The sequence below is a fragment of the Panthera onca genome, chromosome X, assembly GCF_046562875.1.
Source record: "Panthera onca isolate mPanOnc1 chromosome X, mPanOnc1 haplotype 2, whole genome shotgun sequence".
NCBI lineage: Eukaryota > Metazoa > Chordata > Mammalia > Carnivora > Felidae > Panthera > Panthera onca.
This window is the reverse complement of record NC_138357.1, coordinates 66104193-66225935: the sequence shown is the minus strand read 5'-3', so window position 1 is coordinate 66225935 and position 121743 is coordinate 66104193. Positions and strand designations below refer to the sequence as shown.

The 121743-nt window shown below is 37.6% G+C and overlaps 2 protein-coding genes across 2 annotated transcripts; one reads left to right on the top strand and one right to left on the bottom strand.

The window, feature by feature from the left end:
* The first annotated feature begins 5386 nt into the window (after window positions 1–5386).
* On the top strand, window positions 5387–7045 carry LOC145713767 (endogenous retrovirus group S71 member 1 Env polyprotein-like). The gene has a single exon (XM_081792611.1). The coding sequence runs from the start codon at window positions 5387–5389 to the stop codon at window positions 7043–7045; it is 1659 nt and encodes a 552-aa protein (XP_081648737.1).
* Window positions 7046–30375: 23330 nt separating this feature from the next.
* Window positions 30376–116805, bottom strand: LOC145713580 (fibronectin type III domain containing protein 3C1-like). Its single transcript, XM_081792441.1, has 26 exons — window positions 116670–116805; window positions 115244–115366; window positions 112444–112519; window positions 110833–110909; window positions 103233–103491; window positions 101755–102651; window positions 101191–101243; window positions 100720–100862; window positions 99037–99096; window positions 98548–98686; window positions 97905–97958; window positions 97669–97790; window positions 97410–97584; window positions 95974–96060; window positions 95601–95739; window positions 94973–95041; window positions 94033–94151; window positions 93816–93921; window positions 92501–92607; window positions 92186–92299; window positions 90586–90735; window positions 67078–67352; window positions 66519–66731; window positions 65898–66064; window positions 32375–32496; window positions 30376–31882 (listed from the first exon to the last, which is right to left on the bottom strand). Exons 1-26 carry the CDS (start codon window positions 116748–116750, stop codon window positions 31544–31546), a joined length of 4266 nt encoding a protein of 1421 aa, XP_081648567.1. The 5' UTR covers window positions 116751–116805; the 3' UTR covers window positions 30376–31543.
* Between the last annotated feature and the right edge of the window lie 4938 nt (window positions 116806–121743).

Genomic DNA, 121743 nt, shown 5'->3' with positions numbered 1-121743 from the left:
TGGGTCAAAATCAGAGTACCCCCACCCCTCTGAGTCTCATACTAACCCATTTCCAGGACTATAGGAGAGCTGCCTCAGTTTTCGGCCTCCACGTTAAGAAGTCAGTCCTTCGAACTCTCTGCGAGGTGGAATGGACCAGCTTTCAGGTGGAATGGCCTCCACAGGGGACCTTTGACCTTACATTGATATATAAGGTTCATGATATTGTCTTTTCTAGGCACGAAGACCAAATCCCATATATTGGGGCATGGAGGACCCTCATCGAAAACCCTCCAGATTGGTTAAAACTTCTCCTTCCCCTTTCCCCTTGCCTCCCTAAAGTACAGGCTTTACCACTCAAAGGCAGCCCATCTGAAGCTCAAAATAAGAATCTTGACGGGACTAAGCGGCTGCCCCCTCTATCACCTGCACCAGAGGAAGAAGAAGAAACTTACCGCCCGCCGCCCTATAGTTCTCGCTCAAAAAATACAAGTCAGGATGCTTCAGATCAGGAGGCAAGCCCGAGTCAGGACACTTCCCTGAGCCCATCTCATACCCGGTCAGGGACTCCCTTTCATCCCCCTCCCACTGCCCTACCCCTTCGTCCAGGGCCACCCCTGCAGGGTGAAGTCCGACCCTTTATGACTTATGTACCCTTCTCCACTAGCGACCTTTATAATTGGAAGCTTCAAAACCCCTCGTTCTCAGAGAAACCCCAAACATTAATTTCTCTTCTTGAAACTATATTTGTGACCCATCAGCCAACCTGGGATGACTGCCAGCAGCTCTTGCAGGTTCTCTTCACCACTGAGGAGCGAGATAAGATCCGTCGTGAGGCCCAGAAATTAGTGATGGGGCCAAATGGGCAACCCACCGTGGATCCTGCTGTGCTGGAGGAAGTTTTTCCTTCCTCGCATCCTGAGAATTGGGACCCAAACACCCCTCGCGGTAGGCAATCATTAACCCTATTTCGCCAGACTCTACTGGGAGGTCTCCGAGCGGCCGCCCGCCGGCCCACAAACATGTCTAAGGTAACAGAAGTAATTCAGGGAGCTGGGGAAAGCCCCTCGGCCTTCTTAGAAAGGCTCATGGAGGCGTACTGCACCTTTACCCCTATTGACCCTGAGGCACCTGAAAATAGAAGGGCATTAAATCTGGCTTTTGTCTCACAGGCAGCCCCAGACATTTGGAAAAAGTTACAAAAATTAGATGGGTTTGAAGGAAAAAATTTATCTGAGTTAGTTGAAATAGCCCAAAAGGTTTTCAACAATAGGGATTCTCAGGAAGAAAGACAGACAAAAAAATTAAGCAGGGTGGTGGCAGCCGTCCTGGATGCCCGTGAGGGAAGAGGACCCAGAGCGCCCAAAGAATTCTGGTCTGAACAAAAGAAAAAAGATAAACAAAGGGTTAAAGTGTCACTGGGAAAAAATCAGTGTGCATATTGCAAACAAGAGAGACACTGGAAAAAGGATTGCCCCAACTTAGCCCAACGCAAAACTGGGCCACCCCAGGTATCTGTGATGGGAGTCGATTTCGACTGACGGGGCCGCGGCTCGGTGGCCCCTTCTGAGCCGTTGGTTACTGTTAATATAGGGGGCCAACCTAAGACCTTCTTGGTGGACACTGGGGCAACCTTTTCAGTTTTAAAACAAGATCCTGGCCCCACCAGGCAAGGGGCAACCCTGGTGCAAGGAGCAACTGGGTCCCAGACTTGTAAATGGACCACTGAACGACAAGTAGATTTAGGCCGTAAAACTGTTACACATTCTTTCCTAATCATGCCTGAATGCCCCTACCCTGGATTACTAGGTAGAGACCTACTGCATAAACTAACGGCTTCTTTGAAATTCACTGAAGGGCGTATGCATATTAAAGTCGGCCAGGATGGCCCAACAACGGTAATGGTGACTGTGCCACTTGGGGAAGAGGGCCTGCTCACTCCAGTGCCTAATGAAAATGTTCATGCAGTCGATCCCCTCCTTAAAAGCCTCCAGGCGGATTTTCCCCAGGTATGGGCTGAAACTAATCCACCTGGGCTGGCAATTCATCAAGCTCCCATAATAGTGGAACTTAAGGCATCCGCACTTCCGGTAAGACTAAAACAATATCCCATGTCCCGGGAGGCTAGGCGGGGAATCGCTATTCACATCAAGCGTTTGCGCGACTCTGGCATTTTGATCCCATGCAAGTCGCCATGGAATACTCCGCTTCTTCCTGTCCGGAAGCCTAATTCATCCGATTTCCGGCCAGTTCAAGACCTAAGAGCAGTAAACGCCAGGGTAATGGACATTCATCCCACTGTACCCAACCCTTATACTCTCCTTAGTCTGCTTCCCCCTTCTCAGGTGTATTATACAGTTCTGGACTTAAAAGATGCCTTCTTTGCCATCCCGCTGGCCCCACAAAGCCAGCCACTATTTGCATTTGAATGGACTGATCCTGAAGAGGGAAAAGCCGGACAGCTCACCTGGACGCGACTCCCCCAGGGATTTAAAAATTCTCCTACTCTTTTTAATGAAGCCCTGCACCAAGATTTAGAGCCATTTCGGATTTCCAACCCACAGGTAACTCTATTGCAATATGTTGATGATATCTTGTTGGCGGCCCCTTCTCATTTAGAATGCCTGAATGCCACCAAAGGACTCTTGAGTCTTCTACAAAAACTGGGGTACCGAGTGTCAGCCAGAAAAGCACAGGTCTGTCGTACTGCAGTGACCTATCTAGGTTACAACCTTAAAAAAGGTAAGCGCTACCTTGGTGAACAAAGAATTCGGGCCATACTCGATATTCCTCAGCCTAAAACTCGCAAACAAGTCCGCGAGTTCCTTGGGGCGGCAGGCTACTGCAGACTATGGATACCTGGCTTTGCTGAACTGGCAGCCCCTTTGTATGCCACCCTCAAAGGGTCTCCAGAATCCTTCATGTGGGGAGAGACTCAAACCAAAGCCTTCCAAGCCTTACGAGATGCTCTCATGACCCCACCAGCCTTGGCCCTGCCAGATCCCACCAAGCCATTCCATTTGTTTGTAGCCGAAAAAGGGGGGGTAGCCAAGGGAGTTCTGACACAGCGCCTAGGACCTTGGCGCCGACCAGTGGCTTATTTATCAAAACGGCTGGATCCAGTTGCTTCCGGTTGGCCCCCATGCATTCGACAAATTGCTGCCACTGCGCTTCTAGTTAAAGATGCAGACAAACTAACCTTAGGGCAAGCATTGTCTGTCACGGGGCCCCATGAAGTGGAAACTTTACTGCGGGCTCCCCCAGAGCGATGGCTGTCAAATGCTCGGATTACCCAATATCAAGCATTGCTACTTGACCAGCCCCGAATACGTTTTTGTGCTCCCACAACCTTAAACCCAGCCACTTTGCTGCCTGAAGGACAGAATCCCCCTCTACACTCTTGCCCAGAAACCTTGGCAACGATCTCGTCCCTCCGCTCTGATCTTACGGACATTCCTTTACATGACCCTGATATCAGCATGTTTTCAGACGGCAGTAGTTTTGTGTTTCAAGGGCAAAGGTATGCCGGTGCTGCGGTGACGACAGACCGTGAAGTTTTATGGCAACAGACCCTTCCCCCAGGAACTTCAGCCCAACGCGCAGAGCTCATCGCACTAACAAAAGCCCTAAAACTTGGAAGAAACAAGTCAGTTAACATTTATACGGACAGCCGCTATGCTTTTGCAACCGCGCATGTACACGGATCCATTTATCAAGAGCGTGGTCTCCTCACAGCAGAAGGCAAGGCCATCAAAAATAAAGCTGAAATTTTAGATCTTCTAGCAGCCATCTGGGAACCTGCGAGGCTGGCAATCATTCACTGCCCGGGACATCAAAAAGGCAACTCCCTAGAGGCAGTCGGAAACCGCCTGGCTGATGCAGCAGCCCGAGAAGCTGCCCTAACTAAAAGTGAAAGTGCCTTGGAGCTACCGATCTTGACAGAGCCCCTGCTTCCACTGGAGCCCAGTTACACTCCTAAAGATTTGGAGTGGATTTCCAGAAAAGGGGGAAGTAAGATGCCGGGACAAAAGTGGTTTCAGGATCCTGAAGGTAAGATCCTCTTACCCGCGGCACTCGGGTGGCGCATGGTGGGTCAGCTCCACCAAGGGACTCATCTGGGAAAAACGAAGATGGCGGAATTAGTGCGGAGAAAGTTCAGGGCGCAAGGGCTGGGAAAAGAGATTGAAGAGGTGGTTGAAAGATGTGTAAGCTGTGCCCAAGTAAATCAGGGTGCAAATAGGAAGGTTTCAGAAGCTAAAAGAGATAGAGGAATTGAGCCAGGCCGCTTTTGGGAAGTAGATTTTACTGAGATTAAACCAGGGAAATACGGATATAAATATTTGCTTGTTTTTGTAGACACCTTCTCCGGGTGGGTCGAGGCATTCCCCACTAAATCAGAAACGGCTCAGGCGACAGTTAAGAAATTATTAAATGAAATAATCCCTAGATTCGGGCTGCCTCTGAGCATAGGATCGGACAATGGCCCGGCCTTCACGGCGCAGGTGTCCCAGGGTCTGGCCCAGGCATTGGGAATAGATTGGAAATTACACTGTGCATATAGACCCCAGAGCTCGGGTCAAGTAGAAAGGATGAATAGGACCCTAAAAGAGACCTTAACCAAATTGTCCCTTGAGACAGGCGAAAATTGGGTTGATGTCCTGCCTTTTGCCCTTTTGCGAGCGCGTTGTACTCCATTTGTCAAGGGATTTTCCCCTTATGAAATTTTATTCGGCAGACCTCCACCTATCCTGCCGAGGCTAGGAGACGATGTAATGGAACAGTTGGAACAGGACCATTTGCTGGCTTCGCTCATGGCCCTGCAACATGTACAGAAGGAAATAACCAGGGCCTTGAGAGAAGCCTTCACTCATCCTCCTGTTCTTCCCCACCCCTTTCAACCAGGAGACTTAGTCTGGGTCAAAAGGCACGAGCCTAAAACCCTGGAGCCGCGCTGGAAAGGACCACACACCGTGATTCTGACTACACCCACGGCCGTGAAGGTAGATGGTGTCCGAACCTGGATTCATCACTCTCAGGTTAAGAAAAACTGCGTGAAGGCGGGAACAACCCAGACTGATGCAGAACCAGATAACAAAGAGCAATGGAAGGTTCAAAGGCATCCAGAAGATCCTTTAAAGCTAAGACTGATGCGGGAATAATAATTTTCTGGGTTTGTATGGTGATAAGTGTGGGGGACTGTATGGAATTGCATCCCCTATCTTTTTGGCCATACCAATGGGAACTCAGGGACACTGTCACGGGAAAGGTGATAGCATCTAATACCTCTTCCACTGTGCCTTGTTTTTTGTTTGATTTATGCGACTTGGTGGGGGACTCATGGGGGACTCTAGTTACTAATTATAAACAGCCAACGGGCTTCGCTCCTCCGGTCCCCGAAAACCCCTATATGGTTACCTATGGATGTGGACACAGGGATCAAGAACAAAAATTGGCTAACATACCAGGGTTATACAGTTGCCCTGCAAATAGAAAGGTCGAATGTGAAGGAAAAGGCCAATACCATTGTGCAAAATGGGGTTGTGAAACGCTGGCCCCCTGGCTGACAGGACAGGGCCATGATCCCTTAATCACCCTCCTTAGAACTCCAGATCCCAAATGTAAGACTCAAGGAAAATGTAACCCAACAAAAATATGTTTAAAAAAGGTTTCTAGTTCCAGTACCTTTTCCTCTTCCTGGGACACTGGACACACTTGGGGTCTCAGGATGTATGCTCCAGGAGTTGACAAGGGCATTTCCTTTACTATACAATGGGTTAAAAGAAAAACTCCACCCAATCCGGTAGGGCCAAACAAGGATATGATTTTACACCCCCCACTCTTTCCGACTGTCCCTTCCCAACCTACCCCGCAATCGGGTGCCCCCACAAAGTTGGAATTACCAACTACAGGTCATATCCAGAACCCGTTCTCCCCTGAGACGCATTGGCTAGATGTAGTAGATTCTATGTATGCTTGGCTAAATTCATCTCACACCGAGATTGTACAAGATTGTTGGCTGTGCTTAAACCCTAAACCTCCATATTATGTGGGAGTGGCTACAAGTGCTAGCATTGGACAAGACATAGAAAAGCATGTTGTGAAATTGCTAAATCCAAGCACGACATTGTGCCCTTGGGGTTCACGACCAATTTTAACCCTAGGAGACCTCCAAGGGCAGGGTTGGTGTATAGTGTCCCAAGAATATAATTGGCAGAACTCCCCTTACAAAAACTCTTGTGCAGAAGTGTATATTCCAAGTAGTTCAGATACTGATAGCACCCAAAATATAGCATACCGAGCCCTTACTGGAGCCTGGTTTGCTTGCTCATCAGGAATTACCCCCTGCATTGCAGCCACATACTTTGGGGTCGGCACCCAAGAGATTTGTATCCTAGTTCATATTCTCCCACAAATATACCTATATAGCGGAGAAGCAGGGAGAGAACACTTACGTCTATTTGAAGGACATTCCAGGGTAAAAAGGGCAGCACCAGTCCTCATTCCACTCCTAGTGGGACTGGGAATTGCAGGATCCACAGCTATTGGAACTGCTGGACTCATTGTGGGGGACCAAAATTTCAAAACTGTAAGCAAGCAAGTGGACCGAGACCTAGGCTACTTGGAAACTTCAATTTCTCGGCTAGAACACCAAGTAGACTCTTTAGCTGAGGTTGTATTACAAAACAGAAGAGGGCTTGATTTACTCTTCATGAAGGAGGGGGGCCTCTGCGTGGCCCTCGGAGAAACATGCTGTTTTTATGCGAACAATTCCGGAGTAATCCGAGACACTCTCAGTTTGGTCAGGGATAATCTTAGGGCCAGGGAACGTGCCAGGGAAGCCAGCAATAATTGGTATCAGAGTTTATTCTCTTGGTCCCCCTGGCTCACATCATTGCTTACAGCCGTAGCTGGGCCACTGCTATTGTTACTTCTCGGGTTAACTATTGGCCCGTGCATTATCAATTGGTTAGTACAATATGTCAAGAAGCGAGTTAGTGAAATAAAAATTATGATGATCAGGTCCAATTATATCCCCTTAGTTCCTAAGGATGAATCAAGGGATTGATTCACTGACAAGAAAAGGGGGAAATGTAAGGGTTAAATTGTAGTGTAGGGCTAATGCTTAGCTTGAAAAATAACAGCTTTGTGTTGACATTGAAGGTTAAGAGATAACAGCCTTGCTTTACTCTTATAAATTACGCCTCATACTCTTGTAAATTAGGCTTCACCAATTAAGGAAGCAAAAGTTCAAAGAAAAGAGCATCAGAGGCAGGGTCAAGGAGATCCACTGGTTGCAACTTAGAGGCAGAAAGTCTAAAGTAAACACCTCATTAGGCAACTGTTTCTAACTCATCTGGAAATTGTTTCTTTGTTCTGTTCCCAGGTGATGATAAAACGATGTGATCGGTTATAAAAACTCTGTACCCCGGCTGTTCGGGGCCGCACTCTTATCAAGAGTGTTGGTCCCGATCGGTCGGCCTTGCCTCTCATTGTAATAAACTTTGTTGTGACTGTCACTGGTGCCTGTAGCATTCTGTTTCAGGAGTCGTGTGGATGCAACAGGGTGCCTGTGTAAATAACGCCCAGTTAAAATTTCAGATCAACAACAAATACGTTTTCAGCCAAAGTATATCCCAAACACTACATAGGCTATATTTATGTAAAAAATTATTTGTGGTTGATCTCACATTTAAATTTAGCTCGGCGTTCTGTATTTTCATTTGTTAAATCTGGCAACAGCAGGCCTTTGGCCAACTGTCGTCAAGCTCAACGCCTTGTCATCCTCACCCATTTCATACTGATGAAAAGCTAAAGCCTTTGTGGGCCTGCAAGATTCCCCACCCTGCTGAGCCTCTCCAGCCTTGTCCCTTGTCCTTGAGTAGTTTTCTCCCCTCTCCAGTCTCCACAGAATAACCTGACTTTCAAAAAAAACCCCATGCATCAGTTAACCATCTCTAGCTTAAAGTGTCCCTGAGAGAACTCTTTCCTATTGTCTACAATCCACCACCGTGTTCTTTATCCCACGAAAAGGCACTCTGAGCTACCGAGGCCAGTAACAGCAGTCAGCCATGTTACGCACCCTCCCCACAATCCACAATCTATAACAAGTCTTATCAGGGCCACTTCCCAAAGTCGGACCATGTCTGTGTCTCCACATCCTCATCCAGTGCTAACCACGCTAACAGTCCAAACCAACAGCTGTACTCACCAAGACTACAGAAAAAGGTCCTGAAAATAGGGCTACCCTACCTTCTTCACACAACCAAACAGATCTCTCAGTCATACATCACATAACTGTATTCCTTTCTTTAAAGCCCTCTAATGGCTTCCTTCACAAAACAAATTCTTACTGATTTCTGGGGGTTAGCAGGCCCTTCAGTTTTGGACACCAGCTCACCTCATCAGGCTCCTCTGAATCAGTCATCGACCAGTCAGCCATCTTGAATATGAGGCAGGTCCCCCAAGAATCACGTGTTTTTAACACACCGTTTCCAGGGGGAACACTGATCCCTGTGGTCCCACAAGCACCTTTCTCAGCTGACCATGGACGATCACTATATAAGACTAATAGTGATTTTCTCACTTTGGAATAGGTAGTAGATACACAAGGTGCAAAATTTTAAAAATACATTTAAAAAAATAAGAAAAAAACTTTATGGTTTCTTCTAGCTACTAATTTATCTTTCACAGGAGGCACCACTGTTTACCAGTTTCTTGTCTATGTAATTTACAAACACCAACTTTTTAATTTTTTTGTTTCTCCATCGAATGGTACCATGAAGTTGGGGTGATGAAACTTCAGGGCGCCAACACAGGACACAGCCATACAAGTTGAAAAGACTCATGAAAGGCCTATAATATATAATAAATAACTGTGCACATGTGTTATTGCTTTAATATAAAATATGAAAATAGATGTTTATTTAAAATTGCTTTTCTGTATTTTCTGTTACATACATGCTATTATTTAAACAAGACAATAGGACTAATTAAGAGTGGCAATTAGTATTAATAGCAGGACTAATTAAATACTTTGTGTGAGAAAATATAATATTTTTCATATTTCTGTCCCGTTACAGCAATTTATTTTAATTCTTGGATATTTAAATTTTATAAGTTGTAGTATATATTCTTAGTTTACATAAATATAAGACATTTAAAAAAGAGAATGTGAATACATTATGACAAGTTAAACATATCTTCTATTGCTTATATTTAGTAAAAATAACAATGAAATGTTTTTCTTGGCCCCATGTTACAGTGGGATAATTTTGCTCTTTCTGTTTCTTATCGAATAATACTTCTCTGAACTGCCTGCAGCCATCCTTCTTTTCTTTTATGTAGTGGTAAAACTGAAGATAGTCTAACATAATATTCACTTTTATATGAATTTTTGGTCTTATCAAGTCCACGTTAGACTGATTCTTGGTGTCAGTCCAGTGTGGTGACATCAACCTAAATGTCCTTTCAAAAAAAGTGTTTGAGTATGTAATATTCCTAAGTATTACTTGCTAGGAATATCAGGTTTTTATATTTGTAGGAATTAGTTCTAAGCTCTCTAGAAATGTCTATTCACTTAGTACTGGAGGTTTTGTCTTGGTAGAGCAGTTATTTGTCAGTTAGATAGGCACTTTGCATCTATACATTCATCCTTTTTTATTTCAACTTTTTATTTATTAATTTTTCTTTTTGCTTACTTTAAATTCAAGTTAGTTAACATACAGTGTAGTCTTGCCTTTAGGAGTGGAATGCAGTGATTCATCTCTTACATGCAACAACCAGTGCTCAATCCCAAAAAGTGTCCTCCTTAATGTCCACCCCCATTTAGCCCATCCCCCCACCCACCTCCCCTGCAGCAACCCTCAGCTTGTTCTCTGTGTTTACGAGTCTCTTATGGTTTGCTTCCCTCTGTTTTTATCGTATTTTTCCTTCCCTTCCCCTATGTTCATCTGTTGTGTTTCTCAAATTCCACATATGAGTGAAATCATATGATATTTGTCTTTCTCTGACTGACTTATTGTGCTTAGCGTAATACACTCTAGTTCCATCTACGTTGTTGCAAATGGCAAGATTTTATTCTTTTTGACTGCCAAGTAATATTCCATTGTGTGTGTGTGTGTGTGTGTGTGTGTGTGTGTGTGTGTGTACATACCACATCATCTTTATCCATTCATCAGTCGATGGACATTTGGGCTCTTTCCATAATTTGGCTATTGTTGATAGTGCTGTTATAAACATTGGGGTGCATATGCCCCTTCGAATCAGCACTCCTGTACTCCTGTATCCTTTGGATAAATTCTTAGTAGTGCTATTACTGGGTTGTAGGGTAGTTCTATTTTGAATTTTTTGAGGAACTTCCATACTGTTTTCCAGAGTGGCTGCACCAGTTTGCATTCCCACCAGCAGTGCAAAAGAGATCCTCTTTCTCCACATTGTTGCCAAAATCTGTTGTTTTCTGAGTTGTTCGTTTTAGCCATTGTGAAAGGTGTGAGGGTAGTATCTCATTGTGGTTTTGATTTGTATTTCCCTGATGATGAGTGATGAGCATCTTTTTTTGTGTCTATGAGCCATCTGGATGTCTTGTTTGGAAAAGTGTCTATTCATGTCTTCTGCCCATTTTTTCACTGGATTATTTTTCAGGTGTTGAGTTTGGTAAGTTCTTTGTAGATTTTGAATACTAACCCTTTATCTGAAATGTCATTTGCAAATATCTTCTCCCATTCCATCAGTTGCCTTTTGGTTTTGCTGATTATTTCCTTTGCAGTACAGAAGCTTTTCATCTTGATGAATTGCAGTCGTTCATTTTTGCTTTTACTTCCCTTGCCTCTAGAGACATGTCAAGTAAGAAGTTGCTGTGGCCGAGGTCAAAGAGGTTTCTGCCTGTTTTCTCCTCTAGGAGTTTGATGGTTTCCTGTCTCACATTTAGGTCTTTCATCCACTTTGAATTTGTTTTTGTGTATGATGTAATAAAGGGGTCCAGTTTCATTCTTCTGTGTGTTGCTGTCCAGTTCTCCCAGCACCATTTGCTGAAGAGAGTGTCTTTTTTTCCATTGGATACTCTTTCCTGCTTTGTCAAAGATTAGTTGGTCATATATTTGTGGGCCCATTTCTGGGTTCTCTATTCTATTCCATTGATCTAGGTGTCTGTTTTTGTGTCAATACCGTACTGTCTTGATGATTACGGCTTTGTAATACACCTTAATGTCCAGAACTTTGATGCCTCCAGCTTTGATTTTCTTTTTCAGGATTGCTTTGGCTATTCAGGGTCTTTTCTGGTTCCATATAAATTTTAGGATTGTTTGTTCTAGCTCTGTGGGGGATCCTGGTGTTATTTTGGTAGGGATTGCATTGAGTGTGTAGATTGCTTTGGGTATTATCGACATTTAACAATTTTTGTTCTTCCAATCATGAGCATGGAATGTTTTTCCATTTCTTTGTATCTTCTTCAATTGCTTTCATAAGATTTCTGTAGTTTTCAGCATACAGATCTTTTACGTCTTTGGTTAGGTTTATTCCTCGGTATCTTATTGATTTTGGTGCAATTGTAAATGGGACCAATCTGATATCTCTTTCTGCTGCTTCATTATTGGTGTATAGAAATGCAACTGCTTCATTAATGGTGTATAGAAATGCAACTGATTTCTGTACATTGATTTTGTATCCTGTGACTTTGCTGAATTCATGTATCAGCTCTAACAGTTTTTTTTTGTGGAGTCTTTCAGGTTTTCCATGAAGAGTGTCATGTCATCTGTGAAGAGTGAAAGTTTGAATTCTTTCTTGCTGATCTGTATGCCTTTTATTTCTTTTTGTTTTATGATTGCTGAGGCTAGGACTTCCAGTATATGTTGAACAACAGTGGCGAGAGTGGACATCTCAGTTGTGTTCCTGACCTTAGGGGGAAAGCTCTCATTTTTTCCTCATTGAGGATGATATTAGCTGTGGGCCTTTCATATATGGCTTTTATAATGTTAAGATACATTCCTTATATTCCTCTTTCTTGAAGGTTTTTATCATGAAAGGATGCTGTATTCTGTCAAACACTTTTTTTTTTTTTCAGTTTATTTATTTATTTTTTTTTATTTTATTTTTTAATATATGAAATTTACTGTCAAATTGGTTTCCATACAACACCCAGTGCTCATCCCAAAAGGTTCCCTCCTCAATACCCATCACCCACCCTGCCCTCCCTCCCACCCTGCCCTCCCTCCCACCCCCCATCAACCCTCAGTTTGTTCTCAGTTTTTGACAGTCTCTAATGCTTTGGCTCTCTCCCACTCTAACCTCTTTTTTTTTTTTTTTTTTTTTTCCCTTCCCCTCCCCCATGGGTTTCTGTTATGTTTCTCAGGATCCACATAAGAGTGAAACCATATGGTATCTGTCTTTCTCTGTATGGCTTATTTCACTTAGCATCACACTCTCCAGTTCCATCCATGTTGCTACAAAAGGCCATATTTCATTTTTTCTCATTGCCACGTAGTATTCCATTGTGTATATAAACCACAATTTCTTTATCCATTCATCAGTTGATGGACATTTAGGCTCTTTCCATAATTTGGCTATTGTTGAGAGTGCCGCTATAAACATTGGGGTACAGGTGCCCCTATGCATCAGTACTCCTGTATCCCTTGGATAAATTCCTAGCAGTGCTATTGCTGGGTCATAGGGTAGGTCTATTTTTAATTTTCTGAGGAACCTCCACACTGCTTTCCAGAGCGGCTGCACCAATTTGCATTCCCACCAACAGTGCAAGAGGGTTCCTGTTTCTCCACATCCTCTCCAGCATCTATAGTCTCCTGATTTCTTCATTTTGGCCACTCTGACTGGCGTGAGGTGGTATCTGAGTGTGGTTTTGATTTGTATTTCCCTGATAAGGAGCGACGTTGAACATCTTTTCATGTGCCTGTTGGCCATCCGGATGTCTTCTTTAGAGAAGTGTCTATTCATGTTTTCTGCCCATTTCTTCACTGGGTTATTTGTTTTTCGGGTGTGGAGTTTGATGAGCTCTTTATAGATTTTGGATACTAGCCCTTTGTCCGATATGTCATTTGCAAATATCTTTTCCCATTCCGTTGGTTGCCTTTTAGTTTTGTTGGTTGTTTCCTTTGCTGTGCAGAAGCTTTTTATCTTCATAAGGTCCCAGTAATTCACTTTTGCTTTTAATTCCCTTGCCTTTGGGGATGTGCCGAGTAAGAGATTGCTACGGCTGAGGTCAGAGAGGTCTTTTCCTGCTTTCTCCTCTAAGGTTTTGATGGTTTCCTGTCTCACATTCAGGTCCTTTATCCATTTTGAGTTTATTTTTGTGAATGGTGTGAGAAAGTGGTCTAGTTTCAACCTTCTGCATGTTGCTGTCCAGTTCTCCCAGCACCATTTGTTAAATAGACTGTCTTTTTTCCATTGGATGTTCTTTCCTGCTTTGTCAAAGATGAGTTGGCCATACGTTTGTGGGTCTAGTTCTGGGGTTTCTATTCTATTCCATTGGTCTATGTGTCTGTTCTTGTGCCAATACTATGCTGTCTTGATGATGACAGCTTTGTAGTAGAGGCTAAAGTCTGGGATTGTGATGCCTCCTGCTTTGGTCTTCTTCTTCAAAATTACTTTGGCTATTCGGGGCCTTTTGTGGTTCCATATGAATTTTAGGATTGCTTGTTCTAGTTTCGAGAAGAATGCTGGTGCAATTTTGATAGGGATTGCATTGAATGTGTGGATAGCTTTGGGTAGTATTGACATTTTGACAATATTTATTCTTCCAATCCATGAGCAGGGAATGTCTTTCCATTTCTTTATATCTTCTTCAATTACCTGCATAAGCTTTCTATAGTTTTCAGCATACAGATCTTTTACATCTTTGGTTAGATTTATTCCTAGGTATTTTATGCTTCTTGGTGCAATTGTGAATGGGATCAGTTTCTTCATTTGTCTTTCTGTTGCTTCATTGTTAGTGTATAAGAATGCAACTGATTTCTGCACATTGATTTTGTATCCTGCAACTTTGCTGAATTCATGTATCAGTTCTAGCAGACTTTTGGTGGAGTCTATCGGATTTTCCATGTATAATATCATGTCATCTGCAAAAAGCGAAAGCTTGACTTCATCTTTGCCAATTTTGATGCCTTTGATTTCCTTTTGTTGTCTGATTGCTGATGCTAGAACTTCCAGCACTATATTAAACAGCAGCGGTCTGTCAAACACTTTTTATGCATCTCTTGAAATAATCATATGGTTCCTATCCTTTCTTTTATTAATGTGGTGTATCACATTGATTGTTTTGCAAATATTAAACCTGCCTTGCAGCTTAGGAATAAATCCCACTTGATCATGGTGAATAATTCTTTTAATGTACTGTTGGGTTTGATTTGCTAGTATCTTATTGAGAAATTTTGCATCCAGGTTCATCAGGGATATTGGCCTGTAATTCTCCTTTTTAGTGGGGTCTTTGGCTTTAGATGCATGGTCATGTTGGCTTTGTAGACTGAGTTTGGAAGCTTTCCTTCAATTTCTATTTTTTGGAACAGTTTGAGGAAAATAGGATTAACTCTTCTTGAAATGTCTGGTAGAATTCCCCTGGGAAGCCATTTGGCCCAGGACTCTTGTTTGCTGGGAGGTTTTGATAACCAACTCAATTCCTTTGCTGGTTATGGGTCTGTTCAAGTTTTCTATTTCTTCCTGTTTGAGTTTTGGTAGTGTGTGAGTGTCTAGGAATTTGACCATTCCTCCCAGATTGTCCAGTTTGTTGGCATATAATTTTTCATCGTATTCACTTATGATTGTATTTCTGTGGTGTTGGTTGTCATCTCTCCTCTTTCCTTCGTGATTTTATCCATTTGGGTTCTCTCTTCTTTTTGAGAAGTCTGGCTAAGGGTTTATCAATTTTGTTTATTCTTTCAAAAAACCAGCCCTTAGTTTCATTGATCTGTTCTACTGTTTTTTTTAATTTTTTTTTTTACTTTTTTAGATTCTATATTGTTTCTGCTCTAATCTTTATAAATTTCCTTCTTCTGCTGGCTTTATGCTTTATTTGCTGCTCCTTTCCAGATTTTTTAAGTATAAGGTTAGGTTTTGTATTAGGGACCTTTCTCATTTCTTGAGATAGGCCTGAATTACAATATATATTCCTCTTAGGACTGCCTTTGCTGCACACCAAAGGACTTGGACTCTTGTGTTTTCATTTTAATTTGTTTCCATGTATTTTTTAATTTCTTCTTTAATTTTTTGGTTGATCCATTCATTCTTTAGTAAGATGTTATTTAACTTTCACGTATCTGAGGGCTTTCCAAATTTTTTCTTGTGGTTCATTTCAAGATTCATAATGTTGTGATCTGAAAATATGCATGGTATGATCTCAATATTTTTTTACCTGTTGAGGGATGATCTGTGACCCAATATGTGATCTATTCTGGAGAATATTCCATGTGCACTTGAGAAGAATATGTATTCTGCTACTTTAGGATGAAATGTTGTGTGTGTGTGTGTGTGTGTGTGTGTGTGTATTAAGTCCACCTGGTCTAGCGTGTCATTTAGAGCCATTGTTTCTTTGTTGATTTTCTATGTAGATGATCTGTCCATTGCTATAAGTGGAGTATTTTTTAATATGAAATTTATTGTCAAATTGGTTTCCATATAACACCCAGTGCTCATCCCAACAGATGCCCTCTTCAACACCTATCACCCACCATCTACTTCCTCCCATCCCCCATCAACCCTCAGTTTGTTCTCAGTTTTTAAGAGTCTGTTTTGGCTCCCTCCCTTTCTAACCTTTTTTTTCCTTCCCCTCCCCCATGGTCTTCTGTTAAGTTTCTCAGGATCCACAACAGAGTGAAAACATATGGTATCTGTCTTACTCTGTATGACTTATTTCACTTAGCATAACACTCTCCAGTTCCATCCACGTTGCTACAAAAGGCCACATTTCATTCTTTCTCATTGCCACGTAGTATTCCATTGTGTATATAAACCACAATTTCTTTATCCATTCATCAGTTGATGGACATTTAGACTCTTTCCATGATTTGGCTATTGTTGAGAGTGCTGCTCTAAACATTGGGGTACAAGTGCCCCTATGCATCAGCACTCCTGTATCCTTTGGATAAATTCCTAGTAGTGCTATTGCTAGGTTGTAGGGTAGTTCTATTTTGAATTTTTTGAGGAACCTCCACACTGTTTTCCAGAGTGGTTGCACCAGTTTGCATTCCATCTCACAGTGCAAGAAAGTTCACATTTCTCCACATCCTCACCAACATCTGTTGTTTCCTGAGTTGTTAATTTTAGCCACTCTGACCAGTGTGAGGTGGCATCTCAATGTGGTTTTGATTTGTATTTCCCTGAAGATGAGTGATGTTGAGCATCTTTTCATGTGTCTGTTGGCTATCTGGGTGTCTTCTTTGGGGAAGTGTCTATTCATGTCTTCTGCCCATTTCTTCACTGGAGTATTTGTTTTTTGGGTGTTGAACTTGGTAAGTTCTTTGTAGATTTTGGATACTAACCCTTTATATGAAATGTCATTTGCAGACATCTTTTCCCATTCTGTCGGTTGCTTTTAGTTTTGTTGATTGTTTCCTTTGTAGTGCAGAAGCTTTTTATCTTGATGAGGTCCCAATAGTTCATTTTTGCTTTTATTTCACTTGCTTTCAGAGATGTGTCAAGTAAGAAGTTGCTGTGGCTGAGGTCAAAGAGGTTGTTGCCTGTTTTCTCATCTAGGGTTTTGATGGTTTCCTGTCTCACATTTAGGTATTTCATCCATTTTGAATTTATTTTTGTGTATGGTGTAAGAAAGTGGTCCAGGTTTATACTTCTGCATGTTGCTGTCCAGTTCTCCCAGCACCATTTGCTAAAGAGACTTTTTCTCCATTGGATATTCTTTCCTGCTTTGTCAAAGATTATATGGCCATACATTTGTGGGTCCATTTCTGGGTTCTCTATTCTATTCCATTGGTCTATGTGTCTGTTTTTTGTGCCAGTACCTACTGTCTTGATGATTACAACTTTGTAGTAGAGGCTAAAGTCTGGGATTGTGATGTTTCCCGCTTTGGTTTTCTTTTTCAACATTACTTAGGCTCTTTGGGGGTCTTTTGTGGTTCCATCTAAATTTTAGGATCATTTGCTCTAGCTTTGAGAAGAATGTCGGTGCAATTTTGATTGGGATTGCATTGAATGTGTACATTGCTTTGGGTAGTATTGACATGTTAACGATATTTGTTCTTCCAATCCATAAGCATGGAATATTTTTCCATTTCTTTGTGTCTTCCTCAATTTTGTAAATTTTCTATAGTTTTCAGCATACAGAACTTTTACATCCTTGGTTAGGTTTTGTCCTAGGTATTTTATGTTTTTCGGTGCAATTGTAAATGGTATTGATTTCTTTATTTCTCTTCCTGTTGCTTCATTATTGGTGTATAGAAATGCAACCAAGTTCTGTACATTGATTTTTGTATCCTGCAACTTTGCTGAATTCATGTATCAGTTCTCATAGATTTTTGGTGGAGTTTTTCAGGTTTTCCATGTAGAGTATCATGTCATCTATGAAAAGTGAATGTTTGACTTCTCCTTTACCAATTTGGATGCCTTTTATATCATTTTGTTGTCTGATTGCTGATCACTGACTTCCAACACTATGTTAAACAACAGTGGTGAGAGTGGACATCCCTGTCATATTCCTGATCTCAGGGGGAAAGCTCTCAGTTTTCCCCCATTGAGGATGATATTAGCTGTGGGCTTTTCATATATGGCTTTTATGATGTTAAGATATGTTTCTTCTATCCCGAGTTTCATGAGGGTTTTTATTAAGAAAGTATGCTGTATTTTGTCAAATGCTTTTTCTGCATCTTTGATGAGATCATATGGTTCTTATCCTTTCTTCTATTAATGTAATGTATCACATTGATTGATTTGTGAATATCGAACCAGTCTGGCATCCCAGGAATGAATCCCACTTGATCATGGTGAACAATTCTTTTAACATACTATTCAATTTAATTTGCTAGCATCTTGTTGAGAATTCTTGCATCCATGTTTGTCAGGGGGGCCTGTACACTTTTTTAGTAGTGTCTTTATCTGGTTTTGATATCAGGGTAATGCTGGTCTCATAGAATGAATTTCAAAGTTTTCCTTCCCTTTTCATTTTTTGTAATAGTTTGAGAAGAATAGGCATTAACTATTCTTTAAATGTTTGGTAGAACTCCACTGGGAAGCCATCTGGCCTTAGACTTTTGTTTGCTGGGGGTTTTTGACTACTGATTCAATTTCTTTGCTGGGCATTAGTCTCTTAAAATTTTCCATTTCTTCATGTTTCAGTTTGGTAGTTTATGTTTCTAGGAATTTGTCCATTTCTTCCAGACTGCCCAATTTATTGGCATATAAGTTTTCATAATATTCTTTTATAATTGTTTGTATTTCTGTGGTGTTTATTGTTGTTTCTCCTCTTTAATTTGTGATTTTATTTAGTTGAGTCCTTTCTCTTTTTTTTCTCTTTTCTTTTTTCAGAGAGAGAGAGAGAGAGAGCGAGCAAGCACAAGCGGGTAAGAGGGGCAGAGGGTGAGAGAGAATTTTAGGCATGATGTGGGGCTCGATCCCATGACCCTGGGATCATGACCTGAGCTGAAATCAAGAGTCGAATGCTCATCTTACTGAGCCACCCAGGTGCCCCTCTGTTTTTTTCTTGATACATCTGGCTAGAGCTTTATCAATTTTATTGTGTTTTTCAAAGAACCAACTCCTGGTTTCATTGATCTGTTGTATTTTTAGTTTCTGTATTCTGCTCTAATCTTTATTATTTCCTTCCTTTGCTGCTTTTAGGATTTCTTTCTTACTCTTTTTCTAGCTCCTTTCAGTGCAAGGTTAGGTTATTTATTTGATGTTTTTCTTGCTTCCTGAAGTAGGCCTGTAATGCTATAAACTTCTCTCTTATGGCCACTTTTCTACATCCCCCAAAGTTTTTGGACCATTGTGTTTTCATTTTCATTTGTTTCCATGTATTCTTTTACTTCTTTTATTTCTTGTTGACCCATTCATTGTTTAGTAACATGTTATTTAACCTCTATGTATTTGTGGTCTTTCCAGACTTTTTTTCTTATGGTCAGCTTCTAGTTTCATAGCGTTGTGGTAGGAAAGGTGTATGGTACGACTTTAATCTTCTCGAATTTGTTGAGGCTTTTTTTGTGGCTAATATATGACTTATTCTGGTGAATGTTCCATGTATACTTGAAAAGAATGTGTATTCTGCTGTTTTAGGATGGAATGTTCTGAATTTTCTGTTAAGTCCATCTGGTCCAGTGTGTCATTGAAAGCCATTGTCCCCTTGTTGATTTTCTGTTTGGATGATCTGTCCATCGATGTAAGTGGGGTTTTAAAGTCCACTACTATTATGGTATTGCTGTTGTATAGTTCCTTTATGTTTGTTATTAACTATTGTATGTATTGGGGTGCTGCTGTATGTATGTATGTTGAGTGCATAAATATTTAAAATTGTTAGATCTTCTTGTTGGATTGTCCCCTTTATTATGATATAGTGCCCTTCTTTGTCTTCTTTAATAGTCTTTTTAAAAAATTCTATTTATTTGTATTTTTTATTCATTAATTTTTTTTGAGAGAGAGAGAACACACAATTGGGGGGACAGAGGCAGAGGGGGAGAGACTCTCTAGCAGGCTCCATGCTCAGTGTGGAACCTGATCTGGGGCTTGATCCCATGACCCTAGGATCATGACCTGAGCCAAAACCAAGAGTTGTACACTCAATGGGCTGAGCCACCCAGGCGGTCCCAACAGTCTTTGTTTTAAAGTCTAGTTTGTCTGATATAAGTATGGCAACTCTGGCTTTCTTTTGACATCCATTTGTATGATAGATGTTTCTCCATCCCACTTTCAGTCTGCACTGAAGTTTCTCCACTTTCAGTCTGCAGATGACTTTAGTTCTAAAATGATTCTCTTGTAGGCAGCATGTAGATGGGTCTTGTTTTGTTTTGTCCATTTTGTCACCCTATGTCTTTTTTTTAAAACATTTTTTACTTGAAGTATATTTTAGAATACATAGTTCTAGAAGATATATGTAAAGCATCCCATCCAAGAAAAATAGAATATACATTTTCTTCAAGTACACACAGAAGATTCTCTTGGTTAAATCACATAAAATATATATATATATGACAAGTGTTGCAAATTTAAGAAGACCGAAATCATACCAAGTATATTTTCCAACCACAATGGTACAAAACTAAAGATCAACAATCAGACAATGCTGGAAAATCTATAATGTAAATATTAAATATTTAATATGTAAATATTGCACATCATACTACTGCAAAAGCAGTGGGCCAAATAAGAAATCAAACAGCAAATCAAAATATGTCTCAAAACAAACGAAAATCAATATTCCAAAACTTAAGGGATGCAGTTAGAGTGAAATTTATGCTTTTATAAATGCTTGTATTAAGAAAAATAGTTCCAGTAAACAACTTAACATTATACCAGAAGGAACTAGAAAAAGAAAAAAAGCTGAAATTTAGCAGAGGAAGGAAATAACAATGAAAAATCAGAAATAAGTAAAACAGAGACCAAAATAAACAATGTAACATTGAAAATAATGACCCGTTAAAAAAAAATACACAAAATTGGGGGTGCTTTAACGACATTCACTAGAAAGCAAAAGATGACTCAAAGACCAAAATAAGAAATGGAAGAGAAAACAATATAACAGATAACTACAGAAGTACATAGTTATAATAGATTACTATAGTCATATACTAACAAGTCATGTAACTTAGAAAAAGCCAACAGATAATTCCTAGAAATGCACAAGTTACCAAGATTAGATCATGAATCTTGAGTCCAAGAAGTAGGAAATCTTTTTAGACCAATAGCAAGAATGAAGATTGAATTAGGAATCAAAAATCTGCCAGCACAGAAAAACCCAAGAACATATGGCTTCATTGAATAAATTATTCATGAATAAATTATTCATTTATTATTCATTTTGTGGTTGTTTTTGAAGATTAAAATTGTCTGAACCTTTTTATCTTTCATGGTTTTTTGATTTTCTTTTTTTTATTTTTATTTTTTTTAGCATTTATTCATTTTTGAGAGTGAGAGAGACAGAGCATGAGCGGGGGAGGGGCAGAGAGAGAGGGAGACATAGAATCTGAAGCAGGCTCCAGGCTCTGAGCTGTCAGCACAGGGCCCAACGCGGGGCTTGAACTCACAGACGGTGAGATCATGACCTGAGCCACCCAGGCACCCCTAGTTTGTTGATTTTCTTTGTGATATATTTGGATTTCTTTCTCTGGATTTATTTGCATATTCATTCATGGTTTTTGATATATGGTTACCACTATTAAGTTTGTATATAACCTCTTCTGCATATAGCAGTGTATGTGTTAAGTTGATGGTCATTTAAGTTTGAACTCGTTCTTTACTCCTCTCCTCACGATTTAGGTATATGTTGTTCTATTTTACATGCTTTTATTTTGTGAGTTCTTTGACTGATTTTTTAAAGAAATATTCATGGAGCACTTGGGTGGCCAAGTTGGTTAAGGGTCCTACTTCACTCAGGTCATGATCTTGCAGTTCGTGAGTTTGAGCCCTGTGTTGGGCTCTGTGCTGACAGCTCAGAGCCTAGAGCCTATTTCGGATTCTATGTCTCCCCCCCTCTCTCTCTGCCCCTCCCCCACTTGCACTCTGTCTCTGTCTCTCTCAAAAATAAATAATATTTAAAAAAAAATTAAAAAAAAAGAAAAAAAGAAATCTTCATTTTCACTGCCTTTGTGTTTGCTACCTTTATACTGTTAGTTTTGGTTTCTTCTTTCCAAAGAGTCCCCTTTAATATTTCCTGCAGGACTATTTGTGGTCATGAACTTTTTTAGTTTTTGTTTGTCTGAGAAACTATCTATTTTGAATGATAGCCTTTCTGGATATTCTTGGCTGCAGATTTGTCCCACTCAGAACTTTGAATATATCATATCACTCCCTTCTGATTTGGAAATTTTATTCTGAGAAATCCCTTTATAGCCTTTTAGGTTTTCTTCTGTACCTCACTGTCTTCTTTCTCTTCCTGCTTTTAAAATTTTTTCTTTATCACTATATTTTGCTACTTCATTACAATATGTCTTGCTGTGGATCTGCTTTTGTTCATTTTGATGAGAGTTCTCTGTGCCTCCTGGATCTGGATAACTGTTTCTTTTCCCAGATTAGGGAAGTTTTCAGTTATTATTTCTTCAAATAAATTTTCTTCCCCATTTTTCTTTCTTCTTCTGGGACTCCTATAATACGAATGCTCTTATATTTCATGGAGTCATTGAGTTCCCTAAGTCATTTATTCATTCATTCATTCATTCATTCAATCCAAGTTGGTTAGCATATAGTGCAATAATGATTCCAGGAGTAGATTCCAGTGACTCATCTCCTGTGTATAACATCCAGTGCTCATCCCAACAAGTGTCTTCCTGAATGCCCCTTATCCATTTAGCCTATTCCCTATCCACAATCCCTCCAGCAACTCTCAGTTTGTTCTCTGTATTTAAGATTCTTTTATGTTTTGCCACCCTCCTTGTTTTTATATTATTTTTGCTTCCCTTCCCTTATGTTCATCTGTTTTGTATCTTAAAGTCCTCATATGAGTGACATCATATGATATTTGTCTTCTCTAACTAATTTCACTTAGCATAATACCCTCTAGTTCCATCCACGTAGTTACAAATGTCAAGACTTCATTCTTTTTGATTGCCGAGTAATATTCCATTATATATATATATATATATATATATATATATATATATATATACCACATATTCTTTATCCATTCATCTGTTGCTGGACATTTGGGCTCTTTCCGTACTTTGGCTATTGTTGATAGCACTGCTATAAACATTGGGGTGCATGTACCCCTTCAAAATAGCACACTTGTATCCCTTGGATATATACCTAGTGGTGCAATTGCTGGGTTGTGGGAGTAGTTCTATTTTTAACTTTTTGAAGAACCTACATACTGTTTTCCAGAGTGGCTACCATTTTGCATTCCTTCCCACCAGCAGTGCAAAATAGATACTCTTTTCCTCATCCTCGCCAACATCTGTTGTTTCCTGAGTTGTTAATTTTAGCTATCCTGACTGGTGTGAGGTGGTATCTCATTGTGGTTTTAATTTGTATTTCCCTGATGATGAGTGATGTTGAGTATTTTTTCATGTTTGTTAGCCATCTGGATGTCTTCTTTGGAAAAGTGTCTATTTATTTCTTTTGCCCATGTCTTCCCTGGATTGTTTTTTGGATGTTGAGTTTGATAAGTTTTTTATAGATTTTGGATACTAACCCTTTATCATGTATGTCGTTTACAATTATCTTTTCCTATTCCGATGGTTGCCTTTTAGTTTTGCTGATCGTTTCCTTCGCTGTGCAGAAGCATCTTATCTTGATGAGGTCCCAATAGTTCATTTTTGCTTTTAATTCCCTTCCCTATGGAGATGTGTTGAGTAAGAAGTTGCTGTGTCCTAGGTAAAGGAAGTTTTTGTCTTCTAGGATTTTGATGACTTCCTGTCTTACATTTAGGTCTTTCATCCATTTTGAGTTTATTTTTGTGTATGGTGTAAGAAAGTGGTCCAGGTTCATTTTTCTGCATGTTGCTCTCCAGTTTTTCCAACACCATGTGCTGAAGAGACTGTCTTTATTCAATTGGATATTCTTTCCTACTTTGTCAAAGATTAGTTAGCCATAGATTTTTGGGTTCTCTATTCCTTAACAATTGAGGAAATAATTGTGTTTTTTTGTTCAGCTTGATTACTTTCCATTACTCTCCTAGATCACGAATTTCCTTACTGTTTCTTGCATCCTGCTGTTCATTCCATCAAGTGTATTTCTCGTTTTGATTCTTTAGCCCTGTATCTCTGTTATGTTATTCTTTATCTCAGTATTAAGTGTCTCCCTCATGTTTTCCACTCTTTTCTCAAGTGCAGTGAGTATTCTTTTTTTAATATGAAATTTATTGTCAAATTGGTTTCCATACAACACCCAGTGCTCATCCCAAAAGGTGCCCTTCTCAGTACTCATCACCCACCCTCCCCTCCCTCCCACCCCCCATCAACCCTCAGTTTGTTCTCAGTTTTTAAGAGTCTCTTATGCTTTGGCTCTCTCCCTCTCTAACCTCTTTTGTTTTTCTTCACCTCCCCTGTATACTTCTGTTAAGTTTCTTAGGATCCACATAAGAGTGAAAACATATGGCATCTGTCTTTCTCTGTATGACTTATTTCACTTAACATAACACTCTCCAGTTCCATTCACTTTGATACAAAAGGCCATATTTCATTCTTTCTCATTGCCATGTAATATTCCATTGAGTATATAAACCACAATTTCTTTATCCATTCATCAGTTGATGGACATTTAGGCTTTTTCCATAATTTGGCTGTTGTTGAGAGTGCTGCTATAAACATTGGGGTACAAGTGCCCCTATGCATCAGCACTCCTGTAGCCCTTGGGTAAATTCCTAGCAGTGCTACTGTTGGGTCATAGGGTAGGTCTGTTTTTAATTTTTTGAGGAACCTCCACACTGTTTTCCAGAGTGGCTGCACCAGTCTGCATTCCCACCAATAGTGCAAGAGGGTTCCCGTTTCCCCACATCCTCGCCAGCATCTATAGTCTCCTGATTTGTTCATTTAGAATACATAGTCTCCTGATTAGAATACATAGTCTCTGAGTGTTGTTTTGATTTGTATTTCCCTGATGAGGAGCAATGTTGAGCATCTTTTCATGTGGCTGTTGGCCTACTGGATGTCTTCTTTAGAGAAGTGTCTATTCATGTTTTCTGCCCATTTCTTCACTGGATTGTTTGTTTTTTGGGTGTGTAGTTTGGTGAGCACTTTGTAGATTTTGGATACTAGCCCTTTGTCCGATATGTCATTTGCAAATATCTTTTCCCATTCCGTTGGTTGCCTTTTAGTTCTGTTGATTGTTTCCTTTGCTGTGCAGAAGTTTTTCTCTTCATGAGGTCCCAATAGTTCAGTTTTGCTTTTAATTCCCTTGCCTTTGGGGATGTGTCAAGTAAGAAATTGCTGCAACTGAGATCAGTGAGGTTTTTTTTTCCTGCTTTCTCCTCTAGGGTTTTGATGGTTTCCTGTCTCACATTCAGGTCCTTTATCCATTTTGAGTTTGTTTTTGAGAATGGTGTAAGAAAGTGGTCTAGTTTAAACCTTCTGCATGTTGCTGTCCAGTTTTCCCAGCACCATTTGTTAAAGAGACTTTTTTTTTTCCATTGGATATTCTTTCCTGCTTTGTCAAAGATTAGTTGGCCATACTTTTGTGGGTCTACTTCTGGGGTTTCTATTCTACTCCACTGGTATATGTGTCTGTTTTTGTGCCAATACCATGCTGTCTTGATGATTACAGCTTTGTAGTAGAGGCTAAAGTCTGGGATTGTGATGCCTCCTGCTTTGGTCTTCTTCAATATTACTTTGGCTATTCGGGGCCTTTTGTGGTTCCATACAAATTTTAGGATTGCTTGTTCTAGCTTTGAGAAAAATGCTGGTGCAATTTTGCTTGGGATTGCATTGAATGTGTAGATTGCTTTGGGTAGTATCGACATTTTAACAATATTGGTTCTTCCAACCCATGAGCACGGATTGTTTTTCCATTTCTTTATATCTTCTTCAATTTCCTTCATAAGCTTTCTATAGTTTTCAGCTTTTGTATCTTTTACATCTTTGGTTAGGTTTTTTCCTAGGTATTTTATGCTTGGTGCAATTGTGAATGGGATCAGTTTCTGTATATGTCTTTCTGCTGCTTCATTGTTAGTGTATAAGAATGGAATTGATTTCTGTACATTGATTTTGTATCCTGCGACGTTGCTGAATTCATGTATCAGTTCTAGCAGACTTTTGGTGGAGTCTATCGGGTTTTCCATGTATAATATCATGTCATCTGCAAAAAGTGAAAGCTTGATTTCATCTCTGCCAATTTTGATGCCTTTGGTTTCCTTTTGTTGTCTGATTGCTGATGCTAGAACTTCCAACACTATGTTAAACAACAGCGGTGAGTGTGGACACCCCTGTCGTGTTCCTGATCTCAGGGGGAAAGCTCTCAGTTTTTCCCCATTGAGGATGATATTAGCTGTGGACTTTTCATAAATGGCTTTGATGATGTTTAAGTATGTTCCTTCTATCCCGACTTTCTCAAGGGTTTTTATTAAGAAAGGATGCTGAATTTCGTCAAATGCTTTTTCTGCATGGATTGACAGGATCATATGGTTCTTTTCTTTTCTTCTATTAATGTGATGTATCACATTGATTGATTTCCGAATGTTGAACCAGGCCTGCAGCCCAGGAATGAATCCCACTTGATCACGATGAACAATTCTGTTTATATGCTCCTGAATTCGATTTGCTAGTATGTGGTTGAGAATTTTTGCATCCATATTCATCAGGGATATTGGCCTGTAGTTCTCTGTTTTTGCTGGTTTTCTGTCTGGTTTGGGAATCAAAGTAATGCTGGCTTCATAGAATGAGTCTGGAAGTTTTCCTTCCCTTTCTATTTCTTGGAATAGCTTGAGAAGGATAGGAATTATTTCTGCTTTAAATGTCTGGTAGAATTCCCCTGGGAAGCCATCTGGTCCTGGACTCTTATTTGTTGGAATATTTTGGATAACTGATTCAACTTCTTCCTCGTTATGGGTCTGTTCAAGTTTTCTATTTCTTCCTGTTTAAGTTTTGGGAGTGTGTGGGTGTTTAGGAATTTGTCCATTTCTTCCAGGTTGTCCAGTTTGTTGGCATATAATTTTTCATAGTATTCCCTGATAATTGCTTGTATTTCTAGGGATTGGTTGTAATCATTCCATTTTAATTCATGATTTTGTCTATTTGGGTCATCTCCCTTTTCTTTTTGAGAAGCCTGACTAGAGGTTTATCAATTTTGTTTATTTTTTCAAAAAACCAACTCTTGCTTTCATTGATCTGCTCTACAGTTTTTTTAGATTCTATATTGTTTATTTCTGCTCTGATCTTTATTATTTCTCTTCTGCTGGGTTTGAGGTGTCTTTGATGTTCTGCTTCTATTTCCTTTAGGTGTGCTGTTAGATTTTGTATTGGGGAATTTTCTTGTTTCTTGAGATAGGCCTGGATTGCAATGTATCTTCCTCTCAGGACTGCCTTTGCTGCATCCCAAAGCGTTTGGATTGTTGTCTTTTCATTTTCATTTGTGTCCATATATTTTTAAATTTCTTCTCTAGTTGCCTGGTTGACCCATGCATTCTTTAGTAGGGTGTTCTTTAACCTCCATGCTTTTGGAGGTTTTCCAGACTTTTTCCTGTGGTTGATTTCAAGCTTCACAGCATTGTGGTCTGAAAGTGTGCATGGTATGATCTCAATTCTTGTATACTTATGAAGGGCTGTTTTCTGACCCACTATGTGATCTATCTTGGAGAATGTTCCATGTGCACTCGAGAAGAAAGTATATTCTGTTGCTTTGGGATGCAGAGTTCTAAATATATCTGTCAAGTCCATCTGATCCAATGTATCATTCAGGGCCCTTATTTCTTTATTCATCCTGTGTCTAAATGATCTATCCATTGTTGTAATTGGGGTATTAAAGTCCCCTGCAATTACCACAGTCTTATCAATAAGGTTGCTTATGTTTGTGATTGTTTTATATATTTGAGGGCTCCCGTATTTGGCGCATAGACACTTATAATTGTTAACTCTTCCTGATGGATAGACCCTATAATTATTATATAATGCCCTTCTTCATGTCTCGTTACAGCCTTTAAAGTCTAGTTTGTCTGATATAAGTATGGCTACTCCAGCTTTCTTTTGACTTCCAGTAGCATGATAGATAGTTCTCCATCCCCTCACTTTCAATCTGAAGGTGTCCTCGGGTCTAACATGGGTCTCTCGTAGACAGCAAATAGATGGGTCTTGTTTTTTTTTTTATCCATTCTGATACCCTATGTCTTTTGGTTGGAGCATTTAGTCCATTTACATTCAGTGTTATTTTTGAAAGATATGGATTTAGAGTCATTGTAATGTCTGTAGGTTTCATGCTTGTAGTGATGTCTCTGGTACCTTGTCTCACAGGATCCTCCTTAGGATCTCTTGTAGGGCTGGTTTAGTGGTGACAAATTCCTTCAGTTTTTGTTTGTTTGGGATGACTTTTATCTCTCCTTCTATTATGAATGACAGCCTTGCTGGATAAAGGATTCTCGCCTGCATATTTTTTCTGTTCATCACATTGAAGATTTCCTGCCATTCCTTTCTGGCCTGCCACATTTCAGCAGATAAATCCGTCACTAGTCTTATGGGTCTCCCTTTATAAGTCAGAGCCTGTTTATCCCTAGCTGCTTTCAGAATTTTCTCTTTATCCTTGTATTTTGCCAGTTTCACTATGATATGTCGTGCAGAAGATCGATTCAAGTTATGTCTGAAGGGAGTTCTCTGTGCCTCTTGGATTTCAATGCCTTTTTCCTTCCCCAGTTCAGGGAAGTTCTTAGCTATGATTTCTTCAAGTACACCTTCAGTACCTTCCCCTCTCTCTTCCTCCTATGGAATCCCAATTATGCGTATGTTATTACGTTTAATTGTGTCACTTAGTTCTCTAATTCTCCCCTCATACTCCTGGATTTTTTTTTTATCTCTCTTTTTCTCAGCTTCCTCTTTTTCCATAATTTTATCTTCTAGTTCACCTCTTCTCTCCTCTGCCTCTTCAATCCGAGGTGTGGTCGCCTCCATTTTATTTTGCAGCTTATTTATAGCATGTTTTATTTCCTCCTGACTGTTTCTTAGTCCCTTGATCTCTGTAGTAATACATTCTCTGCTGTCCTCTATACTTTTTTCAAGCCAAGTGATTAATTTTATGACTATTATTTAAATTCATTTTCTGTTACATTGCTTAAATCATTTTTAATCAGTTCGTTAGCTGTCACTACTTCCTAGAGTTTGTTTTGAGGAGAATTCTTCCGTTTCCTCATTTTTGATAGTTCCTGGAGTGGTGCAGAACTGCAGGGCTCTTCCTCTGTGCTGTCTAGAGTAACTTGCATTGGTGGGCGGGGCCGCAGTCAGACCTGATGTCTGCCCCCAGCCCACCGCTGGGGCCACTGGTGTGTACCTTATCTTCCCCTCTCCCAGGGGCAGGACTCACTGTGGAGTGGTGTGGCCCGTGTCTGGGCTACTTGAACACTGCCAGGCTTGTGGTGCTGCTTTGATGGGGTCTGGCATATTAGCTGGGGTGGATCCACAGGGTGCACAGGGGTGGGAGGGGCAGACTCAGCTTGCTTTGCCTTCAGTGGTCCGCTTCAGGAGTGGCCCTGTGGCACCGGGAGGGAGGCACACCCGTCAGAGGGATAGATCCACAGAAGCACAGCGTTGGATGTTTGTGTGGTGCAAACAAGTTTCGGTTCCCTTTGGGATTTTGGCTGGGTGATGGGCGAGGGAGATGGCGCTGGTGAGCGCCTTTGTTCCCCGCTGAACTGAGCTCTGGCCTCCGGGGCTCAACAATTCTCCTTCCCGTTGTCCTCTCGCCCTCCTGCTCTGTGAGGAGAACTTTTGGCTTATAACATTCCAGATGTTAAGTCCTGCTGGCTGTCAGAACACACTCTGTCCAGCCCCTCCGCTTTTGTAAGCCAGACTCGGGGGCTCTGCCTTGCCCGGGGGGCTGCCCCTCCACTGCCCCAGCTCCCTCCCACCAGTCCATGTAGCACACACTTCCTCTCCCCCCTTCCTACCCTCTTCTGTGGTCCTCTCGTCTACACTTGGCTCCGGAGAGTCCGTTCTGCTAGTCTTCTGGTGGTTTTCTTGGTTATTTAGGCAGATGTGGGTGGATCTAAGTGGTCAGCAGGACGAGGTGAGCCCAGCGTCCTCCTATGCTGCCATCTTCCTCCAGTACCCAGTGAGTATTCTTAACATCATTACTTTACATTCTCTAGTCAGGCATGTGACTTATGTCTTTTTCATTCAGATCACTGACCATGGTCTTTTCCTTTTCTTTCATTTGGGATACATTTCTCTGTCTTCTCATTTTGTCTAAGTCTCTGTGCCTGTTTCTCTGTGTTAGGAAAGTAAACTATATCTCTTGTTCTTGGAGGGTAATGGCCTTATGAATAGGTCCTGTGAGCCCTACTGTGTAGTATCCCCTAATCCCCAGGGCCTTCAGTGTTTGGGAGTGTCTCTAATGGGTACTGCATGTGCTCTGCTGTTTTGTCTTTTATACTTCAGGCCAGTCATCTGTAGAGGCTTTCTTTGCCTATTGTGGACAGTGTTTGGTCTCTGTCCTGCATGTGGCACATTTTAACTAGGTGAACTCTGGTCTGTTTATTAAATAAGATCTGTTGCCACTGCCACTGGTATTGAGGCTCTGCAAACTCCCATGTTGGGAGATGTGGTGTGAGCAGTGGTTTAGGCTTGTCTTCCGGGGGATGTGGCCTACTGTGCTGGGACTGAGGGAAGTGTGACTGGATGGGGGTGTTCCATGTGAACGTGGAGGGTGGGGCTTGGTGTAAATTAGTGAGTGTTGGTGCTACCCTGGTTCCTGCAGGTGTCCCTATGCTTATGCTGAGGGCAGGTAAAGGGAAATGATGCCTATCAGTTTCCTAGAGGGGTCTCTCCATGAGAAGTGTCTGGGATGGGCTCTGAGATGAGTGAATAAACTCCCCACTGTGTGGCACAGGCACTCTTCAGATTGCTGTTTCCTCATTGTGTATCAGCAGGTTGTTTGCCTGCCTTTTTTTTTTTTCCTTCCCAGAGCAGCACACTCCCCTCTGGGGTCTATTCTAGCCAAGCCCATCAACCTTGAACACTCCAGGCTTTAAGCCCTGTTGGTTGCAAGAAACCACAAAATTTAGTCCCTCTCACTTTCCAAGCCAATTGCTATGGGGATTCATTTTCCCCATGAGCTATCTTGTGTGCTAGTCTGTCCCTCACCAAAAGAAATCATTTTAATATGCTGTGTACAAGTGTGGGTCATTATATGTATGTTTAATCCTTCTGATTAGAGGGTAACCACCACTGCATGTATTTTAAAGAGTTTAGAATAGGTTTAGAATAGTATAAAATGGCTCCCCACTTTCCAACTTCTGCTCCCAAAGTGCCCTAAGTTTACCTACTGTCAAAGTATTTATCAGGGCACAAGCGAAACAGCTAAATACATTACTTTGAAAAAATTACAGTACAGATCATTGGTAGATATGTTTTTATTATTTCATATGATTGTAAGTTGACATATAGAATTGATTTTCCCACTTTTTTCTAAATAAAATTCCAAAATGCTGTTATCCTCTCATAATTCTAAAAAAAATTGCGAAATATTAATTAGAAAAATTAAGGCTGGAAATGGTTTTCATGAGAAATTCTAGATAGTTTTACATAATAGTGGAACTGTTTTTATTGCTAACATTCTCAAGTTTAAAATAGACCCATTTCCTAATAAAATCTCTTATATTGTCACAATGAATTTCTTGAGTATAAAGCAGTTCTTTTGCTGTTAGGTGAATGTTCACAAGGATTTCTACCAAGTGAGATTTACTTTAAGTAAGAATTGAGATGTATCTAGAAATTTCTATATTTGATGTAATTTGTTTTAGAACTTCCTAAAAAGGTAAAGTGCATAAAAATTAGTTGATTAGAAAATATTGAATTACAACAGCACACAAAATAGCAACTAGTGCAAATCCTATCACAAGGATTAGAATAAATGTATCATCACTCATCTCCATTCTGGGCTTTTCTTCTTTCTCTTCACTAGGGCTGTTTCCCCCCTTTCCATCACTGCCTTTTCCAGGCCCTGGATGTTGCTTATGTGTGGAGAAAAGAGTGCTGGGGCTATATGGTCCCCAGAACTCTTGTATCCCATCAGAAGTGTGGTATTGGCGTCCAGCACAGACCTTGAAGCGATAATGTGAATTTGTGACAAATTTGGAAAAGGAGAATGAAGTGTTTGGTCCTTTGTAAATCTAAAGAAAATTGAGACAAAGTGAAAATTATATTGTTTTGCCAATAATATGGTATAGTTTTTGACAAGAAAAATATGAATTAACCCATTCATCTCATAAATATGTTCACAGCAAAAATAAAACAAAATTACTCTTACAGGCTATAATATCATGAGGACTCAGTACTGCTCACGCAATTTTGTCCAGTGTAAGAAATAACAAAGACTTATAATTGTTAAATTTTAATTTCATTTGGTTTCAAAGGAGTTGTGCATGTGGTCAGTGAAACCTAGAAATATCAAATCATTGTCTTGATATGTTAATTAAGTGAATAAGCAAATTGTTCCAAAATAAGTAATCTATAGATAAAACTTTAGGGAAAAGGTAGGTCTTTTGGATAAGATTTCATTACTTTAAATGTTCTAAAAAGATATCTTATTCCACAACAAGAGCTCAATCCCAAGTGGGATATAAAATTATAAAATTTTAAAGACTAAATTTGCAAGAATTTACCAGGTCAGTTCCTTTATCAGTGATGATTTGAAGGTTGTAAACAATTGGATCTCCTTTTATTGGCTCCAAAGGCTCCCATTTGACCTCACAGGTATTACTATTCACATGCTGTAATTTAGGTGCTAGGAAAAGAGAATTTTAGTTTAGAGGTTTTAATTTTTCCTAGGTGACCTTGAAGATGTTGAAATCTGATACAATTTCCCATGATCATTAAAAGGCAGTCTGTATAGGCTTAATCTAAGAAATATATATAGTCCTTATTGTAAAGTCTTTTGCAGTACCATTAGAAATCTTAATGATTGTAATAAAAATTTTAACTTAAAACTATCAATTAATAATCTGTGTTGTGACTGGAGTCCCAGGAAGGAATGGCTGTGAGTGGGGCTGGAAATCAGCTTTGCCTAAAATCAGAAGTGATTTTAAAAGAAGAAAATGAGACTTTTAGGGAAGATGGTGGCATAGGAGTATTCTGGGATCACCTCATCCTGCTAATCACTTAGATTCCACCCACATCTGCCTAAATAACCCAGAAAACCGCCAGAAGACTAGCAGAATGGATTCTCAGGAGTCAAGCATAGACAAGAGGCCTGCAGAAGAGGCTGAAATCCCAAAGAGAACCAGTTCCCGACACTGAACTTGCTTGCACCATGCAAACACCCAATGCTGTGCTTCTGTGGATCCATCCCTCCAACAAGTCTGCCTCCCTCCTGGTGCTGCAGGGCCCCTCCCACAGGGACCACCAACTGCAATGCGAGCTGAGCCTACCCCTCCTGTCCCTGTGCACCTTACAGATCCACCCCGGCTAATATACCAGATCCCATCAAAACAGCACCACAAGCCTGGCAATGTGCAAGTAGCCCAGACAGGGGCTACACCACTCCACAGTGAGTCCTGACCCTGGGAGAGGGGAAGATAAGATACATACCAGTCTGACTGTGGCCCCAGTGGTGAGCTGGGGATAGACATCAGGTCTGACTGCAGCCCCGCCCACCAACACAAGTTATTCCAGACAGCACAGGGGAAGTGCCCTGCAGTTTGGCGCCACCCCAGGACTACCCAAAATGACAAAACAGAAGAATTCTCCTCAAAAGAAACTCCAGGAAGTAGCGACAGCTAACAAATTGATCAAAAACTATTTAAACAATATAGTGGAACAAGAATTTATAATAATAGTCATAAAATTAATAGCTGGGCTTGAAAAAAGCATAGAGTACAGCAGAGAATCTATTACTACAGAGATCAAGGGACTAAGATATAGTCATGAGGAACTAAAAAAATGCTATAAATGAGGTATAAAATAAAATGGAGGCAGTCATAGCACGGATTCAAGAGGCAGAGGAGAGAATAGGCGAATTAGAAGAAAAAATTGTGGTAAAAGAGGAACCTGAGAAAAAGAGAGATAAAAAAATCCAGGAGTATGAGGTGGAATTAGAGAACTAAGTAATGCAATCAAACAGAACAATATCCGTATAATAGGAATTCCAGAAAAGAAAGAGAGAGGGAAAGGGGTTGAAGGTGTACTTGAACAAATCATAGCTGAGAACGTCCCTGATCTGGAGAAGGAAACAGGCATTGATTTCCAAGAGGCACACAAGACTCCCTTCAGAAATAACTTGAATTGATCTTATGCACGATATATCATAGTGAAACTGGCAAAATACAAGCATAAAGAGAAAATTCTGAAAGCAGCTAGGGATAAACAGGCTCTGACTTATAAAGGGTGACCCATAAGACTACTGGCAGACCTATCTACTGAAACTTGGCAGGCCAGAAAGGAATGGCAGGAAATCTTCAATGTGATGAAAAGGAAAAATATGAGCCAAGAATCCTTTACCAGCAAGTCTGCCATTCAGAATAGGAGAGATAAAGGTCATCCCAAACAACCAAAACTGAAGGAATTCATCACCACTAAACCAGCTCTACAAGAGATCCTAAGGGGGATTCTGTGAGTGAAATGTTGCAAGGACCACAAAGTACCAGAGACATCACTACAAGCATGAAAAATACAGACATCACAAGGACTCTAAACCCGTACCTTTCAAAAATAACACTGAATGTAAATGGACTAAATGCTCCAACCAAAAGACATAGGGTATCAGAATGGATAAAAAAAACAAGACCCATATATTTGCTGTCTACGAGACACTCATTTTAGACCTCAGGACACCTTCAGATTGAAAATGAGGGGATGGAGAACTATCTATCATGCTACTGGAAGTCAAAAGAAAGCTGGAGTAGCCATACTTATATCAGACAAACTAGACTTTAAATTAAAGGCTGTAACAAGTGATGAAGAAGGGCATTATATAATAATTACAGGCACTATCCATCAGGAAGAGCTAACAATTATAAGTGTCTATGCGCCAAATACTGGAGCCCTCAAATATATAAAACAATCGCAAACATAAGCAACCTTATTGACAAGAATGTGGTAACTGCAGGGGACTTTAATATCCCACTTACAACAATGGATAGATCATCTAGACACAGGATCAATAAAGAATCAAGGGCCCTGAATGATACATTGGATCACATGGACTTGACAGATATTTTTACAACTCTGCATCCCAAAGCAACAGAATATACGTTCTTCTCCAGTGCATGTGGAACATTCTCCAAGATAGATCACATAGTGGATCACAAAACAGCCCTTCATAAGTATACAAGAATTGAGATCATACCATGCACACTTTCAGACCACAATGGTATGAAGCTTGAAATCAACCACAGGAAAAAGTCTGGAAAACCTCCAAAAGCATGGAGGTTAAAGAACACCTTACTAAAGCCCTTGTCTGAGCTATGAAGTTAAAGGTCTCATTCCTGCAACTACATATTTTTGCAGAGTTCAGGTAATCCTAACAGTTATTTCAATGTAAACAAGAGAACAGTTATTAACCTATGCTACCCACATCCATAATACTGGCACCATTTCCTGTGTAGTGAATAGAAGGGAGTCACAGAATTCCAAATGTTAAATATTCCTCATGTTCAGCAACATCATTCTGAGCTTCTTCATCTGGCATTTAAAGCCCCCCCATAATCTGGAACCTACTTTTATTCCAACTTGATCTGCCATTATGTTTTCTACAGTTCTGTTTCCCAAATTACCTTGAACTTAACAATCACCTGAAATGCTTGTTTAAAATAGATTCCTACACTTCCACTCAGACCTACTGAATCAAAATTTCTAATCCAGTGACTTGTTAATCCATAAAATTAAAAAGCACTGTAAGTGATAATTATCATTAATTAGGAAAAATGTCAGAAACCATTTCAAACAAACAAGTCTATTCTACCACCACCCCAAGTATGCCTTGTACATTTGCTCATACCTTGTTTTTTGCCTGTCTTGTCCCATAAAACCAAGCTTTTGCATGAATGCTTCCCTGAAAACCGTAGCTAGAAGTGATTTCTTTCTCCTGTGAATTACCATAATTGTAAGACTCATAACTTTAAGATTAGGGGAGACAATCCAAATTTATAATGATCTCATATATTGTCCCTATCAACTTAAGTCATCAAATCCTAGGAGCCCTAATACTAAGAATCTAAGCTCCATCTCCCAAATTGTCTTCAGCACTGGAAGTAATTTTAAAAATCCGTTGTTAACTTTTTGGGTGTCTATATTTTTTGTTGGAAAAATGCTCTTACAATATATATTTATTAGTGAGGAGGCCACTGTGGTTGTCCAAAGGATGGGTGAATTTATGAATATTAAGGATGCTACAATGGGAATTCCGGGACATTAATGGATTTGAAACATATTAGAGAGGTAAAAATCAACGGAATAGGATCCTGCCAAGACAGAGTGTCCCCATACCTCCCAGACCCTCCCTTTTGTAACTAAAAAAATCTGAACATAACACAACAAACAGCACAAGAAGACTCCGAATGGTGGAAAGAAAGAAAAATGTAGAAAGGCAAAGATCCTAAGACCTCATAACTTGAGAAAGAATACAGTAGTGAGCCCCCTGCTAGACTTATCACCTCACACATGTCCCAGAAAGGGTATGGGAGAAGCCTCCAACTCAAAATTGCAAACAGGAACAGACAGGAAAAAAACCTCCAGAAAAAGCCTGCTTTCCCTCAACAAAGTGACTAGGAAAATGCTAGCCTAATCACAGAAAATCTCTTAAGTAATTCCCACCTTACTCCAGCCAAAAATCAATTGAAAAAGCACACACACTCCTGTCCTTCTTCACCCTTGAAGTTTCAACAGGCATAGTGGGAAGCTGACCATCCAACCCACCCCAGAAACAACAAGGAACATGCTCCAATTTCCCTACCAAGTGGTTTCAGTTTCAGCAGGGCCAAGCATGGAATTGATCTTTCATTCCTTGCATATCAAAAGCAGGCAGTACTCTGCTCCCATTCCCCTGTCAACTGGTGTCAGTAATGGCCAAGTAGGGATCTTAAGATCTTCCATACCTCTCTGATGGAAGCAGGAGGCAGCAATATAATCCCCTTGAAGGGTTAGTATTGGCAAACTGAACCTCCGCCACCCTCAACCAGCAGCAATAGACTGACCAAGACTGATATAATTCAGGCTAGTCAGCACTCTACTTTCTTCCTACTCCTGTGTCAATAAGGCCTAGTGAGAAGTTTAACCTAAATTTCCACCTACCAGCACTAAGACTGAATAACAATCTGGGAAATAGAGCTAGTCAACACTCATATTCCTCCTTCACCTGCTATCAGCAGGGTGTGCTGGAGAGCTCGGCCTTTATCTCTACTCAGCATCAAAGATGCAAATCTAGGTGGTGAGAGGCTATATTACTTGGCACCCCACTCCCCCATTCCCTTCCCATGGTGTCATTTAGACCCTACTAGGAACTGAGACCCTACTGGGAACTGAGTTTCCACCTCCACCCTACAGGAACACAGAGATGTTAGTCAGATCTCCATTTCCCCCTTCGTGGTATCATCAGGAACCTGTGGGGGGGCTGAGCTTAGTCCACACTCAGAGACAGTAATACAGTGCAAATAGTTGCTCTACTTCTGTTAGAAAGGTGTCAAAAAGGTGTAGATAGGAGAGGAATTTCCACCTTACCCAACTTTGCACTATACTTCTAAGGGATACTGCTTACTATGATAATGATTAAATATAACCCAAACTCTTATAATATAATATTAAAAATGTCTAGAATAATCATTTGTTATAATGAGGACCAGGGAAATCAGAACCTGAATGATGAAAACAATCAAAAACAATTAATTCATCTGTGATGAATCAGTAATTTGAATTATCTGATAAGGATTTAAGTAACCATCAAAAAATGCTTCAACAAGCAATTATGAGATACCTTGTAATAAATTAAAAAAATATTAAAAATCTCAACAAAGAAATAAAATCTATAAAAGAGATAAAAAATTATACAAAAACCAAATGGAAATTATAGAACTGAAATATATAATAACAAAAATAAAAACCTTACTGTATGGGTTCAAAAGTAGAATGGAGATGACAGAAGATAGAATCTGTGAACTTGAAGGCAGATTAATAAAATCTTGAATACATAAAAGATTTTAAAGGAAAAAATTGAACAAGATTTCAGGGACATATGAAAAAATAACAAAAGAGATAATAGTCATATCATTAAACTCCCAGAAGGAGAGAAGAGAAAGAGTGTGAACTAAAAAATTGTCCAAAGAAATAATGAAAAATTCCCAATTTGGGGAAAAACATAAGCCAAAATATTAAAAAAACAGAATATCTAAAATAGGATAAATGTGAAGAAATCCACACCACCAAAACAATTCATAATTAAACTTCTGAAAAAAAAACAAAGAAAAAATCTTGAAAGCACACAGAAATGGTGCATTACTTATAGGTGAAAATCAATTCAAATGACAAATATATCTCTTTTGAAACCATTTTAATAAGTTGCATAACATTTTTCAAGTACTGAAAGAAAACTGTCAACTACACACTATATTTGGCAAAAAAATATCCTTCAGGAATGAAAAGAATGTAAAGACACTCTCAGATAAAGAAAAACTAAGAATTTGTTGCCAGTAACACTCCCAATTAAAATTGGTTACAAAAAGCACTCTTCAAAAAAAAAAGGAAATGATAACAAAAGAAGGCTTAGAACTTCAGAAAAGCAATGACATTGGGATTCTGGTCCAAGTTGGTGACACAAAGGGCTCCTGAAATCATCTCCTCCCACAGATACACTGAAACCACAGTTACATATACAATTTCCTCTGAAAGCAATCCAGAAAATAGCTGAGTGACTCATAAACACCAGGCAAATGAGAGAAAAACCACATCAAAATTGGTAAGAAAGGCTGAGATACACTCTCGGTATAAACTCCACACCCAGCACAGCAACATACAATGGGGGAGGAAACACAACTGCCAACATCTCCGTGAGGAATCAAGATTTTGGACCCAACATCTAGTATGCCAGGTTTGAAAACTTGCACCTAACAGACAGGGCTCTAAAACGACCTATCCTGAAAGCCAATGGGGGCATGCATCCATGAGACCCACAACACTAACCAAACAAAGAAGCAGTCTTAATTGGCTTGTTAGGACTCACACTGGCTATTCCCTCAGGTCTCAGTGCAGAGGTAGTAGAAACACCCATCTCCCAGCCTTTCCCTGAAAAAGGGCCTAATTGAATAGTTTTAAGGCTGTAACCTGAGGGTCAGGCTCCTAATTTAGCACACATCTAAGGGATGACTGAAATCTCCCTCTGCCACACTCCGGGTCACCAGTATCTCCTTGAAAGGAGCTTGTGCACATGTATGGCACCCCAGCATTTTGGTTGCAACCCAGAGGATGCAACTATTGATTTCCTGGCTTTCGTGACCAGTGAAACTTGCACCTGTAGGTTTCAGAATACTGTATCAAACAAAGAAACAGTTCTTGACTGGCTATAACCCAAGATCTCAGTACAGAGGCACAAGTTAGAAATACTCATCTCCCAGTCTTTCCCTGAAAGAGACTGTTTTGCCTATCATAGAAGCTATAGCTGAGGGTCCAGCTTCCAATAAGCTCAAATTAAGTGCCAACCGGTATCCATCCCTTTCGGACACTGACAGATATTGGCAACAACTTCAACTACTGGAACCACTAAGAACAAAGATGCTAGCTTGCAAAATCACTAAGGTTTGAGAGAAAACTAAGAGCTAGGACGAGGCCAAATGATAATGTTCATACCCTACACAAGGCTACTCCTTCAAGATTGTGGGAGAAGTAGATGTTTTATATAATGCACAGAAAGTCAGGTAAAATGAGGAAACAATATGTTCCAAACAAAATAATAAGACAAAACTCCAGAAACAGCTTTTAATTAAATGGAGACAAGAGATTTACCTGATAAAGAGTTCAAAACAGTGGTCATAAAGATGCCCTCTAGATCAGGAGAACAGTGCATGGATAAAGTGAAAATTTCAACAAAGAGATAGAAAGTTAAAAAGTACCAAGGAGATATCACATAGGTGAAGAATATAAAAACTGACATGAAAAATTCAATAAAAGTGCTGAACAGCAGACAAGATCAAGTGTTAGAAAGGATCAGCAAATCTGAAGACAGGGCAGTGGAACTCATCCACCATAGGAGCAAAAATATGAAAAAGACAGGACTTATGGGATACCATAAAGCAAATAAATATATGCATAATAGAGATCCCAAAAGGAAAACAGAAAGGAGAAGAAAGTTTAGTCAAAGAAACAGTAGCTAAAAACGCTATAAACTGGGGAGGAAACAGCCATCCAGATCCAAGAAGCCCAGAAAGTCCAACTAAGATAATCCAAAAAAGACCCATATCCAGACACATAATTAAATTGTAAAAAGTTAAAGACAAGGAAAAAATCTTAAAAAGAGCAAAAGAAAAACAACTTGTTACATGCAAGAGAACCCCCCCCATAAAAGTATCAGCAGATTTTTCAGCAGAAACTTTGCAAGACAGAAGGGAGTGGCATGATATATTCATAGAGCTGAAAGAAAAAACTTCAAACCAGGAATACTCTACCCAGAAAAGTTGTTCTTCAGAATTATAAAGATCAAGTATTTCCCAGACAATCAAACCTGAAGGAGTTCATTACCAACAGACTGGTCCTGCAAAAAATGTTAAAGGGACTTTTAAAACTGAATGAAAGGACACTAACTAGCAATAGGAAAACATGAAACTATAAATCTCACTGGTTAAGGTAATTATATAGTTAAATTCTGAATACTATAATGTAATGGTGGTGGGTAAGACATGTATAAATCTATTATGAATGTTAAAAGATGAAAGTACTAAAAACAGTTACAATAATTTAATGGATACATAAAATTAAAAGATTTAAATTGTGCCATCAAAGACATAAAATGGGGGGGGGGTACAGCAAAAATACATATCTTTAGTACACATTTAAATTTAAGTTGCTGTCAGCTTAAAATAAACTGTTATAAATATGCTTTATATAAGCCTGGAGGTAATCACAAAGTAAGAACCTATAATAGATACACAGGAGATAAAGAGAATAATCTAAGGATATGACTGTAGAAAATTATCAAATCACAAAGAAATCAAGAGAAGAAAAAAGAAACAAGAGAATTCTGGCAAAACAGCCAGAGAACAATGAACAAAATGGCAGTAGTAAGCCCAAACCTATAAATAATTACTTTAAATGTAAATGGATTCAATTCTACAATCAAAAGGCACAGAGTGTTTGATAAAATAAGGCCCAGCTATATAATGTCTATAAGTGATTTGCTTCAGCTTTAAAGACACACACAAACTGAAGGTGAAGGGATGGGAAAAGATATTCCATGCAAAAGGAAATCAAAAGAAGGCAGGGGTAGATATACATATATTAGACAAAATAGACTTTCAGCCAATTGTCGATAAGAGACAGATAAGGTTACTATACAGTGAAAAAATGGCTCAATCCATTACAATATCATTTGTAAATATTAATGAACCCAACACAAAGCATCTAAATATATAAGGCAAATACTAACGGACCTAAGGGAGAAATAAACAACAATGCAATAATAGTAGAAAACCTTAATATTCCATTTTCAACAATGGATAGATTGCCCAAACATAAAATTAGTAAGGAAACATGGGACTTAACCTGCATGTTAGACCAGATGGACTTAGACATTTATAAAACATTCTATATAACAGTGGCATACACATTCTTCTCAAGCACATATGGAATACTCTCAAGGATAGATCATATGTTATGTTGCAAAAAAAGCCTTAATAAATTTAAGAAGATTGAAATGATATCAAGTATCTTTTCCAACCACAGTGGTATGGAACTAGAAATTAATTACAAGAAGAAAATTGGAAAATTCACAAATATGTGGAGATTAAACCACATACCACTGAATAGCCAATAGGTCAAAGAAGAAATAAAAAGAGAAATAAAAAAATATCTTGAGACAAATGAAAATGTAAATACAACATACAAAAACTTAATAGGATGCAGCAAAAGCTCTAAGAGAGAACTTCATAGTGATAAATGCCTACAATAAAGAAAAAGAAAGAGCTCAAATAAACGAAATTTACACCTTAAAGAAAACAAACTAAACAAACTAAAAAAAGAAAACAAACTAAGCCTAGTATAATAATGAAATCACAAAAATGAACTAACAGTAAACTAGTAAAAGAAATGAAATAACAAAGATCAGAGCGGAAATGAATAGAGACTAAAAAGAAAATAGAAATCAACAAAACTAAGACTTGGATGTTTTTCTTAAAGATAAACAAAATAGACAAACATTTATCTAAACTTACCAAGAAAATAAGAATAAGGATTCAAATAAACAAAACTAGAAATGAAAGAGGAGACTTTACAACAGATCCCATAGAAATACAAAGCATCATAAGAGTTTACTATGAATAATTATATGCCAAGTTGAAAAACGTAGAAGAAATAGATATGTTCCTGGAAACATACAATCTACTCCAACTGAATCATGAATAAATAGATAATATGAACAGATCAATAATGAATAAGGAAATTGAATCAATAATAAAAAAACCTCCCAATAAAGAAAAGTCCAGGACCTGACAGCATTACTAGTGAATTATACCAAACACTTAAAGAACTAATAGCAATTCTCAAACTCTTTCAAAAAATAGGAGAGAATACTTCAAAACTCATTTTATGAGGTCAGCAGTATGATACTATACCAGACAAAAACAGTACAAGAAAATTACAGGCCAATATCCCTGAGAAACATAGATGCAAAAAATCCTCAAAATAGTAGCAAACCAAATTCAACAATACATTAAATGTATAATGCACTATGATCAAGTGGAATTTATTCCAGGAATTCAAGGATGGTTCAACATCTGCAAATCAATCAATGTGATATACCACATTAATGAAATTAGGGATAAAGTCATATGATCAAAAAAATCATATGATCCTCTCAATAGATGTAGAAAAAGCATTTGACAAAATTATACATCCATTCAAAATAAAAAATACTTTCAACAAACTGCTTAGGGAGGAAATATACCCCAACGTAATAAGGCCAGATAAGACAACCTCACAGCTAACATTATTCTCAATGGTACAAAGCTGAAAATTTTTCCACCAAGATCAGTTACAAGACAAGGATGCCAACTCTTGTCACTTTTTGGTCAGCATAGTCCAAGGAGTACTAGCCAGAGAAATTGGGGAAGAAAAGGAAAAGGCATCCAAATCGTAAAGAAAGAAGTAAAACCATCCCTATTTTCAGATGATACATTATATGGAGAACACCAAAAAGGACTCCACCAAAAAATTGCTAGAAATCATAATTGAATCCAGTAAAGTTACAGCATACAAAATGAATATACAAAAATAGATTGTGTTTCTATACACTAATAACAAACAATATGAAAGAGGGAGTAAGAAGACAATCCCATTTATGATTGTATCAAAAAGAATAAAATACTTAGTAATAAATTTAGCCAACGTGAAAGATTTACTGAAACTATATAAGACATTGTTGAAAGAAACTGAAGAAGACACAATTAAATGGAAAGATATTCTGTACTCATGGATTAGAAGAGTTAACATTGTTAAAATATCCATAACTATCACAGAATCTATAGATTCAATGCAACCCCTATGAAAATTCTAGTGACATTTTTCACATCAATAAAGTGAACAATTCTAAAATTTCTATGGAACCACAAAAGACTCCAAATAGCCAAAGAAATCCTGACAAAGAACAAAGGAGAGGCATCATACTTCCTCCTATCAAACTATATTACAAAGCTATAGTAATCTAAACAGTATGGTTTTAGCATAGAAACAGATACATAAATCAATGGAACAGAATAAAGACCCGAGAAATAAACAGCATATGTGGCCAGTTAATTTATGTCAAAGGAGCCAGGAATATATAAGAGGAAATGGGTTATCTCCTCTAAATGGTAAATTGGGCAGCCATGTGCAAAAGAATGAAACTGAACCACTATCTTACATCATACACAAAAATCAGTAAAAAATGAGTTAATGGCTTCAACATAAGAAATGAAACTATAAAAATCCTAGGAGAAAACATAAGGGGTAGGCCTCTTGACATTAGTTGTGGCAATGATATTTTGGATTTGACACCAAAAGCAAAGGAACCAAAAACAAAAATAAATAAGTGGGACTACATCAAACTAAAATCCTTCAGCACAGAAAAGTAAACATCAAAAAAGTTAGAAGGCAACCTATAGAATGGGAGAAAATATTTGCAAATCATATATCTGATAAAGGGTTACTATCATAAACATATGAGGAACTCATACAATTCAATAGCAAAAAAACTAATAATTCAATTTAAAACTTAGTAGAGTAAAAGAATAGACATCTTTCCAAAGACAACATACAAATGCCCAACAGGTACATGAAAAGATGATCAACATGACTAAACATCAGAGAAATACAAACAAAAACTACATGCGATATTAACTCACACCTGTCAGAATGGCAGTCATCACCCTTTTTTTTTTTTTTTGTATTTTAATTCCAATATACCTAACATACAGTGTTATATTAGTTTCAGCTGTACAATATAATAATTCAACAATTCCATACATCACCCAGTACTCATCACAACAAGTGTATTCTTTAATCCCCATCATCTATTTAACTCATCCTCCCACCCCCTTCCCATCTGGTAATGAAAAGTTTGCTCTCTATAGTTATAGTCTATTAGTTTCTCTCTCTCTCATTTTTTCCTCTCATTTTTTCCCTTAAATTCTACATATGCATGACATAAATCATGTCATATTTGTCTTTCTCTCACGGACTTATTTCACTTAGCATTATACTCTCTAGCTCCATCCATGTCACTGCAAATGGCAAGATTTCATTCTTTTTTTCCTGGCTGAATAATGAGCCTATACATATACATATATACCACATCTTTTTTTAATGTTTGTTTATTTTGAGAGAGATAGAGTGCAAGTGGGGGAGGGGCAGAGAGAGAGAGGGAAACAGAATCCCAAACAGGATCTGCACTGCCAGCTCAGAGGCCAATGTGGGGCTCCAACTCACAAACTACGAGATCATGACCTGAGCCAAAATCAAGAGTAGGACACTGAACCAACAGAGCCACCAAGGCACCCCATACATACCACATCTTTACCATTCATCTATTGGTGGATACATGGGCTGCTTACATAATTTGGCTATTTTAAATAATACCGCAGTACACAAAGGGGTGCATGTATCACTTTGAATTAGTGTTTTTGTCTTTTGGGGGTAAATACCCAGTAGTGTGATTACTGGACTGTAGGGAAGTTCTATTTTTAACATTATGAGGAACCTCCATACTACTTTTCACCGTGACTACACCAGTTTGCATTCCCACCAGCAGTGCTAGCAGGTTCCATTTTCTCCACATCCTAGCCAATGTTTGTTGTTTATGATTTTAATCATTCTGACAGGTGTGAGGTGATATCTCACTGTAGTTTTTTTCATCACTGAAGTTTTGACTTGCATTTCCCTGATGTCTAGTAATGTTGAACATCTTTTTGTGTGTCTGTAATACATTTGAACGTCTTTTTTGCAGAAATGTCTGTTCATATCTTCTTTCCATTTTTTACATGTTTATTTTGAGAGAGTGTGTGTGCAAGCAGGGAAAGAGCAAAGAGGGAGGGAGAGAGAGAAACCCAAGAAGACTCCACACTGCAGGGAGCCCAATGCAGGGCTCAATCTCACAAACCATGAGATCATGACCTGAGTTGAAATCAAGAGTTGGACACTTAGCCAACTGAGGCAGCCAGGTGCCCCTCCACTTCCACTCTTAATTTGATTATTTGATTTTGGGGCATGGAGCTGTACCAGTTCTTTATATATTTTGGATACTAACCCTTTTCCAGATATATCATTTGAAAATATCTTCTCCTATTCAGTAGGTTGACTTTTAGTTTTATGGATTGTATCTTTCATATACAGAAGGGTGTTAGTTTGCTGTAGTTCCACGAATTTATTTTTGTATTTATTTCCCTTGCCTCAGGAGATATATCCAGAAAAATTATTTGATGGCCAATATTAAAGACATTTATGCCTATGCCTCCTTCTAGGATTTTTACGGTTTCAGGTCTCATATCTAGGTCTTTAATCCGTTTTTAGTTTATTTTTGTGTATGGTGTTAGAAAGTGGTCCAGTTTCACTGTTTTGTATGTAGCTGTTCAGTGTTCCCAACACCATTTGTTGAAGAGATTGTCTTTTTTCCCATTGAATATTCTTTCCTGCTTTGTTAAAGATGGATCATACAATTGTGGTTTCATTTCTGAGTTTTCCTTTCTGTTGCATTGGTCTGTGAGTCTATTTTTGTGCCAGTACCATACTGTTTTGATTACTATACCTTTGTAATATAACTTGAAGCCCGGAGTTGTGATGCCTCCAGCTATGCTTTTTTTTGTCTCTCCAAAATTGCTTTGGCTATTCGGGATCTTTTGTGATACCATAAAAATTTTAGGATAGTTTATTCTAGTTATGTGAAAAATGCCCTTGGTAGTTTGAAAGGGATTGCATTAAATCTGTAGATTGCTTTGGGTAGCATAGACATTATAATAATATTTGTTCTTCCAGTCCATGAGCATAGAATGTCTTTCCATTCCTTTGTGACATCCTCAAATTCTTTCAACAATTTTTTATAGTCTTCAGAGTTCAGCTCCCTCATACCTTTCATTAGGTTCATTTCTAGGTATCTTATTTTTTTGTTGTAATTGTAAATTGGATTGTTTGCTCCATCTTTTTCTACTGCTTTATTACTGGTGTATAGAATACAGCAGATTTCTGTACATTCATTTTGTATCCTACAAATGGGAGTCTTTTGGGTTTTCAATATATAGTATGATGTCATGTGCAAATGGTGAAATTTTTACTTCTTCCTTACCAATCTGTATGCCATTTATTTTTGTTGTTATTGTCTGATTGCTGTGCCTAGGACTTCCAGTAGTATGTTGAATTAAAGTGCTGAGAGTGGACATCCTTGTCTTTTTCCTGATCTTAGGGGAAAAGCTCTGAATTTTTCCCCAGTGAGTATGATGCTAGCTGTGTGTTTTTCATATATGACCTTTATTATGTTGAGGTATATTTCCTCTAAACCTACTTGCTTGAGGGTTTTTATCATTAATGAATGATGTACTTTGTGAAATGTTTTTTCTTCCTCCATTAAAATGATCATGTGTTTTTAATATTTTCTCTTATTGATGTGATGTATTACATTGATTAATTTGCGAATACCGAACCACCCTTGCATCCCGAGAATAAATCCCACTTGATTGTGGTGAATGATTTTTAAATGTATTGTTAGATTCAGTTTGCTAGTATTTTGTTGAGAATCTTTGCATCTATGTACATCAGAGATACTGGCCCGTAGCTCATTCTGTGCTGTCTTTATCTGGTTTTGGCAGGTGATAGTGGCCTCATAGAATGAATTTGGAAGCTTTCCTTCTTCTACTCTTTGGAATAGTTTGAGAAGAATAGGTATTAACTTTTCCCTAAATGTTTGCTATAATTCATTTATGAAGCCATCTCGTCTTGGACTTTTCTTTGTTGGGGTTTTTTTGATTATTGCTGTTAATTGTTCTGTGCAAATTTTCTATTTCTTCCTGCTTCAGTTTTTGTAGGTTATATATTTCTAGGAACTTATCCATTTCTTCTAGGTTGACCAAGTTGTTGACATATAGCTTTTCATAATATTCATTGACAATTGCCTGTTATTTCTGTGGTGTTGGTTATTTCTCCTCTTTCATTTGTGATTTTAAGTTCTCTCTCTTCTCTCTCTTCTCTCTCTCTCTCTCTCTCTCTCTCTCAATAAGTCTGACTAGAAATTTACTGATTTTGTTGATCATTTCAAAGAACCAGCTCCTGATTTTATTGATCTGTTCTATTTTTTTACTTTATATATCATTTATTTCTACATTGATCTTTATTATTTCCTTCCTTCTGCTGTTTTGAGTTTTGTTTGTTCTTCTTTTCTAGCTCCTTTAACAGTAAGTTTAGGTTGTTTGAGATTTTTCTTGATTTCTGAGTGGGAAGGAAAGACAAAAAGTGACAAACACTAGAAAAGAACAGAGAAAATCTCTAGAAACGATAAAACCAGTAATAAAATGGCACTAAATACGTATCTATCAATAATTATGCTAAATGTAAATGGACTGAACACTCTACTCAAAAGATATAGGGTGTCATAATGGATAAAAAACAAGACCCATCTATATGCTGCCTACAAGTGACTCAGTTTAGACCTACAGACACCTGCAGATTGAAAGTGAGGGGTGGAGAAACATTTATCATGCAAATGGACATCAAAAGAAAGCTAGAGCAGTAATACTTATATCAGACAAACTATACTTTAAACCAAAGATAGTAACAAGAGATAAGGAAGGGCACTATATCATAATAAAGGGGGTTATCCAATAAGAAGATCTAACATTTGTAAATATTTATGCCAACAGCTTGGGAGCACCCAAATATATAAAATAGCTAATAACAAACATGAAGGAACTCAGGAACTCATTGGTAACATACAATAATAGTAGGGGACATTAACACCCTACTTACATCATTGGACAGATTATCTAAACAGAAAATCAACAAGGAAACAATGGCTTTGAATGACACAGTGGACCAGATTGACTTAACAGATATATTCAGAACATTACATCCTAAAGCAGCAGAATACACATTGTTCTCAAGTGCACATGGAATATTTTCCAGAATAGAATACATACTAGGTCACAAATAAGGCTTCAACCATTACAAAACATTTGAGATCATACCATGCATATTTCCAACCACAACACTATGAAACTTGAAGTCAACAACAAGAAAAAATTTGGAAAGACCACAAATACATGGAGGTTAAAGAACATGCTACTAAAGAATGAAGGAGTCAACCAGTAAATCAAAGAAGAAATTTTAAAAATACACGGGAACAAATTAAAACGAAAACACAATGATCCAAAACCGTTGGGATGCGGCAAAAGTAGTCACAAGAGGGATATATAGCAATACAGGCCAACCTCAAGAACCAAGAAACATCTCAAATAAACAACCTAACCTTACACCCAAAGGTGCTAGAAAAATAACATAAACAAAGCCTAAAGCCAGATGAATAAGTGAAATAACAAATATTAGAGTAAAAATAAATGTTATAGAAACAAATAAAAAAAAAACAGAACAGATCAATGAAACCAGGAGCTGGTTCTTTGAAAAATTTAATAAAATTGATTAAGCCCTAGCCAACCGTATCAAAAAGAAAAAAGACCATGGGGCGCCTGGGTGGCTCAGTCGGTTAAGCGTCCGACTTCGGCTCAGGTCATGATCTCACGGTCCGTGAGTTCGAGCCCCGCATCGGGCTCTGTGCTGACAGCTCAGAGCCTGGAGCCTGCTTCAGATTCTGTGTCTCCCTCTGTCTCTCACCCTCCCCCGTTCATGCTCTGTCTCTCTCTGTCTCAAAAATAAATAAACATTAAAAAAAAAGTTTTAAAAAAAAGAAAAAAAGACCATAATCAATAAAATCACCAATGAGAAAGGAAAAATAACCAACACCACAGAACTACAAACAATTATAAGAGAATATAATGAAAAATTCTATGCCAACAAATTGGACAACCTGCACAAAATGGATAAATTCCTAGAAACACATAAGCTACCAAAACTGAAACAGAAATAAATAAAAAACTTGAACATATCAATACCCAGCAATGAAAGTGAATCAGTAATCAAAAAACTCCCAACAAACAAAACTCCAAGACCAGGTGTCTTCACAGGGGAATTCTACCAGACATTTAAAGAACAGTTCATATCTATTATTCGCAAACTATTCTAAAAATAATAGAAATTGAAGGAAAACCTCCAAACTCATACTATGAGGCCAGCATTATCCTGATGCCAAAACCCTACAGGGATTCCACTAAAAAAGCAAACTACAAGCCAATATCCCTTATGAACATGGATGTACAAATTCTTAACAAAATACTAGCATATTGAACCCAACAGTACATTAAAAGATCATTCACCATGATCAAGTGTGATTTATTGCTGACTTTGAAGGGTGGTTCAATATTCACAAATCACTTAACGTGATACACCACATTAATAAAAAAACGGGATAAGAACCATATGAACAATTGATTCAGGAAAAGCATTTGACAAAGTACAGCATCAATTCTTCTTTTTTTTTTTTTTTTAGTTTTTTTAAATTTATTTATTTTGAGAGAGAGAGAGAGTGCAAACAGGGGAGGGGCAGAAAGAGAAGGGGATACAGAGTCTGAAGCAGGTTCCGGGCTCTGAGCTGTCAGCACAGAGCCCGATGCAGGGCTTGAACTCATGAACCATGAGATCATTACCTGAGCCAAAGTCAAACACTTAACCGACTAAGTCACTCAGGTGCCTCGTATCCATTCTTGCTTAAAAAAAAAAAAAAAAAAAAAAAGGAAAAAAAAAACTTCAACAAAGTAGGGATAGATGGAACATACCTCAACAAAATAAAGGCCATATATTAAAAAACTCATAGCTAGTATCATCTTCAATGGGGAACAACTGAGAGCTTTTCTTCCATGGTCAGGAACAAAACAGGGTGTCCACTCTCACCACTTTTATCTAACATAGTACTGGAAGTCCTAGCCTCAGCGATCAGACAACACAAAGAAATAAAAAGCATCTAAATTGGCAAGGAAGAAGTCAAACTTTCAGTATTTGCAGATGACATGATACTATATATAGAAAACTCAAAAGACTCCACAAAAATATTGCTAGAACTGATATAGGAAACTCAGCCAAAATGAAATGGACATCTGAATATCCCTATACCATTAAAGAAGTTGAATTCATAACTAAAAAGCCCCTGAAAGAGAAATCTGCAGGTCGAGATAGTTTCACTGGAGAATTCCACAAAGTCTTTAAAGAAAAAGTAACACCAATTTAAAATAATATTTTCCAGAAAATAAAAGATGAGAGAGTTACCAATTCCTTTTATGAGGAAAGTATCACCCTAAAACCAAAATCAAAGAGTGTAGAAAAAAACCCAAAAACCAATAACTCATTTAGATGCAAAAAACCCTCAACAAAATAATGGCATATCAAATCCAGCACTGTACAAAAAGAATTATACACCAAGACCAAGTGGGATTTATTTCAGGTATGCAACCCTAGTTTGAAATTGAAAAACCAATGTAACTTTTTATACAAACAGGGTGGAGATGAAAAATCATATGATCATATTAATTGACACAGAAAACACATTTAACAAAATCCAACACCCATTAGTGACGAAAAAATCTCATAAAGTTAGGAATAGATGGGGACTTCCTCAACTTATACAGAGCATCTACAAAAAAACCTACAGCTAACATCATATGTACCAGTGATTTCCTCCAAAAACAAAGCAAAGATGTCAGCTCTAATCAGTCTTAATCTTAATTCAGCCATTGCAATAAGGTGAGTAAAGGAAATAAAAGGCATCCATGTTAGAAAGGAAGAAATAAAACTACTTATTTTACAGATAATATGATTATCTACATAGACCACCACCTGGAATGTACAAAAATCTCCTAGAACTAATATGTGAGGTCAGCAAGGTTGCAGGACACAAGATCAACACCCCAAAATAACCCACATTTCTATTTACTAACAACAAACATGTATAAACAGACATTTAAAACACAATACCATTATACTCTTTAGCTCCATCCATGTCATTGCAAATTGCTAGAGAGTATAATGCTAAGTGAAACAAGTTAGTTAAAAAAATACCATATGTTTTCCTTCATATGTAGCATTTAAGAAATAAAATAAATGAGCAAAGGAAAAAAAAGAGAGAAAAACAAAGAAGCAGACTCTTAACTATGGAAAACAAAACTTATGCTTACCAGAGGGGAGGGGATGGGTTTATGGGTTAAATAGGCGATGAGGACTGAGGAGTGCACTTTTTGTGACGAGCACCAGGTGATGTATGGAATTGTTGAATCACTATATTGTGCACTTGAAACTATTATAACACTGTATGTTAACTGTACTGGAATTTGAAATAAGAATAAATAAATACATACATACATCATATATACATATATAAATACATAAATAAAGTATGTATTTAAAAACACAGTACCACTTACCATCACTTCTAAGAAAATATTTAGGTATAAATCCAACAAAACATATACTGTACATGTATGCTGAAAATTGCATAATGCTAATTAATCAAGAAAGACCTAAATAACTAAAGAGACATACCCATGTTCATAGATGGGAAGACTAAATATAGTAGAGATGTCAGTTTTCCCCAAGAAGATTTATAAGTTTAATGTAATTTCTATGGAAATCTCAGCAAGTTTATTTATAGATATATGCAATCTCATTCTAACTTTCATTTGGAAAGTCACCAGACCTAGAAAAATCAATCTTGAAAGAGAAAAAGAAGGTGGACAAAACCACTCTACTTAATGTTAAAGCTTACTATTTAACTACAGTAATCAAGACAGTGTAGTATTAGTGGAGGGAAAGATACGTAAGTCAATGAAACAGAATAGAGGACACAGAGAGAGGAAGTATGGAAGATGGCAGCGTAGGAGGACACTGGGCTCACCTCGTCCTGCTGACTGCTGAGATTCCACCCACATCGACCTAAATAACCCAGGAAACCACCGGCAGACTAGCAGAATGTACTCTCTGGAGCCAAGCATAAACAAGAGGCCCACGGAAGAGGGTAGGAAGGGTAGAGAGGCAGTGCGTGCTACACGGACTGGCGGGAGGGAGCCAGGGCAGTGGAGGGGCAGTGTGCCAGGCAAGGCAGGGCCCCCGAAGTCTGGCTTCCAAAAGCAGAGGGGCCGGACTTGTGTGAGTTCTGACAGCCAGCAGGACTTAACATCTGGAATGTTAAAAGTCAACAACTCTGTTCTCAGAGAGCAGTGAGGGTGAGAGGATGCTGGGAGGGAGAGTTGTTGAGCCCAGGAAGACAGAGTTCAGCTTGGCGGGGGAACAAAGGCGTTGGCAGGCGCCATTTCCCTCTCCCATTCCCCAGCCGAAATTCCAAAGGGAACTAGTTCCTGTCACTGAACTTGCTTGCACCATGCACATGCCCAATGCTGTGCTTCTGTGGATCCACCCCTCCAACAGCCTGCCTACTCCTGGTGCTGCAGGGCCCCTCCACAGGGGACCACCAATGGCAAAGCTAGCTAAGCCTACCCCTCCCGCCCCTGTGCACCTTGCAGATCATCCCCGGCTAATACGCCCTGGGTGGCAGATCTCATCAAAGCAGCACCACAAGCCTGGCAGTGTGCAAGTAGCCCAGACAGGGGCCACACCACTCCACAGTGAGTCCTGACCCTGGGAGAGGGGAAGATAAGGTACACACCAGTCTGACTGTGGACCCAGCAGTGGGCTGGGGACAGACATCGGGTCTGACTGCAGCCCTGCCCACCAACACGTTTCTCCGGACAGCACAAGGGAAGTGCCCTGCAGTTTGGAGCTACCACAGGGACTAGCCAAAATGACAAAACGGAAGAATTCTCCTCAAAAGACACTCCAGGAAGTAGCGACAGCTAACGAATTGATCAAAACAGATTTAAACAATAAAATGGAACAAGAATTTAGAACAGTAGCCATAAAATTAATTGCTGGGCTAGAAAAAAGCATAGAGGACAGCAGAGAATCTACTACAAAGATCAAGGGACTAAGAAACAGTCATGAGAAACTAAAAAATTCTATAAATGAGGTGCAAAATAAAATGGAGGCAGCCGTAGCACGGATTGAAGAGGCAGAGGAGAGAATAGGTGAATTAGAGGATCAAATTATGGAAAAAGAGGAACCTGAGAAAAAGAGAGATAAAAAAAAATCCAAGAGTATGAGGGGAGAATTAGAGCACTAAGTGATACAATCAAACGGAACAATATCCATATCGTAGGAATTCCAGAAGAAGAAGAAGAGAGAGAAAGGGGCTGAAGGTGTACTTGAACAAATCATAGCTGAGAACTTCCCTGATCTGGGGAAGGAAACAGGCATTGAAATCCAAGAGGCACACAGAACTCCCTTCAGACGTAACTTGAATCGATGTTCTGCACGACATATCATAGTGAAACTGGCAAGATACAAGGACAAAGAGAGAATTCTGAAAGCAGCTAGGGAATAAACAGGCCCTAACTTACAAAGGTAGACACATAAGGGTAGTAGCAGACCTGTCTACTGAAACTTGGCAGGCCAGAGAGGAATGGCAGGAAATCCTCAATGTGATGAACAGATAAAATATGCAGCCAAGAATCCTTTATCCAGCAAGTCTGTCATTCAGAATAGAAGGAGAGATAAAGGTTTTCCCAAACAAACAGAAACTGAAGGAATTCATCACCACTAAACCAGCCCTACAAGAGATCCTAAGGGGGATTCTGTGAGTGAAATGTTGCAAGGACCACAAAGTACCAGAGACATCACTACAAGCATGAAACCTACAGACATCACAAGGACTCTAAACCCATATCTTTCAAAAATAACACTGAATGTAAATGGACTAAATGCTCCAACCAAGAGACATAGGGTATCAGAATGGATAAAAACAAAGACCCATCTATTTGCTGTCTACAAGAGACTCATTTTAGACCTCAGGACACCCTCAGATTGAAAGTGAGGGGATGGAGAACTGTCTATCATGCTACTGGAAGTCAAAGGAAAGCTGGAGTAGCCATACTTATATCAGACAAACTAAATTAAAGGCTGTAACAAGAGGTGAAGAAGGGCATTATATAATAATTACAGGCACTATCCATCAGGAGGAGCTAACAATTATAAGTGTCTATGTGCCAAATACTGGAGCCCTCAAATATATAAAACAATCGCAAACATAAGCAACCTTATTGATAAGAATGTGGTAACTGCAGGGGACTTTAATACCCCACTTACAACGATGGATAGATCATCTAGACACAGGATCAATAAAGAAACAAGGGCCCTGAATGATACATTGGATCACATGGACTTGACAGATATATTTAGAATTCTGCATCTCAAGGCAACAGAATATACTTTCTTCTCAAGTGCATGTGGAACATTCTCCAAGATAGATCACATAGTGGGTCACAAAACAGCCCTTCATAAGTATAAAAGAATTGAGATCATACCATGCACACTTTCAGACCACAATGCTATGAAGCTTGAAATCAACCACAGGAAAAAGTCTGGAAAACCTCCAAAAGCATGGAGGTTAAAGAACACCCTACTAAAGAATGCATGGGTCAACCAGGCAACTAGAGAAGAAATTTAAAAATATATGGACACAAATGAAAATGAAAAGACAACAATCCAAACGCTTTGGGATGCAGCGAAGGCAGGCCTGAGAGGAAAATACATTGCAATCCAGGCCTATCTCAAGAAACAAGAAAAATCCCAAATACAAAATCTAACAGCACACCTAGAGGAAAGAGAAGTGGAACAGCAAAGACACCCCAAACCCAGCAGAAGAAGAGAAATAATAAAGATCAGAGCAGAAATAAACAATATGGAATCTAAAAAAACTGTAGAGCAGATCAATGAAAGCAAGAGTTGGTTTTTTGAAAAAATAAACCAAATGGATAAACCTCTAGCCAGGCTACTCAAAAAGAAAAGGGAGATAACCGAAATAGATAAAATCATGAATGAAAATGGAATTATTACAACCAATCCCTCAGAAATACAAGCAATTATCAGGGAATACTATAGAAAATTATATGCCAACAAACTGGACAACCTGGAAGTAATGGACAAATTCCTCAGCACCCACACACTTCCAAAACTTAAACAGGAAGAAATAGAAAACTTGAACAGACCCATAACCAGCGAAGAAATTGAATCAGTCATCAAAAATCTCCCAACAAATGAGTCCAGGACCAGATGGCTTCCCAGGGGAATTCTACCAGACATTTAAAGCAGAGATAATACCTATCCTTCCCAAGCTGTTCCAAAAAGTAGAAAGGGAAGGAAAACTTCCAGACTCATTCTATGAAGCCAGCATTACTTTGATTCCCAAACCAGACAGAAAACCAGCAAAAACAGAGAACTACAGGCCAATATCCCTGATGAATATGGATGCAAAAATTCTCAACCACATACTAGCAAATCGAATTCAGGAGCATATAAAAAGAATTGTTCATCATGATCAAGTGGGATTCATTCCTGGGCTGCAGGCCTGGTTCAACATTTGGAAATCAATCAATGTGATACATCACATTAATAGAAGAAAAGAAAAGAACCATATGATCCTGTCAATCCATGCAGAAAAAGCATTTGACAAAATTCAGCATCCTTTCTTAATAAAAACCCTTGAGAAAGTCGGGATAGAAGGAACATACTTAAACATCATCAAAGCCATTTATGAAAAGTCCACAGCTAATATCATCCTCAATGGGGAAAAACTGAGAGCTTTCCCCCTGAGATCAGGAACACGACAGGGGTGTCCACTCTCACCGCTGTTGTTTAACATAGTGTTGGAAGTTCTAGCATCAGCAATCAGACAACAAAAGGAAACCAAAGGCATCAAAATTGGCAGAGATGAAATCAAGCTTTCACTTTTTGCAGATGACATGATATTATACATGGAAAACCCGATAGACTCCACCAAAAGTCTGCTAGAACTGATACATGAATTCAGCAACGTCACAGGATACAAAATCAATGTACAGAGATCAGTTGCATTCTTATACACTAATAATGAAGCAGCAGAAAGACAAATAAAGAAACTGATCCCATTCACAATTGCACCAAGAAGCATAAAATACCTAGGAACAAACCTAACCAAAGATATAAAACATCTGTATGCTGAAAACTATAGAAAGCTTATGAAGGAAATTGAAGAATACACAAAGAAATGGAAAACCAATCCGTGCTCATGGATTGGAAGAATAAATATTGTCAAAATGTCAATACTACCCAAAGCTATCTACACATTCAATGCAATCCCAAGCAAAAGTGCACCAGCAGTCTTCTCGAAGCTAGAACAAGCAATCCTAAAATTTATATGGAACCACAAAAGACCCCGAATAGCCAAAGTAATATTGAAGAAGACCAAAGCAGGAGGCATCACAATCCCAGACTTTAGCCTCTACTACAAAGCTGTAATCATCAAGACAGCATGGTATTGGCACAAAAACAGACACATAGACCAATAGAACAGAATAGAGATTCCAGAATTGGACCCACAAACATATGGGCACCTAATCTTTGACAAAGCAGGAAAGAACATCCAATGGAAAAAAGACAGTCTCTTTAACACATGGTGCTGGGAGAACTCGACAGAAATATGCAGAAGAATGAAACTAGACCACTTTCTTACACCATTCCCCAAAATAAACTCAAAATGGATAAAGGACCTGAATGTGAGACAGGAAACCATCAAAACCCTAGAGGAGAAAGCAGGAAAAAACCTCTCTGACCTCAGCAGCAGCAGCAGCAGCAGCAGCAGCAGCAGCAGCAACTTCTTGCTTGATACATCTCCAAAGGCAAGGGAATTAAGAGCAAAAACGAACTATTGCAAACTCATGAAGATAAAAAGCTTCTGCACTACAATAGAAACAATCAACAAAACTAAAAGCAACCGACAGAATGGGAAAAGATATTTGCAAATGACATATCGTACAAAGGGCTGGTATCCAAAACCTATAAATAGCTCACCAAACTGCACACCCGAAAAACAAATAATCCAGTGAAGAAATGGGCAGAAAACATGAATAGACACTTCTCTAAAGAAGACATCCAGATGGCCAACACGCACATGAAAAGATGCTCAACGTCATTCCTCATCAGGGAACTATAAATCAAAACCACACTCAGATACCACCTCATGCCAGTCAGAGTGGCTAAAATGAACAAATCAGGAGGCTCTAGATGCTGGCCAGGATGTGGAGAAACGGGAACCCTCTTGCACTGTTGGTGGGAATGCAAACTGGTGCAGCTGCTCTGGAAAACAGTGTGGAGGTTCCTCAAAAATTAAAAATAGGCCTACCCTACGACCCAGCAACTGCACTGCTAGGAATTTGCCCAAGGGATACAGGAGTGCTGATGCATAGGGGCTCTTGTACCCCAATGTTTAGAGCAGCACTTTCAACAATAGCCAAATTGTGGAAAGAGCCTAAATGTCCATCAACTGATGAATGGATAAAGAAATTGTGGTTTATATACACAATGGAATACTACGTGGCAATGAGAAAGAATGAAATATGGCCTTTTGTAGCAACGTGGATGGAACTGGAGAGTGTTATGCTAAGTGAAATCAGTCATACAGAGAAAGATACCATATGTTTTCACTCTGTTGTGGATCCTGAGAAACTTAACAGAAGACCATGGGGGAGGGGAAGGGAAAAAAAAAGGTTAGAGAGGGAGAGAGCCAAAGCATAAGAGACTCTTAAAAACTGAGAACAAACTGAGGGTTAATGGGCGGTGGTAGGGAGTGGAGGGTGGGTGATGGGTATTGAGAAGGGCACCGGTTGGGATGAGCACTGGGTGTTGTATGGAAAGCAATTTGACAATAAATTTCATATGAAAAAAATAAATGAAGAAAAAAAAATAATGCCTGTTTTGCTTTTTAGTAAGATCTTATTACAAATTTTATTGCTATTGTTTTATCCCTACTGCTATAATATTTTGTATTGTACTTATATCGTACATCATACATTTGGAAGCATTTCACATACGTTAAAAATTTTATTTCAGGTTCACAGTAACTGTGTGAAGAAAGGAGGGAAAGATCTTTATTTCATATTATTAGCCTCTCTACTTTTCAGGAAAATGGGGCTTAAATATGTCAGTAGAGAGCAAGGCAGTATTGTGATCTAAGTCATGTTTAATTCCAATATGTTCCAGTTAGCTTTTCACTGAGAACAAACTACTTCATAATAGTGATTTGACTCATGCGTGGAAAGATCGAAACAACTGAAATTTACATATGAGAAGGAAAAAACTCAAAGCTCGAGGTTTCATGAGTGTAAATTGGCCTTCTTATGTATTATAGAAAGCAGTTTATTTCACTGTTCAAACAAGGAGATTAAATTCAGAGTTTCAGAAATTACCAAATATATACTAATTATGACGTATGAAATTACAAATTTGTAATAAATATGTACAAATATGTACTATTTACTAAATCCATTGTTCAGCTTTACTTAGTATAATTATACCTATCAGGTGATTTTTTTATGTATTAATCCATATCAGAAAATGTGAGATATAGCAAGGAATGGATACCATGATAAAGTGGAAGGAGAACTGTGATGGGGATCAGGAGCCTACAATTCCAATTTTGACTCTGTTACTGGCTCATAGTGTTCTTTAGTTAGGTTACTTACCATTTGGGGACTTTGCTTGTTTCTATTAAAAAATGGCTGTGGTGATAGATTGATTGCCTGGATTAGTTTATTTCAAAGATCTTTTAAAAAATATTTTCAAGGGCAGAGTAGTAGGACCTAGGCTTATTTTGTCCAATGAAAACACCTGGATAACTATCAAATCATCCATAACCCAGAAATGAACCCGAAGACTGACAGAAAATACTCTACAGCTAAACGGAGGGAAAAGCCACAGCAAAGAATGTAGGATGTGTGGAGACATGGTTTAGGGGAGATATGGATCACTAGTACTACATCAGGGAGGGAACTGTGGTTGCAAAGGGTGACAAAGAGAGAAGCACACAAGGAGACACACAAAGAGAATGGTTCCCCAAAGCTGTTGGAGTGAAAAATGAGAGAGTTTGAATTTCTTGCAAGTAAGTGAGTTCCTTCAACCAGTGGTGCTTAAAGCCTGTAATTTTTGTTTTTTAAAAATTTTTAATATTTATTTTTGAGAGACAGAGCATGCAAGCAGGGGAGGGGCAGAGAGAGAGAGAGGGAGACACAAAATTTGAAGCAGGCTCCAGACTCTGAGCTGTCAGCACAGAGTCCAATGTGGGGCTCAAACCCACGAACTGTGAGATCATGACCTTGAGCCAAAGTTGGACGCTCACCCAACTGAGCCACCCAGGTGCCCCTTAAAGCCTAGAGTTTTTAGGGTCAGTGGGCTTGGCTGGGATAGAGCCCTGGGGGCACTGTCCTGGTCCTGGAGAGATGGCAGGCAAACAACCCAGGGGCATACAGCAAGGAAACAGGGATATGAAGAATGTCTAGGCACATGGAAGGGAGATTATTCACTCTTCTTGGAGTGCTTCCCTGAGAGGCAGTCATTTATGGAGATGCCTCTGTGAACAAAGCAGCTGGATGGCACGAAGTTTCACTCCCTGTCACTAAGCATAAACACGGAGCCACCTGCAGGAAGCAGCCCAGCATCTACACTGGTTGCATAACTTGCTTACACCAAGCCCCATGCCCTTGTGCTCTGCCGGTTCTTCCCTTTTCAGCCAAGCTTGTTTCAGTCCCAGTGTGATGGGCCCTTCCCTTATAAGACCAGCAGAAACCCTTGCCCACACCACATCATCCAATCAGAGAGTTCTGCAAGGCACTCAGTTTTAGTAGAAGTAGTATCAGGTCTCATTTTTCAAGCAGACCAGAGCACATCTAGCTAACTCTCACCATATTCAGGCTAGAGCCAAAAACTGCCCAGGCCAGGCAAGGGGGGACTGTGCAGATGACTTGTCTGAGGGATAAAGCAGCCAAAACACAAAAGCAGAGCACACACCAGAGACACTCCCTGACTTTCCAGATCTTGGACACCACATGAGCTCTTCTTCATAAAACCATTATATCCAGGAGCAGGAACATAACTGGCTTTTCTAACACAGAGAAGGCAGAGACTTAGACAAAATGCCAAGATAGAAGAGTTTATCCCAAATGAAAGAAAAAGATAAGGCCATGGGAGAGATTAAGTGAAGTAGATAAAAGTAATGTGCCTGATGGAGAATTTAATGCAATAATCATAAGGGCACTCACTGGGCTTGAGAAAACACTCGAAAACATCAGAGAGACCCTTACCACAGTGATAAAAGAGTTTAAAAAGAATCAGAAATGTAAAATCCAATAAATGAGATTGGAAATAGGTTAAAAGCAATGAACAGCAGGCTGTAAGAAGCATAGGAATGAATTAATGACATAGAAGAAAAAGTAATGGAAAATAATGAAACTGAACAAAAGAGAGAAAGAATTATGGAACATGAGAATAGGCTTAGGGAAATCACTTATTCCATCAAATGTAGTAACATTCATATTATAGGAGTCCCAGAAGAAGAAGAGAGAAAAAGGGGCAGAAAATTTATGTGAGGAAATAATAGATTGTTTATGTGAGGAAATAATAGATTACTTCCCTAATCTGGGGAAGGAAACAGATCGAGGAGGCACAGGGAACTCCCATCAAAAAGGAAAAAAAAAGCAAGTCAACAACAAGAGATATTGTAATTTGCAAAATATAGTGATAAAAAAATCTTAAAAGCAACAAGACAAAAGAAATCCTTAATGTACTATGGAAGATCCCTAAGGCTAGCTGGAGATTTATCAACAGAAACTTGACAAGCAAGAATGGAGTGGTATGGTATATTCAAAGTACTGAATGGGAAAAATCTTCAGGCAGGAATACTCCATCAAGAAAACCTATCATACAGAATAGAAGGAGAGAGAAAGAGTTTCCCAGACAAAACTAAAAGGGTTTGTGACCACTACACCAGTTCTGAAAGAAATATTGTAGGGGACTCTTTGGGTGGAAAGGAAAGACTAAAAGTAACAAAGACAGTAAAGGATCAGAGAAAATCTCTAGAAACAATGACAAAACAAGTAATAAAATGGCAATAAATACATATCTATCAATAATTAATTTGAATGTGAATGAATTAAATACTCCAATCAAAAGACATGTGAGAATGGATAAAAAAAACAAGACCCATCTATATACCGCCTATAAGAGACTCACTTTAGACCTAAACTCACATGTAGATTGAAAGTGAGGGGATGGAAAAACATTTATCATGCAAATGGATGTCAAAGGAAAGCCAGAGTTGCAATAATTATATTGCACAAATTAGACATTAAAACGAAGACTGTAACAAGAGATAAAGAAGGACACTATATCATAATAAAGAAGACAATCCAACAAGAAGATCTAACAATTGTAAATATTTATGTCCCTAACTTTGAAAAACCCAAATATATACAACAATAACAAACATGAAGGAACTCATTGATAATAATACAACAATAGTAGGGGGCTTAAACACTTACATCAGTGGACAGATCATCTATGCAGAAAATCAACAAGGAAACAATGGCTTTGAATGACACATTGGACCAGATGTTCTTAACAGATATATTCAGAACATTCCATCCTAAAGCAGCAAAATACACATTCTTTTCAAGTTCCCATGGGACATTAGTCAGAATAAATCAGATACCAGGTCACAAAAAAGGCTTCAACAGATACAAAAAGATTGATATCATACTATGTGTATTTTCTGACCACAACACTAAGAAACTTGAATTCAACCAGAAGAAAAGATTTGGAAAGGCCACAGATACACAGAGGTTAAAAAACATGCTACAAAACAATGGATGGGTCAACCGGGAAATAAAAAAGGAGGTAAAAGAATAGATGGAAGAAAATTAAAATGAAAATGAAAACAAAATGGTCCAATACTTTTGGGATGCAGCAACAGTGGTCCTAAGAGGGAAGTATATAGAAATATATGCAGACCTTAAGAATCAAGAAAAATCTCAAATCAACAACCTAACTTTACACTTAAAGGAACTAGAAAAAGAACATCACACAAAGCCTAAACAGAAGGAATATTAGAGCAAAAATAAATGATATAGAAACTAAAAAAAAAACAACAACAACAACAAACACACAAAACACTATAGAACAGATCAATGAAACCAGGGGCTCGTTCTTTGAAAAGGTTAATAAAATCAACAAACTCATAGCCAGACTTATCAAAAAGAAAAGAGAAAAGACACAAACAAATAAAATCAGAAATGTGAGAAGAGAAATATCCAACACCACAAAAGTATAAACAATTGCAAGAGAATATTATGAAAAACTATATGGCAATACATTGGACAACCTGGAAGAAATGGATAATTTCCTAGAAACACATAAAGTACCACAACTGAAACAGGAAGAAATTAAAAAAAAAAACTTCAACAGACTAATAACCAGCAATGAAATTGAATCAGTAGTCAAAAAATAGCCTACAAATATATATCCAGGCCAGATGGCTTCACAGGCGAATTCTACCAAACATTTAGAGAAGAGTGAATACCTTTTATCAAACCATTCCAAAAAACAGAGAAGAAAGGAAAATTCCAAACTCATTCCATGAGGCCAGCAGTGCCCTGATACCAAAACCAGATAAAGACTCCATTAAAAAAAGAGAAATACAGGCCAATATCCCTGATGAACATGGATGAAAAAATTCTCAATAAAATACTAACAAACCAAGTGCAACAGCACATTAAAAGAGTCATTCACCCTGATCAAGTGGGATTTATTCCTGGGCTGCAAGGGTGGTTCAGTATTCACAAATCAATCATTGTGATACACCACATTAATGAAAGAAAGGATAAGAACCACATGTTTATTTCAAGAGATGTAGAAAAAGCATTTGGCAAAGTACAACATCCATTTATGATGAAATCCCTTAAGAATGATGGGTATTGAGGAGGGAACCTGTTGGAATGAGCACTGGGTGTTGTATGAAAACCAATTTGACAATAAATTTCATATTTAAAAAAAAAGAATGTAGGATTAAAGGGAACATACCTCAACATAATAAAGACTATATATATATATATATATATATATATATATATATATATATAACACAGCTAATATCATCCACAATGGGGAAAACCTGAGAGTTTTTTGTCTATGGTCAGGAATAAGACAGGGATATCCACTCTCACCGCTGTTATTTAACAGAGTACTGGAAGTCCCATCCTCAGCAATAAGAGAACAAAAAGAAACAAAATCAATCCATATCAGCAAGGAAGAAGTCAGACTTTCATTCTTTGCAGGTGACATGATATTGTATATAGAAAATCCAAAAGAATCCACCAAAAAATTGCTAGAACTGATACATGAATTCAGAGAAGTCACAGGGTACAAATTTGATGTACAGAGATCTTTTGTACTTCTATACACCAATAATGAAGCAGTGAAAAGAGAAAGTAAGTAATCAATCTGATTTACAATTGCACTGGAAACAATAAGATACCTAGGAATAAAACTAGCTAAAGAGATGAAAGACCTGTACTCTGAGAACTGTAAAATGGTGATGAAAGAAATTGAAGATGACACAAAGAAATGGAAAGACATTCAATGCTCATGGATTGGAAGAACAAATATTGTTAAAATGTGTATTCTACCCAAAGCAATCTACACATTTAATGCAATCCCTACAAAAATACCACCAGCATTTTTCACAGAGCTATAACAAACAATCCTAAAATTTGTATGGAGCCACAGAAGATGCCAAATAACCAAAGCAAACTTGAAAAGCAAAGCAAAGCCAGAGGCATCACAATTCCAGACTTAAAGTGATATTACAAAGTGTTAGTGATCAAAACAGTATGGTACTGGCACAAAAATAGACATGGATCAAGGGAACAGAATAGAAAACCATGAAATAACTCCACAACTGTATGGTCAATTAATCTTTGACAAAGCAGGAAAGAATATCTAGTGGGAAAAAGTCTCTTCAACAAATAGTGTTGGGAAATTGGGCAGCAACATGTGAAATTTATGTTTGTGTATGGACCACTGTCTTACACCATACACAAACATAAATTCAAAATGGATGAAAGGCCTAAATGTGATACAGGAAACTATAAAAATCCTAGAAGATAACACAGGCAGTAACCTCTTTGACATCAGCTGCAGCAACTTATTTCTAGGTATGTCTCCTGAAGTAAGTGAAACAAAATTAAAAATAAACTATTGGGACTTCATCAAGATAAAAAGCTTGTGCACAGCAAAGGGAACAATCAATAAAACTAAAAGGAAACTTGCTGAAAAGGAGAAGATATCTGCAAATGACATATTTGACAAAGGGTTAGTATCAAAATATACAAATACCTTATAAAACTCAACATATAAGAAAAAGTATAATGGGCAGAAGACATGAATGGACATTTTTTCCAAAGAAGACAGTCATATGGCCAACAGGCACATGAAAAGATGCTCATCACTCATCATCAGTGAAATACAAATCAAAACTACAATGAGATACCACCTCACACCTGACACAATAGCTAAAATCAACAACACGAGCAACAACTGGTGTTGGCAAGAATGTGGAGAAAGGGGAACCCTCTTACACGGTAAGTGGGAATAAAAACTGGTGTAGCTACTTTGGAAAACAGTATTGAGGTTCTTCAAAAGTTAAAAATAGAACTGCCCTATGATTCAGCAATTGCACTACTAGGTATTTGTCCAAAGGATATAAAAATACAGGTTCTCAGGGGGTGCATGCACCCCGATGTTTATAGCAGCATTATCAAGAATAGCCAAACTATTGAAGGAGCCCAAATTTCCATTAACTGGTGAATGAATAGCAAAGAAGTGGTATGTATTTACAATGGAATATTACTCAGCCACAAAATGGAATGAAATCTTGCCATTTGCAAGGATGTGGATGGAACTAGAGAGGATTATCCTAAGGGAAATAAGTTGCCAGAGAAAGACAAATACCATATGATTTCACTCATGTGGTGAATATTAGAAACAAAACATATGAGCAAAGGGGAGACAAGTGTGAGAATTAAATGACGAAAGAGACTCTTAACTATAGAGAACAAACTAATTGTTACCAGAGGGGTGGTGGGTGTGGATATGGGTTAAATAGGAGAGGGGATTAAGGAGTACACTTGTGATGAGCTCTGGGTGTTGAAATCACTATATTGTAGACCTGAAACTAGTAGTATACTATGCATTTACTAACAAATTTAAGTAAAATCCTCAAAAAGTAAAATAAGATTTTCAGTCTTATTAAATTCTGAATTGCCCCTTGAGCCCATAATTAAGTAGCACAGTCTTTTGCTATTTTTGAACATTTAAAATAAACCTTACTGCAGAATTTTATATATGAACTATTGGAGCTCCTATTAATACAACCTTCATTGTCTGGCTTATAATACTTACCTTTAAGTGTGGCTGGTGGAGTTTTGGTTGTAGTGAAAGTGTAGATACCAGACAGTGGTCCCTCACCAGCTTCATTGCATGTTTGTATTTTAAATTTGTATTGAGTATATTCACTCAGTCTGTTCACTTTGTGAGTCTGACAAGGTCCATGGTAAATGATAGAAAATCTGGGAGTGGGAAACAAGATGGGAGAAGCAATATTATTAATCAACAGTTATTCAAGTACACATAACTCTATTTATCTGACTTGAAACTGGTACCTCAGTAAGGCCTAAATAAATCAACTTGAAGCCAGGTATGTACAACATAAAAGGAAAAAAAAATCAGGTTGTACGTATCATAATGGCAAGGTGTTGGCTTTCATATTCCTTTGGTAACTTCTATTCCCCGGTATTAATGTATGTTTTATAAAGGAAGAAGTGTTTTGGAAGAGGCAAAAATAGAGAGCTAAATTATCAGTAGGAATTTAAGAAAGTATGCTTAACATAATAATATACTGATTTCACATCTATCAGTTCATTGAAACCACTTTGGATTATAGGTTTGATAGGAAATTTTAAAATTTTAGAAATCTTAAAACATTTTTATTGTAATACATGTTTAATAGTACAAATAGCTTACCTGCCAGATCGATCTCCTATTAACAAATTGTAGCTTATAAGGTTGGAAATTAATCCTTTGCTTGAAGAGTTACCCCATTTCAGTTTGAGGCTCTGGTGTCCATAGACCACACAATCAAGATGTGGAGGATCAAGTGGTAGTGGCTTGGTTTTGGTTCTTATTGATTGGCTAAAAGGGCTTAGTCCATAATGATTGATGGCTTGAATTCTGATTCTAGTGGTAAGAAGAAAAAAAATTAAACTTTATTAATTTGGGTTTAGAAAGGAAAATAAGTTTCTACATTTAAGCTATGCCTCTGGCAACCCCATGAAAGAACATTGACCATCATATTATACTAATAATTAGAGACAAATTTGTGAAGCCAAAATCTTGAATTTGCATAATCACTATTGACAATTTTTGATGAGGAGACACTGGATTTTAGTAACGTCAAATTTTTCTGAACCAGTAAAATTCTCTTTCAAAAAATATGTAGACTATATAAAACATAGAGATGTAGACTTGTTTAAAATTCTCAAAAAACTTTTTGTCCACCCAAAGTAAGATATAAGCAACTTACATGTATGTGGTATCAGGCTGTAGGTTTTTCAGAAGACATTCTGTTACTCTATCAACAGTCTGAATTTTTCTGTCTCCGTATTCAATGTTATATCCAGTGACTGGAGAGCCATGGCAATCTGGTTCCTCCCATTTAATAGCAATGCAAGATGATGCAAATTTGGCAGGAACTTTGTTTTCAACTTCATGTAGCATTGGTACTACTGCTGGTACAGTTGCTGGTGTGGTTACTCTGCCAGTTCCTCCAAACAGTCCAACTCCAGCTATGTTTACAGCCTGAAGAAGTATACTCTGTTAGAGCTTCATTGTTACATTGTTTTGTGCATAAAGACAAGGCAATTTTTTCATTTTTAATAAATTTTATTTTATTTTTTTAAATATACAAAGTAGTTTATTTTTAATTCTTTTCATATGAAATTTATTGTCAAATTGCTTTCCATACAACACCCAGTGCTCATCCCAACCGGTGCCCTTCTCAATACCCATCACCCACCCTCCACTCCCTACCACCGCCCATTAACCCTCAGTTTGTTCTCAGTTTTTAAGAGTCTCTTATGCTTTGGCTCTCTCCCTCTCTAACCTTTTTTTTCCCTTCCCCTCCCCCATGGTCTTCTGTTAAGTTTCTCAGGATCCACAACAGAGTGAAAACATATGGTATCTTTCTCTGTATGACTGATTTCACTTAGCATAACACTCTCCAGTTCCATCCACGTTGCTACAAAAGGCCATATTTCATTCTTTCTCATTGCCACGTAGTATTCCATTGTGTATATAAACCACAATTTCTTTATCCATTCATCAGTTGATGGACATTTAGGCTCTTTCCACAATTTGGCTATTGTTGAAAGTGCTGCTCTAAACATTGGGGTACAAGAGCCCCTATGCATCAGCACTCCTGTATCCCTTGGGCAAATTCCTAGCAGTGCAGTTGCTGGGTCGTAGGGTAGGCCTATTTTTAATTTTTGAGGAACCTCCACACTGTTTTCCAGAGCAGCTGCACCAGTTTGCATTCCCACCAACAGTGCAAGAGGGTTCCCGTTTCTCCACATCCTGGCCAGCATCTAGAGCCTCCTGATTTGTTCATTTTAGCCACTCTGACTGGCATGAGGTGGTATCTGAGTGTGGTTTTGATTTATAGTTCCCTGATGAGGAATGACGTTGAGCATCTTTTCATGTGCGTGTTGGCCATCTGGATGTCTTCTTTAGAGAAGTGTCTATTCATGTTTTCTGCCCATTTCTTCACTGGATTATTTGTTTTTCGGGTGTGCAGTTTGGTGAGCTATTTATAGGTTTTGGATACCAGCCCTTTGTACGATATGTCATTTGCAAATATCTTTTCCCATTCTGTCGGTTGCTTTTAGTTTTGTTGATTGTTTCTATTGTAGTGCAGAAGCTTTTTATCTTCATGAGTTTGCAATAGTTCGTTTTTGCTCTTAATTCCCTTGCCTTTGGAGATGTATCAAGCAAGAAGTTGCTGCTGCTGCTGCTGCTGCTGCTGCTGCTGCTGAGGTCAGAGAGGTTTTTTCCTGCTTTCTCCTCTAGGGTTTTGATGGTTTCCTGTCTCACATTCAGGTCCTTTATCCATTTTGAGTTTATTTTGGGGAATGGTGTAAGAAAGTGGTCTAGTTTCATTCTTCTGCATATTTCTGTCGAGTTCTCCCAGCACCATGTGTTAAAGAGACTGTCTTTTTTCCATTGGATGTTCTTTCCTGCTTTGTCAAAGATTAGGTGCCCATATGTTTGTGGGTCCAATTCTGGAATCTCTATTCTGTTCTATTGGTCTATGTGTCTGTTTTTGTGCCAATACCATGCTGTCTTGATGATGACAGCTTTGTAGTAGAGGCTAAAGTCTGGGATTGTGATGCCTCCTGCTTTGGTCTTCTTCAATATTACTTTGGCTATTCGGGGTCTTTTGTGGTTCCATATAAATTTTAGGATTGCTTGTTCTAGCTTCGAGAAGACTGCTGGTGCACTTTTGCTTGGGATTGCATTGAATGTGTAGATAGCTTTGGGTAGTATTGACATTTTGACAATATTTATTCTTCCAATCCATGAGCACGGATTGGTTTTCCATTTCTTTGTGTATTCTTCAATTTCCTTCATAAGCTTTCTATAGTTTTCAGCATACAGATGTTTTATATCTTTGGTTAGGTTTGTTCCTAGGTATTTTATGCTTCTTGGTGCAATTGTGAATGGGATCAGTTTCTTTATTTGTCTTTCTGCTGCTTCATTATTAGTGTATAAGAATGCAACTGATCTCTGTACATTGATTTTGTATCCTGTGACGTTGCTGAATTCATGTATCAGTTCTAGCAGACTTTTGGTGGAGTCTATCGGGTTTTCCATGTATAATATCATGTCATCTGCAAAAAGTGAAAGCTTGATTTCATCTCTGCCAATTTTGATGCCTTTGGTTTCCTTTTGTTGTCTGATTGCTGATGCTAGAACTTCCAACACTATGTTAAACAACAGCGGTGAGAGTGGACACCCCTGTCGTGTTCCTGATCTCAGGGGGAAAGCTCTCAGTTTTTCCCCATTGAGGATGATATTAGCTGTGGACTTTTCATAAATGGCTTTGATGATGTTTAAGTATGTTCCTTCTATCCCGACTTTCTCAAGGGTTTTTATTAAGAAAGGATGCTGAATTTTGTCAAATGCTTTTTCTGCATGGATTGACAGGATCATATGGTTCTTTTCTTTTCTTCTATTAATGTGATGTATCACATTGATTGATTTCCAAATGTTGAACCAGGCCTGCAGCCCAGGAATGAATCCCACTTGATCATGATGAACAATTCTTTTTATATGCTCCTGAATTCGATTTGCTAGTATGTGGTTGAGAATTTTTGCATCCATATTCATCAGGGATATTGGCCTGTAGTTCTCTGTTTTTGCTGGTTTTCTGTCTGGTTTGGGAATCAAAGTAATGCTGGCTTCATAGAATGAGTCTGGAAGTTTTCCTTCCCTTTCTACTTTTTGGAACAGCTTGGGAAGGATAGGTATTATCTCTGCTTTAAATGTCTGGTAGAATTCCCCTGGGAAGCCATCTGGTCCTGGACTCATTTGTTGGGAGATTTTTGATGACTGATTCAATTTCTTCGCTGGTTATGGGTCTGTTCAAGTTTTCTATTTCTTCCTGTTTAAGTTTTGGAAGTGTGTGGGTGCTGAGGAATTTGTCCATTACTTCCAGGTTGTCCAGTTTGTTGGCATATAATTTTCTATAGTATTCCCTGATAATTGCTTGTATTTCTGAGGGATTGGTTGTAATAATTCCATTTTCATTCATGATTTTATCTATTTCGGTTATCTCCCTTTTCTTTTTGAGTAGCCTGGCTAGAGGTTTATCCATTTGGTTTATTTTTTCAAAAAACCAACTCTTGCTTTCATTGATCTGCTCTACAGTTTTTTTAGATTCCATATTGTTTATTTCTGCTCTGATCTTTATTATTTCTCTTCTTCTGCTGGGTTTGGGGTGTCTTTGCTGTTCCACTTCTCTTTCCTCTAGGTGTGCTGTTAGATTTTGTATTTGGGATTTTTCTTGTTTCTTGAGATAGGCCTGGATTGCAATGTATTTTCCTCTCAGGCCTGCCTTCGCTGAATCCCAAAGCGTTTGGATTGTTGTCTTTTCATTTTCATTTGTGTCCATATATTTTTAAATTTCTTCTCTAGTTGCCTGGTTGACCCATGCATTCTTTAGTAGGGTGTTCTTTAACCTCCATGCTTTTGGAGGTTTTCCAGACTTTTTCCTGTGGTTGATTTCAAGCTTCATAGCATTGTGGTCTGAAAGTGTGCATGGTATGATCTCAATTCTTTTATACTTATGAAGGGCTGTTTTGTGACCCACTATGTGATCTATCTTGGAGAATGTTCCACATGCACTTGAGAAGAAAGTATATTCTGTTGCCTTGAGATGCAGAATTCTAAATATATCTGTCAAGTCCATGCGATCCAATGTATCATTCAGGGCCCTTGTTTCTTTATTGATCCTGTGTCTAGATGATCTATCCATCGTTGTAAGTGGGGTATTAAAGTCCCCTGCAGTTACCACATTCTTATCAATAAGGTTGCTTATGTTTGCGATTGTTTTATATATTTGAGGGCTCCAGTATTTGGCACATAGACACTTATAATTGTTAGCTCCTCCTGATGGATAGTGCCTGTAATTATTATATAATGCCCTTCTTCACCTCTTGTTACAGCCTTTAATTTAGTTTGTCTGATATAAGTATGGCTACTCCAGCTTTCCTTTGACTTCCAGTAGCATGATAGACAGTTCTCCATCCCCTCACTTTCAATCTGAGGGTGTCCTGAGGTCTAAAATGAGTCTCTTGTAGACAGCAAATAGATGGGTCTTTGTTTTTATCCATTCTGATACCCTATGTCTCTTGGTTGGAGCATTTAGTCCATTTACATTCAGTGTTATTTTTGAAAGATATGGGTTTAGAGTCCTTGTGATGTCTGTAGGTTTCATGCTTGTAGTGATGTCTCTGGTACTTTGTGGTCCTTGCAACATTTCACTCACAGAATCCCCCTTAGGATCTCTTGTAGGGCTGGTTTAGTGGTGATGAATTCCTTCAGTTTCTGTTTGTTTGGGAAAACCTTTATCTCTCCTTCTATTCTGAATGACAGACTTGCTGGATAAAGGATTCTTGGCTGCATATTTTATCTGTTCATCACATTGAGGATTTCCTGCCATTCCTCTCTGGCCTGCCAAGTTTCAGTAGACAGGTCTGCTACTACCCTTATGTGTCTACCTTTGTAAGTTAGGGCCTGTTTATTCCCTAGCTGCTTTCAGAATTCTCTCTTTGTCCTTGTATCTTGCCAGTTTCACTATGATATGTCGTGCAGAACATCGATTCAAGTTACGTCTGAAGGGAGTTCTGTGTGCCTCTTGGATTTCAATGCCTGTTTCCTTCCCCAGATCAGGGAAGTTCTCAGCTATGATTTGTTCAAGTACACCTTCAGCCCCTTTCTCTCTCTTCTTCTTCTTCTGGAATTCCTACGATATGGATATTGTTCCGTTTGATTGTATCACTTAGTGCTCTAATTCTCCCCTCATACTCTTGGATTTTTTTTTATCTCTCTTTTTCTCAGGTTCCTCTTTTTCCATAATTTGATCCTCTAATTCACCTATTCTCTCCTCTGCCTCTTCAATCCGTGCTACGGCTGCCTCCATTTTATTTTGCACCTCATTTATAGAATTTTTTAGTTTCTCATGACTGTTTCTTAGTCCCTTGATCTTTGTAGTAGATTCTCTGCTGTCCTCTATGCTTTTTTCTAGCCCAGCAATTAATTTTATGGCTACTGTTCTAAATTCTTGTTCCATTTTATTGTTTAAATCTGTTTTGATCAATTCGTTAGCTGTCGCTACTTCCTGGAGTGTCTTTTGAGGAGAATTCTTCCGTTTTGTCATTTTGGCTAGTCCCTGTGGTAGCTCCAAACTGCAGGGCACTTCCCTTGTGCTGTCCGGAGAAACGTGTTGGTGGGCAGGGCTGCAGTCAGACCCGATGTCTGTCCCCAGCCCACTGCTGGGTCCACAGTCAGACTGGTGTGTACCTTATCTTCCCCTCTCCCAGGGTCAGGACTCACTGTGGAGTGGTGTGGCCCCTGTCTGGGCTACTTGCACACTGCCAGGCTTGTGGTGCTGCTTTGATGAGATCTGCCACCCAGGGCGTATTAGCCGGGGATGATCTGCAAGGTGCACAGGGGCGGGAGGGGTAGGCTTAGCTAGCTTTGCCATTGGTGGTCCCCTGTGGAGGGGCCCTGCAGCACCAGGAGTAGGCAGGCTGTTGGAGGGGTGGATCCACAGAAGCACAGCATTGGGCATGTGCATGGTGCAAGCAAGTTCAGTGACAGGAACTAGTTCCCTTTGGAATTTCGGCTGGGGAATGGGAGAGGGAAATGGCGCCTGCCAACGCCTTTGTTCCCCCGCCAAGCTGAACTCTGTCTTCCTGGGCTCAACAACTCTCCCTCCCAGCATCCTCTCACCCTCACTGCTCTCTGAGAACAGAGTTGTTGACTTTTAACATTCCAGATGTTAAGTCCTGCTGGCTGTCAGAACTCACACAAGTCCGGCCCCTCTGCTTTTGGAAGCCAGACTTCGGGGGCCCTGCCTTGCCTGGCACACTGCCCCTCCACTGCCCTGGCTCCCTCCCGCCAGTCCGTGTAGCACGCACTGCCTCTCTACCCTTCCTACCCTCTTCCGTGGGCCTCTTGTTTATGCTTGGCTCCAGAGAGTACATTCTGCTAGTCTGCCGGTGGTTTCCTGGGTTATTTAGGTCGATGTGGGTGGAATCTCAGCAGTCAGCAGGACGAGGTGAGCCCAGTGTCCTCCTACGCTGCCATCTTCCATACTTCCTCTCTCTGTGTCCTCTATTCTGTTTCATTGACTTACGTATCTTTCCCTCCACTAATACTACACTGTCTTGATTACTGTAGTTAAATAGTAAGCTTTAACATTAAGTAGAGTGGTTTTGTCCACCTTCTTTTTCTCTTTCAAGATTGATTTTTCTAGGTCTGGTGACTTTCCAAATGAAAGTTAGAATGAGATTGCATATATCTATAAATAAACTTGCTGAGATTTCCATAGAAATTACATTAAACTTATAAATCTTCTTGGGGAAAACTGACATCTCTACTATATTTAGTCTTCCCATCTATGAACATGGGTATGTCTCTTTAGTTATTTAGGTCTTTCTTGATTAATTAGCATTATGCAATTTTCAGCATACATGTACAGTATATGTTTTGTTGGATTTATACCTAAATATTTTCTTAGAAGTGATGGTAAGTGGTACTGTGTTTTTAAATACATACTTTATTTATGTATTTATATATGTATATATGATGTATGTATGTATTTATTTATTCTTATTTCAAATTCCAGTACAGTTAACATACAGTGTTATAATAGTTTCAAGTGCACAATATAGTGATTCAACAATTCCATACATCACCTGGTGCTCGTCACAAAAAGTGCACTCCTCAGTCCTCATCGCCTATTTAACCCATAAACCCATCCCCTCCCCTCTGGTAAGCATAAGTTTTGTTTTCCATAGTTAAGAGTCTGCTTCTTTGTTTTTCTCTCTTTTTTTTCCTTTGCTCATTTATTTTATTTCTTAAATGCTACATATGAAGGAAAACATATGGTATTTTTTTAACTAACTTGTTTCACTTAGCATTATACTCTCTAGCAATTTGCAATGACATGGATGGAGCTAAAGAGTATAATGGTATTGTGTTTTAAATGTCTGTTTATACATGTTTGTTGTTAGTAAATAGAAATGTGGGTTATTTTGGGGTGTTGATCTTGTGTCCTGCAACCTTGCTGACCTCACATATTAGTTCTAGGAGATTTTTGTACATTCCAGGTGGTGGTCTATGTAGATAATCATATTATCTGTAAAATAAGTAGTTTTATTTCTTCCTTTCTAACATGGATGCCTTTTATTTCCTTTACTCACCTTATTGCAATGGCTGAATTAAGATTAAGACTGATTAGAGCTGACATCTTTGCTTTGTTTTTGGAGGAAATCACTGGTACATATGATGTTAGCTGTAGGTTTTTTTGTAGATGCTCTGTATAAGTTGAGGAAGTCCCCATCTATTCCTAACTTTATGAGATTTTTTCGTCACTAATGGGTGTTGGATTTTGTTAAATGTGTTTTCTGTGTCAATTAATATGATCATATGATTTTTCATCTCCACCCTGTTTGTATAAAAAGTTACATTGGTTTTTCAATTTCAAACTAGGGTTGCATACCTGAAATAAATCCCACTTGGTCTTGGTGTATAATTCTTTTTGTACAGTGCTGGATTTGATATGCCATTATTTTGTTGAGGGTTTTTTGCATCTAAATGAGTTATTGGTTTTTGGGTTTTTTTCTACACTCTTTGATTTTGGTTTTAGGGTGATACTTTCCTCATAAAAGGAATTGGTAACTCTCTCATCTTTTATTTTCTGGAAAATATTATTTTAAATTGGTGTTACTTTTTCTTTAAAGACTTTGTGGAATTCTCCAGTGAAACTATCTCGACCTGCAGATTTCTCTTTCAGGGGCTTTTTAGTTATGAATTCAACTTCTTTAATGGTATAGGGATATTCAGATGTCCATTTCATTTTGGCTGAGTTTCCTATATCAGTTCTAGCAATATTTTTGTGGAGTCTTTTGAGTTTTCTATATATAGTATCATGTCATCTGCAAATACTGAAAGTTTGACTTCTTCCTTGCCAATTTAGATGCTTTTTATTTCTTTGTGTTGTCTGATCGCTGAGGCTAGGACTTCCAGTACTATGTTAGATAAAAGTGGTGAGAGTGGACACCCTGTTTTGTTCCTGACCATGGAAGAAAAGCTCTCAGTTGTTCCCCATTGAAGATGATACTAGCTATGAGTTTTTTAATATATGGCCTTTATTTTGTTGAGGTATGTTCCATCTATCCCTACTTTGTTGAAGTTTTTTTTTTCCTTTTTTTTTTTTTTTTTTTTTTTAAGCAAGAATGGATACGAGGCACCTGAGTGACTTAGTCGGTTAAGTGTTTGACTTTGGCTCAGGTAATGATCTCATGGTTCATGAGTTCAAGCCCTGCATCGGGCTCTGTGCTGACAGCTCAGAGCCCGGAACCTGCTTCAGACTCTGTATCCCCTTCTCTTTCTGCCCCTCCCCTGTTTGCACTCTCTCTCTCTCTCAAAATAAATAAATTTAAAAAAACTAAAAAAAAAAAAAAAAGAAGAATTGATGCTGTACTTTGTCAAATGCTTTTCCTGAATCAATTGTTCATATGGTTCTTATCCCGTTTTTTTATTAATGTGGTGTATCACGTTAAGTGATTTGTGAATATTGAACCACCCTTCAAAGTCAGCAATAAATCACACTTGATCATGGTGAATGATCTTTTAATGTACTGTTGGGTTCAATATGCTAGTATTTTGTTAAGAATTTGTACATCCATGTTCATAAGGGATATTGGCTTGTAGTTTGCTTTTTTAGTGGAATCCCTGTAGGGTTTTGGCATCAGGATAATGCTGGCCTCATAGTATGAGTTTGGAGGTTTTCCTTCAATTTCTATTATTTTTAGAATAGTTTGCGAATAATAGATATGAACTGTTCTTTAAATGTCTGGTAGAATTCCCCTGTGAAGACACCTGGTCTTGGAGTTTTGTTTGTTGGGAGTTTTTTGATTACTGATTCACTTTCATTGCTGGGTATTGATATGTTCAAGTTTTTTATTTATTTCTGTTTCAGTTTTGGTAGCTTATGTGTTTCTAGGAATTTATCCATTTTGTGCAGGTTGTCCAATTTGTTGGCATAGAATTTTTCATTATATTCTCTTATAATTGTTTGTAGTTCTGTGGTGTTGGTTATTTTTCCTTTCTCATTGGTGATTTTATTGATTATGGTCTTTTTTTCTTTTTTTTAAAACTTTTTTTTTAATGTTTATTTATTTTTGAGACAGAGAGAGACAGAGCATGAACGGGGGAGGGTGAGAGACAGAGGGAGACACAGAATCTGAAGCAGGCTCCAGGCTCTGAGCTGTCAGCACAGAGCCCGATGCGGGGCTCGAACTCACGGACCGTGAGATCATGACCTGAGCCGAAGTCGGACGCTTAACCGACTGAGCCACCCAGGCGCCCCATGGTCTTTTTTCTTTTTGATACGGTTGGCTAGGGCTTAATCAATTTTATTAAATTTTTCAAAGAACCAGCTCCTGGTTTCATTGATCTGTTCTGTTTTTTTTTTATTTGTTTCTATAACATTTATTTTTACTCTAATATTTGTTATTTCACTTATTCATCTGGCTTTAGGCTTTGTTTATGTTATTTTTCTAGCACCTTTGGGTGTAAGGTTAGGTTGTTTATTTGAGATGTTTCTTGGTTCTTGAGGTTGGCCTGTATTGCTATATATCCCTCTTGTGACTACTTTTGCCGCATCCCAACGGTTTTGGATCATTGTGTTTTCGTTTTAATTTGTTCCCGTGTATTTTTAAAATTTCTTCTTTGATTTACTGGTTGACTCCTTCATTCTTTAGTAGCATGTTCTTTAACCTCCATGTATTTGTGGTCTTTCCAAATTTTTTCTTGTTGTTGACTTCAAGTTTCATAGTGTTGTGGTTGGAAATATGCATGGTATGATCTCAAATGTTTTGTAATGGTTGAAGCCTTATTTGTGACCTAGTATGTATTCTATTCTGGAAAATATTCCATGTGCACTTGAGAACAATGTGTATTCTGCTGCTTTAGGATGTAATGTTCTGAATATATCTGTTAAGTCAATCTGGTCCACTGTGTCATTCAAAGCCATTGTTTCCTTGTTGATTTTCTGTTTAGATAATCTGTCCAATGATGTAAGTAGGGTGTTAATGTCCCCTACTATTATTGTATGTTACCAATGAGTTCCTGAGTTCCTTCATGTTTGTTATTAGCTATTTTATATATTTGGGTGCTCCCAAGCTGTTGGCATAAATATTTACAAATGTTAGATCTTCTTATTGGATAACCCCCTTTATTATGATATAGTGCCCTTCCTTATCTCTTGTTACTATCTTTGGTTTAAAGTATAGTTTGTCTGATATAAGTATTACTGCTCTAGCTTTCTTTTGATGTCCATTTGCATGATAAATGTTTCTCCACCCCTCACTTTCAATCTGCAGGTGTCTGTAGGTCTAAACTGAGTCACTTGTAGGCAGCATATAGATGGGTCTTGTTTTTTATCCATTATGACACCCTATATCTTTTGAGTAGAGTGTTCAGTCCATTTACATTTAGCATAATTATTGATAGATACGTATTTAGTGCCATTTTATTACTGGTTTTATCGTTTCTAGAGATTTTCTCTGTTCTTTTCTAGTGTTTGTCACTTTTTGTCTTTCCTTCCCACTCAGAAATCAAGAAAAATCTCAAACAACCTAAACTTACTGTTAAAGGAGCTAGAAAAGAAGAACAAACAAAACTCAAAACAGCAGAAGGAAGGAAATAATAAAGATCAATGTAGAAATAAATGATATATAAAGTAAAAAAATAGAACAGATCAATAAAATCAGGAGCTGGTTCTTTGAAATGATCAACAAAATCAGTAAATTTCTAGTCAGACTTATTGAGAGAGAGAGAGAGAGAGAGAGAGAGAAGAGAGAGAAGAGAGAGAACTTAAAATCACAAATGAAAGAGGAGAAATAACCAACACCACAGAAATAACAGGCAATTGTCAATGAATATTATGAAAAGCTATATGTCAACAACTTGGTCAACCTAGAAGAAATGGATAAGTTCCTAGAAATATATAACCTACAAAAACTGAAGCAGGAAGAAATAGAAAATTTGCACAGAACAATTAACAGCAATAATCAAAAAAACCCCAACAAAGAAAAGTCCAAGACGAGATGGCTTCATAAATGAATTATAGCAAACATTTAGGGAAAAGTTAATACCTATTCTTCTCAAACTATTCCAAAGAGTAGAAGAAGGAAAGCTTCCAAATTCATTCTATGAGGCCACTATCACCTGCCAAAACCAGATAAAGACAGCACAGAATGAGCTACGGGCCAGTATCTCTGATGTACATAGATGCAAAGATTCTCAACAAAATACTAGCAAACTGAATCTAACAATACATTTAAAAATCATTCACCACAATCAAGTGGGATTTATTCTCGGGATGCAAGGGTGGTTCGGTATTCGCAAATTAATCAATGTAATACATCACATCAATAAGAGAAAATATTAAAAACACATGATCATTTTAATGGAGGAAGAAAAAACATTTCACAAAGTACATCATTCATTAATGATAAAAACCCTCAAGCAAGTAGGTTTAGAGGAAATATACCTCAACATAATAAAGGTCATATATGAAAAACACACAGCTAGCATCATACTCACTGGGGAAAAATTCAGAGCTTTTCCCCTAAGATCAGGAAAAAGACAAGGATGTCCACTCTCAGCACTTTAATTCAACATACTACTGGAAGTCCTAGGCACAGCAATCAGACAATAACAACAAAAATAAATGGCATACAGATTGGTAAGGAAGAAGTAAAAATTTCACCATTTGCACATGACATCATACTATATATTGAAAACCCAAAAGACTCCCATTTGTAGGATACAAAATGAATGTACAGAAATCTGCTGTATTCTATACACCAGTAATAAAGCAGTAGAAAAAGATGGAGCAAACAATCCAATTTACAATTACAACAAAAAAATAAGATACCTAGAAATGAACCTAATGAAAGGTATGAGGGAGCTGAACTCTGAAGACTATAAAAAATTGTTGAAAGAATTTGAGGATGTCACAAAGGAATGGAAAGACATTCTATGCTCATGGACTGGAAGAACAAATATTATTATAATGTCTATGCTACCCAAAGCAATCTACAGATTTAATGCAATCCCTTTCAAACTACCAAGGGCATTTTTCACATAACTAGAATAAACTATCCTAAAATTTTTATGGTATCACAAAAGATCCCGAATAGCCAAAGCAATTTTGGAGAGACAAAAAAAAGCATAGCTGGAGGCATCACAACTCCGGGCTTCAAGTTATATTACAAAGGTATAGTAATCAAAACAGTATGGTACTGGCACAAAAATAGACTCACAGACCAATGCAACAGAAAGGAAAACTCAGAAATGAAACCACAATTGTATGATCCATCTTTAACAAAGCAGGAAAGAATATTCAATGGGAAAAAAGACAATCTCTTCAACAAATGGTGTTGGGAACACTGAACAGCTACATACAAAACAGTGAAACTGGACCACTTTCTAACACCATACACAAAAATAAACTAAAAACGGATTAAAGACCTAGATATGAGACCTGAAACCGTAAAAATCCTAGAAGGAGGCATAGGCATAAATGTCTTTAATATTGGCCATCAAATAATTTTTCTGGATATATCTCCTGAGGCAAGGGAAATAAATACAAAAATAAATTCGTGGAACTACAGCAAACTAACACCCTTCTGTATATGAAAGATACAATCCATAAAACTAAAAGTCAACCTACTGAATAGGAGAAGATATTTTCAAATGATATATCTGGAAAAGGGTTAGTATCCAAAATATATAAAGAACTGGTACAGCTCCATGCCCCAAAATCAAATAATCAAATTAAGAGTGGAAGTGGAGGGGCACCTGGCTGCCTCAGTTGGCTAAGTGTCCAACTCTTGATTTCAACTCAGGTCATGATCTCATGGTTTGTGAGATTGAGCCCTGCATTGGGCTCCCTGCAGTGTGGAGTCTTCTTGGGTTTCTCTCTCTCCCTCCCTCTTTGCTCTTTCCCTGCTTGCACACACACTCTCTCAAAATAAACATGTAAAAAATGGAAAGAAGATATGAACAGACATTTCTGCAAAAAAGACGTTCAAATGTATTACAGACACACAAAAAGATGTTCAACATTACTAGACATCAGGGAAATGCAAGTCAAAACTTCAGTGATGAAAAAAACTACAGTGAGATATCACCTCACACCTGTCAGAATGATTAAAATCATAAACAACAAACATTGGCTAGGATGTGGAGAAAATGGAACCTGCTAGCACTGCTGGTGGGAATGCAAACTGGTGTAGTCACGGTGAAAAGTAGTATGGAGGTTCCTCATAATGTTAAAAATAGAACTTCCCTACAGTCCAGTAATCACACTACTGGGTATTTACCCCCAAAAGACAAAAACACTAATTCAAAGTGATACATGCACCCCTTTGTGTACTGCGGTATTATTTAAAATAGCCAAATTATGTAAGCAGCCCATGTATCCACCAATAGATGAATGGTAAAGATGTGGTATGTATGGGGTGCCTTGGTGGCTCTGTTGGTTCAGTGTCCTACTCTTGATTTTGGCTCAGGTCATGATCTCGTAGTTTGTGAGTTGGAGCCCCACATTGGCCTCTGAGCTGGCAGTGCAGATCCTGTTTGGGATTCTGTTTCCCTCTCTCTCTCTGCCCCTCCCCCACTTGCACTCTATCTCTCTCAAAATAAACAAACATTAAAAAAAGATGTGGTATATATGTATATGTATAGGCTCATTATTCAGCCAGGAAAAAAAGAATGAAATCTTGCCATTTGCAGTGACATGGATGGAGCTAGAGAGTATAATGCTAAGTGAAATAAGTCCGTGAGAGAAAGACAAATATGACATGATTTATGTCATGCATATGTAGAATTTAAGGGAAAAAATGAGAGGAAAAAATGAGAGAGAGAGAAACTAATAGACTATAACTATAGAGAGCAAACTTTTCATTACCAGATGGGAAGGGGGTGGGAGGATGAGTTAAATAGATGATGGGGATTAAAGAATACACTTGTTGTGATGAGTACTGGGTGATGTATGGAATTGTTGAATTATTATATTGTACAGCTGAAACTAATATAACACTGTATGTTAGGTATATTGGAATTAAAATACAAAAAAAAAAAAAAAGGGTGATGACTGCCATTCTGACAGGTGTGAGTTAATATCGCATGTAGTTTTTGTTTGTATTTCTCTGATGTTTAGTCATGTTGATCATCTTTTCATGTACCTGTTGGGCATTTGTATGTTGTCTTTGGAAAGATGTCTATTCTTTTACTCTACTAAGTTTTAAATTGAATTATTAGTTTTTTTGCTATTGAATTGTATGAGTTCCTCATATGTTTATGATAGTAACCCTTTATCAGATATATGATTTGCAAATATTTTCTCCCATTCTATAGGTTGCCTTCTAACTTTTTTGATGTTTACTTTTCTGTGCTGAAGGATTTTAGTTTGATGTAGTCCCACTTATTTATTTTTGTTTTTGGTTCCTTTGCTTTTGGTGTCAAATCCAAAATATCATTGCCACAACTAATGTCAAGAGGCCTACCCCTTATGTTTTCTCCTAGGATTTTTATAGTTTCATTTCTTATGTTGAAGCCATTAACTCATTTTTTACTGATTTTTGTGTATGATGTAAGATAGTGGTTCAGTTTCATTCTTTTGCACATGGCTGCCCAATTTACCATTTAGAGGAGATAACCCATTTCCTCTTATATATTCCTGGCTCCTTTGACATAAATTAACTGGCCACATATGCTGTTTATTTCTCGGGTCTTTATTCTGTTCCATTGATTTATGTATCTGTTTCTATGCTAAAACCATACTGTTTAGATTACTATAGCTTTGTAATATAGTTTGATAGGAGGAAGTATGATGCCTCTCCTTTGTTCTTTGTCAGGATTTCTTTGGCTATTTGGAGTCTTTTGTGGTTCCATAGAAATTTTAGAATTGTTCACTTTATTGATGTGAAAAATGTCACTAGAATTTTCATAGGGGTTGCATTGAATCTATAGATTCTGTGATAGTTATGGATATTTTAACAATGTTAACTCTTCTAATCCATGAGTACAGAATATCTTTCCATTTAATTGTGTCTTCTTCAGTTTCTTTCAACAATGTCTTATATAGTTTCAGTAAATCTTTCACGTTGGCTAAATTTATTACTAAGTATTTTATTCTTTTTGATACAATCATAAATGGGATTGTCTTCTTACTCCCTCTTTCATATTGTTTGTTATTAGTGTATAGAAACACAATCTATTTTTGTATATTCATTTTGTATGCTGTAACTTTACTGGATTCAATTATGATTTCTAGCAATTTTTTGGTGGAGTCCTTTTTGGTGTTCTCCATATAATGTATCATCTGAAAATAGGGATGGTTTTACTTCTTTCTTTACGATTTGGATGCCTTTTCCTTTTCTTCCCCAATTTCTCTGGCTAGTACTCCTTGGACTATGCTGACCAAAAAGTGACAAGAGTTGGCATCCTTGTCTTGTAACTGATCTTGGTGGAAAAATTTTCAGCTTTGTACCATTGAGAATAATGTTAGCTGTGAGGTTGTCTTATCTGGCCTTATTACGTTGGGGTATATTTCCTCCCTAAGCAGTTTGTTGAAAGTATTTTTTATTTTGAATGGATGTATAATTTTGTCAAATGCTTTTTCTACATCTATTGAGAGGATCATATGATTTTTTTGATCATATGACTTTATCCCTAATTTCATTAATGTGGTATATCACATTGATTGATTTGCAGATGTTGAACCATCCTTGAATTCCTGGAATAAATTCCACTTGATCATAGTGCATTATACATTTAATGTATTGTTGAATTTGGTTTGCTACTATTTTGAGGATTTTTTGCATCTATGTTTCTCAGGGATATTGGCCTGTAATTTTCTTGTACTGTTTTTGTCTGGTATAGTATCATACTGCTGACCTCATAAAATGAGTTTTGAAGTATTCTCTCCTATTTTTTGAAAGAGTTTGAGAATTGCTATTAGTTCTTTAAGTGTTTGGTATAATTCACTAGTAATGCTGTCAGGTCCTGGACTTTTCTTTATTGGGAGGTTTTTTTATTATTGATTCAATTTCCTTATTCATTATTGATCTGTTCATATTATCTATTTATTCATGATTCAGTTGGAGTAGATTGTATGTTTCCAGGAACATATCTATTTCTTCTACGTTTTTCAACTTGGCATATAATTATTCATAGTAAACTCTTATGATGCTTTGTATTTCTATGGGATCTGTTGTAAAGTCTCCTCTTTCATTTCTAGTTTTGTTTATTTGAATCCTTATTCTTATTTTCTTGGTAAGTTTAGATAAATGTTTGTCTATTTTGTTTATCTTTAAGAAAAACATCCAAGTCTTAGTTTTGTTGATTTCTATTTTCTTTTTAGTCTCTATTCATTTCCGCTCTGATCTTTGTTATTTCATTTCTTTTACTAGTTTACTGTTAGTTCATTTTTGTGATTTCATTATTATACTAGGCTTAGTTTGTTTTCTTTTTTTAGTTTGTTTAGTTTGTTTTCTTTAAGGTGTAAATTTCGTTTATTTGAGCTCTTTCTTTTTCTTTATTGTAGGCATTTATCACTATGAAGTTCTCTCTTAGAGCTTTTGCTGCATCCTATTAAGTTTTTGTATGTTGTATTTACATTTTCATTTGTCTCAAGATATTTTTTTATTTCTCTTTTTATTTCTTCTTTGACCTATTGGCTATTCAGTGGTATGTGGTTTAATCTCCACATATTTGTGAATTTTCCAATTTTCTTCTTGTAATTAATTTCTAGTTCCATACCACTGTGGTTGGAAAAGATACTTGATATCATTTCAATCTTCTTAAATTTATTAAGGCTTTTTTTGCAACATAACATATGATCTATCCTTGAGAGTATTCCATATGTGCTTGAGAAGAATGTGTATGCCACTGTTATATAGAATGTTTTATAAATGTCTAAGTCCATCTGGTCTAACATGCAGGTTAAGTCCCATGTTTCCTTACTAATTTTATGTTTGGGCAATCTATCCATTGTTGAAAATGGAATATTAAGGTTTTCTACTATTATTGCATTGTTGTTTATTTCTCCCTTAGGTCCGTTAGTATTTGCCTTATATATTTAGATGCTTTGTGTTGGGTTCATTAATATTTACAAATGATATTGTAATGGATTGAGCCATTTTTTCACTGTATAGTAACCTTATCTGTCTCTTATCGACAATTGGCTGAAAGTCTATTTTGTCTAATATATGTATATCTACCCCTGCCTTCTTTTGATTTCCTTTTGCATGGAATATCTTTTCCCATCCCTTCACCTTCAGTTTGTGTGTGTCTTTAAAGCTGAAGCAAATCACTTATAGACATTATATAGCTGGGCCTTATTTTATCAAACACTCTGTGCCTTTTGATTGTAGAATTGAATCCATTTACATTTAAAGTAATTATTTATAGGTTTGGGCTTACTACTGCCATTTTGTTCATTGTTCTCTGGCTGTTTTGCCAGAATTCTCTTGTTTCTTTTTTCTTCTCTTGATTTCTTTGTGATTTGATAATTTTCTACAGTCATATCCTTAGATTATTCTCTTTATCTCCTGTGTATCTATTATAGGTTCTTACTTTGTGATTACCTCCAGGCTTATATAAAGCATATTTATAACAGTTTATTTTAAGCTGACAGCAACTTAAATTTAAATGTGTACTAAAGATATGTATTTTTGCTGTACCCCCCCCCCATTTTATGTCTTTGATGGCACAATTTAAATCTTTTAATTTTATGTATCCATTAAATTATTGTAACTGTTTTTAGTACTTTCATCTTTTAACATTCATAATAGATTTATACATGTCTTACCCACCACCATTACATTATAGTATTCAGAATTTAACTATATAATTACCTTAACCAGTGAGATTTATAGTTTCATGTTTTCCTATTGCTAGTTAGTGTCCTTTCATTCAGTTTTAAAAGTCCCTTTAACATTTTTTGCAGGACCAGTCTGTTGGTAATGAACTCCTTCAGGTTTGATTGTCTGGGAAATACTTGATCTTTATAATTCTGAAGAACAACTTTTCTGGGTAGAGTATTCCTGGTTTGAAGTTTTTTCTTTCAGCTCTATGAATATATCATGCCACTCCCTTCTGTCTTGCAAAGTTTCTGCTGAAAAATCTGCTGATACTTTTATGGGGGGGGTTCTCTTGCATGTAACAAGTTGTTTTTCTTTTGCTCTTTTTAAGATTTTTTCCTTGTCTTTAACTTTTTACAATTTAATTATGTGTCTGGATATGGGTCTTTTTTGGATTATCTTAGTTGGACTTTCTGGGCTTCTTGGATCTGGATGGCTGTTTCCTCCCCAGTTTATAGCGTTTTTAGCTACTGTTTCTTTGACTAAACTTTCTTCTCCTTTCTGTTTTCCTTTTGGGATCTCTATTATGCATATATTTATTTGCTTTATGGTATCCCATAAGTCCTGTCTTTTTCATATTTTTGCTCCTATGGTGGATGAGTTCCACTGCCCTGTCTTCAGATTTGCTGATCCTTTCTAACACTTGATCTTGTCTGCTGTTCAGCACTTTTATTGAATTTTTCATGTCAGTTTTTATATTCTTCACCTATGTGATATCTCCTTGGTACTTTTTAACTTTCTATCTCTTTGTTGAAATTTTCACTTTATCCATGCACTGTTCTCCTGATCTAGAGGGCATCTTTATGACCACTGTTTTGAACTCTTTATCAGGTAAATCTCTTGTCTCCATTTAATTAAAAGCTGTTTCTGGAGTTTTGTCTTATTATTTTGTTTGGAACATATTGTTTCCTCATTTTACCTGACTTTCTGTGCATTATATAAAACATCTACTTCTCCCACAATCTTGAAGGAGTAGCCTTGTGTAGGGTATGAACATTATCATTTGGCCTCGTCCTAGCTCTTAGTTTTCTCTCAAACCTTAGTGATTTTGCAAGCTAGCATCTTTGTTCTTAGTGGTTCCAGTAGTTGAAGTTGTTGCCAATATCTGTCAGTGTCCGAAAGGGATGGATACCGGTTGGCACTTAATTTGAGCTTATTGGAAGCTGGACCCTCAGCTATAGCTTCTATGATAGGCAAAACAGTCTCTTTCAGGGAAAGACTGGGAGATGAGTATTTCTAACTTGTGCCTCTGTACTGAGATCTTGGGTTATAGCCAGTCAAGAACTGTTTCTTTGTTTGATACAGTATTCTGAAACCTACAGGTGCAAGTTTCACTGGTCACGAAAGCCAGGAAATCAATAGTTGCATCCTCTGGGTTGCAACCAAAATGCTGGGGTGCCATACATGTGCACAAGCTCCTTTCAAGGAGATACTGGTGACCCGGAGTGTGGCAGAGGGAGATTTCAGTCATCCCTTAGATGTGTGCTAAATTAGGAGCCTGACCCTCAGGTTACAGCCTTAAAACTATTCAATTAGGCCCTTTTTCAGGGAAAGGCTGGGAGATGGGTGTTTCTACTACCTCTGCACTGAGACCTGAGGGAATAGCCAGTGTGAGTCCTAACAAGCCAATTAAGACTGCTTCTTTGTTTGGTTAGTGTTGTGGGTCTCATGGATGCATGCCCCCATTGGCTTTCAGGATAGGTCGTTTTAGAGCCCTGTCTGTTAGGTGCAAGTTTTCAAACCTGGCATACTAGATGTTGGGTCCAAAATCTTGATTCCTCACGGAGATGTTGGCAGTTGTGTTTCCTCCCCCATTGTATGTTGCTGTGCTGGGTGTGGAGTTTATACCGAGAGTGTATCTCAGCCTTTCTTACCAATTTTGATGTGGTTTTTCTCTCATTTGCCTGGTGTTTATGAGTCACTCAGCTATTTTCTGGATTGCTTTCAGAGGAAATTGTATATGTAACTGTGGTTTCAGTGTATCTGTGGGAGGAGATGATTTCAGGAGCCCTTTGTGTCACCAACTTGGACCAGAATCCCAATGTCATTGCTTTTCTGAAGTTCTAAGCCTTCTTTTGTTATCATTTCCTTTTTTTTTTGAAGAGTGCTTTTTGTAACCAATTTTAATTGGGAGTGTTACTGGCAACAAATTCTTAGTTTTTCTTTATCTGAGAGTGTCTTTACATTCTTTTCATTCCTGAAGGATATTTTTTTGCCAAATATAGTGTGTAGTTGACAGTTTTCTTTCAGTACTTGAAAAATGTTATGCAACTTATTAAAATGGTTTCAAAAGAGATATATTTGTCATTTGAATTGATTTTCACCTATAAGTAATGCACCATTTCTGTGTGCTTTCAAGATTTTTTCTTTGTTTTTTTTTCAGAAGTTTAATTATGAATTGTTTTGGTGGTGTGGATTTCTTCACATTTATCCTATTTTAGATATTCTGTTTTTTTAATATTTTGGCTTATGTTTTTCCCCAAATTGGGAATTTTTCATTATTTCTTTGGACAATTTTTTAGTTCACACTCTTTCTCTTCTCTCCTTCTGGGAGTTTAATGATATGACTATTATCTCTTTTGTTATTTTTTCATATGTCCCTGAAATCTTGTTCAATTTTTTCCTTTAAAATCTTTTATGTATTCAAGATTTTATTAATCTGCCTTCAAGTTCACAGATTCTATCTTCTGTCATCTCCATTCTACTTTTGAACCCATACAGTAAGGTTTTTATTTTTGTTATTATATATTTCAGTTCTATAATTTCCATTTGGTTTTTGTATAATTTTTTATCTCTTTTATAGATTTTATTTCTTTGTTGAGATTTTTAATATTTTTTTAATTTATTACAAGGTATCTCATAATTGCTTGTTGAAGCATTTTTTGATGGTTACTTAAATCCTTATCAGATAATTCAAATTACTGATTCATCACAGATGAATTAATTGTTTTTGATTGTTTTCATCATTCAGGTTCTGATTTCCCTGGTCCTCATTATAACAAATGATTATTCTAGACATTTTTAATATTATATTATAAGAGTTTGGGTTATATTTAATCATTATCATAGTAAGCAGTATCCCTTAGAAGTATAGTGCAAAGTTGGGTAAGGTGGAAATTCCTCTCCTATCTACACCTTTTTGACACCTTTCTAACAGAAGTAGAGCAACTATTTGCACTGTATTACTGTCTCTGAGTGTGGACTAAGCTCAGCCCCCCCACAGGTTCCTGATGATACCACGAAGGGGGAAATGGAGATCTGACTAACATCTCTGTGTTCCTGTAGGGTGGAGGTGGAAACTCAGTTCCCAGTAGGGTCTCAGTTCCTAGTAGGGTCTAAATGACACCATGGGAAGGGAATGGGGGAGTGGGGTGCCAAGTAATATAGCCTCTCACCACCTAGATTTGCATCTTTGATGCTGAGTAGAGATAAAGGCCGAGCTCTCCAGCACACCCTGCTGATAGCAGGTGAAGGAGGAATATGAGTGTTGACTAGCTCTATTTCCCAGATTGTTATTCAGTCTTAGTGCTGGTAGGTGGAAATTTAGGTTAAACTTCTCACTAGGCCTTATTGACACAGGAGTAGGAAGAAAGTAGAGTGCTGACTAGCCTGAATTATATCAGTCTTGGTCAGTCTATTGCTGCTGGTTGAGGGTGGCGGAGGTTCAGTTTGCCAATACTAACCCTTCAAGGGGATTATATTGCTGCCTCCTGCTTCCATCAGAGAGGTATGGAAGATCTTAAGATCCCTACTTGGCCATTACTGACACCAGTTGACAGGGGAATGGGAGCAGAGTACTGCCTGCTTTTGATATGCAAGGAATGAAAGATCAATTCCATGCTTGGCCCTGCTGAAACTGAAACCACTTGGTAGGGAAATTGGAGCATGTTCCTTGTTGTTTCTGGGGTGGGTTGGATGGTCAGCTTCCCACTATGCCTGTTGAAACTTCAAGGGTGAAGAAGGACAGGAGTGTGTGTGCTTTTTCAATTGATTTTTGGCTGGAGTAAGGTGGGAATTACTTAAGAGATTTTCTGTGATTAGGCTAGCATTTTCCTAGTCACTTTGTTGAGGGAAAGCAGGCTTTTTCTGGAGGTTTTTTTCCTGTCTGTTCCTGTTTGCAATTTTGAGTTGGAGGCTTCTCCCATACCCTTTCTGGGACATGTGTGAGGTGATAAGTCTAGCAGGGGGCTCACTACTGTATTCTTTCTCAAGTTATGAGGTCTTAGGATCTTTGCCTTTCTACATTTTTCTTTCTTTCCACCATTCGGAGTCTTCTTGTGCTGTTTGTTGTGTTATGTTCAGATTTTTTTAGTTACAAAAGGGAGGGTCTGGGAGGTATGGGGACACTCTGTCTTGGCAGGATCCTATTCCGTTGATTTTTACCTCTCTAATATGTTTCAAATCCATTAATGTCCCGGAATTCCCATTGTAGCATCCTTAATATTCATAAATTCACCCATCCTTTGGACAACCACAGTGGCCTCCTCACTAATAAATATATATTGTAAGAGCATTTTTCCAACAAAAAATATAGACACCCAAAAAGTTAACAACGGATTTTTAAAATTACTTCCAGTGCTGAAGACAATTTGGGAGATGGAGCTTAGATTCTTAGTATTAGGGCTCCTAGGATTTGATGACTTAAGTTGATAGGGACAATATATGAGATCATTATAAATTTGGATTGTCTCCCCTAATCTTAAAGTTATGAGTCTTACAATTATGGTAATTCACAGGAGAAAGAAATCACTTCTAGCTACGGTTTTCAGGGAAGCATTCATGCAAAAGCTTGGTTTTATGGGACAAGACAGGCAAAAAACAAGGTATGAGCAAATGTACAAGGCATACTTGGGGTGGTGGTAGAATAGACTTGTTTGTTTGAAATGGTTTCTGACATTTTTCCTAATTAATGATAATTATCACTTACAGTGCTTTTTAATTTTATGGATTAACAAGTCACTGGATTAGAAATTTTGATTCAGTAGGTCTGAGTGGAAGTGTAGGAATCTATTTTAAACAAGCATTTCAGGTGATTGTTAAGTTCAAGGTAATTTGGGAAACAGAACTGTAGAAAACATAATGGCAGATCAAGTTGGAATAAAAGTAGGTTCCAGATTATGGGGGGGCTTTAAATGCCAGATGAAGAAGCTCAGAATGATGTTGCTGAACATGAGGAATATTTAACATTTGGAATTCTGTGACTCCCTTCTATTCACTACACAGGAAATGGTGCCAGTATTATGGATGTGGGTAGCATAGGTTAATAACTGTTCTCTTGTTTACATTGAAATAACTGTTAGGATTACCTGAACTCTGCAAAAATATGTAGTTGCAGGAATGAGACCTTTAACTTCATAGCTCAGACAAGGGCCAGTATATATCAAGTGCATCGGTTCTTCAGCTTTTCCCCACTCTAGTCTGTAATCTGTGATTTCGGCACCATTACATACAGGAATCTAAAAGATTCAACAAAAACAGAAATTGATTTTTTTCTATAAATTGTCACTATACTAGATACTGTGGAGAATTACAATATGATCTTTTGATGTCAAAACTCATAATATATTAAATGGTATGAGATATAGACAAGAATAGAAATAATTAAACACAAGACAGAGCACTGTAACTGACATTAAAAGTCTCAAAATTAAGAGAAAAGATTGGCTAATTGCACATATTTGATAAATTCCTGTTTGTAATTTTAATATTATTCTCAAATAGCTTACTTAAAAAAGAGCATTCTTAGATATATTAATGTTGCTTAACATTACTATTGATTATAGTGGGATAAAACACAAATCCAGTAGTCTCTGGATTTTGTACAGTGCTGTAATTAGACCTATCATTTATTATTATCAGATTAAAAGCTTTTGTGTCAATACTAGAAACCCTCTCCTAGAGTCTGGGAAAAATGGAAGAAAAATTCAAAGTTGCCTAGGTGGCTTAATAATTAGGCCGACTTTTTTCAGCTTGCTTAAATGGGAATGTATTCACATGAATGCAAAACATTTTTAATTAATTATTTTTAATTTTCTAGTTAGTTAACATACAGTGTAGTCTTGGTTCTGGAGTAGAATCCAGTGATTCATCACTTACATATAACACCCAGTGCTCATTCCAACAAGTGCCCTCCTTAATGCCCATCACCTATTTTCCCCACCCCGCCACCCCCCACTCCCATCAACCCTTAGTTTGTTCTCTGTATTTAAGAGTCTCTTGGGGCGCCTGGGTGGCTCAGGTGGTTAAGTTTCCAACTTCGGCTCAGGTCATGATCTCGCAGTTTGTGAGTTTGAGCTATGCATCGGGCTCTGTAGCACAGAGCCTGGAGCCTGCTTCGGATTCTGTGTCTCCTCCTCTCTCTTCCCCTCCCATGCTCATGCTCTGTCTCTGTCTCTCAGTAATAAATAAAGATTTAAAAAATTTTTAAGAGTCTCTTATGGTGATGCAAAACATTTTTTTAAGCTTCATTATCTCATAGCCACATTTTAATGTGTCATATTGTAGAGTTACATGCAAACAAACATGACCAGAGATTTCCCAGTGAAGTTAAAAAAAAATAATAGATTCTATAAATTTATTTATTTATTTTATTATAAATTCATTTAATTTTATTACCTCATATTTTGGTTTTAAGAATTAAATTAGTTTCCTATTAATAGTCTATTTGGTTTTCCAAATTAATAATCTCCATAAAAATAGGATCTGGAAAGCAAGATTACTATAATCTTAGCATTTCTAATAGTACTAGTATCAGGTTTTATGTGTGTTCTAGAATCATGATCCAAGCCTTATGGGACCTTAATCTAAACTCTGACTCCTTAGGGAGTTGTGTACTTTCAAAAACATACTAAAGCAATTGCTGCGCTCTTATGGAACAAAATTAAAAAAAATAAGTTGAGAACATACCTCCCAGCTAACAGCAATGCAGGTTGGACCCTTGCAGGTTACCATAGGTGTACCACATTGAGAAGGAGGGCTTGGGACTGGTGCACTTTCACACTTCATTGAATGAAATCCAGACTACAAATAAACACAAACAAATAAGAAAACACAAAAATGATTGTGCAGGTATAGTTACTCCCTATCTTGACAGGAAGTAGAAGCATATATTCATCCAGAGTGAAATGAACTATGAATGGGACAACTGAACAATATAATTTCCCCAGCACTATTCACTGCTTTTAACCAGAAACTGGATTCTTCAGAAATTAATTTACTCACTGTGCATCTCACTTTGGAGCCAGGGTGCCTTCGTTTGTCATCTTGGATACCTTCTGCCTTTTTGACATTTGCAAATGCTTCCAAGTTTCCATTAGTGGGAGGATTGTCTACAAAAATGTACAAAATAAACTTTAAAAATTGCAAATAATTTTAAGGGTGTTAAAATAACACAAAATAATTTTAGAAGACACAATGTCAAAGCACATAATAAAGTAACAGAAAATACAAATTATATTAGTTTGTGTCAATTAACTTTTAAATTTAATTTAAAGACACTTAAAAAGTTTAAAAATCCATTAAAAAATGGATTTACTTAGAGGGTATTATGCTAAGTGATGTAAGTCATACAGAGAGACCATATTACTTCATACCATATGATTTCACTTATATGTGGAATTTAAAAATGAACAAACAAAAAACCAGACTCTTAAATACAAAGGACAAACTGGTGATTACCAGAGGAGAGGTGGGTGGGGGGATGGGAAAATATATAAAAGGGATTAAGAGGTATAAACTAACAGTTATAACATAAGTTAGTAAGGGGCGCGTGGATGGCTCAGTTGGGTGAGTGTCTGACTTCGGCTCAGGTCATGATCTCATGGTCTGTGGGTTCGAGCCCCGCGTCAGGCTCTGTGCTGACAGCTCAGAGCCTGGAGCCTGGAGCCTGCTTCTGATCCTGTCTCCCTCTCTCTGCCCCTCTCCCACTCTCACTTTGTCTCACTCTGTCTCTCAAAAATAAATAAATATAAAAATAAAAATAAATAAAGTAAGTAATGGAGATGAAAAGTACAGCATAGGGAATATATATAATCAATAATATTGACACATGGTATGTATACTTATTGTGGTGAGCACTGATATATAGAATCTTTGAATCAATATGTTGTACACCTGAAACTAATATAACATTGAATATTAATTATACTCCAGAAATTTTTGTGATTTCAATTACAAAGAAACAGTTTTCTAAATATTCTAAATATTCAATTTTGTAGTTGAAAAACCTACTTGCTCTGCTTTAATAACATTAATTTTAATTTTTTAATGTTTATTTTTTAGAGAGAGAACAAGTGAGTCAGGGAGGGGCAGAGAGAGAGGGAGACAAAGAATCCAAAGCAGGCTTTAGGCTCTGAGCTGTCAGCACAGATCCCGACACTGGGCCCAAACTCATGGACCCTGAGATCATGACCTGAGCTGAAGTTGGATGCTTGACTGAGCCACCCAGTTGCCCCTTAATAACATTAATTAATTAAAATCAGAGGTTACAAAACAAGTAATTTAGGTAAAGTCATTCAAATCCTACAAGAAGACTCACCACATTTGATGTTGTTTTCTCTGGTCTTTGCCGCACCATTCAAGGGTGGAGGATGGCAAGATGCAGGAGAAAGATTAGGTGTTTGAATAGTCAATATATCTGAAGGCTAAGAGAGGTACAAAATACCTTATGATTATATTAAATTCAAGTTCAGTTTTTAAAACAATTTTTAAAACACAAATCCTTAATTTAAAAACTTCCCTCTCTGTTTCCTCACCTGGCTTTGACCTATAGGTGAAGTACAAAAGACTCTCAGTTTATATGTAGTACCAGGTTGCAGGTGATCATATAGAAATTCCTTTGTGGTTCCATTGTAGATTATCTTCCAGGAATTCACTGAAGGGATGAAAGCAAATTTATCCAATTTATTTATAGGTAGCTTATAAATCTATGGGCCCCATTATTATCTCATGTATATGCCGAGAAATAGGCATTTTGGAAATTAACTGTGGTCCAGTTCCTATTTACAATAGGTCCAGTTACCTACTTACAATAATTATATTCCTTATAGAACTAGACATAAAATAATAAAAGATCAGTAAGTAAACATAATTTGTCACTAAAAAATGGAGAAATCTAAGTAGGTCCTGGGGTTTAGTTAATAGCATTGTACCAATGCCAATTTCCTGGTTTTGATAATTGCACTATGGTTATGTAAGAAATTAATTTTAGGAGAAGCTGAATGAAGGTTATATATGGGAATTCTCTATACTATTTTGGCAACTTCTAGGTAAGTATAAACTATTTCAAAATAAAAACTTAAAAAAAATCATGATATGGGGTGCCTGGGTGGCTCAGTCAGTTAAACATCTGACTTCAGCTCAGGTCATGATCTCCCAGTCTCTGAGTTCGAACCCCGCGTTGGTCTCTGCACTGACAGCTCAGAACCTGGAGCCTGCTTCGGATTCTGTGTCTCGCTCTCTCTCTGCCCCTTCCCTGCTCACACTCTGTCTCTCTTTCAGGAAATTAATAAACATAAAAAAACTTAAAAAAAATCATGATGCATAGTTGTTGTGATGAGCACCCAGTGTTGTATGGAAGTATTGAATATTGTACACCTGAAACTAATATTACATTGGATGTTAACTGAGTGGAATTTAAATAAAAACTTAAAAAACCCCTGTAATTTAACTTTGAAAAAAATCATAATGTCTTACCATTTGAATTTTCACTAACTTCTAAACTGTAACTTGAAATGTATGTCCCACCATTATCTTGTGGTGGTTCTAGAAAGAGAAGTAAAATTAAAATTATTCTTGAATAAACTTAAAAGTCTTTCACTGGAAATTTATAAATTAATTTTTTATGGAGAAAAAATATAAACATGACACAATAGAATATTAATATTGGACATCAAACATTTAAAGTGAGATTTTAAAGTTCTTTGGAAAAGACTAAAATACTAAGTATTTGTACCTTGAATTTGATTTTTCCAGTTTAGAGGCAAAATAATTTATAAAAATATTTTTCTTGTCAAGTTGACATTTATCATTGATGTATTGTTTTAATTGTGGCCTCTAAATTAGATATACTCTTACTTGGAATAACTATAGTTGTTAAGGACTCATAAAAATTTAATGATTTGTTCATGTGTGAATTAATGAGATAGCAATAGAGAACTCAACAGAGAACTGGAAAAACATCACTTATAACTAATTTATATGGTGAAATACTTCCTATGTAAATAATTAAGAGAATATTTTATAAAGCTGAGGGCAATTAGGGAAGATTTCTTCTCAGTAGTTAATATTAAGACAGAGTACATTTTAAATACAAAAACATTACCCCATCCAATTTTTACTCTGTGTGCATAGATCTTTCCCTTTATATATGGTTTTTTAGGGGATCCAGGCTTATCTGGACAAGTAGTGTATTTTACTTCTCCACTGGGGTTACTCCTTCCTTCCAAAGTGTAGGCAAAAATCTGTTTGAGTAAAAGAGAATACCTTGGTTGACCACTGGAAATAAATGTCTGATTTGAAAGTGTGCATAATTTGCAAATAATATTATAAAGCAAGTTATTTGACGAAAAATTTCTGAGAACTAAATGCAAAATAACATTTAATTTCAACCAAAAAAGACATTTCTTTTTATCTCCAGTGATGAGTATAATTTAATATTAAAATACGATACAAATTTAGAAATTATAGCTACATACCCTAAATTTGTATGTAGTACTTCTCTGAAGATTTCTTATAGTGCATGAGAGGTCTTCTCCATTATATTTAGGTTTAAAACCCAAGCCCTGGAAATGAAAGACAATAAACTTAGGAATCAGGCAGGCCTGGGTTCAAGTTCCAACTTCAACCTATTTTCCATCTGGGTGGTCCTGAGCAAGTCCCTTAGTCTCTCTGAACCTTAGTTTCTCTTAAAAAAAAGGAGATACTTTAACTTGTTTTTCATTTTATTTATTTTATATAGAGAGAGTTAGTGGGGGAGAGGGGCAGAGGGAGAGAGAGAGAGAATCTCAAGCAGGCTCCGCATGGAGCCGGATGCAGGGCTCGAACCCACATCATGACCTGAACCAAAGCCAAGTTGGATGCTCAACTGACTGAGCCACCTAGGCACCCTGATACTTTCTACTTTAAAGGGCTCATTTTCTTTTTTCAGGATATAATGAGATAATGTATATGAAGGCGCTTAGCATATTAATCATATAGAACTCTTCTTAATGTTAGTCTCTTCATTTAAAATGTAAAATATATGTAATATAAAATTTACAGCTGCTTTTTAACTTGACTAGCTCATTTAGTATAGACTTGAAAGTTCAGAATGTAATGAAACAGTTTGCCCACCCACATCAGGAATCCAGGGAGATGAAGAAAAGGGTTTGCCTAGGTAGAAGTATGCAGAAGATCTCTGTGACCATGCAAGGTCATCTGGGATAGGCCCAAAATTGAAGAACTAACACATTTCACTGAGTATCTACTGTGTTGTTATGGGTGCTGCTGCTTTTAGCTAATTTTCAGGGAAAATCTCCCTGCGCTGGTTTGCCTAACCTTGGCTCTGCATTGGTCCCATCCAGAATACAGAGACTCAGGAATCATACAGTTTGATTGAGTAGAAATTAACTTAATCATAGGAGAAAAAAGGAGAGGAAAACCAAGAAACAGACTCTTAACTATAGAGAATAAACTGATTGTTAGTAGACATGGATGGAACTACAGAGTATAGTGCTAAGCAAAATAACTCAGAGAAAGACAAATACCATATGATTCACTCATATGTGATATTAAGAAACAAAACAAACCAAGGGAAAAAATAAGAGACAGAGACAAAGCAAGAAACAGACTCTTAATTACAAAGAACAAACTGATGATTACCAGAGGAGAGGTGGGTAGGAGGATGGTTTAAATAAGTGATAAGGATTAAGGAATGCACTTATTGTGATGAGTACTGGGAGTTGTATGTAAGTGTTGAGTCACTAAATTGTATACCTGAAACTAATATTTCACTGTATATTAACTAACTGGAGTTTAAATAAAAACTTAAAAAAATAAATTAGCTTAAATCTAAGGTTTTTTAGTATAAAATGCATATAAATTGTACCTAAAACTGAAGTTTAAGATTAAAACATGTGGAAAGAAAACTTACAGATCCTTCTTCCTCCATTTCTAGTACATAAGTAAGACTGTCATTTGGGTTTGTGTTAGTTGGAGCACACCATTCTAGTGTCAAATTACAGATTCCTGCTTCTTTTAGCTTAGGAGGTAAAGGTGTTGGAGGCATAGTTCCTGATGTATGGAAAACTGCTATTTCACTGAAATCACTGAAAAATAAATTAATGTGGAAAAATTATTTTCAGGTTCTTATTGAAGTGCAGACTTTTAAATATTGCAATAATTCAATGTACCTCAAGCCAAAGTTATTTTTGGCAGCTATTCTGAATGAATATTTTGTAGAAGCATTTAGTTTAAGGATTTTGTACTGTTTCATGGTACCCGTATAGCAACTTTTGAAGTCTTCACCTTTGCCCTTAATCATAGACACAAAATATTAGAATATTATAAAATGTTGCAAATATAAAAATTTACCATAACATTAATAACCATTTATAAAGAAGTGCTTTTCCAAAATAAAACAGTTTACCTCATCCCATTCCAAAAGGAAGCCATTTATTTTGGAACCATTATCATTGGAACCCTAAATATATCAAAAAGATAAAATTATGATGGGATGTTTTTACACAGTAGATATATATATACACATACACACACTATATAATTAAGGTGATTGAAATTACTGTAAAATTAAACTTGCTTACATTTTGTTTTTAAAGCAATCCAGATTTTAAAGTTAAAATGCACTTTTTTTTTTACAGTCTATAAGGCATGCTCAAATTCTAGGTCTTGTGTTTTCTAAGTTTTATGTGACAAAGGAAGTTAGTATTTAAATAAGTTAAGAGGTAGATTTATTGGTAACTACAATTATAAGTAAGTTTAGGTTGTAGTGGAGCTCCATTGGCGCAATTGGTTAGCATGTGGTACTTATAAATAAATTTAGGTTGTCGAAATTGACACTTCAACTTTTACTAATTGAAATTCTGATTGACATTTCTCAATTTACTTGATGCTTGATATAGATTGAAGAGAAAGACGATTATGGAAAAGGGAAAGTGCTAGGGAAATAGATCAGGTGGGGCATGCATAATTTCATATTTAAAATTCAGGACAAAGTAGAAAGAATGTATTTAAATAAAAAGTGGAGGAGACTTTGGCGGTAGAATACTTACTTTCCACTGTAAATTCAGGCTGCTCTTGGATCGGTTAATTAGTTTGGGTGCAGGTGGAGGGTCTGGTTCACAACCTGGAGTTGTGAAGCTAACCAGTTCAGACACAGTTCTGTGTGCTGAGCCTCTTATGGTTGTGATTCTAAAAATGTAATGATAGTTGTAAGCTTTCAGATATTTATCCTAACATGTAGTAAATTGGGTACTTCAGTTTCCAGATATACCTTAGGAGATAATTATAAAACATTTTCTAATAGAGCAAACTTGGATTGTTACAGATAATGGTTTCCAAATCACCCTCTCACCAGTTCTAAATGACAAAAAGTAAACTAATGTTGGATTTTCGGGGGGCTGTTCTGAAGCTTGAAGGAAAGGCCATTCTCCTGGCAGTAGTAAGCCTGACTGCAGAAATCATAAGTAGTAAATTGATACAGACTAGGGAGTCTTCCTGGCTACAGGGTGGGTGGAGATTGTGCAGGATGGAGTTCTTACCTTACAAAATAGGCCATGGATGGTTGTAGATCAAGTAGAGTAAATGTAACTCCATCACCACTGTGAACATAATCTTTGTTTATAAATGATCTCACACATATTTAATAGCTAATTAACAGTTGTAATCTTATATATTCAAGTGATAAAGAAGCACAATTTTTCTTGAAGTTTAGATAAATTTAGCCCATTTTATATGAATGCAAAAAAGTGATACTAATACTTCAAATTTTTCATTTGCATGCTAAATTAATATAGCTTTAAGAAATGAAATTTTATAATTTTACCACTACAACTTCTTCACACTGTAATAATATGGATTTATCTTTAATTAGCTTATTTTAAATAGTGTTGATATGAAAAGCCTCAAGGACACTGTGCATTGTGCAATTTATTCATTCAGTTACACAGGGAAATCTTTCTGGGGGGGGGGGGACCTATTTGCTACAGTGGATAAAGTGTCTGTGCTTTCACACCTATGTCTTTCTGAAACAGTCATAAGTACGTAGGTGTACTCTACCAACTCAAAGAGTTCCTTCAGGCTCTAACCCCAGAAGTAGCCTCTAAAAAGTGCTAAAAGATTATTATTTTTAAGCAAAGACTGATACTTCTAAGCAAAGGCCACTCAAGGTTGTAGGGTGATTAGAATATTTTTATAAAAAACAGACTTTTATGAAATACATAACACCGAAAAAGACCACCATGTAACCTCATGCAAAACTTAATTTCATAAATAGCTATTAATCACATTTTACATCTTCCCATCCCTCTACCCAATGTGGAAGACTGTGTATTATAATTCTTAAATTTAAAATTTCTACCTGATAATTATAAAGGAAGTAAAACTTTTCATTATAACTAATTACACTTAAATTTTCACTTTGAGTCTCTGTGTAAAGATGACAAATTTTAGCAAATGAAGTTTAAGATGTGTTATGATTTTTAAAGTGCTGTACAGACAGCTCCAGATCTCTGACATATCTTGCATGATTGTTTGGTGGGCAAGAGAATTTCTCCTTCTTCCTCACTTGTGATTCCCTTCTACTGTGTCTCTCAGTTTGTTCTTTTTCAGACTGCATGTCCTGATTCAGTTGAGAAGCTGTTTGTTAAGAGTGGTTGGGTATAATTTTGCTGTGTCCTCCACTCTATCCTCCCTAGTCCTGGTTCTATCTTCTGAGCACATTCCTAAGCTCATACTGCTACTGTCATAGCTCCACCTTATAACTAGCTTCTGTAATGAATATTTGAAGAAAGCCCAAGTCATAAATCCCATTGCAATGCAAATACCTCATTTGTGTCACCAAAGGCCAACCATAAAGTGAATTTTTTTCCTAAAATGACCTAAGTGAAAAAAGAGAAGGGAGAATTGGAGGGAACATTTTCTCCCTGGACTATAAACTTGTTAAATAGGAAAGTTGTAAAATGAAGAGAATTGACCAGTTGAAATTTAAGGTCCTTCTCAGCACTAACATGCTTACAATTCATTGAATTTCATGGATTTTGACCTGGCAACCTCCCACCACGTGTAAAACTATTTTAGTAGAAAATTGCTTTTAAAGCTTGGGAAAATGTTCAGAAAAAATCTTTAGAACTCAGTCTAGGTATAAGCTGAGGTCTATACATTTAGATAGAATATTTGAATTTAATTATGAGAAATGAGAGATGATTAAAAAGAAAGAGACTTACATATATAGATTTTTATAGTTTCCATTTTTACCACTGTTAGATATTGCCAGTTCAAATGTCACAGGAGATTTGGTGTGATTACACTTCTTAGAACCATGTAGTTTCCATGAAATAACAGCAGATCTTGTTTGAATATCAGAAACCTAAAATAAATAACAAAAATTCAAGTGGGACATTTAAAAAATATAATCTGTAACTTATGATATATCTTTCCTTACATCTTTTTGATGCTAAGAATATTGTTCTCCTCATATTAGGTGCTTAAATACTGTGATTAAACAATGCCATTAATATTATCTTTAATAATGCCATTCTGAATCTTTATGTATAGCTAAAGGAGATTATGAAATTTTAACCAGGTCAAGGCTTCAAATTAAAACTTTACTAGAGAAAAATATCAGTGAACTTGCACATTTTAGAGTGAAAAGGTAAATTAAAAGAAATGCTTAAAGTTTCAGTTTAGTTACTTACTATAGGTTTCTCAATGCTGAAACAGCATGACTTTCCACGTTCTGTTATGCATTCTAAAAGAAAACACCCCAAAATAAAATATTACATTGGCAAAAACAAGAGAAAGAAGTTAGATATCTATCATCCAACTACAAATACATCATCATCACCAGGGGAACCACTAAACACCTGGTAGCAATTTACATTAAAGTTTTAAAAGAAGAGAGCAGTGTAAAGTGTATATTATTAAACAAACTCCAACAAAAGACAGAGTTCCCAATTTAAATGAAATAATGTGAATTACAACTATAAAATAATCTGCAATGTTTCACTGGAAGGCAACTAGAAAAAAATTATGTGGTGTGCATATAAGATACATGACACATTTTGCATGAGGATAGTCATTTCTCCATGATTTAAAAAGGAATCTCAACTGTGGTTTCATTAAGAATTTAGATTTAGGGATACAAAGAAGACAAGAGGAAATGAAAATAGAGAATGGCACCTAAATATTTAAGACGTGCTGAGATTCCTAAACATTAGGATGTTTATTCATTGGCAACAAAATTAAACTCTTGACCTTACCTTTTTCTGCAGCATTTGATGATGCTTTGTTTTGTTTTCCATCTGGTTTCTGCTTGATGTCTCTACTTCTTGTAGCACTCCATTTCTTTCCATGGCTAGTCTCAACATGAGCACTGACGGTGTTGGAATTGCTGGCAGCATTGGAAGCAGTGAGATCACTGTCAATGGCCGAAGTGCTGGGAGCACTTTCAGAGTTGGGAGTGCTGGGAACACTTTTAGAGATGGGAGTGCTGGGAGCACTTTCAGAGATGGGAGTGTTAGAAGCATGGCCAGAAATGGAAGGGCTTGGAGTGCTGTCAATAGGTGATGGTTTGGGAGTGCTGTCAGAAGTGGAAGCCGTGGGGACATAATTAGTGCTGGAAGGGTTTGGAACACTATCAATTGTGGAAGGAAGAGCACTGTCTGTAGTGGGAGTACTAGGGACATGGTCAGTGGAAGAATTGCTAGGAGTATTATCAGCAATGTTAGTGCTTGGAGGGTTGTCAACAGTGTAAGCACTGAGAATATTGTCAGCCGTGTAGGTGTTCTGAGCATTGTTTACAGTGTACATACTTGGACCATTGTCCACAGTGAAAGTGCTTGAAGTGTTGTCTACAGTGTAGGCACTTGATGTATTGTCAACAGTGTAGGTTTGTGTAGTATTTTCCACAGCGTAGGTGCTTAAGGTATTGTCAACAGTGTAGGTACTTGGAGCATAGTCCACAGTGTAAGTGCTTGGAGTTGGAGGAATACTGGAGAAATCATTGGTTTTGTTCACAAGCAAAGAGGTGTTGTTAACCATATAGCTATTGTGTACGCCACCTTGACATTCTCCCAGATTTTTCTTCATATGTTCTTCCATTTTAGCAGCCCTTTCATCAAACTGGTTATAATTTGCTCTTCCATGGGAATAAGTTTCTAAAAGAGACAATGGACTACTGCTTAATAATTATAATTACCTATCTCAGGGTCTTTTTAATATATTCCTCAAACCAGCAAAAAAACACTGATAAGCCATGTTTAGCTTTTCAAATTTTCCCTATTTTCCTGTAATACAGATATTAGGTATGTGTGTGTGTGTTTCTATAATGTTTTGATATGTACAGAAAGAAAACATGAGCAAATACAGATAGTGTTTTCCCAGGGAATATCTCCACTTCCAAATTTTAAGGTTCTAAGATGATTGTAATGTTGACCCTTCAGTGTCTTTTTTATTCCCACTGCATGAAATTAATAATCAAAACATTCTTTTATAAATTTCCGGTATGATTATATTGACCCAATTAGTAAAAATAAATATCATAAATCACGTGTTATATCAAAGTACAAAAAATTTATAGAAAATTATGTTTATGAGCATTTTATCTAAGATAGAAACCAGTACTTATTTTTATCAATCTAATATACATGCATGAAATGCAATCATTCCCAAAACTTTCCCAAAGCTGTTAATTTTAACAAACTCAAAATATTTCCTGTTTAAGAAAATTATATACTACCTTGTTGCTCGTGGTATATAACTGTTGCTGGTGGTGGTAGCGGTGGTGGTGGCAGCTGCTGTGGCATAGGCTCTTTGATGTAAGGTGGTGGAAATTCCCCTTGAGTTGGGGGATGCATAAGTTGAGCACCTTGTGGATATATAGGAGAGGATGGTGTAATGAAGTGTGGTAATTGTTGTATAGGAGCAGGCATGGTTGTGTGATAGTCAGATGTCTGAGGCACAATGATAATTTTACGAATACCATTTTCTTCCACCACCTAAGTTGGAAGACAGAACCATATAAACATATTGGAATTAATAAAAGTTGGCATTTTTCTACTAAGTGTTAGATTTATATCCTGTGGTCTTAATTTAGAAAACCTAAGGGATCAAAAAGTAATAATGAAGTGAAACTATATCAAGCAGAAGATAATTCTTTCTTGTCTCCACAACCATAGCTTTCAAAAAGGTAATTTTTTGACAATAGATAATATATTGACATGGTTTAAAACCGTAAAGTATAAAAAACTATATATGAATAAATTCCCTCCTAAACCTTATCTACTCCCCCAATAGATAATGATTGTTCTTAGTTTCTTATGAATCCTTCCAGAATTTGTCTATACAAGCAAGAATACAGGTTGTTATTTTCCTCCTTTTTATGGCATAAGAGGTAGCATAATTTGCACTATTACCATCTGTACATTGCTTTTTACACTTAGCAATATATTCTAAAGATCTTTTTATATCAGTACATTGCTTTTTACACTTAGCAATATATCTTAAAGATCTTTCTATATCAGTACATAGAACTTCTCCACATTTTTTCACAGCTGCATAGTACTCCATTATGTGGATGTCCTCCATTATACACAGTTCTCCATTATCAAGCACGAGTTGTTTCCAACCTTCTGAGATTATAAAGAATATTGTAATGAATAGTCTTGTACATTTATTATTCCAAATTTATAAAAAAAAATCTGTAGGATAAATTCCTCAAAATGGAATTGCTAGGTGAAAAAGTATATGCATTTGTATTTTTGTTAGGTATTGTTGAAATAGATAATTCCATTTAGAATCAAACCATATTGGGGGGTTCCGGAAGATGGCGGCATAGGAGGACGCTGGGCTCACCGCGCGTCCTGCTGATCACTTAGATTCAACCTACACCTGCCTAAAGAACCCAGAAAACCGCCAGAGGATTAGCAGAACGGAGTCTCTGGAGCCAAGAGCAGACGAGAGACCCACGGAAGAGGGTAGGAAGGACGGCGAGGCGGAGCGCGCTCCACAGACTGGCGGGAGGGAGCCGGGGCGGAGGGGCGGCTCGCCGGCCAAGCAGAGCCCCCAAGTCTGGCTGGCAAAAGTGGAGGGGCCGGGCGGACTGTGTTCCGACAGCAAGCGCGACTCAGCGTCTGGGAGGTCATAAGTTAACAGCTCTGCTCAGAAAGCGGGAAGGCTGGAGGACAAAGGGAGGGAGAGCTGCTGAGCCCCCGGACGGCAGAGCTCAGCTTGGCGGGGAACAAAGGCGCTCACCAGCGCCATCTCCCCTGCCCACCCCCCAGCCAAAATCCCAAAGGGAACCAGTTCCTGCCAGGGAACTTGCTCGCTCCGCGCAAACACCCAACTCTGTGCTTCTGCGGAGCCAAACCTCCGGCAGCGGATCTGACTCCCTCCCGCTACCACAGGGCCCCTCTTGAAGTGGATCACCTAAGGAGAAGCGAGCTAAGCCTGCCCCTCCAGCCCCCGTGCACCTTGCCTACCCACCCCAGCTAATACACCAGATCCCCAGCAACACAAGCCTGGAAGTGTGCAAGTAGCCCAGACGGGCCACGCCACCCCACAGTGAATCCTGCCCCTAGGAGAGGGGAAGAGAAGGCACACACCAGTCTGACTGTGGCCCCAGCGGTGGGCTGGGGGCAGACATCAGGTCGGACTGCGGCCCTGCCCACCAACTCCAATTATACACCACAGCGCAGGAGAAGTGCTCTGCAGGTCCTCACCACGCCAGGGACTATCCAAAATGACAAAGCGGAAGAATTCCCCTCAGAAGAATCTCCAGGAAATAACAACAGCTAATGAACTGATCAAAAAGGATTTAAATAATATAACAGAAAGTGAATTTAGAATAATAGTCATAAAATTAATCGCTGGGCTTGAAAACAGTATACAGGACATCAGAGAATCTCTTGCCACAGAGATCAAGGGACCAAGGAACAGTCATGAGGAGCTGAAAAACGCTTTAAACGAAATGCAAAACAAAATGGAAACCACGACGGCTCGGCTTGAAGAGGCAGAGGAGAGAATAGGTGAACTAGAAGATAAAGTTATGGAGAAAGAGGAAGCTGAAAGAAAGAGAGATAAAAAAATCCAGGAGTATGAGGGGAAAATTAGAGAACTAAGTGATACACTAAAAAGAAATAATATACGCATAATTGGTATCCCAGAGGAGGAAGAGAGAGGGAAAGGTGCTGAAGGGGTACTTGAAGAAATTATAGCTGAGAACTTCCCTGAACTGGGGAAGGAAAAAGGCATTGAAATCCAAGAGGCACAGAGAACTCCCTTCAGACGTAACTTGAATCGATCTTCTGCACGACATATCATAGTGAAACTGGCAAAATACAAGGATAAAGAGAAAATTCTGAAAGCAGCAAGGGATAAACGTGCCCTCACATATAAAGGGAGACCTATAAGACTTGTGACTGATCTCTCCTTTGAAACTTGGCAGGCCAGAAAGGCTTGGCACGATATCTACAGTGTGCTAAACAGAAAAAATATGCAGCCGAGAATCCTTTATCCAGCAAGTCTGTCATTTAGAATAGAAGGAGAGATAAAGGTCTTCCCAAACAAACAAAAACTGAAGGAATTTGTCACCACGAAACCAGCCCTACAAGAGATCCTAAGGGGGATCCTGTGAGACAAAGTACCAGAGACATCACTACAAGCATAAAACATACAGACATCACAATGACTCTAAACCCGTATCTTTCTATAATAACACTGAATGTAAATGGATTAAATGCGCCAACTAAAAGACATAGGGTATCAGAATGGATAAAAAAACAAGACCCATCTATTTGTTGTCTACAAGAGACTCATCTTAGATCTGAGGACACCTTTAGATTGAGAGTGAGGGGATGGAGAACTATTTATCATGCTACTGGAAGCCAAAAGAAAGCTGGAGTAGCCATACTTATATCAGACAAACTAGACTTTAAATTAAAGGCTGTAACAAGAGATGAAGAAGGGCATTATATAATAATTACAGGGTCTATCCATCAGGAAGAGCTAACTATTATAAATGTCTATGCGCCAAATACCGGAGCCCCCAGATACATAAAACAATTACTCATAAACATAAGCAACCTTATTGATAAGAATGTGGTCATTGCAGGGGACTTTAACACCCCACTTACAGAAATGGATAGATCATCTAGACACATGGTCAATAAAGAAACAAGGGCCCTGAATGACACATTGGATCAGATGGACTTGACAGATATATTTAGAACTCTGCATCCCAAAGCAACAGAATATACTTTCTTCTCGAGTGCACATGGAACATTCTCCAAGATAGATCATATACTGGGTCACAAAACAGCCCTTCATAAGTTTACAAGAATTGAAATTATACCATGCATACTTTCAGACCACAATGCTATGAAGCTTGAAATCAACCACAGGAAAAAGTCTGGAAAACCTCCAAAAGCATGGAGGTTAAAGAACACCCTACTAACGAATGAGTGGGTCAACCAGGCAATTAGAGAAGAAATTAAAAAATATATGGAAACAAACGAAAATGAAAATACAACAATCCAAACGCTTTGGGACGCAGCGAAGGCAGTCCTGAGAGGAAAATACATTGCAATCCAGGCCTATCTCAAGAAACAAGAAAAATCCCAAATACAAAATCTAACAGCACACCTAAAGGAAATAGAAGCAGAACAGCAAAGGCAGCCTAAACCCAGCAGAAGAAGAGAAATAATAAAGATCAGAGCAGAAATAAACAATATAGAATCTAAAAAAACTGTAGAGCAGATCAACGAAACCAAGAGTTGGTTCTTTGAAAAAATAAACAAAATTGACAAACCTCTAGCCAGGCTTCTCAAAAAGAAAAGGGAGATGACCCAAATAGATAAAATCATGAATGAAAATGGAATTATTACAACCAATCCCTCAGAGATACAAACAACTATCAGGGAATAATATGAAAAATTATATGCCAAAAAATTGGACAACCTGGAAGAAATGGACAAATTCCTAAACACCCACACTCTTCCAAAACTCAATCAGGAGGAAATAGAAAGCTTGAACAGACCCATAACCAGCGAAGAAATTGAATCGGTTATCAAAAATCTCCCAACAAATAAGAGTCCAGGACCAGATGGCTTCCCAGGGGAGTTCTACCAGACGTTTAAAGCAGAGATAATACCTATCCTTCTCAAGCTATTCCAAGAAATAGAAAGGGAAGGAAAACTTCCAGACTCATTCTATGAAGCCAGTATTACTTTGATTCCTAAACCAGACAGAGACCCAGTAAAAAAAGAGAACTACAGGCCAATATCTCTGATGAATATGGATGCAAAAATTCTCAATAAGATACTAGCAAATCGAATTCAACAGCATATAAAAAGAATTATTCACCATGATCAAGTGGGATTCATTCCTGGGATGCAGGGCTGGTTCAACATTCACAAATCAGTCAACGTGATACATCACATTAACAAAAAAAAAGAGAAGAACCATATGATCCTGTCAATCGATGCAGAAAAGGCCTTTGACAAAATCCAGCACCCTTTCTTAATAAAAACCCTTGAGAATGTCGGGATAGAAGGAACATACTTAAAGATCATAAAGGCCATTTATGAAAAGCCCACAGCTAACATCATCCTCAATGGGGAAAAACTGAGAGCTTTTTCCCTGAGATCAGGAACACGACAGGGATGCCCACTCTCACCGCTGTTGTTTAATATAGTGCTGGAAGTTCTAGCATCAGCAATCAGACAACAAAAGGAAATCAAAGGCATCCAAATTGGCAAAGATGAAGTCAAGCTTTCGCTTTTTGCAGATGACATGATATTATACATGGAAAATCTGATAGACTCCACCAAAAGTCTGCTAGAACTGATACATGAATTCAGCAAAGTTGCAGGATACAAAATCAATGTGCAGAAATCAGTTGCATTCTTATACACTAACAATAAAGCAACAGAAAGACAAATGAAGAAACTGATCCCATTCACAATTGCACCAAGAAGCATGAAATACCTAGGAATAAATCTAACCAAAGATGTAAAAGATCTGTATGCTGAAAACTATCGAAAGCTTATGCAGGTAATTGAAGAAGATATAAAGAAATGGAAAGACATTCCCTGCTCATGGATTGGAAGAATAAATATTGTCAAAATGTCAATACTACCCAAAGCTATCTACACATTCAATGCAATCCCAATCAAAATTGCACCAGCATTCTTCTCGAAACTAGAACAAGCAATCCTAAAATTCATATGGAACCACAAAAGGCCCCGAATAGCCAAAGTAATTTTGAAGAAGAAGACCAAAGCGGGAGGCATCACAATCCCAGACTTTAGCCTCTACTGCAAAGCTGTAATCATCAAGACATCATGGTATTGGCACAAAAACAGACACATAGACCAATGGAATAGAATAGAAACCCCAGAACTAGACCCACAAACGTTTGGCCAACTCATCTTTGACAAAGCAGGAAAGAACATCCAATGGAAAAAAGACAGTCTCTTTAACAAATGGTGCTGGGAGAATTGGACAGCAACATGCAGAAGGTTGAAACTAGACCACTTTCTCACACCATTCACAAAAATAAACTCAAAATGGATAAAGGATCTGAATGTGAGACAGGAAACCATCAAAACCTTAGAGGAGAAAGCAGGAAAAGACCTCTCTGACCTCAGCCGTAGCAATCTCTTACTCAGCACATCCCCAAAGGCAAGGGAATTAAAAGCAAAAGTGAATTACTGGGACCTTATGAAGATAAAAAGCTTCTGCACAGCAAAGGAAACAACCAACAAAACTAAAAGGCAACCAACGGAATGGGAAAAGATATTTGCAAATGACACATCAGACAAAGGGCTAGTATCCAAAATCTATAAAGAGCTCACCAAACTCCACACCCGAAAACAAATAACCCAGTGAAGAAATGGGCAGAAAACATGAATAGACACTTCTCTAAAGAAGACATCCAGATGGCCAACAGGCACATGAAAAAATGTTCAACGTCGCTCCTTATCAGGGAAATACAAATGAAAACCACACTCAGATACCACCTCACGCCAGTCAGAGTGGCCAAAATGAAGAAATCAGGAGACTATAGATGCTGGAGAGGATGTGGAGAAACGGGAACCCTCTTGCACTGTTCGTGGGAATGCAAATTGGTGCAGCCGCTCTGGAAAGCAGTGTGGAGGTTCCTCAGAAAATTAAAAATAGACCTACCCTATGACCCAGCAATAGCACTGCTAGGAATTTATCCAAGGGATACAGGAGTACTGATGCATAGGGGCACTTGTACCCCAATGTTTATAGCAGCACTCTCAACAATAGCCAAATTATGGAAAGAGCCGAAATGTCCATCAACTGATGAATGGATAAAGAAATTGTGGTTTATTTACACAATGGAATACTACGTGGCAATGAGAAAAAATGAAATATGGCCTTTTGTAGCAACGTGGATGGAACTGGAGAGTGTGATGCTAAGTGAAATAAGCCATACAGAGAAAGACAGATACCATATGGTTTCACTCTTATGTGGATCCTGAGAAACTTAACAGAAACCCATGGGGGTGGGGAAGGAAAAAAAAAAAAAAGAGGTTAGAGTGGGAGAAAGCCAAAGCATAACAGACTGTTAAAAACTAAGAGCAAGCTGAGGGTTGATGGGGGGTGGGAGGGAGGGCAGGGTGGGTGATGGGTATTGAGGAGGGCACCTTTTGGGATGAGCACTGCGTGTTGTATGGAAACCAATTTGACAGTAAATTACATATATTAAAAAAAAAAGATGACTATTTAAATAACAACAAAAAAAAATAGAATCAAACCATATTGACTTAAGCATGTTTTTGATTTCCACAGCTGTGCAAAAGAAACAGACACATTCTCAATTATAAAGTTCTGAGGCCATGGAGTATCTTGTTAATATCTATAGAAGCCAAACATCCTTTTCTATTTAAGTGTTTAGTAAATATCTGAGGAATTTACAGAAAGTGTCCTTTGTTGTCTAGCATCTGTGAATGAAATACTACTGAACTGAAAATACAGATTTTAGGGACTAAAGCCTACATACTATCAGAAGCCATTACTGCAGCAATTGTAATAGATAATTAAGATTGGTTAAGGTACTCAGAAACAAAAACCAATAGAGGATAAATAAATGTGAAGAGATATAAATTCGTTAGATGAATAAGGAATTATTTACAAGACAATCTAAGGGAGATTTGGTTAAGCATCACTGCAATTGCTTTTTAGCAACGATGATAACAATAACATGAACAACTAAATAGTATTCCAGAAGTTCTCTTATCATATAGTGACACAAAAATAACTGTTGAATGATGCCTTAGTGCTAAATATTAAATTAAAACATACTAGTATACCTGAGACATGTAACCAGGAGGAAGATATATTGGTGGCAAAGTGCCACTTGGTGACATTAGAGGTACATCAGCGGGTCCTAAAAGAGAATTATTATTAATAAATTCTTTAATAACTTTAAACAAAGTCCATTTAACTTTTCACAGTGAAAACCAGCTGCAAACTTTAACAACAGCCAGCCATTTTGAAAGTGCAATTTGTTTACTTGCAAATGAGACTAGGTATGAATGTAGATGAATCAATGCAAATTCATCCAAATGATGGAAAATAAAGCACATAATGTGGATTGGGTAAAATTTACATTATAAAAATGTTGGCAAATTTTACTGCTAATAAAAATGAACTATCAGCTTTCCAGTATAATTGTACTTTTACTTATGTATATATTGAGTAATAGTTTTACTCTCAACCATAAAATATATTTCAAATAGTGATGTTACATTATAAAATTTAAATTTTAAGCTTTTCAGTGATAATAGTAAAGTGAAATAGTTTTTAGAAAACAGAGTAATATAGAGAAGGACCCAATACTACTCATGTGATACCCTACTTCTATACTAGGTATTCTTACCGTCTTATACATACAATTGCAAAGGAACTAAAAATCAGACATAGAATGGAAACTTTCATGAGTCATCATTATTTTATTTGAAATTATTATAATTAATGTTTAGTTTAAATAATATATGTGGCTTTCAAGTCATAGGATGGCAATTTATTTTTAATAATGGGGAAAATAATAAATATTAGTTTGCAATAAACTTTATATAGCAGCCATGTGGAATCCATTGCTAAATGAGAATGTCTAGAAAATTTTTTGAGACTTAAGTCTAAAGCACTTCAGGATACAAAATAATGGCATAAGAACAGAAACAGTCATCACAATTTGAAATAATACTAAATCTTGTAGTACATAAATATTAATTTCATATTGCTGTGGAATCAATTCTATATGTATATTTATACATATATAGCAAATTAATATGCATATATAAATAATTTACCCCCTTATTGTATATTGTTATATTTTGCATATCTAGTATAGTGCTGGGACATGATAGGCACTAAAGAAATATTTGAATGTATGAATGAATCAGCTCTCCGAAGGCCTCATAATCACCTCCAATAAGAGCATAGTCTAAAACTATCGGTGGCCATCAATATATTCCAAATGTGAAATTTTTCAAATGGAATTCTTGACTTAATCTTCAATTTAAAAAAGTATCTTACATGAAGATTTCTAGTAAGACTAGCTCTGTTTGTTCTATTGATACTATGCTCCTGTGAGGACTATATAAATTTAAGAGCATTCCAGGGTCCCTGGGTGGCTCAGTCGGTTAAGCATCCGACTTCAGCTCAGGTCATGATCTCATGGTCCATGAGTTAGAGCCCCACGTCGAGGTCTGTGCTGACAGCTTAGAGCCTGGAGCCTGCTTCAGATTCTGTGTCCCCCTCTCTCTGCACCTCCCCTGCTTGCACTCTGCCTCTCTCTCTCAAAAATAAATACACATTAAATTTAAGAGCATTCCATCTGGCTCCAACAGGAAAGGATGCTAATTACTAGTAATCTATTTGCTTTTAAGTAACACAAACCTGATTATACTTTTACTGACCTTGGATATTCTGAATATTCCCATCATCAGACTTGAGGGTGAGGGTTTCCCCAGGGTTAACTTGCACCAATATAATCTAGAAATAAACCATTCTTTGATGACATACTTTTCTGTTAATCTATGAAAAATCATTATTGTAATTCTTAAAAGTTTTTATCTAAATTGCGGTTAGTTAACATAAAGTGTAATATTAGTTTTAGCTGTACAATTTAGTTATTCAACACTTGCATACAACACCTAGTGCTAATCACAAGAGTGTACTCCTTAATCCTCATCACCTATTTAACCCATCTCCCCAGACCCCTCCCCTGTGCTAATCACTAGTTGGTTCTCTACAGTTAAGAGTCTATTTCTTGGTTTCTCTCTCTCTTTTTCTTTGCTCATTTGTTTTGTTTCTTAAATTCCATATATGAGTGAAATAATATGGTATTTGTCTTTCTCTGATTGACTTATTTCACCTTAGCATAATGCTCTCTAGCTCTGCCCATGCCATTGCAAATGGAAAAACTTCATTATTTTTTATAGCTGAATAATATTCCATCGTATAGATATACCACATCTTATTTATCCATTCATCAGTCAGTGGACATTTGGACTGTTTCCATGATTTGGGTATTGTAGATAATGCTGCTATAAACATCAGAATGCACATATATCTTCAAATTAGTATTTTTATATCCTTTGGATAAATACCTAGCAATGTAATTTGTGGATCATAATGTAGTTCTTTTTTTTTAACTTTTTGAGGAACAAGACAGGGATATCCATTCTCACCATTCTTTTTTAACCCTAGCCTTGGAAATCCTAGCCACAGCAATAAGACAACAGAAAGAAATAAAAGGCATCCAAATCAGCAAAGAAGAATTCAATTTCTTCTTTTTGTAGATGACATGATATTCTATGTAGAAAACCCCCCAAAAATCCATCAAAAAATTCCTAGAACTCATACGCAAATTTAGTAAAGTCACACAATACAAAATCACATCAAAATACAGAAATCTGTTGCACTTCTATACATCAGTAATGAAGCAACAGAAAGAGAAATCAAGGAATCAATCACATTACAATTGCACAAAAAAACCGTAAGATACCTAGGAATAAGCCTAACCAAAGAAGTAAATGACTTGTGGTCTGAACTCTATAAAACTCTGATGAAAGAAACTGAAGATGGCACAAAGAAATGGAAAAACATTCCATGTTCATGGATTGGAAGAACAAATTTGTGTAAATGACTATACTACCCAAAGCAATCTACACATTTAATTCAATCCCTATCAAAATACCAACAGCATTTTTCACAGAGCTAGAACAAACAATCCTAAATTTGTATGAAACCAGAAAAGACCCTGAGAAGCCAAAGCAACATTGAAAAAGAAAAGCAAAGCTGGAGGCATCACGATTCCAGACTTCAAGTTCTATTACAAAACTAGTGATCAGGACAGTATGGTACTGGCACAGAAACAGTCACATAGATCAATAGAACAGAATAGAAAGCCCAGAAAGAAACCTACATCTATATTGTCAATTAATCCTTGGTGAAGCAGGAAAGAATATCCAATGCAAAAATGGCTCTTCAACAAATGGTGTTGGGAAAACTAGACAGCAACGTGCAAAAGAATGAAACTGGACCACTTTCTTACACTGTACACACACATAAATTCAAAATGGATGAAAGACCTAAATGTGATGAAGCCATCAAAATCCTAGAGAGTAATATGGACAGCAATCTTTTTGACATTAGCCACACAGCAACTTACTTGATATATCTCCTGAGGCAAGGGAAACAAAAGCAAAAATAAACTATTGGGGCCTCATGAAGATAAAAAGCTTCTGTACAGCAAAGGAAACAATCAACAGAACTAAAAGACAACCTATGGAATGGCAGAAGATATTTGCAAATGACGTATCTGATCAAGGGTTAGTATCCAAAATGTATAAAGAACTTATAAAACTCAACACTCAAAAAACAAATAATTCAGTTAAAAAATTGACAGGAAAAGACATATCATATGTTTTCACTCATATGTGGATCTTGAGAAACTTAACAGAAGACCATGGGGGAAGGGAAGGGGAAAAAATAGTTACAAACAGAGAGGGAGGGAGGCAAACCATAAAGAGACTCTTAAATACAGAGAACAAACTGAGGTTTCATGGGGGTGGGGAGAGGGGAAAGCAGGTGATGGGCACTGGGGAGGGCACTTGTTAGAATGAGCACTGGGTGTTGTATGTAAGCCAGTTTGACAATAAATTATATTTAAAAAATGGGCAGGAGACATGAATAGATATTTTTCCAAAGAAGACATCTAGATTGCCAACAGACACATGAAAAGATGCTCAACGTCATTCATCATCAGGGAAATACAAATCAAAACTGTAATGAGTTATCACCTCACACCTGTTAGAATGGCTAAAATTAACAACACACACAAAAAAACAGGTGTTGGTGAGGATGTGGAGAAAGTGTAACTCTCTTCCACTGTTGGTGGGAATGCAAACTGGTGCAGCCACTCTGGAAAACAGTATGGAGGTTCATTATTTTCATTTTGAGAAATATTCAGACTCACTAATTATTGAAGTTTTGAAATGCTCAAGAAGAAGAGTACAATTGGATCAATGGGGACTTAGGAGAAATTCAATATCCCTAAGTAATGGGTCCTTTCCCACCCAAGTGAAACTTAATAAAGTCATAGAAAATAGGTGCATTGACATGGAAAGACCAACACCCACTCTCCAGTAAAAAACCCTGCAAAAAAAGAAAAACAGAAAACAAAATTTGTCTGATGGTAAAATTCAGACATACTTGTTGTATCCAGTATTGTGGACAAGAAGTCCATCTTGTATATCTCTTGGGATGAGTCATCATTTGTGAATAATTTGTAGTATACTGTGTTCCAACAGTCGTGTCCAGATGATAATTCTCCATCTAGTAAAAAAGGACTTTTAATTTCAATATGGTCATTTTTATCTCAGTTCCTTTTGATACGGTGATGTCAAGCCAATGTATAAGCCAGAAGTACAATTATTTACTTTTTTTGAACTCCAAAGAAAAGTTAAGTGATCTTTTCACATTGTGTATGTAGATAAGACTTTTCTTGAATAGATTTTAAAAAATTATTTTATATTTTATTTTAGAGGGAGGGAGAGAGAGTCCCAAGCAGGCGCCACACCCAGGGAGGAGCCCAGTGCAGGGTTTGATCCCACGACCTCAGGATTGTGACATGAGCTGAAATCAAGAGTCAGAAGCTCAAGTGACTCAGCCACCCACGTGCCCCTTGAATAGGTTGCTTTAAATGAATAAATGTTAGGGGCCCCTGGGTGGCTCAGTGGGCTAAGTGCCTGACTTCAGCTCATGATATTGCAGTTCATGGTTCTGAGCTCTATGTCGGGCTCTGTGCTGACAGCTCAGAGCCTGGAGCCTGCTTCAGATTCTTGTCTCCTTCTTTCTCTGCCCCTCTCCCACTCACGCTCTGTCTCTGTCTCTCTCTTTAAAAAATAAACATTAAAAAAATTTAAGTGAATAATTGTCAAATGTAAACCACACTCTTTCTTTCTTGAAACCAGTCCTGTAGGTAGAAGTCATTGCAGCTCAAAATGTAACTTTTAAATATTAGAAAGTTGAACTCACAGCTGTGAATGAGTATGAAAAAAGTTTAGTCTGCTTTGGAGTCATGTTTTTAAATTTCTTAAAATATTTATTCATTTTGAGAGAAAGAGACACACAGACCGTGGGTGGGGGGAGTGGCAGAGAGAGAGGAAGACACAGAAACCAAAGCAGGCTCCAGGTTCTGAGCTGTCAGTACAGAGCCCGATGTGGGTCTCGAACCCGTGAACCGCAATATCATGACCTGAGCTGAAGTCGGATGCTTAACCGACTGAGCCACCCAGGTGCCCTAGAGTCATATTTTTAAACTATTCTTCAGAAGATACTGTCTGTGGATAGTATAAACTTTCAACACCAGGAGTTTTGAGCTGATCGAGGGAGACTGAAAAAACAGCTAAAGCAACCTAAAAAGAGGTTATATGTGGCCTAAGGTAATGTTAAATGTCTCTAAAAGGATTTTAAAGGGTCTACAAGTAAGATTAATCAATGTTGGTGAAAAGACTGGAAACTTGTGAACTAAATGACCAAACATAAAAATGACACACTTTTTCTAAATAAAAGCCAATACTGGATTCAAGAAAAAATTGTCCAGTTATAATGAAAAATTAAGCAAAACTATCCTTACCTGTTGCATGGAGTCTCCATTGATAACTGGAACTATAGGAGGTATTTCAGTAAGAGTAGGTGCAAGTCCATGTTCAGCCATGTCTAAAAAGATTGACTTTTACAGTAAGTGATGTTTCTAAAAGTGAAAGATTAAACAAATTAAGTCAAAGTAGTGATTTTAAATGACAAAACCTGATGAAATAGTCCTTGGCAAAGCCATTTTAGATAACTTTTCTCTCCGAAAATGTTTACTTAACTGATATTGTTTTATGGAAACATTTCAAAATAATCATTGATTTTCACAAATAAAAATATATGAAATATAGAGTGCACAGATTTGTTCACTCTTCACTCATGAAAACAAGTGAAGATAGCTCTATTTCACAGTGTGAAGAATGGTCTAGTTAAACAAGTCATTCGTCATTTGATCGACTCAGATCAAGTTTGGTTAATTTCCAATCTATGATGTTAACGGTCAAATAAGACTATATGGATTAGAAGTCTGTAAGAATTAACTAGATCCTATTAAAAAGGATAGGAACATAGCTATTTACCTTAACTTAGATACTAAAACCAAATATCTTAAGCATAATGTAAAGCTTCAAACCCAAACCTTTAAACTTAAAATACTTTCCAGATTCAAATACTTCATGTGTAGATGGCTACAAGTGATAAAATATAGTAGATTAGTCCAGATTCTTGATTCCATAAACCCTTGGACAAAAATCAGAAAGAAAAATATGATTCTTTTGAAGGTGGAGAAAGAGGCTACTCAAGAGAGAACCTCTTGGAGCTAGGCAAGTCTTCCAAATGAAGTGTACTGTTGTGTTTCACAAATCCTTGGTAACACTGATGTAAAAGAATGTTCACTATGTCATAATTCTAGTCACTACTTGCATCATTTCCTTACCAAGTTTTTTATACAGTATTAGGATACTTTTTGCTTGGAAATACAACTTTTTATAAATGAGAGACTCTTAATTTTTTTTGAAAGGAAAAGTGTTGGGATTCATAAAGAATCATGGGGCATATCCAGCAGGAAAATGTGTATGTCCTTCTAGGATATGGATGTAGGGAATAGCTATGGACTTAATTTTCTTTTGAAATTACTCAACAGTGGAAAGCACTTTAGGCTAACTTAAATCTCTCTTGTATTACCACAAAATTTGTTTCACTTATGGCAAAAGTCACTGTTCTCCAGCTCATTCTAATGACTTGACTGATCAAGATTTGAAACAACTCACAATGACATTTTTAAAATAGAGACTATGGCAACAAACTCTTTGCATGTGTATGTGTATATATACCCTCCCATCCCTTAACCTATTCATTTTCATCAGAATTTCCAATAATTGGTGCACATGATATGTCATATTAATAGAGTTTGCTGCTTCATCTCTTTATCTTTTCTATAGTTGGGCACCAAAAGATCTAGAATTAATTTAATCATTGATTCAATCTTGGGTGACATCCATACATCAACAGATTCAAAATGGACAGTCTGAGGTAGATAACTATACTTGAGTAAAAATTGAGAAGGGAGTTTTAATTGTTTTGAAACTAAAATTAGTTGGTATATTCCTTAACATATAAATGTTTTATAAATTCCTATTAACAAGTTAACATTATATATAATTAAGTGTCCAATTTAGAGAAATTGTTTTTAGTATTTAAGTTTTACAGGTTAAATGATGTTGGTTTAAAATTTTTTTAAAGTATATTATTTATTGTCAGAGAGATCAAGCTAGTGGGTGAGTGGCAGACAGAGAGGGAGAAAGAAAATCCCAAGCAGGCTCTGCCCTGACAGTGTGGAGCCTGTTGCCAGGCTCAAACTCATGAACTGTGAGATCATGACCTGAGTTGAAACAAAGAGTCAGATGCTTAACCAACTGAGCCACCCAGGCACCCCAAATGATGTTTATTATATGAGGAATCAAATTTTGTTTTAACACTTGGATAACATTTTATTCCATCCCTTTATATTTTCATTACTTTATCATTTTAAGGGTTAAATGCTAAATTCATGTTTAGATCTTTAATTTCTACCAATGTTATAAAAAATTATTTTATAAGATCAAAATTTAAGGTAACAATGATATCACAATTAGTTTTTCATGAGGATACATTTATCCTTTTTAGTATATATAATATATTGAATAATCAAAATTCAGAACTATAGAACTTTGTCATTTTTATAGACATATCAGTATTATTAAAGAAAAAGTTGGGAGCTAAGATGGCAGAGTAGTAAGGAGACCCTAGGCATGTCTCATCCCTCAAACAAATTAGATCAACATGAAACCATTTTGAACACCTAGGAAATCAATCTGAGGATTAACAGAACAATCTGTATAATTTGAGGGAGAGAATGTAGCAGGTACGTTGTGTGGACAGGTGAATTGGGGGAGAGAAGAGCTGTGACTCCACAGAGGGAAGGGAGCCCTTTTCATGGAGAGGAGAAAGAGAGAGCAGGGGAGAGAGCAACATATTGGGTTTGCACAAGAAAGCACCCTGAAAGCAAGTAGAGAGAAAATGAAAACACATGTAGGGGACTACACAAGAAAACTGTTCCCAAAAGACAGGGCTTCAATACTGCCAGTTTTTTATAAACAGCGGAGCACAGAGTCTGAAGTTTCAGAGATCAGTGCCTGGTGGTGTTCTGATGAGGATGTAGGGCAGAATCCTGGGAGCGAAGAGTGTGGTCTGAGGATTCCCTACGTCACATTTGGAGGTGGTTCCCCTGCGTGGAATGCATTTGGTAGAGGTGATATGGCCTCTCCATGGGCAAAAGACCCAGCAGGTAACATCAGGCTGCCCCATTCACCTGAATAGGAACAAGGACAGAGGCTGAGGACAGAAAACACTGGCACCAGCTGTGTGTTGTGATTTACCATCAACTCTGAGCTGCTGTCACTGCACGGGTGCACAACCATTTCCTGTGACAAGCCAGCCTCAACCACAGTGCTGCGAGACTGCCTCGTCCCCAACAAGAGGATCACTGAGTATCCAAACCTCAGAAGTCTCTGAAGGGTGGGGTTTTGAAACACTGCTGCACCTGAGATAAAACTCTAGAGGGAGACGCTGCCTGGTAGGTGGACAGCTCTGAGCTGATGGAAGTGGGAGACACAGGAGGGTTGACTGATCCTGTGTGAGTGTGAGAACATCCAGCTCTGGAGAATAGAGAGCAGGGCAAGGCCATTTTCACCATTAGCCCAACAAGGATTGACCCCAGTGATCTAAACAATGCCACCAAGTGTAGCCGTTACAACAAGTCCTGCTCCCTGCACCCTAAAGGCACATCTCCACTAGGGTAAATTGACTGGAAAACCAGAGCAGCAAGCTCTTACCCAGAAGACCAGCACAAATCCCTTCTACGTGCTTAGTCTACTATACATAGTGCTACAAAGTTTCAGCTCTAGGAAAAACTGGATCTAGGTTCATATGTGTTTTTTTCTTTGTTCATTTGTTAATTTTGTTGTTGCTTCTGTTTTTGTTTATGTTGTTGTCATTGTTGTTTTCGTTTGTTTCTTGGATACAGAAAGACCAAATTTTTAATTTAATTTTATTATTTTATGATATTTTTATTTTTAATTTTTTTAATTTTTAATTTTTCTCTCCTTTTCTCTTTCTCTTTTTTTCTATCAAGTTTCATTTAGCAAGTAGACCAAAACACATGTAGGATATAGCTTCCTTTATTTGATTTAAAAAATTGTTATTATTATTTTTTATTTAAATCCAAGTTGGTTAACATATAGTGTAATGGTTTCAGGGATAGAATTTAGTGATTCACCACTTACATATAACACCCAGTGCTCTTCCCAACAAGTGGCCTCCTTAATGCCCATCACCTATTTAGCTCATCCCCTGACCAAACACCCTGCCAGCAACCCTCAGTTTATTTTCTGTATTTAGAGTGTTTTATGATTTCTATATCTCTCTCTGGTTTTATCTTATTTTTGCTTCTCTTCCCACATGTTCACCTGTTTTGTTTCTTAAATTCCATATATGAGTTAAATAATATGATATTTGTCTTTCTCTGGCTTATTTTGCCTACCATAATAAACTCTAGTTCCATCCAAGTTGTTGCAAATGTCAGCATTTCATTCTTTTTGATTGCCAAGTAATATTCTAATATATATATATATATATATATATATATATATATATATTCTTCTTTATCCATTCATCAGTTGGACATTTGGGTTCTTTCCATACTTTGGCTATTGTTGATTGTGCTGCTACAAACATTGGGGTGGATGTGCCCCTTTGAATCAGCATATTTGTATCTGTGGATAAATACCTTGATAATACCCAGATAAATTTCTGGGTCATAGGGTAGTTGTATTTTTAATTTTTTGAGGAACCTCCACACTGTATTCCAGAGTGGCTGCACAAGTTTGCATTCCCACCATCACTGCAAAAGTGTACCTCTTTCTCCACATCCTTACCAACATCTGCCATTGCCTGAGTTGTTAATTTTAGCTATTCTGACAGGTGTGAGGTGGTATCTCATTGGGGTTTTGATTTGTATTTTCCTGATTATGCGTGATGTTGAGCATCTTTCCATGTGTTTGTTAGCCATCTGGATGTCTTCTTTAGAAAAGTGTCTACCAGGAGGAGCCAAGATGGCAGAACAGCATGGAAGTTTTTTGTGTGTCTTGCATCTGTGAAATACAGCCAGACCAACACTAAACCATCCTACATACCTAGAAAACCGATTGGAAGATTAGTACAACAATCTGCACAACCTGAACCACAGAATTCAGCAGGTATGCGACACGAAGAGCTGAACTTGGGGAGCAAGAAGCCCTGAAAGGTAGGGAACTGCTTTTGTGGACAGAGAGAGGATGGAGACTGGGGAGGGGCAGAACATACGGGAAAAGCACCCCTCCCCAAAAGCAGCTGGAGAGAAAGTGGAAAATTGGAAACAGCTGCAGGGACTAAACTAAAAAGGGAAAAAGGAGAAAGGAGAGGGTTTAAATTCCATTAAGACTGTAAACAAGGGGAGTGCAAAGGCTGCAACTCCGCAGCACGAGAACTGGTGGTGCTCTGGTTGGAAAGGTGAAGCCCCAGGAACAGAGTGGGGTCCGGGA

What these genes read in the sequence shown, in the direction of transcription:
- LOC145713767 (XM_081792611.1), top strand. Translation starts at nt 5,387, where the DNA reads ATGGTTACCTATGGATGTGGACACAGGGATCAAGAACAAAAATTGGCT.
- LOC145713580 (XM_081792441.1), bottom strand. Translation starts at nt 116,750, where the DNA reads ATGGCTGAACATGGACTTGCACCTACTCTTACTGAAATACCTCCTATA. An exon ending in AAAAATAACTTTGGCTTGAG is followed by an intron (nt 97,585 to 97,668) that starts GTACATTGAATT and finishes TTTATTTTTCAG; the next exon opens with TGATTTCAGTGAAATAGCAG. An exon ending in AGTTAGTGAAAATTCAAATG is followed by an intron (nt 94,152 to 94,972) that starts GTAAGACATTAT and finishes TCATCCCTTCAG; the next exon opens with TGAATTCCTGGAAGATAATC.